General features: G+C 42.5%; 5 protein-coding genes across 10 annotated transcripts; 3 read left to right on the top strand and 2 right to left on the bottom strand.

Annotated features, from left to right (window-relative positions):
- Positions 1 to 6405: 6405 nt before the first annotated feature.
- Positions 6406 to 17163, top strand: TYMS (thymidylate synthetase). Its single transcript, XM_061131241.1, has 7 exons — positions 6406 to 6683; positions 9517 to 9590; positions 11658 to 11832; positions 13215 to 13316; positions 14037 to 14212; positions 14574 to 14645; positions 16589 to 17163. Exons 1-7 carry the CDS (start codon positions 6473 to 6475, stop codon positions 16724 to 16726), a joined length of 948 nt encoding a protein of 315 aa, XP_060987224.1. The 5' UTR covers positions 6406 to 6472; the 3' UTR covers positions 16727 to 17163.
- Positions 17164 to 17542: 379 nt separating this feature from the next.
- Positions 17543 to 39486, bottom strand: ENOSF1 (enolase superfamily member 1). Of its 5 annotated transcripts, XM_061131236.1 has the most exons (17): positions 38929 to 39082; positions 35901 to 36009; positions 31924 to 32039; positions 29390 to 29476; positions 29018 to 29044; positions 27602 to 27674; positions 27457 to 27495; positions 26966 to 27048; positions 26168 to 26202; positions 23554 to 23641; positions 21610 to 21744; positions 20851 to 20892; positions 19949 to 20078; positions 19614 to 19713; positions 19463 to 19491; positions 18662 to 18743; positions 17543 to 18010 (listed from the first exon to the last, which is right to left on the bottom strand). In XM_061131236.1, exons 1-16 carry the CDS (start codon positions 39010 to 39012, stop codon positions 18691 to 18693), a joined length of 1230 nt encoding a protein of 409 aa, XP_060987219.1. In that variant the 5' UTR covers positions 39013 to 39082; the 3' UTR covers positions 17543 to 18010; positions 18662 to 18690. The 5 variants fall into 5 exon arrangements, with proteins under 5 accessions (XP_060987219.1, XP_060987222.1, XP_060987218.1 ...); XM_061131239.1 differs by lacking the exons at positions 19463 to 19491; positions 38929 to 39082 and adding an exon at positions 39358 to 39486 and having other exon boundaries at positions 27602 to 27639; XM_061131235.1 differs by lacking the exon at positions 19463 to 19491.
- Positions 39487 to 45090: 5604 nt separating this feature from the next.
- YES1 (YES proto-oncogene 1, Src family tyrosine kinase) lies at positions 45091 to 105711 on the bottom strand. Of its 2 annotated transcripts, none has more exons than XM_061131128.1 (12): positions 105514 to 105711; positions 67807 to 68079; positions 64164 to 64263; positions 61079 to 61177; positions 57887 to 57990; positions 57651 to 57800; positions 56231 to 56386; positions 55888 to 56067; positions 51331 to 51407; positions 49689 to 49842; positions 48285 to 48416; positions 45091 to 47490 (listed from the first exon to the last, which is right to left on the bottom strand). In XM_061131128.1, exons 2-12 carry the CDS (start codon positions 68069 to 68071, stop codon positions 47282 to 47284), a joined length of 1626 nt encoding a protein of 541 aa, XP_060987111.1. In that variant the 5' UTR covers positions 68072 to 68079; positions 105514 to 105711; the 3' UTR covers positions 45091 to 47281. The 2 variants fall into 2 exon arrangements, with proteins under 2 accessions (XP_060987111.1, XP_060987112.1); XM_061131129.1 differs by lacking the exon at positions 105514 to 105711 and adding an exon at positions 105220 to 105315.
- Positions 105096 to 105968, top strand: LOC133047619 (sterile alpha motif domain-containing protein 1-like). Its single transcript, XM_061130914.1, has one exon. It carries the CDS (start codon positions 105096 to 105098, stop codon positions 105966 to 105968), a length of 873 nt encoding a protein of 290 aa, XP_060986897.1.
- Positions 105969 to 112111: 6143 nt separating this feature from the next.
- LOC133047790 (zinc finger CCHC-type and RNA-binding motif-containing protein 1-like) lies at positions 112112 to 113009 on the top strand. The gene has a single exon (XM_061131303.1). The coding sequence runs from the start codon at positions 112317 to 112319 to the stop codon at positions 112923 to 112925; it is 609 nt and encodes a 202-aa protein (XP_060987286.1). The 5' UTR covers positions 112112 to 112316; the 3' UTR covers positions 112926 to 113009.
- Positions 113010 to 144179: the final 31170 nt, after the last annotated feature.

A 144179-nucleotide genomic window follows, 5' to 3' on the forward strand; every position in this document is an offset into this window, starting at 1 on the left:
TTATTTTTTATTCACATTTCCTACTTACCTTCTTAGATAGATTCCAGGAAACAGAATTATTTGCTTAAAGGTTCACATTTGATTGAGACATATTGCCAAATTTGATAGCAGCAATGTCTAAAGTCCTATTAATACTTTCGCATATCCTAACTAGTGTTTTGATTTAAAAACTTCACTAATAAATGAAATTTTTTACTATTACAAATTTATGTGTTTGATTATTTGTGAGAACAGACATCTTTTAAAATTTGCTTACTAGTTGAATTTCTTTTGTGCATCCTAGTCAAGGCAGTGGGTAGGTTTCTGTCAATGTTCTGATTAGATCAACACACCAAGGTCTCAAATCTGCCATCAGTTGAAAGAGCAACATACTAAGGAAAGTAAGAGTAAAGAAGGAGGAAAAGAAATACCCTGTCATTTCCTTTCAAATCTATGAGTACTTGTGAGGTCCTTACTCCAGGGATGTAGCTCATTAAAACATGAATACCAATTTTATAGGTTAGAACATATATTAAGAAGCTTCTCCTGGAATTCTCATCTACTCATCTAGTATCCTAAGTGCCTAACTTTATTGATTGGTTTGTGATGTGTTTATCTCCCTATTCCAAACTTTCCCGTGGCCAGGATCCACAGTAACAGGCTGTAACAGAATGTCTTGCATGCCCCGAGTATCTAATAAGCGTTTGGGAATTGGTCCTTACCGTAATTATCAGGATGAAAGGCACTCATAGGAAATGCATTGAATAAAGTAGTGTGCCATAAACAATAGAAGTTTACTGAACAAATACTATGTGCATGCAGAATGCACTCCAGAAGGAGTGCTTTATCTTCACATCAGAGACAAAGGCCTTTGTAGAGTTTTCATGAGCCAGGGCAACTGAGAAGATCCCTTTGAGTAGTATTATTAAACACACCCATACAGATGAGTTTTCTGTTATTTTGCTATGTGTTAATTTTTTCAAAAGCCAGGAGTATGTATTCTGTTACTCATCCTAGACTTTATTTCAAAGGAAAAAATGCCCTCTGTCTCTACGTAATTTATTAATATTTTGATTATTGATGCTTTTTGTAAAGGTAAAAACTGATACATCCTATACACAGCAAACAGAATTACCTCTTCAGCTGAGACCTGAAAATCTCAAAATACATAAGATAATGAAGTAAATGTAGTTGCAGGAAAATGTGTCACTTATGCAGATTCTTTACCATCTGAGCCACCAGGGAAGCCCATACATATTGTACAGTACTGTTAATTTTCTTATGCTGAATGGCAGTTTAATAGCTATTCAAATTGAGTTAAAAGTGAACATTCCTTTTGTAGAAAATCAAATGTAAATATCACTGTATTTTATGATATATTGTTTGTATATTAAATATTAAATCACCAGGGCGTCTGTGTTCTATCACTTCTACTACAAATATGTCACTTTCTAATTAACAGAGAATTTTTCTTTCAATTTGCTTTTGAGTTTACAATATATAATATCTGATTTATTGAAAAAATCTGTAATTCATTCCTTTGTTTAGTAAAGATCTATAGCTTCTCTATAGTTTTTTATGGTAAAATATGCATAACAAAATTTACTATTTGAATCATTTTTAAGTGCACAGTTCAGTGGCATTAAGGAAATTCATATTGTTGTGCAGCCATCACCATCATCCATTTCCCGGACTTGTTTCATCTTCCCAAACTGAAACTCTGTCCCCATTAAACACTAACTGCCATTCCCCAGACCCTGACAACCACCATTCTGTCTCTATGAATCTGACTACTCTAGGTATGATTCCATGAAGTAGAATCATACAGTATTTGTCCTTTTGCAACTAGCCGATTTCACTTAGCGTTAATGTCTCCAAGGTTCAACCCATGTGGTAGCATGTGCTGGAATTTCTTTCCTCTTTAAGGCTGAATACCACTCTGTTATACACCGTGTATCACATTTTGTTTATCCATTCATCCGGAGATGGACTTTTGGGTGGCTTCCCTCTCTTGGCCAATGTGAAGAGTGCTGCCATGCATGTGGGTGTACTCTTTAGAGTCTTTTAAAAATTAACAGAACAGTGCTGTCTTTTAACAAGGCCATACATACTGTATGTAAAACACAGTTTTTGGCTGACACTTACTTAACCTCAGAATTTGGACCTTGGTGCAATATGAGAAGAGGTTCATTTGTCAGTATGTGTCACCAGGGATTACCCAGGGGATATATAAAGTCAGTCACTCTATACATAGACTATATATAGTCAGTCCTTCAAATTATAGAGAGCAATATATTTAAAGAGAGGACTCAAAACCTTTAGAACATTTTTTTTCTCACCCAGTCTTGAGGTATTTGGTAGGAAGTCTCATCAGGTACACTTAAAGTTCAAAGGCAGTCCATTGAACATAGTCAATTTCAAACGAAGGTAAAGCTCTTCTTATATCTGAAGGCTATAGAAAAAAGTATACTATTGATAGAATTCTGGATAGCTTAATGTACAGTAAATCTCAAGTAGAGTCTATTCAGTCATATATTTGATATATTTGTCAAAAAAGGTGCCCAAAAAACAAGTTACAAAGGGAATCTGATTATTTTATAGCCAATGTTTATCAAAAATTTGTAGAGTGAAGAAAGGAAAGGGGAATACTGGACTCACTGCAGCTGTCAGAGAAAGCCTTTGCGTGCAGGCTGACCTGGATTTTAATCCTGGCTGCCAGATTTTCTAGGTGTTTGACTAGGCAAGACCCTTAGTCTCTCTAAACCTCAGTGGTTTTATCTATAAAATGATAACCATAAAGTTTTTTCTTTATTGGGTAGTCCAGAGAACTACAGTGAGTCATAATAATAAGCATCAGTTGGTGGCGGTGGTGGTGACTAAGTCACTAAGTTTTATTCGACTCTTTGCAGCCCCACTGACTGTAGCCCGCTAGGCTCCTCTGTCCATGGAATTCTCCAGGCAAGAATACTGGAGTGAGTTGCCATGTCCTTCTCCAGGAAGTCTTCCCGACCTAGGGATCGAACCTGGGTCTTCCACATTGCAGGCAGATTCTTTACCATCTGAGCCACCAGTAATACTATTATTGCTTAATACCTGATTCATAGTTGGCTCTTAAAAATTTTAGTTTACTTTCCTTTGTCTAGTTGTCCCAACATTTTTGAGAGTTTACCCTACAAAGAAGAACCAGTATTCAGGTCAATAATATTCAAATGTTCTTGCTCTCATATACCCTAAAAGGAACCTGAAAAACATATATATGCTGTGTCACATAATTTTTCAGTAAAAGTTGAAAGAATAGGAAATTTTATTTTTCTCATGTATTAGCATCTTAAAAATAAAACTCATCCTTCTTTTAAATGTGCCCAATGGAATCTATGAATCATGGCAATTTAATACCCAGAATCATGCATTTAAACAAATATACAATTTTTTCTTTAACAGTAAGAAATGTTATCTCATTTCATTTTCTCCTTAAACTCTCATTTTCGCTCTATTTTATTCAGAGAATTTTATTCTAATGTAATATATGTTTATGCTTAAACAACTTTATTGATCAATACAAGGTAAATATTTTTAAAATTTGAAAATATTTAAAAATGTCCTGGGACACAAAAATCTAGGTATCAAATATTCACTCTGGATTGAGTTATATATACATATAATTTATAATGTACATAACTGATCAAAATAAACATTACACATTTCTATGACTATTAAACACAGTGAAATTTTTAAGAGAAATAGATCCCTTGATGAGAAGAGCTTTTTTTCTCCCAGTAAGTTAATGGATCTATTAATAATGATTATTTCTTCCAAGAATGAGATAGGATTCAGCATCCCTATCATCCTTGTTTTGTGTTTTTATAGATGCAAGCGCTGAGTAAAGCTGAGTGTATAATACATCTAAAGTTGAACTGTTCTCTCCCCAGATCTTCCCCTGCTGGTTTCGTTTCACTTTTCAGGTCTCAATTCAAATGTGACCCTCCTCAAGGAGACCTCTCCTGATGGTGGGATCAAAAGTAGTCCTTCTGAACCTAGTTATACAATTGCACCCGTCACTCTCTGCAGGCGTCTTGTTCAGGGACTTCCCATTGCTCCTCTGGGCTAGAGTGTCAGTTCTTGTGCCAGGAAAGTTGTCTGTCTTGGTGATGCCTGGGAGGCATTGTGCTATACATGCTGGTGGATGAAAGAATGATATGCTTGTATGAGAGGATCACTCATTTGTGGAGCAGCCACCAGTAAAGAAATCAGGCTGTCTCAGTTATCATCAAACGAAGATCCTCCAAGCAACACAATGGAAGAGGAACCTCCTTGCGGGCCAGGGAGGCGAAGCTCATATCCTGAGATTCACCCTGCGGTGTAAGTGACATTCCATTCTAGCAACTAAAGTTTAGTCCCTCAGTCGTGTTTAACTCTTTGCGACCCCATGGACTGTAGCCCACCAGGCTCGTCCGTCCATGGGATTCTCCAGGCAAGAATACTGGAGTGGGTTGCCATTCCCTTCTCCAGGGAGCAACTAAACAGCTCAAAATAACAGAAAGGAAGTAAACACAGGAGAGTAACTGCAACCAGACAATCTGGGAGATTTCCTGTCTGCACATGGTTGGAAGTGGATGGAGACATTTTGGGTCAGTGTGGGGTGGGGAGAATGCCTGCCTTTAGTTGGCCCCCCCGCCAGTATCAACAGTCCTGCAGTAATTGACAAGAAGGACCATCCCTTGCTGGAAGACTGCGCCTTTGCACCTCATGTTAGCTTCTAACACCAAGGGCGCTTTCAAGCTAAGGCAGACAACATGAGTCCCTGTCCCTGTCTGAAGCCTGTTTTCTGAGATCAAGTTTTCAACAGAGCCTTCTCTTCCCAAATGACCATCAGAAAGAAAGCCCACTGCATCTGGAGATAGCACAACCACATCCATCCCATCTGAACAGCACAACCCAGGATCATCAGCCCCAAAGCAGTTACAGGTGACTTTAATACTATGGTTACACTGGGTGGGCGTGGCAGGGTGGGATGGGGAAGGTGCTGGGGAGAGGGAGGAAGAATGAATTTAGTTGACAGAGGAAAAGCCAGCCTAGCAGGTGATGGATTAAATAGATTTAATAGATTAAATTATTTAAAACAGCTGCTCCCTGTACATTACAGTTTACCCTTTGTGAGCAATCATACAACCAAACAAGCAAGAATATTCCAAATCTGAGGCTCCCGAAATGTTCCCTGAAACTCCCTTAGTCTAGTCTTAGTGCTTGCTTTTCCCTCTGATTAACCCAAATGGCCAGCTATTTTGTAAACTGTCTCCAGGATTGTATTTATTTTATATAGGTTTTGTGCCCTGTAAAGACACAAATACTGGGAGTCCCCTAGAGGCTTAGTGGTTAGGATTCCAGGCTTTTATTGCTGTGGCAGCTTCCTACCCTGGTTGAGGAACTGAGATCTCAAGCCAGAGGCACAGGCCAAAGGGGGAAAAAAAAAAAAAAGTGCAACACTTTTTTGCTGAGCAGATTAGGCAGACCTGCAGGTGAAAAATACTAGTCTTCCCAGAATGTTTTCCTCTTACAAAAAATTTAATCTTGAGTTTGAGAAGTGCCCTATAGCAGAAAGTCTATCTCTACTGTCCATCAATAAAATTGAGATGGGAGGAGGAAGAAAAAAGAAAAACCACCGACTTTACTGAATGGAAAGAAATAGTGTTTAGCATGTTTCATACCGAGCCCACATCTCCTTCTTCCTAACCCCAGATACAGCAACAAGAAATTTATTGAGCATCTACCATACCCTCAAGACACTGACTTGAGGGTTGACTCAAGACTGCTGTTGCATGTACATGTATTAGTACCTTTTAAACGCACTATCAAATATTTTATACCCATCAGTGTTTATATTATAAACATTTCACTAATATTGAAAAATTTGGTATGCAAAACTGAAAAGGGCTGGCTGTTATTAAGTTAAAAAGCTGCCTTAATCCATTTGCTCCAGCTGCTGGCCTTGAGTGAGGATGCGAGAAAACAAATGCAAATCACTTGCAGGAGTCCCCCTCAGTTGTAGGAAACATCTCAAAGAAATAGAGTTTTGGGGGGAAAAAAAAAAATAGGGTTTTGTTTTTCGATTTCACGAACACGTGGAAATTGTTCCAGGCTTCCTTTGATCACGGAAAGGCGCGGTCGACCCCGACTCTTTCCAACGAGAGTGGCTTTTCTCAGGCATCACACCAAGATAACAGCTTTAGAATTTCGTTCTAGGCCAAACGGTTTCACTTTTAAGATGGAATACAAACCATTGAGGAAGGAGAGAGCGTTCTTATCCCGAGGCCCCGCGAGCTCTCGGGACACTACGGGTCGTTTCTCGCGGGATTGGGTGGGGCCTACGACACTAGTAAGCGTCACCGGAAGGGGCGGAGTCTCCCGCTGTGGCGGGAAAATACACTCCAGGACAGCGCCGGGAGGCCGTGCCTGCCGCCTTCCGGCCCTCGCCGCAGCGCCAGCGGCCAGAACTATGCCAGCGGCCGGCTCCGAGCCGCCATGCCCGCCGTCGCCGCCCGCCGCGCAGGAGCAGGGCGCCGAGCCGCGGCCGCCGCCGCCGCACGGGGAGCTGCAGTACCTGGGGCAGATCGAGCACATCCTCCGCTGCGGTTTCCGGAAGGATGACCGCACCGGCACCGGCACCCTGTCGGTGTTCGGGATGCAGGCGCGGTACAACCTGAGAGGTGAGGCGGCCGCGTCACGGGGGCGGGCGGGCAGGCCCGGTGCGTGCGGCGCCGCGGTGGGGAGAGCGCTGCGGACAAGGCCGGGCGCGGCGGCGGGCGTTTAGCCCTAACTTCTGCAGTGTGAGTAAGGGGAGTGGCGTTGGCCCCACTTTACAGACGCCGAAACTGGCTCGGACTCGAGACGTGAACTTGCATAAGGTCACACGGACTGGACGGCAGAGCTGGGAGGTAAAAGCAAGCCCTCTGGCTCTTAATCACCCCGTTATGCTGTCTCCCCTAAGCGGGCTTGGATCTGCAGCGCTAGCCCTAGACTAGAGGGTGAGAGAGGATCTGCCCGGGCTTGACCGAGGCATTGACTGCAGGGCTCCTTTCCCGCCACTTCTCTTCTCTCCGCGCTGACTGTTCCGCTTTGTTTTTAAAAATTGGAGCCCAGATGACGTGGGCGGGGCCTCGGCGGGAAGAGACCTCTGAGAAGCAGGGGCAGGAACTTGGGGTTCGTGACAGTTCTCCCATCTGGGCCAGCAAGCCAGTTTTCCTCCCTAATCTTGAAACAGAAACGCGAGAATCCAAGGAGTTCGTATTAATTTGGGGTGTGGGGGGGGGGGGTACCGTGCCACAAGGCTTGCGAGTTCTTAGAACCTGGGCCACAGCAGCGAGAGTCCTAACCACTGGACCTCCACGGAATTCCCTTATTTGCTTCGCTGGTGGCTCAGCTGGTGAAGAATTCGCCTGCAGTGCAGGAGCCCTGGGTTCGATCCCTGGGTTGGAAAGATCCCCTGGATAAAGGAACGGTTACCCAGTCCTGTATGCTGGCCTGGAAAATTCCATGGACCGTATTCCATGGGGTCTCAAAGAGTCGGACACGACTGAGCAACTTTCACTTTCCTGGGGAGAAATGTGTCTTGGAAGTTGTTAGTGCCAGGCTCTCGGGACAAAGAGGTGGGATCGGGGTCGGCCTCAGACAAAGAAGGTCCGTGAAACAGGTGTGGAGGGTGGTTGTGAGTGGGGAGACCAGCTGTTGAAGAGGTGCACCCAGGTCAGGGTAGATACCCTCTGCCTCACACCCATTGCAGAGACTGAAAAATCCAGAGCTGCAGTGACCAGATGGGCTTGGACAGCCTGGGGAGTTTTATCTTGAGTAGAGGGATCCTCCTTCCTGCAGCTCCTGCATGGTGGCCTCCCATGAGCCACAGACATCATTTTTACTCCAGCCCCTCTGCTTAGACTTGGGCACTGTTGGTTATCTTCACCCATCTTCAGCTTCCCCATGTGCTCCAAATGGAGGAAATGATCCCCCAGATGGAGGCAATGTAGGTGCTTGAAGACTCTGCCCTTCTTACATGACTGTCACCTGTACAGTTGGCTGAATAGGTACTGAATTTAGAGATAAGTTTTTACATTTTTCTCAGCTGTTTGATGCAGACTTAGCACCTCATGGTGCCTGTAAAATGGAGATCATAATAGAGCCTCAAGAAGGATTGTATTGAGGATCAGATAGGATTGTGCATATCAGGTGTTTAAGCAGTTAACTATTTTTAGTTCAGTTAAAAAATAACCCTGGGGTTCAGTGTTTAAGACACCATACACTGCAGGGGGCATGGGTTCAAGCTGTTATAGGGAGAACTGGGATGCCGCATGCCTCTCGGTGTGGTCAAAAATAAATCTATAAAATGGATAACCAACAAGGATCTGTTATATGTTATGGAGCAGCCTGGATGTGAGGGGAGCTTGGGGAGAATGGACATGTGTATGTCTGAATCCCTTTGCTGTTCATCTGAAACAACTATCACAACATTGTTCGTTGGCTATACCCCGATACAAAATAAAAAGTTCAAAAAGGAAACAGGCGTCTTGTTCAGGGACTTTCCATTGCTCCTCTGGGCTAGAGTGACAGTTCTTGTGCCAGGAAAGTTGTCTGTCTTGGTGATGCTTGGGAGGCACTGTGCTATAAATGCTGGTGGATGAAAGAATGATATGCTTGTATGAGAGGATCACTCATTTGTGGAGCAGCCACCAGTAAAGAAATCAGGCTGTCTCAGTTATCATCAAACGAAGATCCTCCAAGCAACACAATGGAAAAGGAACCTCCTTGCGGGCCAGGGAGTCTAAGCTTGGATCCTGAGATTCACCCTGCGGTGTAAGCGACATTCCATTCTAGCAACTAAAGTTTAGTCCCTCAGTCGTGTTTAACTCTTTGCGACCCCATGGACTGTAGCCCACCAGGCTCCTCTGTCCATGGGATTCTCCAGGCAAGAATACTGGAGTGGGTTGCCATTCCCTTCTCCAGGGAGCAGCTAAACAGCTCAAAATAACAGAAAGGAAGTAAACACATGAGAGTAACTGCAACCAGACAATTCACTTTTAGGCAGGGCAATATCTGCTGTTACCTGGTGGTGAGCCCGTTCTCCCTGGCAGGATAATCGCGGAATAGCAGCCTTCAGGCTGTGTCCTAGGGCACATTCTCTGTGTTGTCTTCACACCTCTGGGAAGGGTTCGCACTGACTGGGTAGTGGCTGCTGGCTCTTTCCCTGTCCATATGGGCCTCCCCGCCCGGCCCGCCCCACCCCATCTTTATGTGAAATTCCTGTGTCTGGTGGTTGAGGGGCGCAGGAGGGTGATCTCACCTGAAGTGTGTCACTGACTTGGGGCTGCAGCCTTGGGAACCCCACTCTGATCCAGAGGTGCCCACGTGGCAGAAGTCACAGGTTTCCAGCTCCTCTGCAGTCACTTCCCAGGCCTACTGTCCTGGGGCATGTCCTCTCTTTTTACAGAAAAAGTTGGATGGCATGTTCTGTCTTCTCATCTTGAAATTTCATGACAAACTGTTTTCCAGATGAATTTCCTCTGCTGACAACCAAACGTGTTTTCTGGAAAGGTGTTTTGGAGGAGTTGCTGTGGTTTATCAAGGTAAAGAAGTTGGTGCTATTAGAAGTGAATAATCTGTTGTCAATACAGCACCAGCAAAATCCTTTTAAAAGTGCGTCATGTCACGCCTTGGCCTAAAGTCCTTAGTGGCTCCTGTTTTATTCAAGGTCCTTACAGTTCTGTCTCAACTCTGGCCTCAGCCAGAGTCATGCTCGCTCTGCTCCTCTCACCCTGGCCTCCTTGCTGATTTTCAGGCACACCAGGACATCCCCATTTGGGGCTGGGTACTCACCACTCCTGCTCCCTGGAATCCCCACCCCCATGTAGCACCCTCACCTTCAACTCTCTACTCAGTGAGTCTTCCCTGCCTCTGATCTAAAACCGTGATTACCCCCACCCCTCCTTTGTTTTTTCTCTGGAGAAGCCTCATTTTATGTATAAGGTCTTCCCCCTTTACACCCTTCAAGGGAGAAGGCAGACAAATGAATAAAATACTATCATTTAGAAAATTTTTATTTAAAATAAAAATTTTTCAACATTTAGAAAAGTACTATAAGCTCCATGAGGGCAGAGAATTTCTCTTGTCTGCTGTTGCATCCCCTGGAACACAGCCTGCCGCACAGTAGGCACTCACCAAGATTGCTCACTGAATATAGATCCCAGCCATGCTCTCCTGGGGGGGAAGCCAGAAGAGGCTCTTTAGTAATAAGCTGAGCACAGTGATGGTGGGCAGCGGCCACACCTGGGTCTCCCCTTCATCTCATTTTCATCTGCCCTTCATCTCACTGGTCTGAGACTCTGGCCAACACTGCTCACAGGGTGCCTAAAGAGATGGGCTCTCTTCTGGGCTGGGCTCAAGGTTGGGCTTCCTTCTGTGGCTTATATCGTCTTGGGCCAAAGCAGGCCCAAGACCTCAATGCATTTTAGAAAAGGTTTAGGTTTGGATACAGATCTCAGAAGAGGATGTTTGCAGACAAGCTAGAGCCCAGGCTGAATGGATGGGGAGGGAGACTTTTGAAGCAACATGAGTGAGTCATGAAATGAGTCATTGGAAGTGAAAATAAAATTAGTATAAACTCAACAACAGAAAGGGAGGAACTGAGATGCTCAGAAATAGAGGTCATGTGCTTGTTTGATCATAAAGCTGGAGTTCAGGATTCCAGTGAGTCCTCACCAGGAAGACAACAGACCCGCCTCTGATAGTCACTCCACAGATGACTCAAGGGAGAGGAGTCGGTGTACCTACACTTCAGCTGGGGTCTTTGGGCAAAGTGGGGAGATGCAGTCTGTGCCTTGGTTCGTATCTGTTGAGTGCCAAGTGTTTGCTTGTATTATCTTCTCCTCCCAGTAATTTGGGTGGTGATTGCTACTACCGTGCTCTTTCTTGGGTGCAGATACTGAGGCTGGAGGGCTCCAGGAGCTGGTCAGAGGAGAAGCAAAGAGACAGCAGGCTTAGCGCCCAGGCGTGTGGCCTCACGGCCTGCTTGTAACTGTTACAGCACATCCTACCCAAAGGCCAAATGGGGTCCTGACCTGGATGCACCATCAGGATACATGGGCCAACTCTAACGAGATGAAATACATCAGGAACATAGAGCTTATACTTGGCACCAAGAAAAAAAACAAAAACCCGACAAGAACCCACACCTTAACTTTGCAAGTACAGGTTGTTGATAAACATAACTTGATAGTGGTACTTGTAAGGATATATGTCTGACATATTTGACAGGAAAGCTAATACTGATCAGGCCTGTCAGTGGAAACATCCTATATGACAGGTCTAAGATACACCAAACACATTGCAGTTGTGGAGTAGATTCATTCTGGGTGTCACACTTAGTCACAGGACACATTTAGTTAAGAAACAGAATGGTTAGATGGGAGCAATGAAAGGACTTGGAGATGTTTAGAAGTCTTGGTTGAGGAGAATAGGAAAAAAGATTTGAGGGAGTGATTGCAAAGAAGGATCAGACTCTCCGGGGGTCTTTGGAAAGTCTGGGCTGGGACCAGCCTGCCTGGTGATGGGGCCCGTCAGGTGCTGCCCCCGTCTGTCAGCACAGGCCCACTTGTGGTGGGCTTGGAATTCACCTGATGCCGCGTCTCTTACAGGGATCCACCAACGCTAAGGAACTGTCTTCCAAGGGAGTAAAAATTTGGGATGCCAACGGGTCTCGAGACTTCCTTGACAGCCTGGGCTTCTCCAACAGAGCTGAAGGGGATTTAGGCCCAGTTTATGGCTTCCAGTGGAGGCATTTTGGGGCTGAATACAAAGATATGGATTCAGGTGAGGAGCTGGGGGCGGGGGGGCGGGGCGGCACTTTGGTTTCCTGAGTGCCTCTCACAGCCTGGGTTTTTTCTGTGGCTGCAAGTGAAGCCCGGGGGATAGGAAGCTGATGATGGGGAAGTGGATATATAACTTGGACCTTGTGAGGGGCTGCTTCAGATCCAGGGGGAGGGTCGGGTCACACACCAGGTGGTCAGCACTTGTGGGTCTGGGCACCTTCCGTACCTTGTTCATCAGCAGACAGTGACCTGGTGGGTGCTTGGTCGCTGTGTTGGAGGCAGGTTGGAAGTTCATCTGGGATGAGTCCCAGGGACTGACTGCCCTGTGGTCACCTTGATCTCCCTTTTCAAGACCGAACCACCCAGCATGCTGCCGGTGGCGCTAATGTGACGGCACCCGTCTTGGTTGCCCTCTCCTCCCCACCCTGCTGGAGTGGAGACGAAACATCTCACTCCTGAATGCCCACCCTCCTCTGTCACTTGGTGGCACTGCCTCTCACATAAATTAATGTTGGCAAAACCCACAGCACTTAATAGATCTCTCCACCTTTGCAAATTTGTGTGCAGTTTTAGCCCATGGAGATTTATGTAGCTTTATCAGCACAATCAAGATACAGAACTGTTCCATTAGAGGTCATCTTTTTAAAAATCTTTTCTGGAACTATGATAGTGACAGGGCTTTCTTCCCCCAAATTCAAAACTCCTGGACTCAAACGGAGTCTGACTCCAGAAAGTAGATGTTTAATCATAGAGGTGGGAGGCTTTGCACATCTCAGCTTCCAGTTCACTCCAGAAGGAGGCAAGTTCAGAGACCAGACATGGGAGAAAAGTACAGGGTGTTATATAATAGGTTTCCTGATGTTTACAGGTCAGTGGCTGTTTAGCTGTTAAATTTTAATTTTCAGTGGGAGTGTTGGAAAGCTAGTATCTAGATGACAAAAAGGAATCCTGATCATCTGTTGTTGGACCATGTAGGGTAGGAAATATTCTACTGCAGATCCAGCCCTGCCTGGCAGTGAAGTGGGACAAGAATGGTTGATGGTACAGACCTGATACCCCGTGGGGACCGCTGGAAGAAACTGATTGTTGAGGATGAAGGAGGTTTAGCGATAGGAGAAGGGGGAGGAGGGACACCATGGCCAAGTATTTAAGTCTCTTAAGTAGTGGGAAAATAGACTTCTTACGGCTCCAGAGGACAGACCTAGGAGCCCAGGCTCAACATAGCCCAGCAAAGTATGAGACATCAGTCCTGTTCACTGGATATCGTGTGACTAGGCTGGTGGGGGCCTGGGGGGAGGACAGTGTGCTCGGTGACCTGGGGCCCTCTCCCAGGATGCCATGGTTCACATGTGTGGTGGTCTCTTGTTTTTGTCAATTCTGCAGATTATTCAGGTCAAGGAGTAGATCAACTGCAAAAAGTGATCGACACAATCAAAACCAACCCTAACGACAGAAGAATCATCCTGTGTGCTTGGAATCCAAAAGGTAGATGGCGCCCCAACCATCCTTCTGTGTCCTAACTGAACCTTGAGCAGAGGCACCAGGTTGGAGGTGGTCCTGGGAACTGTCCCTGGCTGCATAGCTGCTCGTGTGACCCTGGCCATGTCCCAAGTGGCCCCATTTTTACCTACCTCCAGAGAGCAAGCTTGGGCCCAGACGAAATTAATTTGTGTTTTCGGGCTTTAATTATAAAAATACACATGAAAATTTAACATATTAAATTGGGACAGTTGGAATTTTAGATCACCTCCACCTATTATGAACCTTTTAAACAATTGTAAAACTAAGCTCTCCCGAGGTGTAGTAAATAGCCTGAGTGGAATTTTTGCATTAATGATAGCAATTTGAGTACAGGAGGGTGTGCCTGAGTTGCCAGTCTCTCATGGTCCCTGCAAATGAATTCATTCCCCCTGTACTTCTGGCTTGGTGCCATGGAGGTGGCCCAAGTGATTCATTTCAGCTCGGATGAGAGCGGGTGGCCTCAACAGTCAGTGTGCACCCACAGAGGCCTCATGGTGATGGACAGGTCTCCGTCGGCCTTATGCCATCCCTGGGGTGGGAATGGTTCGTGGGGGTCGCTGGCCCAGTGGCTCTTCTCACCATCTCTGCTGTAACAGCTGGCTTCTGCTGCTTTTTGCTTTGCTTAGAGCTGTGTTCCTTAAAAACCACCTCCTCTCCTGACTTGCCCGTGTGTTGGCCCCTCAGATCTCCCTCTCATGGCCCTCCCCCCGTGCCACGCCCTCTGCCAGTTCTACGTGGTGAATGGGGAGCTGTCCTGCCAGTTGTACCAACGGTCGGGAGACATGGGCCTGGGTGTGCCCTTCAACATCGCCAGCTATGCCCTGCTCACCTACATGATTGCACACATCACCGACCTGAAGGTGGGCTGCTCTGGGTGGGGTGGAGGGGGGACCAGCCTAGAACGCTGGGCTGTGAGGTACTGTCATGTGGGAGAACTGATGGCTGAGAATTCTGGCTCTTTATAGTTTTTAAATGTGATCTGTGTAAATGAATGAACTGCTCACTCTGACTTCCTTGGAGCAATTCTGTCCTTGCTCTGTATAAACGTGTGGGATTGGATAGGTTGTTATGACTTTGGATCAACTTTCCTCAAAAGTGACACTGGTTAAATTTCCTTGTGAAGAGCTCTGGGATGTCTGCCTGCTCACATGTTTTTACATGTGTTGTAAAGGAACTCAAACTAAAAGTCTTAACAGTTTCACTTTTTTCTGTGGGGTTTAGCCAGGTGACTTTGTACACACTCTGGGAGATGCACACGTTTACCTGAATCACATCGAGCCGCTGAAAACTCAGGTAAGAGATGTACCTGTCGTACTTTGGGGTTTGATACCTTCTCTTGAGACCTTGTCCATGTGGGAGGCGTCCCTCCTGTAAAAAATGTTCTCCTCCAGGCTCTGATGGAGCTGAGAGGACAGGCTTCCAGGTTTGTGGATGGTGGTGGACAGGTAGGGACCAGGCAGATGGGCCTCAGTGGCCACAGACACTGAACGTGACAGGTGCTGCGAGGTACTGCACGTGTACGTATTCTTGCCCGTTACGGTGTGTGCTGGGATACTGAATCTAGTTCCTGTTGTGAATCAGTAGGTCCTTGTTTACCCATTTAATCTAAACCAGTTTGTACCTGCTAATCCCAGTCCTCCACTCCCCTCCCCCTGGCAACCACCATTCTGTCTCTGTCCATGATCCCGTTTCGGTTTCAGGGATAGGTTCATATGTATCATATGTTAGATCCCTCACCTAAGTGACATCATATGGTATTTGTCCTTCTGACTTTGCTTAGTGTGATCTCTGGGTCACTCCATGTAGCTGCTAATGGCATTTCATTCTTTTTTATGGCTGAGTAGTATTCAGTTCTGTATGTACGTGTGTGTGTATATATAAATCTGTATATATATGTGTGTGCAGATATGTACATATACACAAACCTGATCTTTATCCATTCGTCGGTGGATGTTCAGGTTGTTGCCTTGTCTTGGCTATTGTGAATAGTGCTGCTGTGAACACAGGGGTGCATGTATCCTTGAATTATAGTTTTGTCTAGATATATGCCCGGGAGTAGAATTGCTGGGTCTTATGGTAATTCTATTTTTGGTTTCCTGAGGAACTTTTCATACTGTTTTCATCAGTGGCTGCATCTGTTTACATTCCCACCAATAGTACAGAAAGATTCCCTTTTCTCCACACCCTCTCCAGCATTCGTTACACTTTTTAATGATGGCCATTTTGACAGGTGTGAGGTGGTACCTAATTGTGGCTTTTATTTGCATTTCTCTAATTATTGATGTTGAATATTGTTTCATGTGCCTGTGGGCCATCTCTGTATCTTCTTTGGAGAGCTCTCTCTTTAGGTCATCTGCCCATTTTGAAGTTGGGTTTTTCTTGTTGTTGAGTGTATTACAGAGCTGTTTGTATATTTTGGAAATTAAGCCGTTGTCAGTTGCATTGTTTACAAATATTTTCTGTAGATTGTCTTTTAGTTTTGTTTATGGTTTCCTTTTGCACATTTTACAATCTGTGCAAAAGCTTGTAAGTTAGAATAGGTCCCCTTTATTTATTTTTTTCTATTGCTTTGGGAGACTGACATAAGAAAACGTTGGTATGATTTATATCAGAATATTTCACCTGTGTTCTAGGAGTTTTATGGTGGTGTGTCTTATTAAGCTTTTAAGCCAGTTTATTTTCAGCAAAGGGTGATTTAAGTGGCAATTTAAAAAAAGGAGTGTCTGTGCTTAATGAACTCCAAAGGAAAAAAACTTGAACCGGAAACCTTTTAGCCCCTTCTGGTTAGATCTGGGAGAGCATGACCCCAGAGTTCATCCGGATACTGCGGTTGTGCTGACGGAGGAGGAGGGCATGCCCTGTGTCCACGTCCATTGCTGCTGTGTGTCCGGCCCAGGAGTCCTGGCTTCATCCCTGTTAGCTGTCAACATATGTCCTCTTTCCTTGTCCTTTCTGCCAGGGACAGTTGGGCTAGGCATCATGGGACTCAAGGAAACATCCTGTAACTACTTCTTAAAGTAAAAAACCCTGCCCTGTTTCTAACAAATTTAAGAACTTAAAGCCAGTGAACCACCAAGGCTCCTGACCCCATGTGATCCACTGATCACCCTTCACTCTCCACGGGGGTGAGAGAATGGGTCAGCAGCATTGAGTAACGAGGGACGAGGTATCTTCAGTATGTCACCCCTGCAAAATAATACTTTCCTGGTAAAATACTGGTCTTATGTTGTTTTTAGCTTCAGCGAGAACCAAGGCCTTTCCCCAAGCTCAAAATCCTTCGAAAAGTTGAGAAAATTGATGACTTCAAGGCTGAAGACTTTCAGATTGAAGGCTACAATCCTCACCCGACTATTAAAATGGAAATGGCTGTCTAGAGTGCTTTTAAAGGCGTTGTTTGAAGGATATTTACACCTAGGTAAAAGTTCACTTGGCTCCAAATGCGAAGGATCTAGGTCAAAGCCTCTTAGTGATCTGCTGGTTTTTATCCATTAACTTTTAAGAATGTTGCCACTGGCAACTGGCTGTGCTGTTCTCATAGTAATAAAAGGCCTTGGGTTTGGGTGACTCACTGAGGGTGTCTGTACATGTAGTGATTTTGAATAGACAGGAAAGATAATTTATATAAATTCAAATTTCATACTGTTTTAGGAAAATGGTCAGTGCATTTCAAGAATTATATAGAACTATTTCCCCAAATCTGAGCAAGCTGGGTAACACCCATCAGGCATGTTAATGCTTAGTGTGGTTATGAATGTTTAAAGTTTTATTTTGCTACAATAAATGTTCTGCATTCATGTTTTTTAAAACTCTATTATCATTTATCTGTGTAGTTCCTGCCTAAAGTAGATTAACTGAACCCTCCTATATAAACACACATGTGCTGTGTGTTCTGGTTTGGATGTGGCTTAGATAGGGTATATTTTAGAAATGCTGACTAAGCTCTAGTTCACCCTATTTTTTTGTTTTTCATCTAATTCTGGCTTTCTTTATCATTAAAAAACAATGATTATCTAGAATAAAGGCTTTAAGGGTTATAAAAACAGCCTGATACCATTTTACCCTCATTAGCTTCAGCACAGTGTGAATTCTCTACTAGGCTCTAATGAGCAAGAGACGTTAAACCCCCTCAGGGCTATCAGTGATTTTTTAAACTTGTTGCAGAGCAGATATTGCACAGTGCTGCAGCAGTGTTTGTGTTACACTAATTTATGACAAGTGTGTTTTTAAAAAGATTAAGGAAGTATTCCAGCATGCTGCTTGTTTTCAAAGTACAACTCAATGTCTAGGTAACACGTGTGATGGAAAATTTAAGAACATCTTCCTGTACTTTGAATTAACTGGAGCTATTTTTGTTTAAATACTACACAGGAGAATTTTTTCTGCTAAAAGAATCAAGTAATAATGATGACTAAGCTGATCCCTGAGGTTAGTATGACTTTTAGCTGAACTTGTCTTGATTGGTAGGATGATTTTTTTTTTTCTTCTATTTTTGTAAAACCAGACCCAAGAAATCGTAAGCCTTTTCACTTAAAGCAAAACGTGTCAGAGCTGAGCGCTTAATTCCCTTGAGCAGTTAGGAGCTTCTTCCAGACTTCACCATCTGGATAGCGGTGTCTCTTTACCGAGTCCTCCTTCATTTCTGTTGAATAACCAGCATCCTATCAAAGTCAAAAATGGAGTTGTTAATAACCTCCCAGAACAAAAGCCATTTATTTTACTTATTTCTGCTGCTCTAAGAAATGCTTTTAAGTCTCCGCTAGAGGCAGCTGGCTGAATTAACATTTTTAAAAGTAAGTTTGCTGGTTGTTTGAAATGGGGGGAGAGGTCCCCTGCTACTTCTCAGGGTTAGTTAACTAATCACACTTCCTTTGTTAGTTCCACCTCTGCTGGTGAAAATGAGCCCTGATCTCTTGAACAGGAGGGTCAATGGAGCAGATTTTAAAAAACAGGTGCAGTCAAAACCTTTTGCTAACTTGCTAGATGGTGCCTGGTTTTTAGTTTTGTTGCAGGGGGTGGGGAGCAAGGAGTGCTGTTTTCAGGTCCAGCTAGTGGGGAAAGGCTGCCGGGAGAGAAGCCTTGTCAGGGGCCATTTCACCCCAAACCCTGACCTTGGGCCTGGGGACTTAAGACTAATTAAAAAACCATATTTCTAGATAATGAAAACAGACTCAGAGAAGACCAAGCTTTGTGCCTGGGGTCTAGCTCTCAAGAACAGTAGGGCAGGGCTGGCAGACCTCCTGAGGAAGCTTGGCGGGGGGGGGGGGGGGGGGGGGGGGGGGGGCGCGGTGGTTGGAGCACCGCAGGCTCACCTTTGGAGGCATGTAGGAAGCCTTCCTAATCAACACAGGATACTTGAAATGCTCATGCAGGTGGTCGACGTATTCACACATCCTGGGAGGACGAAGTCAGGTTGGAGTAAAACAATGCCTTCAGTTAGATAGGGCATTGGGCAGAGGGCTGAGCTCCACTCAGAGAGAGGGACTCAGCTGAGGGGGGGGCTGATACCCTATGCTTCTAGGCAAACCCTTCAGCCTTTTTCTCATCCCTCAAAACCTGCAGGACCTTTTAAGGTTGGTCGAAACCCACCCCCCTCCTTGGTCCTGCTTTGCGGAACTGAAATGGGGGAGGCAGAAAACCCTAGGAGTGGTAGTTTTTAGAGTTTAAAATCTCTCAGGTATATTAAAACCCAGCTGAAGAACCAACCATTGCTTTATAGAAGTCCCCGTAGACCCTCCCAGGTCCCATTTCTCAGCCCTGAACTTGATGTTCACCTTTCCCAGGCATGTCTTCATGCTCTCACTACCTCCTAGTGATCTGTCTGAAGTACAATATTTAATTCTGGGAAGAAAGAAAAGCATAGTAAAACCGTATGTCTGCAGGTGACTGGAAGGAGACTGTCCTAATTTAAAGCTCATCTGGGGCATGTTGAGAAATGAGATGGAACTAAAAGATGCAGCCAGATGATGCAGACTTCAGAGTTGGGAAGAGACTGGACAGAGGCAGAGAATATGTGATAAAAGCGAGGCTTTAGAAAGTCAGAAACAAGAGCTGGGTTTCGGGTTTGCATTTGGTTGCAACTCCCCCCCCCCTTCTCCCCCCAACTTATGTACCTAGAAAACAGCCAGCAGGAAACCACCCTCTAAAAGAAAGAAGACCATATTTAGTGGTGGGTCTCTGAACTGCCTTTGAGTCCTAGGATGTGCCGGTGGCCAGGGTCCTGTCGGACCGAGGCAGTACTGACGGCAGCGCCGCATCACTGACCTGTCTTGGAGGCTTGCAGAGACAGAGATGAAGTCAAACATGATCAGATGCTGCACCAGTTCACAGAGGCCGACTCCCCCCGCGTGCGGGCACACAGGAACTAGAAGTGCAGACAGGCTGCTGCTGAGTGCCAAGGAGCGCAGAGGGGGAGGTGTGAAGGGGGAATCTGTGGCTTTTCTTAGCGTCTGCAGGTGATTATATCATTAATATTTAGGACTGAAAATCATCAAAGATTCCCTGGTGAAGCTTGAGTCAGCATGGCAACTCCAGAGGGAAGCAGGGTATGTGATGTGTGGGGAGATGGTGCCTGGTCCATGGCCCCATGGCACCCTTACTTTCAAACTTCTTGGCCATCAGCAACACCGAGAGGTTCTCGTTGACACTTCCCAGCCTGCAGCTGTCGATCTGCAGAAACTTCAGGGCTTTCGCCTGCAGGAGTTGCTTAAATATCACTCTGTTGTGGCACTGGAAAGAGAATTAAAACACCAACAGGAGGGTCGGCCCTCACCTTTAGTGTCTATGAACCTGGCACCGCGCCCACTCCAAGTCACTCAGCAGTGGCCTCCTGGGAGCCTGGACTGTTTGCATTCTTCGCCCTCACTGGGTGTGAGGCGAGCCCTGACAGGCAGGAGGGGACCTCCTGCTCACTTCATTACAAGTCTGCTGGCAGAAGTAAGTATGTGTGTGTGTCTCGCGTAAAAGACCGTGAGACTGTGTGTGTCTGCCTCCTGTGTGTCACATAAAAGACCATCGATCAGGGCGTGACCACCGCAGGCACTGGTAAGTGGGAGAAGCAGCATCGCGGCGAGCAGGTGACCCGGGCAACAGAACAGCCGGGGCAGAAGAGCGCTGCTCCTCTCCAGGAGAGCCAAGAGCCCGCCCCCGCACAGCGCTGCTCACGCGCAGTCTGCCGCGGCTCCGGCAGGAGCACAGAATGGGAACGCAGTGTGTTTAACGAGTTTCAAGGCGGACTTTCTTAAAATCAATCGGTGCCTGCTACACCCCTGCAGCTTTAAGTTGCTGCCTTGTAAATTCCAATGAGACGCTTTGAAAAAGATCAGTGACCAGAGTCACAGGAATTGTCGAAGAATCTACAAACTCTTGCCCATGTCTTGCTGTAAAGTAAGCCCATTTCTAAGATGAAGAAAACCTCCCACTGCAAAACAGGTGGTGTAGCCTCGTGTGCAGTGTCTACGGGCGGTGCCAGCGTGTGCCACCCCAAGGAGATATCTCCTACCTGTTCTCCTGTGGCCACGCCGATGCCCAAGGGGGCCAGCGCCTGTGAATGCAAGGCAACCCGTTGTCATTTTCCTGTTTTTGAACTGACACTCCTAATGTTTGAAAATATTTTTGGACTCTTCAGCTATTTAGAGCTGAAGAAGGAAAGAGCCTTGCTTCGGAGCCGTGTGAAGTTTTAGGTGCCGCAAAAGGGGGGCCCTGGACCACCTGGGTCTGATGGCATCACAGGTTCACAGCCCACAGCTGGTTCCTCTCCCCCAACTCCTTCCTTGTAAGTGACCCCCTGGCATTTGGCTTCATAGTCAGTACTGTGAACCGGCTAATGGGAGACTCCCCGAGACATAGGTTGTTTCTCACATATTCTCATGCACTGCGTTCTGACACCTGAAGGGGAGAGAAGCCAAGAGGGCCCCCAGTCCAGGTGGATCTGCCCTGGTTCAACCAGGAAGTGCCCTGGACCAAGGGCTCTAGCGGAAACGTCTATGTGTCCGCCTGGCCTTGGCCTTAGCAGACCTCCGCTTGTGAATCAGCCGGAGGAGCCTCTGCTTGTTTCAGTCTGCGTGAGTAAAAGATCTGAACTTCAGTCAGATTTCGGTGTTTACAAAGTACAGGAATCAGGCCTGGTGACCTCTGGGTTGCTGGTAGCCTTTCAACTTTTAGTGATTACTCTCTCTAGGATAAATAGCAGTGCGAGAGGAAACAAGCCCAGGAATCCTAGGGTCTGAGACCACCGCTCTGGCAGCAGCAGTTTCTCTACCTTGGAAATGGTGGCGTGTCCCAGAATGTCGTCAGGGGAGGTGGGCTCCTCAATCCACAGCGGCTTGAACTCAGCCAGCTTTGTCATCCACTCCACGGCCTCGGGCACGTCCCAGCGCTGGTTGGCGTCCATCATCTGAAAGGGGAAAGAGACCCTTCGAGGGGAGGCCTGCCCACTGCTGACCCAGCACTTCCAGGGAAGAAGTGCTGTCTGTTACTCGCGGTCACTCGGCATCACGACTATGGGGCCCAGCACGCAACCGAACAAAGGGGGCCGCTGAGATGAGTCTGACACGCTGTCTCGGAGATGGCATCACTCAGGCAGCTGCTGTGAGGTCCAGAAGTGCCCTGGGCTGGGCCCAGAGTGCTGGCTGGCTCTGAAGCTCCAGCCTGATCTGCATTTGTGCATGTATGCTCAGTCGTGTCTGACCCTGTGACCCCACGTAGCCCACCAGGCTCCTCTGTCCATGGGATTTCCCAGGCAAGAATACAGGAGTGGTTGCCATTTCCTCCAGGGGATCTTCCTGAGCCAAGGATTGAACCCATGTCTCCTGCATTGGCAGGCAGATTCTTTACCACTTTGCCACCTGGGAAGCCCAACCTGCATTTAGAAACCACCAAAATACATTTGTCTTGCAAGGTTCATAGTTTGTAGGAACTGTTTCATCACATTCTGAATCACTAACAATTAACGCTGAGTTTGTTTTCAATGGTCTCTTACTGGCTATTGTCTACTCTGGTTAGCATGATAATAAATAACCCAAACTGTATCATTAATTAAGCACCTACTGCACCAGGCATTTTACGGATCCTGTCCCATTTAATGTCATAATAACTCTTATGAGGCAGTTCATATTAACCCATCCTACAGACAGGAAAGCTGACATGCAAAGGAGTAACTTGCAATAAGTCAAGTAAATGATGATTTCAAGTCTGGGCCTCTGGAAGCCAGGTGCTGAGTGTGCAGAGGTAAGAAAGGGCCTCTCTGTCTCTGACATCCTCACGCTTGGCCAAGTCAGACCCAGAGACGGATTTATCTGGTAGAACGTGCTGAGCGGTACACCCAGAATCGATCTGTGTCATAAATTATTTAGATGAGGATGACCTCAGAAGACAAAAGTGGTGTTAATTCATATACAAATAATGGGGCTTTTGATCCTAGGTCAAGGACTCAAACTTCTATTTTAATATATGAAACATGCTTCCAAAACAATTTAAAACTATCTTATTGTGACTTTCTTTTGGGAAAATATTTTACATGTAATAAGAAACATAATAAAAATACACAGGAGTGGCCGGTCATTAACATTTATCTCAGCAAAAGTTCCAGATTCTTGAGCAGTGGCTCCCTGAAGCCCACCTACCCAAGGGCAGCCGGGCGGATCTGTTAAGAGGGATTATATGATTGACGCGCTGCGGCACCAATGGGAGGCCTGTTTGCTCAGGCACAGCCACACTAGCACAAAGCAATGATCTCTGAATTGATCTTACTGAACGGTTCTGCAGAATAAACCCATTAAAAACTACCCACCCCCCTCACTTGTGTTTGTTGGTGTTCAGCTTTTTTTAAGATTTGCCTACTCCAAGACCTCAAAGCTGTACCTCTGACCTACAGTGTTAAAATCCCCAATGTTCTTTAATCCTTGCCTGAAGCAGCTCATGTTTTGGCCCCAGCCAGAGGCTTCCCAGGTGGCACTAGTGGTAAAGAAGCCGCCTGCCAATGCAGGAGATATAAGAGATGTGGGTTCGATCCCTGGGTTGGCAAGATCCCCTGGAGAAGGAAATGGCAACCCACTCCAGTATTCTTGCCTAGAGAATCCCATAGACAGAGGAGCCTGGTGGGCTTCAGTCCACGGGGTTGCAAAGAGCTGGACATGACTGAAGTGACTTAGCAGAGGCCTCATAAGAGGCTGCTTGCTTCTCAGCGACCAGGGAGGGTACTTACCAGTGTCTTCTCAGGTCCAATCATGTTTCTGATGAGTCGGCATCTACGGATGTCATCCTGGAGATCGGCACCAACTTTTACCTTAAACCTGTAACATAAATTTCATTTCATAATTTAGAACTGTTCACTGACTCAGTGAAGATGCTTGGATTTTCTGCAGAAGTGACTGTTTCAGTAATTAACAGGTCCTGTCTTCCAGTAAACTCTTGCCCTTTCCCAATCAGTGTTGCGACAAGCCACTCAAAAATAACCCTGTAAAGCATCTCTCTTTACTCAGTATCAGGGCAATAACTCTAAATGACCTGCTGACCTCAAGTCCAGGAGTGGACAGAGCACTAGAACTTTAATAACATGATGGGTTTTTGCTGTGCCATGGAAGGGAATTAAGAACAAAAGAGGCATGGTCAGATGTGGCGGGTGAGCCGGCCTCCTCTCCCCTCGCTCACCGGGCTCTGTCCTGCCCACGGGCATCAGCCTGCTGGTCTGGAGCCTGGATGGCCCGAGGTTCCCTACATTCCACTATGCCCACCCTGTGTGCCAACAAAAAGCCCCTCTTACATCCTCTGCACTCAGCATCAAACACTGAAGACGACCTTTCCATCCTGGGCGGAAGCCCCAAGCAGACTTTCTGAGCCCAAGGGCCAAAGAGATCTCTCCTGGGCTTTCTCTGACCCCCAGCGGTCACTGAGTCAGCCTCTCCCAGCTACTCAGAGGGAGGAAAGGTGCTGGCACTTATGAGCGCCTGCTGCCAACCCCAGCTGTGCTGGTCCTTTTCAGAAACAGCAACTTTGAGGAGAACCATGAAATCTGTTATTCCCAGTTTAGAGAGAAAGGAAGGTTCAGAGAGGTTGAGCAATTTCCCCATGATCACACAGCAGGTACTCACAGGGAATGGGGAAAAGGCTCAATGTTGATTCCAAATCCACCGCATCCCAAGCATCTTTCAGTGCCCCATGCTGCCTCCATCAAGTTCTCACTTCCCCAGCCCTTTATTTAGCTGAGGAATCAACAGGAATTCAGTGCCTCTTAATGTTCTGTGGGCATGCAAATCACCCAGGCATCTTGTTAAGATGCAGATTTTTGGTACATGTATGCTGTGAAGTCGCTTAGTCGTGTTCGACTCTTTGCGACCCCATGGACTATAGCCCACCAGGCTCCTCCATCCATGGGATTTTTCCAGGCAAGAATAGTGGAGTGGGTTGCCATTTCCTTTTCCAGGAGATCTTCCCAACCCAGGGATTGAACCCGGGTCTCCCGCATTGTAGGCAGACGCTTTACCCTCTGAGCCACCAGGGAAGTCCTCATGTATACAATGTATACAGTACATGTATACAATGGCGTGTTACCCAGCCACTGAAAAGAATGAAAAATTACCATTTGAAGCCACATGGATGCACCTAGAGATTGTTATCTTGAGTGAAGTCAGATAAAAAAATATATCACTTATAAATTGAATCTAAAAGAAGTTACAAATGAACTTATTTATACAACAGAAGTAGAGTCATGGATGTAGAAAACATGGTTACCAGGGGATGGGGGAGGGATAAACTGGGAGATAGGGATTGACAGATACACAGTACTATTTATAAAACATAACTAATAAGGGCCTCCTGTATAGCACAGGGAACTCTACTCAATATTCTGTAATGGTCTACATAGGAAAAGAACCCCAAACAAAGTGGATATACGTGTATGTGTAACTGATTCACTTTGCTGTATGCCTGAAACTAACAACTCTGTAAACCAACTACACTCTGGTGAAATTTTTTTAGGTTAATTGGAGACTTTTTTTAGTCCTTATCATTCATCAAGCAACCTACACACATAATTTTCTTAATCTACCACAGCTGCAGTGGGGCTGGGGGGCGCTCCTGCTCCACAGACCACTCTCAGAGCCGCAGGAGGCAGGTGGCCAGACTCATGCAGAAATCCAAGTGACGAGTCACAGGCACACCGTCCACTGTGACTCGCAGTGGCCACGGACAACCACAGCTAACCCAGAGGAAACCCCAGGATGCCCAGGGGTCTGTAACCACAGAGCAGGACAGACGAGAAGTGCAGAGGGATAGCCTGGAGAGGTGGCGGCCTGGGGAAGAGGAGGAGCTTGGCTCTTGGGAGAATTCCGAGGAGAATCATTGGGACCAGTGGCTGGAAGGTATGAGGGAGTCCAGGGTTCATTACATCGAAGCTCTTCTAATACTCAGAGCCCTTCAACTACACACAAATGCCCTACCAAGCTCAGTGCGTCTGGAGGTTTTCACACAGAAGCTGAATCAATGCTTGGTACTGCAGTAAAGAGTGGCTTTCTATTCTGGATCAATGCTTGAAATCAATGATCTCATTTCACTCTGATGTGCCAGGATTCTAACTAGACTCGTTTTTGGATAAAGCTGGAAATCAGTGATCTCTTTTGACTCTGATGTTCCAGGATTTTAACTAGGCTCATATCTTATCTTTGGACAAAGGGCCTCAGATGAAACTTCTGAGTCCCAACATGCCAGGCTGCTCCTGGCGAATCCTGACCTCCTTGGTGCCCTTGGCTCCTGGCTCCTCTCCACAACCGGCCTCACTTGCCAACTGCAGAGTCAAGTTCACGATCACCCAAATGAGTTACCTGGTCCAGCCGTCCTTCAGTGCCTCACTGCAAAGCTGTGGGGAAAGGAGCAGAGCCATCAATATATACCCTCCCTGGTCCCAGCGGCATCTCAGTCATCTCTGACTCGGCTTCACAAATGCTACGGCCGCACCATGAACCATAAGAACAACCATGTGTTGTTGAAATTCAGAGCACAAACAGCTTAGCCAACAGAGCAAGGCTGTTTGGTGACTTTCCTTCCTCATCTCTATGGGAACCACTTCATTCATTGTCACAACATCCCTGGTGGGGGAATGGAGCGTCTCTGTCCCTCTTTTTAAAGCTGGGATAGTCTAGCGTCCACAGACCGAGCCGGTGAAAGAGTAACAGTCAGAAGCTAGTCCTCCTTCTCTGTCAGCTGCAGGTGAGTGCAGGGCGATGAGAAAGGGGGGCGATGAGAAAGGGGAGCGATGCAGCCATGGGCCACCTCTCGTCCTTGAGCATCACACAGGACAGCATACATCGGAATCGTCAAAACCACCCCTGAGATAGCTATTATTTCCCACCTTGCAGTGAGGAAACCAAGGCAGAGCACGCTCAGGGGTCATGTTATACAAGGTTACATTGCTGCCTCTGCCCGGGGCCAGCTTCCCCATCCAGAGTCGAGGTGGGCTCGCCAGGCTACAGAGTCCCACGTCCACAAGGGAAACGCCTCTCCTTTTACGTGGAATGTGTCCACGTATCCAGGATGAGGCCTGGAACCCACAACGATTCATGAAGGCCAAGAGGCAAATGTCACATCTCCTGCTGTCTACAGAAGCCGGTTCCGAGGCCCACCTGCTTCAGCGTGGCATCAGGGTAGCCCAGCCAGGCGCATGACGTGGTGTAGGCGGGGTAGCCATGTGCCAGCATTTGCTCCTCTGCGGAAACAAAACCACCTTCAACAGTTTGCACCCGTGGGACCTCCAGCTTTAGAATCATCTGGGGCTGAAGTGCTGCCTGCAGAGAATCCAGCTATTCTGCCTGCCCTGTTCATCCTCATCCCCCAGCCCCGAGGATGTTACACCAGGGCCTGGTTACCCTCCAGAAGGCCCTGCTGGCCAAGCCTTCCCCTGTCGTTCGGTGTGACCCTAAAGCCAGCCCTGCTCCTGGCAGTGGCCGAGGTGAACTCTGACCTAAGAGGTCACCCCTGGAGGCTGCTGCGTCCATACCCAAACATGTGTCTGCAGGGGATGGAGCGGGGCACGTGATGTGAGCCCCCAAGGGCAGGGACCTGCAGAGGTGCACAACGAGAGCAAAAATAATGAGGGAATTTCCTCACAACCCACCTCGCTCTTTTTTCCCGACTTGACTTTGCCACAGAATTTCTGGAAAAAATAAAAAGCATCATAGTCTTTTAGACAGTGAGGCTCTAGGCCTTGTGGCTGCCAGTCAGAATGGACCAGGAAGCTCCCGGCGAGGGGGATGACTCACCGCAGGCCTCCTCCTCCGTCAGGACGTCAGTGATGTACCTGAAATCAATGCAGGACACCAGTGTCCGGGGGTCCTGGTGGCGAGATGGCAGGATGCAAAGGCCCACGTCAGTCCACAAGTGGATCTCGGTTCTAAGAATCTGCTTACGCTCGGCCTGGGCTCATTCTGTCCAGGAAAGGACCTTTGGGCTCTCTCCTCCTCCCACCCTGCCCTCAGGGCTCTGGCCTCCCTGGAGAGGCCCACACTCTCAGCCAGGCCTCTGGCTGAGACCTCCCCCCACCAATCTAAGTCAGTCTGTTGGGAAGCAGGTTGTACCATGACCAACAGTACCTACGCCACTGTGACCCTTCACTGTCATCAAAGCCCTTTGAACATGGAGATTCTGTTTCATTTAAGACCACTGGCTTTGAAACAGGGAACAGGATCCATAAGAATGAAAACTCCACAGCAGGGCAATCTCAGTTACCTCCTAGTGGCCGTCAGATCATTTAATTCTGGGGGCCACCTCCGGCACCTCCCTGGAGAGGCCAGCCTAGAGCCTGCAGGTGGCCCAAGAGGTCCATGCCCTTTCCTTCAGATGATGCCCCCATGCCAGCTGCAACCATGTTAGAAATGATGCGACAGCCTTTCCACTTTCCTCCAACAATCTTGAAGGCCACGTTTCTTTGTTTCTCCTTAATTATGAGGCCTAATAATAAGGGCCCTTGTTAACCATCAGATTTTCAGTGACCATCCAAGACATTGCCCCGAGGTGGCTGAAGCTCAGAGAGGTTAAGCGGCATGCCGAAGGTCACAAAGCCAGCAAGTGGTGGAGCCCGGATTGAAAGTCAGGTCTGCCTGGGTCTGATGTTCACTCCCTTTAACCTGCCCAGTTTCTTCCTCCTCGGCAGTGAGATGCTCGTCCCTGGTATCGACATGTCAGGGAGAAAGGAAATGGCAGAGGCCTATCCTTAGAATTCACCCTGGGCTCCTTCCTCAAGGGTCTGATCTGCCATTTGCGTTTGATGTCAAAGTGACCAAATAATATCTTAATAATAACACCTTGGTCTTCAGAGTTTGAAGCACTTTTCTCAACTAGTCTTTGAACCAATTTTGTGGAGTTTCTAGAGAAGTTAGGATTATTCCCTTTTCACAGTCAGGAAAAGGAAGCTTGAGAATTTGTATCATATGTGGAATGAAGCACCAGAGTGGGGGAGGGGGGACCCATCAGACCCCCCTGCCTGTGTAGGCACAGCTCTCTGCCACCTCAAACACCAGAGGAGGAATACTGGACCTGACTGCGTGCTGCCTGATCAGCAGGACAGTGACTGATCCAGAGACGAGGCTGAATGGACCCACTGATAATCAAAAGGCATGGAATCCATGAAATCCATTTCATTTACGGAAAACAGATAGAGTATTAAAGAATTTACTTACCATGTCAACAAGTAACTTCCACAGAGGCTTGGAGAAAAGAAAAGATTTGTAAAACATGTGTGAGGCACCCATGTGTTTTCTGACAGTAAATGCACTAGTGGCAAATTCCTGCTATCAGACTAATGCCTGCCTGCGCCCCAGCCCACTGGCTCCAGCTGGCCCTCACCTCTGTTGCCCGCTTTTCTCAGCCCTTTCTAACTTACTCCGATGATGTCCCAGCTGCTGCCAATATCCCTCTGGGCAGACAAACAATCGAACAATTCTTACATCCCCTGGGAGCCTGCTGTATATGCCTTTGCCCGCAGAGGGAGCTGTGTTCCTCTGCCGTGTGCTGTCTGTTCCATGGGGTCAGAGATGCTGCTGGAGGATTACCTTCCCCTCCTGCTTGGCCCATAGGTCCCACACGGCGTTGAGCACGGCCGCCGTGGCCAGATGCACCACGCCCTTCTCAGGACCGATCTGGTGAGGAAGCAAAACACATCAGCACCTCTTAGAAAAGAAAAGGAAAGGATATTTAGGTCTCCTAGCCAGGGACACGCTTCAAGAATGAAAAGGCAGCAATGGAAGCTCTGCCCTGACGCTGGGAAAGATTGAAGGCAGGAGAAGGGGGTGACAGAGGATGAGATGGATGGCATCACCGACTCAATGGACCTGAGTTTGGGTAAACTCTGGTAGTTGGTGATGGACAGGGAGGCCTGGCGTGCTGCAGTCCATGGGGTTGCAAAGAGTCAGACACGACTGAGCAACTGAACTGAACTGAACTGAACGGAAACTCACTTGGAGGTTAAGCTCCTCTCCAGTAGTTTCTAACCTATAGAAGATCTGCAAGAATAGTACAGAGAACTCCTGTATATTTTCTCTCTCTTTGTATTTACATATATATACATACACAAACACACATATATATACAAAATAGATAAATATAATACATAAGGAAAATTTATTTTACTGAGTCACTTGAGAGTAAGTTGTAGATCCCATGTCCCCTTAATCCTAAATACTTCAGAGTATAGTTCCTAAAAACAAGGACATTCTCTCACACAGCCATAGTGCAATGATCAAATTCAGGAAATATAATATTGATAGAACACTATTATCTATGAAGACAGTTCATAATCAAATTGCACCAACTGTCTCAATAATGTACTTTCTGTTATTCACAAATGGCATTTAGCTGACATGCCACTTTAGTCTCTTTTTATCTGGAGCAGGTTTTCTTTTCTAAAAAAATAATTATCAGTATTTTCAAGGACAGTGTTCCTCCAGCTGGGTTGTCTGCAGCCCCATCGTGATTAGACTGCGATGCTGCCACTGCATTCTTGTTGCGGTTATCAGAGCTGTTATTGTTTAGGGCTTCTCTGATGATTCAGATGATAAAGAATCCGCCCATCAATGCAGGAGATGGGGGTTCCATCCCTGGGTCAGGAAGATCCCCTGGAGGAGGAAATGGCAACCCACTCCAGTAACCTTGACTGGAAGAATCCCATGGACAGGGGAGCCTGGCGGGCTACAGTCCACGGGGTTTCAAAGAGTCAGATAGGACTGAGCACGCACATACTATCTTTTAGTGCTAGGGTAAGTAAGTATCCTTTAGTCTTCTCCACTGTGTGGTTACCATTTCCTTTTCGAAGTAAGGAGATTAACATTGCCCCTAAGTTTTAGCATCCACTGATTGTTCCTGCCAATCAATTACAGCCATGATGCTTGCAATATGGTGGTTTTCTAATGTTACCATTCCTGTTATATTAGTTTGTACTCTGTGGTAATGACAAGCTTTCCTTTGTTGGTTGTTTGCTATCTGAATGGAATCAGAGACTCAGGTTATTCAATGATTTATCAGCCATGACTACCACATTGTTTTTTTCTTAAAACAAAGGATATAGTAAGAGTCTTTATTCCAAGTACCAAAATTCAGAAATAAGGAAAACAAGTAAAATGCCAACAGTTAAATATTTATGACATAGTTAAACACCACTTTTACTGAATCGCCCCAGATTCGACCAATGGGAACTCCTTCCAGGGGATGCTTTTAAAGGAAGTTTCACTCGGTTTGCAGAAGTTAAGAATGAAATCCGAGGCAATGTGGACAACGTGCCTTTCTCTGAGCTCAGGAGACTTAAGAGTTAGAAAAAGACAGACCTGATGTCAGGAGACACAGGCAAGGTGTCAGCTACTGGACTGACCTTGAAAAAGTGAAAGTGTTAGTCACTCAGTCATGTCTGATTCTTTGCGACCCCATGGACTGTAGCCTGCGAGGCTCCTCTGTTCATGGGATTCTCCAGGCAAGAATACAGGAGTGGGTTGTCATTCCTTTCTCCAAGGGATCTTCCTGACCTGGGATTGAACCCAGGTCTCTTGCATTGCAGGCAGATTCTTTACCACTGAGCCAGCAGGAAAGCCCTGATCTAACCATGATAAAATCCTATCTCTAGAATCTCACTTTTTTCATGCTTTGAACTTAAGGTTCAAATACAGTCCTACACACAAAGGTGCTCTAGTCTCTCTCTTCTTAACTTTTGCTCTTCTCTTAGATTTCTGTCCTTAATAACCTCCTCCCACAGCTTCAATTCTTCTCATATTATTTCTCCCTTTAAAAGGTTCTCATTTGGCACTTTATATTCTAGGGAGTCTAGACCAACTTCGTTCTACTCAGGGAGCAGAGATGAGGTCTGGAAGGGCAGCAGTAGCTTTTGGGATTCAAGTATGTCCAGAGTCAAGTCTCACAGAAAGCACTAGATTACCTTAAAATACTGACTGTCCACCTGGTTCAAGCCCTAATTCATCTGAATAAGATGTTTACCTTAATATCTTAAACCTGTCTCTATTTTCACAGTTGTTGCAATCAAAGGACATGAGACTTCAGGAATGTTATTTACAGAATAGTTTTACAAAACAAGACACCTTACCCATCTGAGCTGCCCATCACTCGTGAGCTGCCTGTAGAAGCCTCTGAAATCCCCAACAATGTCACCGAGGGCCTTGTTCAGCACGTGAGGTGCCAAGGCGTTCACAGCACAGACAACTGTGAAAGGGACACAGTTCTTGGTTAGTGCTGGTGTGAATAAACTAAGACACCCAAGTACCGCAGACTACAGTGGACATCTTATGAAGATAATTTTAAATATAAGAGGTACATGCCTTTAAAAATTGCCTCAAATATGTCATCTGTGGTTGTTATAACTAATAAACAGAATAGTTGCTCACCTATATTCAGAGCTTAATTTCTGAATAGAGCAAATCCATTTTGATTGGTTGCCACATGAAATGAACCATAAGCCTGAAAGTGTAAAGCATGTTCCCAAATCACTCTCCTATTCACTTTGTAAAGTGTCCATATGTCAGCTGCAAAACAAAATCTTGCTATTTCATTGTTCCCAAGGAATAAGAAGACTGACTTATAGAATTTTTAGAAATGTCTTTTCATCATTGTCAAGTATAGAAGATATCTTGAATTCACAATATAATTATATTAAAGATGAAATGAATTTGCAATTAGCTTAATATTTACATGTAAAATGTTAAAGTACATGAAAAAACTTCATAAACATTAAATTAATTTGAAGGTTAACCTTCATTTGGGTCAGTATTACCATCAATTACTTATTTTTGGTATTCTACTTAAATAAGAATTTGTAGTGTTATTTCAGATGAAGAATCAGTAAAAAAAAAAAAAATGTCTGCAAAGACCCTTTTACCGTTTGCTCAGTTTATAACACACTCTCAGTCTATGTTTAAATGGCCAGAATAATCAACTTAGCCTCAAAGCAATGAATTTATTATAAAAAAATGTTGATTGACTTGTTGGGCATAGCCGTTGCTTCAATATTAAAATTCTCACATCACTTCATAGGGTGGTCACAGAGACACAGTTTTACTTTAGACAAACCTTAGGAGAAAGACATTTGAAAGTATTTAACATGTTCACGGGGTACGCTTGGCTTCTGCGTGACACAGCCTCAGATGATGCTCATACGGAGTACTTAGGGCAGATCCCCACACGTTCGTGCTCTCTAGGGCTCTTGTTACTGGGATGCAGAATGATTCCACTTCAGACGTTTACCCCCTCGAGCTCTGAGAAGACAGAGCCCCCCCCCCTCACCCCTTGGTGGTTGCTGCTCTTGGATTAGAGACGTGAAGAGTAAGCCGGCAGCTCAGAGAGACCTGTATCAATACCTACATCAAACCTCCGTCTCACTAAGGAGAGGGTTACACAACAGACTGGTTTGTGTCACAGAGCAACCTTGAGGAAGAGCCCATCTTTTCTGGCTCCAACAGAAGCACAAACAACACATACATTCATCGAGAGGATGTGGGTTCTCCTCCCTCAGACTGAGTCCACTGAAAGAAGTTTACTAAAATTTGGTGACTTCCATAGAAATCTGGGTTGTGGTGATCGGACTCCAGGCTTCCCTGGTGGCTCAGATGGCAAAGAAACCACCTGCAATGCAGAAGACACAGGTTCAATCCCTGGGTCCAGAAGATCTCCTGGAGGAGGAAATGGCAACCCAATCCAGTATTCTTGCCTGGAAAACCCCACGGACAGAGGGGCTTGGTGAGCTACAGTCCATGGGGTCACAGTCAGTCTGATGCCAGTGTCTGAAAAGATGAGTGGGAAATCTGCCTGGAGAAACTTGGGCCTTGAAGGCAGCTTACTGTTGACTGAAGACAGGGCTCTCTCCTGTGACTACATCTGCCTAAAACTTCCTGGGATCCTCCTGCCCAGGAGGGACAAGTCAGAAAGGCTACAGAGAACACGGGTCTGAGCAGCCAGGAACCCTTATGGCTATTTAGTCTCTTTAAAAATTCTTCTTTTTCCATCTCTTTTTCTTTTCCTATACAAAAACTATATTGGTCTCACCTATACTTAAAAAAAAATCAAGCATAACCTCCCCATCTCTCACACATACAGGCCCTCTCTTCACTGGAATGAAATCACTTTTTTCTTAGATTATAAAAGAATGATTAATTAAGTAAGCTGATAAAGGCTGCAGAAGAACCATGATGAGCTAATGGAATTTTTTTCAACGTTAATTCGAACACCATGTAATGGTTCAGCAAGATGGCAGTGAGTCACCTGAAAAACACAGCAAGGTTACAGTTAAAGTGGTTCTGTCATGCTGTGGTCTGAAACAGGCGGAAGCCAACTCCATCACCACAAAAGAGCCATTTGTTCCAGGCACAGAGAGATGAGAATTGATTTCTCCTGCCCGAGGTGTCCATAGGGACAGTGGGGGTGGGGAGGAGGACGGGAGGCCCCCACCCCGTGAACTCAGCAGCACACCTGTACCAGGAAACACAGGCTCTTCACGGTGGGCCCGAGTGAGCACAGTTCCAAGTCGTGGCTGTTAAAGGTGGTTCTGAAGGCTTGTTCCCGAATGCATCTTGTAAGCTTGCTGAGTTTGGCACAAACCTTGGGGGCCGCCCTGTATGGTTAGAGCTTCATAAAGTGCTCAACCTACACCAGAGAATTAAAATCGCAGGAGAAGCTGAAACACAGCTCTCCAGCCTGTAGGGGTCAGTAGTCACTGCCTGGTGAAACAACAGTAAATGGTTGACTTAGGGGGTGGGAGTCTGGGAATCAGTGCCCAGGTGCTTCCATCTGCCTGGCCAATTGCTGGTTACCCTTCAAGGCTCATCACAAAGCTTCACCGTTGCTCTGAAGCTGTCTTGACCCTCCTGGACAGTTTCCGTGTAGCTCATACTCACTTTAAAACAAATGGTCCTTCTCATACTGCACTATTGTTTCTTGTACGCCTGTCTCCCTGAGAAGTTCATGCATTCATGTTCCTTGTACATGGGACTCTGTCCCCTTTCTCTCCTTGGAAAGTCATTTCTGCGATGCCTGGCAGAGCATGTAACACACAGGGGCACACAGGAGGCATCCACGGAAGGCCTGGTTGATGGATGACTGGACGGCAACCCTGGGAGGGGTGGGGACAGCCTAATGGCATCCACAGAATGTTCAAGAAATGTTCCCTTGTCCTACACACACACACACACACACACCTCTTTTATCTGCTTGATGATACTAAAATCATTCAATGGGTCAAGACTGTTCTACAACTAGGAGAGGGCTGACAGTGCAAATATCCATGAGAGGGGGGTCAAGTCACCACCAAAGTCAGAGAATCTATTTCCTTGTTTCAGCCCCTAATGACTCAGTGAAACTGATCTGGCAGAGAGGCTTTCTTTTGGTACGTATTGAATTTTGTTCTTTGTGCATGCATAAACCAAATTATGTGTGTGTTTGTTTTTTTTTTTTAAAGCAGATAATCTGTACTTAAATGTTCTGCAGGACTAGCTGAGCAGCTGTCTGGGCCTGTTTTCTTGTCTCCAAAAATACAGAGGCTCAAGACCTTGGCTGAGCCCTCTTCCAGCTCTGAGAAAAGAAAGACCAACGCGTGGCTCAACGAGCAGCCTTCACTGTCTGCTCTTCCCGAATAAGAGCTCTGAAACTGGGTGGGACCTACGGCCTTTGCTGCAAAGAAGGGCAGTGAACTTGAAACCGACTCCGCGTGGAGGATTCACAAAAGCAAGTAGACTGTCTCTGTGCACAACAATAAGCCTTGTTCCATGAACACGTCTCCCCTCCCAAGCCCCTTGGCTGCTCACCCAGTTCAGGTTCTCCTAGCTCGGCAGAGAGAGAAATGGGCTGAACTTCAAGGATGTGCCTGCAGTTCTATGGATAACCGCAAGGAAAGAAGCCAAATTCTGCTATTTAAAAAATTTATCCCAGTGAAATAAGCAAACCATCAGACATTGTTTTTATTCACGGCAAGCAAAACATGGAGGGAAATGAGAACTGGAATGTTCAGTTCCAGTTCAGAGCTGGAATGTTAGTGGAATGTAAGCACCCTAGGGCCTCAAGAGATGCCCAACTCACCAACTTCAGTGCCTCTTCCCAGAGTGAAGGTGATTCCATAGCCCTTGAGTCCATCTTCCGCATCCGTCTCCAAGACAACATAGGCTGCTGAGTAGTCAGGGTCTGTGTGCTGCAGGGGAAATGCCCCCCAAAACCCGCAAACATGAGAAATCCCCAAATAAACCCTGGAATGATGTCACATAAGAGCAGAAGATGCAGTAAGAGCTCCCATCGGAGGAAACTGTTCATGTTCCCCGAAGCAAATGCAGAAGCTCTGAATTGACAAAAGGAATGTCTTCCTGGAGGATGACAGAGGGACTTGGGGTAAGAGGGAAGACCCAGGAATGAAATCTCAGTATAGCAGAGGGAATTATATTTAGTATTGTGTAATAAACTACAATGGAAAAGAAAAAAAGGTATCACTGGGAGGTGGTAGGCTCGGCTGGAGCTGGGCTTTCTGAAACCTTGGTGAGCACCTGGAACATCGAAGGCCTGAGTGGTCCACCTTTCTTAAAAGACTGGTAAGAAACAATTCTAAGGACAGAGGAGCCTGGTGGGCTAAGTCCATGGGATCGCAAAGAGCTGGACACAAGTGAGTGACTAACATACACACACACACACACACAAAATCATTGGAACCCTTTGTTAGAGGAGTATGGGGAGCAGTTTCAGGGCTCCTTTGTGAAAATATCCTACTTGTGACCAGGAAGGCTTGCTGTGCTGGCAAGTGCTGAGGGAGCTGAACTGCTGAATCCAGCTTGTGGTGAGGGCTGGGTGGCAGCAATCCTGAAAGTCATGGCAGTACTGCTGAGAACGGCCACGCAGACTTTCTAGTAAGAAGGCTCTTGGAGGGGACTTCCCTGGTGGTCCAGTGGGTAGGACTCAGCGCTTCTGCTGCAGGGCACATGAGTTTGATCCATGGTCAGGGAACCAAGATCCCTATGCCATGGGGCAGCCCCAAAAATAAATAAAATAAAAATGGAGGCACTTGGGAATGAGCACACAACACACACCACATCTCTAGGAGCTAATATACATGCGTATTTATGAGTGTGCAATGCAGGTGTCAGATATAATCTCTCCTGACTCAGAAGTCCTAAACCACTCAGGCCAGAGACAAATTCCATTTCTTATTCTACAGTAAGCCAGCAACCTTAACACTTTACAAATTCAAAGAGGAAAGTCAAGGTTTCAGTTCATCGGCAAGCAGTAGTTACAGCCACACCTACTGACAGCCTTCTCTGTGTCAGACTGTCTACACACATCTCATTTACATGGGTAAAGCAGATCCTGCTATACTCATTTTACAGGTGAGAAAAACTAGGCCTGGAGAGATTGTGTGGTTTCCCCACAGCTGCTATCCCACAGAGGGGCAGAGGCGGTTGCCCTAAATCAGGTATTTTAATTTTACAAGTCAGCATAACTTCAAATGGATGTTTGGAAATTCACGAAGGACGGCCCAATGGGTGGTTTTTGTCATTTACCATAACATCATATGGGCTGCCCTGGTAGCTCAACTGGTAGAGAATCCGCCTGCAATGCAGGAGACCCTGGTTCAATTCCTGGGTTGGGAAGATCTGTTGGAGAAGGGATAGGCTACCCACTCCAGTATTCTTGGACTTCCCTGGTAGCTCGGCTGGTAAAGAATCTGCCTGCAATGCGGGAGACCTGGGTTCGATCCCTGGGTTGGGAAGATGCCCTGGAGGAGGGAAAGGGAAAGGCTACCCACTCCAGTATTCTGGCCTGGAGAACTCCATGGATAGCAGCATAGCCCATGGGGTCGCAGAATCAGACACGACTGAGCGACTTTCACTTCATAACATCATATGAGAAAGGACACAAGGGTTTTGAAAACAGGAATAACCTAATCTCAGAATAAAGGACATTCTTTTAAATCACTTGAGCACTTTTTAACAAGAGGCCGTTTCAGGTGAACACAGAGAACACGGAATGTAATGCACACACACAGTGTGCCCTCCACATTCAAGAGGCAAACATTACAGTGTGAATCGAAGTCCTCGGGTACCAATTCGCCTCAACTCCCCACCAGTAACAGGTAACCACTACCCTACCATGGATGCTTCCCATATTCATTACATACAGGGAAACTTTGTTTTTCCAGTGTGGCCAATGGTGCGTGGGCACGGGGTGGGGGACAGGACTGGAGGACTGGGCAGGACTCATATTTGGGAGCCACTGCAGGAGATGTGGGTGTGGAGCACCCCGCTAACACTCTCAGAGAACAAAAACACCTTTCAGGGCTGACTTGACTGCATCTCCAAAGGCTGACATCTACCTAACTCTTCATGGTGACATTCTCTATACTAATGTTTTCCGGGAACTTCATGGCATCACGGACTCAATGGACATGACTTTGAGCAAACTAGGAGACCTTGAAGGACAGGGAAGTCTGGTATGCTGCAGTCCGTAGGGTCACACAGGGAAGTCTGGTATGCTGCAGTCCATGGGGTCACAAAGAGTCGGACATGACTGAGCAACTGAACAACAAAGAACAACATGTGAGCCCGTTTCACATGACCCAACTGCTTAGAGTTTGTTCATCTGGTTTTCCAGCCAGACTGTGACTCCTTCCTTTCACAGATGGGCCCAAGAGGTCCAGAGAGTTAGGGCCTTCTCCTGGCCACAAAGCAAGTTGTGGGGGGAGGCAGGGATCACCACCTGAAACACCCTGCGTGGGGCTTCCTGGGTTCCATCACGGTGGAGGAGCTCGCGCTGTGTTTTAGGGCTTCACTGGGGATGCCCCAACATCGTTTTGCAAATACGATTCGCATTTCCAGCAGAATGTGAATCATAAATACAAAAACAGGAAATACTAAATGCCAGCAAAGAAAGGAACAATAAGAAAAAGAAAAAAACCTAGGAGGATGGGGAGTTCCTAGATACCTTCACTCCACTTTTTGGCCTCTCCACTTACAAAAGCAATGGTTCCAAAGGCAGGAACCTTCCAAGGGGCCCCCTCCGGGAGCCCCGTGCCTAAGGGGCCCTAGCGTCGGCGGGGCGGGAAGGCACCGGGACGGACAGCGCTTACCATGGCGTCCGAGCCGTGGCCCCCGAGTGACGTGGGGAAGCGCACATCGTGGACCGAGAGCCGGGAGACCCTGCCGTGCACCATGCCCACGCGCGCCGGGGCGCCACCACCTTTGCTGGACCGGACGAGGGCCGCGCGGAGAGGGAGGGGCGCGGAGCCGGCGCGGATTGGCCGCGCGGCCAGGGGTGTGGCCGCGCTCGAGAACTCGGGGAAATTGTCAAACTTCGTGAGACTGGAGGGGCCGGCCCGGCTAAGGGTCCCCTGACTCACAGGTTTTCCGCGCCAAGTTTCTGCCCCGCAGCGGGGGCGCTGTTCCCCAAGGCGGACTGGCTCGGGGTCTCCACCTACCCCGCGCCCCCTCCCCTCTCCTGTCCCTCCTCTCCCCAGGACCCTGCTCCGCCCAGACTAGAAATTGTCATGTGACCTTACCCGGAGCAGCGCCCAAAGAGGAAGAAACCCGGTCGGTTCAGAGTACGATCCGCTCGCAGCAGCAGATTCGAACCAGCTCTGAATCTGACGTACTGAAGTCCGTCAAGGTTGGGGCGGCCAGGATAGCCTTGGGCCAGAAAACCTTGAAATGACCTCAGCCTGTTTGCCATCTGATAAACTAAGAGGCGGGTCACCATTTATTACATCGTTGCTGATTCAGAAAGCTTTCAATACAGGACCGCTTATCTACCCAGCCCTGCAGATAGATAGGCAGGTATTGTCCATTTTACTGAAGAAATGGGATTCAGAGAGATTAAGTAATTTAAGAGACTTGCCCGAGGCCACACAGCTAGACTAGCTGCAAACCCAAGGCTCTGTCCTCTGGGTGGCAGGAATTGTGGAGTTCAGAGCTATAGGATCCCTCTGACAACATGGTGACGGCTACGGACGGCCCCCATCCCCCACCCAACACACACACCGCAGTGTGCACACAATTTAAGTTTCTATACCATTTTACGGATGGTCCACTTAACCCCTTGTCTTGCCTACTGCACGCCACCTTTCGGTTCCTACTTCTAGGGACTGTTTTGATGACTATTTGGGAAGCAGTGCTATACAGATATATTTTTCCATTAATAAATGTTCCTGTGGGTATGGCAGGGATGTTTTCAGGGATCTCCAGGTCCTGTCTGCTGCTCAAGGATGCAGACACATAGAACCCTGCCAGATGAACTCCTCAGGCTAAAGACTGAGATCGTTAACTCAAATGCTACAGAGGCTGGTGGGCACCAGGAGGCAAAGAGGGGTGAGGTAAGAAGCAGTGACTGCAGCTAAAGGGACAGCCAGGCAGCGCCAGTTGATTGTGGCCCTGTAGGAATTAAGAGCACAGATTGCCGCATCTTCCTAGTTCCCAAGAAAAGTCTGAAATTTGAATGTTAATGGGGAATAGCCCTTCTTTCCCCCTGGCCTGTCCTACCCACTCTGCAGTCTAGACAGTTAACTTTACATATGGATCAATGTTTATTAACATTTAATTGTACTACCTATTTGTTCATCCCTATTATTTGCTGTCTTGATTTTTAGGGTGCGGGTGTCTGGCTGGAATATATGCTCAGGTTTTTTTTTTTTCAGAATGGTTCTTTGGGCTGAGTGATATATTCTGAGTACTTTGTGTTCTGAACATGTCTTTTTCTTCCAAGATTTGAAGGATTTTACTGTATAGAATTATTAGTTCAAATTAATGCTTTTTAAAGTAATGTTAAGTTTCATTCTTTAAGAATTTTTTCTTCCCCATTCTCTGGAGAATGGATTTTCTCTTTATGGTTTTAAAATAATTACTAACATATATTTAAGACTCACTTAGCTACTAATCTTACTCCACAGCTGATGGATTCTTTCAAACCAGCAGCAGCATACTGCTCTGGAAATTTTCTCTACTTGGTTCTTCTTCTTCATTATTATTTTTTCATCTGGAACTTACATTGGTTTGATATTAAACTTACTCTGAATCTATCACCCATGCTTTAATGAAAAAAAAAAAAAATTCCTTTCTGATTCTTTGAGTTCTGGGCATATCCTTTGGTTAACTATTCTAGCTCACTGACTGGGCCAGTTTATTATACAGGTTCAGTTCTGCCTACACAGCTATTCCAAATGCTGACACCTCCTCCCCACACCCCTGTAATTAATAGTCCCATTACGTTTTAGGAAAAATAAAGTAAAACAGACAGGATTTATATTCTTATTGCAGCAATGAAGACCCAGCACAGCCATAAAGAAATAAAATTATATATAAAAATATACTGTGTGGGATGAAAAGCAGAAAACACTGCAAAATAAGAGATTAGTGAATATGAAGACAGAGCAAAAGTATCCAAAATGAAGCAAAAAGAAGGATTAAACAGAAAAAGAACAGAACATTACTGACCTGTAAGGCAATATTAAATGGCCCAATATACATACAATTAAGAGTCCCAGAGTGAACAGGGAAAAACAAACTGAAAAATAATCTCCCAGATTTTCCGACTTTGATGAGAACTATAATCCACTGAATCAAGCCTCTCAAACTCTAAATAGAATAACCCTTAAGAAAGTCATGTGAAGGCACATTGTAAATAAACAGCTGAAAACCAGGAATAAAAGACTTCTTTTCAGAGTGTTTTAACAATACTGTTATGGACTTCCCTGGTGGCCCAGTAGTTGAGAGTCCGCCTGTCAATGCAGGGGACACGGGCTCGATGCCAGGTGCAGGAAGACCCCGCAGACCGAGGAGGAACCAAGGCCAGCGCCACAGCTGCTGAGCCTGAGCTCTGGAGCCGGTGCTCTGCAACGAGAAGCCACCGCAATGGGAAGCCCGAGGCCCGCAACCAAGAGGAACCCCCTCACCTGTACTAGAGAAAGCCCTCGGGCAGCAGTGAAGACCTGGCACACCCATAAATAAATTCAAACATTTTTCTGTATTAATATCATTTTCTAACTTTCTAGCAGTGATATGGATTACAAAAACACAAGTTTAGAAACGCAGATTTCTGATCCTTTTGGAGGGTTTGGGATCAGGAGATGTAAACCAGGCACAGTTTGCAGATTCCATGGTGTATTCTCTCAATGTTTTAGGAGGCCAAAGCATTCCCAGAAAATAGCAATTATGTGGGTAAAAGGACTCTGATAGCCTTTAAGGAACACACCACTTTACAGAATTCAGTTTTTCTATTAGGATCACTGTCACTCCTTTCGGCCAATTGTTAAAGTTTTTATTTCTCTCATCTCTATTACCACTTAGACTGCAGGCAATTTTTCACTTCAGATTCTGTCTTCCAGTGTACTCATGCTAATTTGACCTTTAAGATGTGAGTGAAGCTGGCCTGAACTGCTTCCCTATATGTGGGAACCTAATGTCTGTGTCTCTGAAGCACTTAGAGGACTTTTTCCTCACTACATTTAAACTCCTTTGTGTGAAACCCACCCCTCCCCTTTGCTGTCAACCGTTTTGGACCTTCTCCTATTCCCCTTACTACCTTCAATGCCACCCACCCAGCTCATAAAGCAGAGCTGAAGGAAAGTTTGTGGGAACAGGAGAACTTATCAAGCATCTTAGACATCTCGTTTCTTAAAGGTTTGTGGGCCTTGCCTGGGGTTCTCACACTATTTAACTCGGCTTTCACTGTTTTACTGATTTTCTGGGTGCTTCCTCTCTCTTCCACTTCTTCTTTTTCTTAGCTCAGCCCTCCTACTCCCATTCCTATTCGTCATTCATTCTACTCATGAACGACTCATTCATTCCTGGAGTGTTATACCTAACTGGTTGGTTCAGTGGCGTTTTACCACATTTGGTTTGCCAGTTTTTTGAAAAATAGTTAATTGAAAAATCCTTAAGGTTCAGTTTAGAAATCAGAGTTCTGACTATGCTCAACATTTCATATGTTCTCTCCATTTGTGGTAACTAGGGCTTCCCCAGTGGTTCAGATGGTAAAGAATCTGCCTGCAATGCAGGAGACCCGGTTTGACCCCTGGGTCGGGAAGATCTCCTGGAGAAGGGAAAGGCAACCCACTCTTCTTGCCTGGAGAATTCCATGGACAGAGGAGCCTGGCGGGCTATAGTCCACATGGTCACAGTCAGACACAACTAAGCAACCAACACTTTCACTTATAGTTACATTTAACAGAATGACATATATTGCTACTGTATCAAAAATGTTACTTCTGAAAGGAACCTCCAAGTGGGGAGGACATAGCTAGCCCAACTCCCAAGGAAGGAAGCAGGGGAATAAATACCTTGACCTCTCAGGTTTCTTCCAGTCTTCTGCCTGAGCTCCTTGTGGCTTAGCTCAAGAGGAATCCAGAGCGAGGGAACCCACTTGTGAGGACAGGTGAGCCTTCCGGCAGTGTGGCTGTGAAAGGACAAATGGATGATACCGGGAACACATGGCTTGTTTTACTCAGAACTAGTCCTTTTCGTGTCTAAGCAGCTTGAATGTGAATTAATCAGGACTCTGATTGTTATGAAGGAAACTCAACTCGATGTCAAAAAAAGAAGAGGGAGGGAGGAAGGAAGGAAATGGAAGGCAGGGAAGGAGCTAATTTTATGGAAGTAAATGCTGCTGGGGCCCATGCTCTCTCCCTCCCCTCTGCATGCCAGTTTGTTTTGGATCTAAGTGGGGACCTGGACTCCAGCAGCATCCGGGAAACATCTTTAGAGCAGTATAATTAGATAAGAGATGAAACTCATCTTCCAGTTCCATGGCGAAAAGTCTTAGAGATTTTACTAAGAGATGTAAATCAAGATTTTGCATAAATGGGATCAGAAGACTGACTGGAAAAGATGGTAAGATATTATTTCTTACCAAACTTATATAAATATAATCCTCACCAAAATCTCCCCTGAATTTTTCTGGAGTATGAAAAATAAAGTCTAAAAAGTTCATTAATAATTTGCCAGAACATCAACATTGGGGGAAAAAAAAAAAAGGGGGCATCACAAAGGCTACTTAACTATTAAACTGCATTATCAAGTGATTAGTCATTGAAAGTATTATACTCATGTCAGAATGTCAAGTTAATTAGACAAAACCAATGGGGTGGGAGATGCATTAACCAGTAATTGCTGCTGGGAAAACTAATGGTATGGGGTGGGGGGGGGAAATCAAGCTAGACCCTTAAGTCACATTTTATGCTCTCAAAACTTCCATGTGAATTAAAGAGTGATGTAAAACACAAAAGCATCAAATAGAACAGATGAGATGAATATTTAATCTTGGGATGCAAAGGACGTTTTAGGAATAAAAAAGATTTGACAACATACAAATGTACAACTTAAATGTCAAAAAAATACATGCAAAATTAAAAGGCAAACAGCAAACTAGGAAAACATTCTTAAGCTGAGAACTTATTTCTCTACTGTATAAAAATATTTAATAAATGTTTATTAAATGATGTGTTTGTTCATTAAATGTTACTTTTCTGGAATCATTAGGGAAAAACAAAGCTAATAATTTTAGATAAAATAACAGTAAAAAGCAATTAATACCTTATTGGAAATAACAAATGCTTTTGACTGGCCATTCATAATTTAGCATAATCTTATTTTCATTATACCTATAATAGAAGTGTTAAACACACATAGAAATAAGGCTTGCATATTTTTCATTTTTAGAAAATTAAATCCCTTATGATCAAAAGTGGTTATTCTATTTTATATCCTTCACATAGAATCTTTTTTTTTTTTAGAATCTTCTTCTATGAATAACTTCACTTAAATCTCTTAGATCTGTCAGTACATTAAAACTGTACTTGCTGATATTAAAAAAAAAAAAAAAAAAACCCTGTAAAAACAATGTCACTCACCTGACTTGGAAAATTAATCACACAGAATAAGTTTAATAATGTTCTGAATTTAAAAAGAATTGATTTAAGTCTGCTCAGGAGTCATAACTCAATACTTTTTTTCCCCCCAATGGAAGAAGAAACTCAAAATATACTTTGCTTTAAATGCCATTTTAAAGAAACTGATAGAACATATGAATAGTGGCTAAAAAGATAAATGGGTACATTCAATGAGAATTTTTATTTCAATTATCCACAAAACAATATAATAATACTTTATAAAAATATTAAGTTTTAGGCTACCGTTATTTATTTAAAAAAGTGTTTGTGCTAGAAGGCTGTTTTTACCAACTCCCTTTTTTGGTAAGGAAAACACATTAAGAGGCTGAAGAAAAGCTGTTGGAAAAAAAAATCTTCAAATGTACAAACTTGTTTATTTTTCTCAGCAATTTAAAAATACATAAACCATTTAAACTGAATACACGTTAAGTTAGTGTTTTATTTCCTAACTATACAATTGATATATTATAAGGAACTGTTCCATTCAATTAAAACCTAATGAATGCCATCAATTTTTTCTGGCTTATTTTTTGGAAGGAAATTATTAGTACATAAACATAACTTTCTCCTTTTTAAAATGCTTAGAAAAATTGAAATATCATAGTTCACACAAAGCCCTTTAAAAATCTGAAGTCACAGGTTGAGGATGTAAAAGGTAAATGATGACAGCAGTCTTCTTGGGAAAATCCTCGTGGAAGGATTCAATACTATGCAAGTTACGGAAACATAAGAAACCACTGCAAGTTTTAGTACCACAACTACTGCCAACCTGCATGAAGTTCATCTGTCACATTTTAAAATGGTCTGAATCTCAACACAGATACCACAGCACAGAACTGTTTATTTAATGACCAAATCGGGTAAGCGATGATGGTTAGTAATGATATTCCTAAAATGCTGGGACTGGATGTGTTGTTTTATTTAAAATGTGACTACAAAATAGAGTGTTTTAAAACGTAAATACCAGACTTTTGTCAGACTCAGTTCCTTTGCTAGACACTTACACCGGTGACGCTGCCATTCAAATTCATATTTTGGGATTTTAATTTTCTTTCTGAGTTAGTCATAAGAGTCAGTATTATTCTGTATGTTTCACTGGTGTACTTTAAATATGCGACAACTGTCACCCTCTTTTCACCAATTATACTGAGTACGTTCTCCTCAAATCAACTAAATTCTAAAAGGGGAAAAATGATCATCATTAAGTATACTTAAAAACGGAATGCAGATTTCAACACGGACTTGAAAACTGGACTTCTAAAAACGTTCTGCATAGAAGCTGTATCACTGGAATTAGTGGGAAGCCTTAACTTAGCTATTTGAGGCTACAGCACTCATTTAGTGTTTGTGTTAAGAAAGATTAGTTTTATAGTCCTACCTGTAACTCTTAAAATCTCAGAAAATAGATTAAGTGAGGAGCTTTGAGTGCCAGCAAAGCCATTTTGTCACTCCTTAACATCAACGTTAAACACAACATCCCACATCTCTATCGGTAAAACTTTCACATTTTCTTTTCTCATATTTCTTTTAAATACATTTTCCTCTCTGTTAGTCTATATTCAGTATGAGCAAAAGTGCATTCAAGTCCCTGATCTAGTGATATTTTCCATTTGTGGCACCCACCGTTAAGTACATATTAGCAATCTCACAGTACCAGTCTACTTTTCAAAAATGACTGTTAAAAAACGCTGGGTTTATTTTTTTCATGCTATCTAAAGATTAAAAGATTTCCCCTTGGATTGTATGATTTCAATTATATATTGCCTTTAAAAAAAAAAATCAATGCAACCTTACAAAAGATTAGCTCACTTTCTAATTACCTTCATTATTTTAAACTGAGCTATTAAGTAATGATTAAAATGAAAAATGTCTTCTACTTTCCAGTTTTATGAGTATATTGAGTATTAACACAGTGCATTATACTTTCAAATTCCACTGTTGTCATCTAACATTTAATCAGTTTTAGATGCCGTTTCCTTTTTGCTTCTAAAAACCTGGCCCACTTCCATGCAAACAGAGGCATATATAAAGGTTGCATATTAACTGTTCAACTTAGAAAGAACTTCTAAGAAGAATAAATGCAAGATATTTTTAAAAACTGGAATGGAATTGTTTGGTCCCATGAAAATCCCATAATTCTAGATTTTATTATGGTATAACTGATTTTAATCTCCCAAGTTTTGCCTATACTGATTGATAAATTTCTCTTAATTATGAGTTTGGGGAATAAAAGAAAGGGAGTGATTCATAAGCAGTAGCCTTGCTGCTCTTCATTGTCATGCCATCATTCACATGGTCATCCAAATTTTAATTATACTTTCTTTGGACCCTGAAATCAGCTGGAAAAATTCATCATTGGTACTTTAAACACTTGGAAAAAAAAAAAAGTGGTTTTGTGCAACCATGTCTGGAATTCCAGTTTACCATCAAAAACATGCAGGGTGAAGAAGATTTTCTTCTTTTGATTCCTGTACGTCAGTGAGGAAGTCTACACAAGTTTTTTACAATTTTGGCAGATTGGTGCATATAAAATAGGCTTCTTGGATTATAAATTTTCTCCTGGCTGGTACTGTGGCTCTGTAGCAGTGAAATAGTCTTCCAGGAAGGACTGGATATACTCAAACGTTGGTCTTTCGTCAGGGTCCTTCTTCCAGCACAGATTCATCAATTCGTGGAGGGACTCCGGGCAGCCCTGGGGGCACGGCATTCTGTACCCTCGCTCCACCTGCTCCAGCACCTCGCGGTTCACCATACCTGACACACGGGGTTCACACGGCAGGAGACGGTGAGAAACAGTGACCCTCAACACCGCGGGCCAAACAACAAACCCCCAACCACTGATTCGAGATAGTCAAGTGAGCTTCTTTACTGAAACAATCCTTTCTGACAGGGAAATAAAGTTTAAATGTCAAAGGACATCAGCAAAAGCTTAGAAAAATGCTAATCTGTTTCAACATATCTAACTTTCTTCATTCCACCTGAAATCTGGTTTTTAGTACTCATGCCTTTCAAAGCCAACCGCGAACTTGGGCTAATGAACAGAGGCAAGACAGTATCTGAAAGCAATTCAGAAGAATGAGTTCTAGTTCTGGTTTTTGCCAAATATACTGATTATGCTACTTTATATCAAGTCACTTCCTTGAAACAGTCTCCTTATCTATGTCACCGTTTTGACTTTGCTCAAATTTATTACACAGGTCCTTTCTTGTATTCCTATGTAATCCCCAACTATTTCATCAGCAGCTCACCCTGTGTTATCACAGGCTAAGCATACCCTCAGTTACTTGTGGGAGGAAGGGAAGGAGATGACTGAGATATATTTTGCTCATCATCTGAGAAAACAGTAGAGCAAAAAGACCCTTTTTTTGGGAGAAAGCTATGCACACAGAGCCCCATCTCAGGGACTGTGGCTCTCACAGACTGCTCACCATCCAATGCCAAAAAGAGAGAGCGAGGGAGGGAGGGAGGGAAGAAAGAAGACAGACAGATAAAGAGAAAAATAAAGGCCTTTCCCTCATAAACTCCAGTTACATGAAATGCAAGCTCACCTGGATATGGCACTCTGCCCTTTGTTACCAGTTCTGTCTGTAGAATTCCAAATGACCATACATCAGACTTGATTGTAAATCGACCATACAATGCAGCCTCAGGAGCTGTCCACTTGATTGGAAATTTTGCACCTAAGACAGTATTGACAAGCTTGCTTCAGTAACTGGTTTCTTTCTGTGTACATATGGCAAAAGCAGGGCTCTTTTTTTGTCAGTATCCCTACTGTACCTGTCATCAGTGTCAAATTCTTCAAAAGTACAAGATCTTCTTTAATACTATTTAAAATTTCCATTAGTAGAAAACACATTTCTTCCCGATAAGATATTCAATCACATAAAAAAAAAAGCATGGCTGGTGGGGACAGAAAACCATTCAAAAAGGAACAGAGGTAAAAACGCTAATAAGAAGCAACCAAAAACATGGATTATAGGATCTATAACTTTTTAAGTCAGTCCAGCTGCCTGTGTGCTGCAGTCCATGGGGTCGCAAAGAGTTGGACACGACTGAGCGACTGAACTGAACTGAACTGAGCTCCTAGTAGTTACAACTGCTGGCTTCCAAGAGCATATTCTGTTGGTTCTAATGTCTACTGGTTTTCAACCATAATCTCCTTTCTATATTATGATATCTCTAGAAAATTTTACTGTACTATCATTTTGAAAAGCCTGTATTAATTTACTCAAATATTTAGTGTCTTAGCACTTTTTATGCACATTATGCTAATTGTTATCAGAGACACAAAAACACAGCCTTTGTGATACTTATATACTTATAGTGAAAATAAGATTATAGGTGTCTTAAATACTTAAAGTTACTTACTTATATACATATATAATGTTGTAAAATATAGTTCTTTAGATGTTCTGACAAACAGAAGATCAATTTTCATTAGCACAATCATAAAAGGTTTCATTTAAAAAGTGGTAGCGAAGTTTAGCCTTAAAGACTGGTTAGAATTTTCGTAGGTAAAGACTGAAGAACAGGAAGATATTCTAGCTGGAGGGGACAGCACACAGGTATGGAGATGGAAAAGAAAGCACTGAGCTTCTAGTGCTTAATGTAGTAAAACCTGGATGGTTCTGAGGTTACAAACGTTATATTAAAATGTTTCTTATTTGTTGGCATGCCAAGGGAAGTGTGAAGAGGAGAATACTGCTTGCTGTATTCATAATGCAAACACCACCCACAGTCAGGTTCTTCTCTGGGGGAAAGAGCTATCAGAAAGCCACAGTATTATGCGCTATATATAATTTTATAAACAAAAATCAATGCTTCTATGACTCTATTGAGCAGGTCTAGAGCTGTTTGTTTAATTCTGTACAACCCTGTATGTTCAAAAGAACAGTAAGAAAATCCATTCATTGAAAATGAGGTTACCAGCATTTATTAAACAATCATTTTACCTTGTCTTGCCGTATATTCATTGTCTTCAATTAACCTTGCTAAGCCAAAATCTGCTATTTTGCACACAAGGTTTTCTCCTACAAGAATATTAGCAGCCCGAAGATCTCGATGAATATAGTTCATTCTTTCAATATAGGCCATACCGTCAGCAATCTTGGGAAGAAAAACAAACATATATGGTATGAAGGGAATGATGGAGAGGGCAATTCTGGTTAATGTTAAACCGGATCACTGAAGAAACATCTCTCGAAAAGAGATGACGGTAATGGGGCATAGTCTAGTAGATGATAGGAAAAACAGAAAACCTTTTAATGGAGCAGGGAGAGAAGGATGAGGAGGAAGACAGGGGTCAGGAAAAGGAGAGGGGAGAAGGGGGGAAGGGGGAGAAAAGAGATGGCATGTGGCCCACAAAGCCTGAAGCATTCAGCTGGCCCTTCACAGATGAACAGTCTGCACGCCTCCACCATAAAGGGGCTCAGAGCCTGGAGCTCAGGTGTATGGACGAGGCTTGACATATGCTAAGGTCGCACAGGAGCGGTTTTCTTAGTATAAAGTTTCTCTGAATTGCCAGGTCCTGTGGACATCTGGACACCATTGTGAAGGAGTCTTAGATTCAATGTGTCAACCAAAGCCAATAAAAGACCCCTTGAATACCTACCATATATCTGAATAAAACTTTTAACAGTTCTCAATTATATTTAAAAACAAAAACTCAGAAGAGTAAAACTACCCCATCTTAAACTGTATACCCGCCATCTAAATTCTTGTTTGGGACTATATTAAAAAAGAAATTCAGCATATACTTTATTTTTCTTTATTTAAAGACCAATATGATTAATTACTTTAGGTATATTGGGCCTTCCCTGGTGGCTCAGAAGGTAATGAATCTGCCTGCAATGCAGAAGACCTGAGTTTGATCCTTGGGTTGGGAAGATCCCTTGGAGAAGGAAATGGCTACCCACTCCAGCATTCTTGCCTGCAAAACTCCATGGACAGAGGAGCCTGGAGGGCTACATTCCATGGGGTCCCAAAGAGTTGGACATGACTGAGCAACTAATACCTTCACTTAGGTATATTACCTTCCCACCTTCTATCCTAGCAGGATCAATGCGACTCTGGGTTGCTTAGTATCTGCTGCTCTCCCGCACCCCGCTCCGTGCTTTGTTCAGGTCTTCTGCAGCGTATACTTCAGATTTCTAATATTTTCTTTGGAATAGCAATCATTCATTGTCTTAACATGTATCTGCTTCAGTACACATACATACAGATTTTGTATTTGTGAATGCATATGTTCCTGAAAGGCCACAAGATACAGAGCAGCATGGTATTGGGATCACTGACTCTAATACTCGTAAGTCGTGTGAACCCTAGACGCCTGGGTCCTCAGATACCACAGTACCTGTAATATACAGAGATTAGCCTGGATTATCTGTAATGTTCCTCTGAGCTCTAAAACTCCATGATTTCACTATATAAACAACAGTATTCTGAGAAGCCTGGCAGGCTGCGGTCCATAGGGTCACAAAGAGTCTGATAAGACTGAAGAGACTTATCGCGCGCAAGCACAGACACACAAGATTAGTTTACATTTTTAATGTGGACTTGCAGTTCAAATGGACACACGGGTGAACACACAAGTACCTGAGCAGCCATGTCAACCAGCTGTGGGAGCTTCAGATACTTTCCATCTCCCTCCTTCAGGAAATCTAATAAGCTCCCTGTAACAGACAGCAAGACATTCATGAACAATAAGCAAATTTAACAAGAGTAAAATGGGCTAATTAGGATATAAAGATGTAATACTGTCTGTTCTTTAAAAAAAAAAAAATCTTGACTGTGAAGGGAAGCAAGAGCCAGAGAGAAGTTGGTGAAGAGCAGATGCTGGGACAACGGGAGGGTTTTCTGTTTAAATGAAAGGATGAAGAACATAGTGTAAGAACTGTCCTTAAATAGAGGAAGTGACACTACTTCTTTTGATAATTGCTAAAACAGGACAAAAGCTGCAGAGCCCAGAAACAGCAGCAATCGGGGATTGGAATGTGTTATTTAGACAACTGTTTTTCTTTGCTCTTTAACCAATTACAACAAATCCCCCCTCCCTTAAGTGTTCCTCTTATCCATTCATCAGAGCATTCTAAATGTACCAGTGGGCCTTTAACTTTGTTTTGGTCATGGGTTATTTTGAGAATCTGACAAAAACTACTGACTCTTTGTCTATAAAAATACACATAAGTATGAAAAAACTGATGGAGAACTTCAGAGGAAGTTTTCTGAACCCTCTGAAGCTCATTCAGAACACAGAGCAGGTACTTGATAAGTAATTGGAGACCAGTTCAGAGCACTCCTTCAGTTTGCCCCGTACACGTCTCTAGCCTTATTTCCAACCAGCCACCTTCTGCACTTTCCACTACCCACGGCTTCACTCCCCATTTCCTAACAGCTCTGCAGAAACACCAGCAGCCCTTCTGTTTACCCATCCACATCCCTCATCATCTTAAAGGACGATACAAGACTTGTCTTTTCTACTGATTTTTCTAATTTTTTTTCCAACCTAGATAATCTCTTCCTCAATTTCTATGTTACTCACTGAATGTGTCAAACACCTAGAAATTCATTATGCTTTGGCTTGAACTTCTTTGTTCAGAGCAAGCTGTTATTTAGCTTTATACTAAAACTTAACTCATTGGGTTAGGTCTTCTTTCCAAATTCAATGTAAGTTAGTTAGATGGCTTTATTTCTTTGATGCCTTATAATACTAGCAGACTGTTTATATATTAGAAGCATTTAATACATTCCAATTATTAATAATTTCTAGAGTATCCCACTTCCCTGGTGGCTCAGATGGTAAAGTGTCTGTCTGCAATGCAGGAGACCCGGGTTCAATCCCTGGATCTGGAAGATCCCTTGGAGAAGGAAATGGCAACCCACTCCAGTACTTCTGTCTGGGAAATCCCATGGAGAGAGGAGCCTGGTAGGCTACAGTCCATGGGGTCGCAAAGAGTCGGATACAACTGAGCGACTTGGGTTCCAGTTTCAGTGTATCCTGACAATCAAGGAAACACAAGAGGCCACGAGTCTGGTTGGGTTACAAGAGGGCCAAATTCTAAGTGCGTGAAGAGCAAAATGGGGAACTACCGAGTTTAAAAGCAGAAAGGGCGTTTGTGATCCTGCATTCTCAACATCCCATCTAGATATAATCCTAATCCGGCAATCTGACAACACAGACCTCTAACACATTCCCCAACTGAATACTTCTTGAAATCAATACACAAGCTAAATGGCCCGTTAGCTTTATCTCCACAACACTCTTATGCTCTTGATATCCTGATTTAAACTTCCTCATGGTCCCTTTCCTCCCTTCTCGTTCACCCTAATATACTCTGACATAGGACACCTGGTAGTTCTTTTATGCAGAGATTCCTTGTTAAAAATGCCATGTGCTCTGATTCATGTTGAAGTTTGACAAAAAACAAAATTCTGTAAAGCAATTATCCTTCAATTAAAAAATAAATATTTAAAAACACACACAAAAAAAATGCCATGTGCTTTGGGAGCTTCAGGTAATGTTTTAGCCATCAATTAGTTCAGTTCAGTCGCTCAGTCATGTCCAACTCTTTGCAACACCATGGACTGCAGCAGGCCAGGCCTCCCTGTCCATCACCAACTCCCAGAGCTTACTCAAACTTATGTTTATCAAGTTGGTGATGCCATCCAACCATCTCATCCTCTGTCGTCCCCTTCTCTTCTTCCCTTGAATCTTTCCCAGCATCAGGGTCTTTTCAAATGAGCCAGTTCTTCACATCAGGGGGCCAAAATATTGGAGTTTCAGCTTCAGCATCAGTCCTGCCAATGAACATTCAGGACTGATCTCCTTTAGGATGGACTGGTTGGATCTCCTTGCAGTCCAAGGGACTCTCAGGAGTCTTCTCCAACACCGCAGTTCAAAAACAGTTCTCGGGCGCTCAGCTTTCTTTATAGTCCAACTCTCACATCCATACATGATTACTGGAAAAACCAAAGCTTTGACTAGATGGACCTTTGTTGGTAAAGTAATGTCTCTGCTTTTTAATATACTATCTAGGTTGGTCATAGTTTTTCTTCCAAGGAGCAAGCATCTTTTAATTTCAAGGCTGCAGTCATCATCTGCAGTGATTTTGGAGCCCAAGAAAATAAAGTCTGCCAGTGTTCCCCCATCTATTTGCCATGAAATGATGGGACCAGATGCCATGATCTTAAGTTTTCTGAATGCTGAAAGCCAGTTTTTTCACTCTCCTCTTTCACTTTCAACAAGAGGCTCTTTAGTTCTTCTTCACTTTCTACCATAAGGGTGGTGTCATCTGCATATCTGAGGTTATTGATATTTCTCCCAGCAATCTTGATTCCAGCTTGTGCTTCATCCAGTCCAGCGTTTCTCATGATGTACTCTGCATATAAGTTAAATAAGCAGGGTGACAACATACAGCTTTGACGCACTCCTTTCCTGATTTGGAACCAGTCTGTTGTTCCATGTCCAGTTCTAACTGTTACTTCTTGACCTGCATACAGATTTCTCAGGAGGCAGGTCAGGTGGTCTGGTATTCCCATCTCTTGAAGAATTTTCCAGTTTGTTGTGATCCACACAGTCAAAGGCTTTGGGGTAGTCAATAAAGCAGATGTTTTTCTGGAACTCTCACTTTTTTCGATGATCCAACACATGTTGGCAATTTGATCTCTGGTTCCTGTGCCTGTTCTAAAGCCAGCTTGAACATCTGGAAGTTCACAGTTCACATACTGTTGAAAGCTCACTTGGAGAATTTTGAGCATTACTTTGCTAGCATGTGAGATGAGTGCAATTGTGAGGCAGTTTGAACATTCTTTGGCATTGCCTTTCTTTGGGACTGGAATGAAAACTGACCTTTTCTAGTCCTGAGTTCACTGCTGAGTTTTCCAAATTTGTTGACATACTGAGTGCAGCACTTTCACAGCGTCATCTTTTAGGATTTGAAATAGCTCAACTGGAATTCCATCACCTCCAATAGCTTTGTTCGTAGTGATGCTTCCTAAGGCCCACTTGACTTTGCATTCCAGGATGTCTGGCTCTATGTGAGTGATCACACCACTGTGATTATCTGGGTCATGAAGATCTTTTTTGTATAGTTCTTCTGTGTATTCTTGCCACCTCTTCTTAATATCTTCTGCTTCTGTTAGATTCATACCATTTCTGTCCTTTATTGTGCCCATCTTTGCATGAAATGTTCCCTTGGTATCTCTAATATTCTTGAAGAGATCTCTATAGTCTTCCCCATTCTATTATTTTCCTCCATTTCTTTGCACTGATCGCTGAGGAAGGCTTTCTTATCTCTCCGTGCTATTCTTTGGAACTCTCAAGAATGTCAGTTCTTAACTTCTGGTTTTTCTGTTTCTCTTGGGGGAAGTCTCTTTCCGTCAATGTGCAGCCTGTAGTTGGTGCTGTCACCACTAGGTGGCGGTACCTCACTGACCAAGATGGGCATCTGGATAGTGATGACGCCATCAGAGGCTTTCACTATGGATTAGTGACTCATTAATACTAAAGGGAGGAGATAAAAATTCAAGAGGGTAAAAAGCAGGCCTGTCAGCAAGCATACTTGGTGACTTACCAGTCCTTCTTCCTATGCATCATCAGCAAAGGGGAAAGAGGGAAGAGAGACAACCTTTCTTTCTCCTTTCCCTGCCCTAATCCACCCTGTTACTGAAGATCCCACACCTTGGGGTCTGGGGTTTGGAGAAAAAGACACCCTTCAGTTGACAGCAGTGGGAAAGAGAAGTTTCTAGGAGTCCTCAGAGTATCTTAAAACTAGATAAAATTAACTTCCTTAACCTTACCTGATTTCTTCATTTAGTGCTGAAGACACAAATATCGTTCTGATTGCATTGTTTTAAATCAACTAGAACAATTACTTTTTTTCCTATTCTACTGCCTCTGGTCAAATGGAAGGAAGGACTTTACTTTCAAAATAAATTCAGTGCCTTATTTTCCTTTTCAATTCTGTACTATCCTTCAGAATAACTGGGACTAATTACTAAATATTCTGTTAAACAACATGTCAGACTTTCTCTTTTCACATGTCTACATAAAAATCTCCAATTAGAAAACACAATAAAAATCTGTATGCATAAAGACAGAAATGACAAAATTTATTAACACGAATATCCCAGGAGATACTGACGTACACACACCTTTTGACATAAACTCAGTGACGATGTAAATTGGCTCTTCAGAAACAACAGCATATAGTGGGACAAGTTTATCATGTCTTAGTTTTTTCATTATCTGAGCCTCTTGAAGAAAAGCTTCTGGCATCATTGTACCTGGCTTCAGTGTTTTGATCGCTACTTTTGTGGTTCCATTCCAGGTTCCTAGAGAAACAACCCACATTTCACTATTTTAACCTATATTTTAAGAGATTTACAACAAACTTCAATGAGCAGCAGTAAGCTTACATATTTCAACATATCATAAATTATGGCCTTTTAATCTATGGCCAAACAATGAAAGAAAACAAAAGTTCAGGCTCCTTACCCATCCATACTTCACCAAAACATCCTTGTCCTAGTTTAACCTCTAGTCGCAAAGATTCTCGTGGGATTTCCCAAGCATCTTTTGCTAGACCTTGAGTCTGGGGTTTCACAGTTGGACACACAGTTGTTAACTTATGGCATAAACCATCAGCATGTTCTAGATAAATGAATAAACTACACTGTAAATGAATAATTTACAAAAACTGAGGTATATTTAGTTGTACCAGTGTTTCTAAAAGTTTAAATCATAGGATATAAAAACATGACATTTTATTAGAAAAGCACAAACAATGAAATTGCATAAAAGAAACAAAACATACAAGAAGTGCAATATTTCATTAAATACATCTTAAAGTTATTATTTATTGAATACTTATGTCCCAGCTATTGTCCCAATTCAGTACTTCGCAAATTCGTATACATAAAGGAACCTTAGAAAACTTAAGCAACTTTCTCAAGGCCACCCAGTAAATACGTGATGGAGATGGGTTTTAAACCCTAGATCTGACTGCCTCCAAAGTTCTGCTTTTGATCACTGTGTTTTATTTCTTCCCCAAAGAGAATGCTACCATTAACAGCTATTTCTAGAATCCACAAGCATAAGAAGCACAATAAAATCAAGGAAAAACTTCTTTAAAGGACTGATTTTCAAATAAAGGGTGACACAAAAACAGGAAACCCCAAATTTACAATGGTTTGACTTGTGAATCCTGTTTATACACATTCCGTTCCACTCTCAACAAGTAACCACACACATCCACATTCTAACAAGTGCAATTACAACTGATGCTACTGCTTGGTAATGTGCTGAGTCAATGTCAAGACTGATGACTGACTTGGTAAGACTCAATTTGCAGCTAGCTGTCACTGAAGAAATTGTCATGGAAACTTCCCCTCTCCTAGTATTAATCATTTAAAGACTTGTGGATGCATTTATATATCAAATTGCAGATTAAACATTTTGAGACAGAAGACTCTAATACTGACTACTATTCACAGATCAGTGAAGGACTGAGAAATGTCTACACTTGCTACAGGTTAAGTTTCCATGAAAATAAAATGCACCTTCAGATCACATTTCATTAGAATCACACTTCACCAAGTCTTATGCGGTCCAGCCTATGCTGAGGAAGGCAACCTAACAGGACACATGATAACAGCTTTTCACTAATGTGTTTAGTTTTACCTACTTAGGAAGTATCCCAAAATAAAATTTTGCTTTTTCGTTTATTGTCACATCTATTTGGCACATCATACAGGAGCCCAACTCAGGCAGTAAGTATTTCTGTTCTTCATTTTAAAACTAAAATACACTGGGCACATTCTGCAGCACGCTAAACCTTAAGAGGCATGAAGACACGGATCTGTCCTCATAAGATGAAACACAAGGAAGTAACGTTTACCGTGAAGCGCGCACGTACCTGTGTAGTGTTTTACCAGCTTCTGCAGAGTATCAAACTGTGCCCTGGTTGTGATGTAGTACCCACCATTGTCAAGTTTCCTAATTTTGTAGTGCTTCACATTGTCACCCCTCACCTCATCCCAGTCCCGAATAGAGAGGGAATAAGCACCTAGAGGGGAAATGGACACTCTTACTGTATCTTCCTTAAAATACTGCCCGAGGAAAATTTTACACTTGTATTAACAATATTCATACCTTTAGTAGTTTCACTCTCTCTTACTAAGAAAATACCTCGCTGATTCCCAGGATTCAGAAGTAATCTTTCAGCATCTTTTCTCCCCATTTTGCCAAAATACCATCTGGGGGAAAGAAACAGTAGTGTTCTGAGTTAGAAGAGTGTAGGCATCAGAAAAATTAAGCACAGATATTAGTAAGAATGGAGTGGGGTAGGGAGGATGACAAAGAATAAAACACAGCTTTAAAATAGAACAAAATGGAAGGTCTTTTTTTAGTAAGAATATTACAAGTATTACTGTCAGAATATATTCTGTCATAGTTTTTTCATGTACTAACTACTCAACGGGTCTTTTAAACTCCATGTGGCAGTCAGAGGAACAGTAAATACAGAAGGAAAGGCAAGAGTGACAGACTGCCTTTTAGACAGTGACAGATGGAAATAGTAACATTGCAGTAGGAAGAGTGAAAGGGCTTCCCTGGTGTCTCAGATGGTAGAGAATCTGACTGCCAATGCAGGAGACCCAGTTTGATCCCTGAAGATTTGATACGATCCCCTGGATTTGATCCCTGGGTTGGGAAAATCCCGTGGAGAAGGGACTGGCAACCCACTCCAGTATTCTTTCCTGGAGAAGCCCATGGACAGAGAAGACTGGTGGGCTAGGTACTGCAAAAAGTTGGACACGACTGAGCAACTAACACACATACAGAAAGAGTAAAAGTGGTTCTCTGGCAGCAGTGATCATTTGTATCCAATTTTGTTATTCAATCGCTCAGTCGAGTCCAGCCCTTTGCGACCCCATGGACTGCAGCATGCCTGGCTTCCCTGTCCTTCACTACCTCCCAGAGCTTGCTCAAATTCATGTCCATTGAGTCTGTGATGCCATCCAACCACCTCATCCTCTTTCGTCTCCTCCTCCTCCTGACTCCAACCTTTCCCAGTATCAGGGCCTTTTCTAATGAGTCGGCTCTTCACATCAGGTGGCCAAAGTATTGGAGCTTCAGCATCAGTCCTTCCAATGAATATTCAGGGTTGATATCCTCTAGGATTGACTGGTTTGATCTCCTTGCTGTCCAAGGGACTCTCAAGGGTCTTCTCCAACACCGCAGCTCAAAAGCATCAATCCTTCAGCACTCAGCCTTCTTTACGGTCCTACTCTCACATCCATACTTGACTACTAGAAAAACCATAGCTTTGACTAAATGAACCTTTGATGGCAAAGTAATGTCTCTGCTTTTTAATATGCTGTTTAGGTTGGTCATAGCTTTTCTTAAAAGGAGAAAGTGTCTTTTAATTTCATGGCTGCAATCACCATCTGCAGTGATTTTGCCGCCCAAGAAAATAGTCTGTCAAAGTTTCCATTGTTTCCCCATCTATTTGCCATGAAGTGATGGGACTGGATGCCATGATCTTAGTTTTTTGAATGTTGAGTTTTAAGCCAGCTTTTTCATTCTCCTCTTTCACTTTCATCAAGAGGCTCTTTAGTTCTTCACTTTCTGCCATAAGGGTAGTGTCATCTGCGTGTCTGAGGTTACTGATATTTCTCCTGGCAATCTTGATTCCAGCTTGTACTCAGTAAGATGCAAGTGAATCATACCCAAATTATTAGGGATCCTAGTGTGCGTTTGATTTTGTGAATAAAAATGCAATTTTTGCTGCGGAGGAGCCATAGAATAGTGGAGAAGACAAAAGGACAAAATCGAAAGTAACAAGTGTCAAAGTATAACAGGGAGTTATGGAGACACATTACACATCACAAATATAAGCAAACAAACATCCACAGAGCACCTACTATGTGCGGGGTGCTGTGTTAACTGCCGTGATATGAAGTATTATTTATGGATCCCCGGCAAACCTGCTTTGACATAAAGGTACAGGCATGTCTCATCTTACTGTGTCTTGCTCTACGGCACTTTGCAGATGCTGTCTTTGTAAAAGCTGAAAGCTTGTGGCAGCCCTGCTTTGAGCAACTCTGTCAAAGGCATTTCTCCACAAGCATCTGCTAACTTTGTGTCACTGTCACATTGTGCTGTCTTGCAATATTCCAAACATTTTTTTCCACATAAGACAGCGAATTTAATTGACAAATGTTGTGTGTGATCTGACTGCTCTATCAACTCTCCATCTCCTCTCTGCATGCCCCCAACTCTCTGAGACACTCAATCCTGAAATCAGGCTTACAATGGTCTCAAAGTGTTCCTTTCTCTGATTGAAAGAACAGTCAATCAATGCAGCAAATTTCACTGTTCTTTTAAGAAACTGCCACAGCCACCCCAACCTTCAGCAACTATCACCCAGACCCGTCAACAGCCATGAACACGGAGGCAGGACCCTCCACAAGCAAAGCGATTACAGTTGCTGAAAGCTTAGACGATGGTGAGCATATTTCAGCAATAAAGTATTTTTAAAGAAGGTATGTACTATTTTCTTTAGACAGAAGCTATTGCACACTTAACAGACTACAGTATAGTGTAACTATAACTTTTATATGCACTGGGAAACCAACTCACTTTACTGTAATATTTACTTTATTGTGGTTGTCTAGAACCAAATCCACAATATTTCCAAATATGCCTGTAATGTCACTGAAGGTGAACTTTAAAAGTAGCAAGTTTTAAAAAAAAGTTTTAAAAGTTGCAAGAATGGTATGGAGAACTCCCATTTACCCCCTGCCCAGGGTTCCTGTTAACGCTGCTTTGTCATATTCTCTTTCCCTGTGTACGTGTGTTTGTGTGGCTGTTTGTGTCTTCTGAACCGAACGATGGCTGTACACATGCTGAATCACCGCCCCAACACCCCCGTGTGCGTCTCCTGGGAGACGGAGACTGTCCCGCACCGCCGCGGAGGGGGCGCCGAAGTCCAGGAGTGAGCACCATGACACAGCGACACCAACTGCGGGTAACTTTCTGAAGTGAGAGTCTGCGGAACAGAAAAAGGGCTGATGCGATGCTTTTAAAGTGGGGGAAAAAAAAAAAGACTAGGGACTAGGCATAATGCAGTATTATAAATGCAGCTTCATTTATGATCCTACTGTAAGCAAAAACTATGGCATTAATTATTAATTCTCAAGTAACATCTCCTATTAATACGATACATTAGCTGTATTAAGACTGGCATGTAATTGTGTGTGTGTAAAGTTGTGGCTAAGCAGAATGTACATTAAGACATTTTAAAAATCAAAATAATTAATAAAATATGAAGTGGAGCCATACTCTTCAGCCTGAATGGAATCTGCCGGGGCTACGTAATTGCTTGGGATATAGCCGTTCTTTCCTGTAGCGATTGATCTCGCCTCCCACCAGTCTCCTTCCCTGCAACACACAGAACAACAGTCACCGCAAGGCAGACCGCAGGCCGGGACACAGTCTGCTGCAGTGCCATCCTGTATCTGAAATGGACAAGAGAGGTTACTTCCAGTTTTAATTTATGCATTTGTTTGATCAAGAATTAAACTCAAAGAATAGTATTAAAAAAATAGGTTACATGAATTAAGGAAATAAGGCTAAGCAAAATCACAAATGTGTATTTTTGCTCTGAATCAAAAAACAAAAACCCTGAAAAACAAACCCCTTTGCCCTAAAAAAACCAAAACCCACTTTAATTTTACTTGTGAGATCTCTTTTTTTTAACATAACTCTTTCAACCTAAGACAATAAACTATACTGAATAAAATAATTTGGGAAGTGAATCTTTCGGATTACTCAGTTACGAGTAAAGGTTTTCTCCTTTAAAAGCTTTACTGATATAATTTGTATACCATGAGATCCCCCCTTTTAAGATTTTTTGAGTTTTGCAACCATCACCACAGTCAGTTTCAGAACATTTTCATCACCCACCAAAAGAAACTGTGTACCCATTAAGAGTCACACCCCATCCCAATCCTTCCCCATCATTTCCAACCACTAATGTGCTTTCTGTTTCTATGGACATGCCCATTGTGGGGGCATTCCACGTAAATGGAACCATACAATATGTGCTCTTTTTGACTGGCTTCGTTTACGAAGCATAATTTTTTCAGCATTTATGAGTTTTTTTTTAATTGCTAAATGATCTTCTTTTTAACAGTGCAAAAAAGTAATGTTCCTTTTTAGTCATATTAATGGGGGAAAAAGTTCAGATGCCCTAGAACTCTTGTAGCCAAAATATTTAGCAATGAGCGATAATAAAAAAATTAATTCCTGGAACAGTACATATTTACAAGAATGTTATCCATGAATATCCAAATAAGACTAAAATTAATTCAGGACATGAGAAGTACATGTAATTTTTAACATGTAAGCCCTGAACTTTCCCCAAATTAATGGAAAGGAGTGTATATTATCAATCTACAATGAGGAAGACACATGGATTCTGCTGCTGCTGCTGCTAAGTCACTTCAGTCGTGTCTGACTCTGTGCGACCCCATAGACGGCAGCCCAGCAGGCTCCCCCTTCCCTGGGATTCTCCAGGCAAGAACACTGGAGTGGGTTGCCATTTCCTTCTCCAAAACATGAAAGTGAAAAGTGAAAGTGAAGTCGCTCAGTCGTGTCCGACTCTTATCGACCTCATGGACTGCAGCCTACCAGGCTCCTCCGTCCATGGGGTTTTCCAGGCAAGAGTACTGGAGGGGGGTGCCAATGCCTTCCCCAATGGATTCTGCTACTAAAGATTATATGCATGTTTGGCTTCACCAGAGGATAAGTACTGAAAACACAGTCTACACTGAAATTTTATAAATGCCTGAGGTGAATTTGCTCTCTAAAAAATGAAATGGAAAATCCTTTGGATTTTCAAATGTTTACAAACTCAAGCATTTGCCTTGTAGCTTCCTGCTATTTATTAAGTACATTCAGACACACAAACTGAAAACTCTGACCCTGATAACCGTTCAGTGATTCATTCAGACTTTCACTGACTATCTTTTTAAGTGACAGACCTTATAATAGGCTATGCCAGCAACAGGGGGAAAGTCCTTAACTTCAGGTAACTGTGGAGGGCAGGGCTTCTCAACCTCAGCATCACTGACGCTCTGGGCTGGCTAACTCTGTGTTGTGTGGGACTGTCCTGTGCACTGTCAGATGCTGAGTAACAGCCCTCGCCTCCATCTACCAGACGACACGGTCTGCCAGACGCCAGCTGCAGCACCCTGGCTGTAACAACCAAACACGCCTCCAGACACTACCGAACGGCCCCTGGGTGATGCGGCCTCTGGCTGAGAACCACGGGTCTAAAAGAATGATAGGCAAGTGACAAACTACAAATCAAAACTGTGGTGGCAGCTATAACTGAGGTCAGCACAGGCTACTACGTGAACACTGAAGAGAGACACCCAATCCAGCAGGAAGTGGGGACTGGGCCAGGCAGGGAAGGCAGAAAGAAAATCAAGGAAGGTTTCCTTGAGGAAGGACACAGGAAAAAATACACTCTGAATGATAGATAGGGTTGGCTAGACAAAGGAAGGAAAATGGAGAGACAAGAAGTCACATTTCAGAAAGAAGAAATCACATGTGTACAGGCACAGAGAAGCGGAGAGCCCAGGTGGATCCAGAGCCACAAGTAATGGAGTCTGGCAGGGCAGTGGAGAGGGGAAGGGGGAGAAGCTCGATGAACGATGCCTGCTCTTATTGCTGTTTCATCTTCACAGCAGTGAGCAGTTACTGAAGGGCTTTAAAGAAGAAAGACAGGATTGTATTTCATGTTCTCAAACAATAACTGGTAGCAAGTGGGAATAAGGTTGGAAGGAAACATGCCTGGATGCAAAGAGACCATAAATATCTATTTTGAGATGGTACAAAGTGGCCTGCTGTGCCTGCTAATGAAATTATGGGATCTGTTTTTCATAACAAGCACTGAATTTTCTAAGGTGGATCACTAAATGACAGAAAGTCTGAGAGTCACAAAAGGCAAGAGACAGTTTGGGAATGCAGGGGCTCCTCAGCCCTTTTCTTGTTTTTGAGAAAGAGATAAGATCTTTAAACCACCTGGTACTTAGATAAATGGGATCATAGAAATCTCTTTATAAAGGGTTTTTTTCTTTTTTTTAAGTAATGTACTCACTTTCATATATTCCCTCAATCCTCATCCTTAAAACTCTGTTTATGGCAGAACCACAGCAACACAATTTGTAGAAGTTGTAACCTTTGACTTGAGCAGTAGTCTTCTGCAATGTGTCTAAAAGAACCAATGTATCATCCAACCCAGTGGGCAGAGACCCACGCCCCACCACTCTTGTCTCTGAATCATCAACTAGCTCAGTGGTTTCAGCGTAAAGTAGGCTGGCACCGTATTTATCCCTTGTAAAAAACTCATAACACTTACGTATTGTTAATTATTTGAAATCGTTCACCCTTCTTAAATGAAAGGTCTTCTGTAGTTCTAGCTTCATAATCATATAAGGCCACAAATATAGTAACACCACCTATTGGGGAAAGAAGACCAAGGTAAATTATACAGAAAAATTAACAACAGAGAAATTCATTAGTAAAAACATTGCCAATGACAACAAAGAAAGCTTAAGCATAGTTCTCTGCCTAGTCTCCAGAATCAAATTTTAAAACTTGGAGATTTGGGCCACTGAAGTCTTCAAGTTAATAAGATGATGTCTTAAGGTCTTCCATTAAAAAAAAAAAAAAAAAAGGTCTTCCATTAGACTACTATACTGTACAAATTCTAAAGTTCTACAGAGCCAGAGAAACCTTTTTAATCTTGATTCATACTTGCAACATCTCTAGCTTGAGAAGTGATGTGATGATCGGTGATTTATAGTCACTAAGTTGACTCTTGCAACCCCATGAACTGTAGCCCGCCTGCCAGGCTCCTCTGTCCAGGGGTTTCCCAGGCAAGAACACTGGAATGGGTTGCCATTTCCTTCTCAAGGGGATCTTCCCTACCCAGGGACTGAACTCGAGGGTCCTGCATTGCAGGCAGATATTTACTGCTGAGCCACCAGGGAAGCCCAAGTTCAAATCAGGTTTTTTTTGGCAGAAAAAGTGTTAACAAGTATTATAAACTACTGGCATGGATCATCTCAATTTCTTAAAAACAACAGGTGAACATTCCCATCCTTAACACTAGGATGTATACTTACTGTGTAGCACATCATTTACTGTAGACCACAAGGAACTCAGTACACTGACTATATGGGAAGAGAATGTAAAGAGTATGTATAACTGATTCACTTTGCTACACAGCAGAGACTAACACAACCCTGTAAATCAACTATACGCCAATAAAAACTAATTTTAAAAGACTAATGATTAACAGTAATAATGAGGTTTTTAATTAAGATTATTTATTATATTTTACACAGAGATAAAAAACAGCATGTTTTTCTTAGAAAGTAAATGGTATGCCTGATAAGGATTATAAATTCCAAAAATAATCATGTCATATAAATCACTGTATGTCATGCTTGAGAGATTAGCAATTTAAATAATAAAATTATTATCTGCAAGGGGAAGAACAGAATCTCATTTATCTGGCTTTGTTCCTGAGGCCCAACCATGTATTAACTACCTATTTGACATCTCAATGTCTATCAAGCATTTACAACTCATTAGGTACAAAATAAAGGTGTTGATTTTTCTCCTCTAACCTGTATTGCTGAAGTCTTCACTATCTCAGCAAACAGTACCAGCCAATCAGGTACTCAAAGCCAAGTCCATTAACAGCACTGCCAGTTCTAGCCCTTAAGTACCTTATCCACGTCCTTGTCCATTTCAGCGCTTCCATCCTAATCCAAGGATGTTATTTATGTTATTTCTCACTGGGAGTGTAGTAGCCCAACTCACTCTCTATCTGCTTCCCTATATCCATTCTCCACACAGCTGGCCAGAGGGAGTGTGGGGAATTCAGAGTTAAGGGGAATTCAACAGTGCAAATCCTTTACTGAAATCTCTTCAATAGCTTCCTTCTATCTTTGAATAGAACCCAAACTCCACACTATGGTCTGTGTGTGTGTGAGTCTCTTAGTCGAGTCCAACTCCTTGGGATCCCATGGACTGTAGCCCATCCAGCTCCTCTGGCAAGAATCTCCAGGCAAGAATACTGGAGTGGGTAGCCATTCCCTTCTTCAGGGGATCTTCCTGACTCAGGGATCAAACCCGAGTCTCCTGCATTGCAGGCAGATCTATGAGGTCCTGAGAAATCCTGACTCTTCAAACCCTTATCATGTAATTCCACCCTCTGCCTGTACTAGTCCTCACGCCTGCCAAGGCCACCTGCATTTGTTGTTCTCTCTCCCCAGAAAGCTCTTTTCCTAGCTCTGCACACATTTAGGTAATTTTCATCAACCAGACCTCAGCTCAAATAACTTCATCTCAAGATGGTTTTTCCTTGATCATTTAAAAAGCCTTCACCAATCATTCTGGTTAGCTCCTTCATAGTATTTATGAACTGTTAATCATCCTGTTTAGTTGTTTTTATAATTATTACCCAACCCTCCTTATAATGTAAACTCCATTAGGGCAGAAACCTTGCTTCTCTTGCTTACAACTCTCTATACTATACTCAACACACAAATACTCATTAGTAAATGAATATCCATGAATGGACTATTTCACATAAACACACTGCTTTAGGTAACATTTAATCATTTTGGATTACTATCTTTCCAGAATGTATAATACTGAAAATAAACTTATTCTAGTGATGGAGAAATACCATCATGACCATCTATTACTATGTTATTTTACTGTTAAGTGTTTAGAGTTAAGGGGCTGAAGTTGGGACTCTAACTGGCTCTCTGATGTCCACAACTCCTCAACTGAACAGTCTATAGATGAGTGTCTGATATTCTCCAGTCACTACTTTTGTCCTGGAGGTGAGCAGAGGTGAGGGACACATTTATAGTCCAAGCTTGTAGAAGAGATCCTTCTTTTCTCCCCACAAGTTGCTCAGTTTGATGGTGGCAGCTGTTTCCCCAAGTCTAAGGATAAAGAGCATACTCAAGGGCTGCAAGAGGGAGAGACCAAAGAACTCTAGTCCTTGATGACATGAAAAAACTACTGGTTCAAAGAATCCTAGAACCTCCCCTACCTTCAAAACTCAGTTGCACTTTTGTTTGTTACTCAAGGGAAAAGCAACCTGGGAAGAGCTACTTCTCTTTTTAAAGTTTCTGACTACCTTTTTTTAGAGCATTTCTGGCTCCATGAAAGGCTGTCGGCCATCACTTCTGATTGTTCTCTGAAAAGACACTGTAGTGTAATAAACAAAATTTTAGAAGAGGGCATTAAATCTGTGCCCTCCTGCTTATCATCTATGACTGAAAAAAAAAATCACTTAACCTGTGAGCCTCAGGATTTTTCTTTTTTTCAATCAGCAGTACCTAACAGAACTGTACTATCATCATGAAATTGCCTTTACCTAACACATCAAATAACTACTATAATACTTTAATAATGGCCAGCACTTTATAATCCTCAGAAGTTGGTAGCATTCTAGAGGGAGGGGGATACATTTTTATTCTTTAAATTCCCAATGCCTGCCACACAGTCAGCACCCAGTAATTATCTGAAAAATCAATTAGTGAAGTAATTAATGGTAACTGTGTGTGCCACTCAGTCATGTTCGACTCTGAGATCTCATGGACTGTAGCCTGCCAGGCTCCTCTGTCCACAGAATTCTCCAGGCAAGAATGCTGGAGTGGGTTGCCATTCCCTTCTCCAAGGGATCTTCCTGGGTCTCCCGCATTGCAGGTAGATTCATTACCCGCTGAGCCACCAGGGAAGCCCAATAAATGGTATAAACCAGTACATAATCACCGTCAGATTGCTGCCAAATTTCTGAGAATAATATCCATGTAGAGTTTACTTTGTATGTTGAAGATTTTTAATTTTCACATAAACTTATTTTAAACACCCTACCCCTATCCCCTCGTAACTTATTTCTCTTACAGCAGACCAACTTGATATATGTATTGCCCAAGGTCACATTCTCAAACAGACTGTCCTCTAAAGCTCACCTGTTAAACCAGCAGGATATGAACTTGGCACCACTGAAAACGAGGAAGATGCTCCTCCAAAAGGTGTCACCGCCGAGGACCCTCCGAACGGTGTCATGGAGAGGCTGCCGAAATTGACAGACGTGCTCTTTGTGGAGGATGTTGGTGCCACCGCGGTGTGCTCTGCTCCATAATGGCTGACTCCTGTACTGACCGGCTCTGGCGGGTTTTCTGGTCTGTATTTAATGGATGGACTTTTGTTCTCTTTACTTTTAATGCAGCCCATTATCAAGCCTACAAAGGTGATAAGGCAAAGTGTGAGAAGCAGTTAATATAAAGGATACTTCAAAAGAGGCATACTTTTAACAGTTGCCTTTAAAACAGGCGTTTCTCTCCTGCAAAAAAGTAACAATAACAAATAAGCCAAAAAATCCTAGGCAGGTAAAAACAGTCTTTCCTCCTCATTTATTTTTATTATAGTTCTGTTAACGTATCATTCTAATTATGTCATTCTCCAGCTCAATCACCTTTAATGGCTCAACGACAACATGCCGCAGTGTACTGGGAAAACCGTGGGCTCTGAAGTCAGAAGCCAAAGTCTGAATCCTGGCTTCCTACTTTCTAGTGGAATGATTTCAGGTATGTTGCTTAACTTCGCTGCAACCTCAGTTCCTTGAAAAACATGAGAACAACTATACCACCTACTTCATAAGATTTTCCATGAGAAGTAAGTGTATTTATCACAACTTCTAGACTATCTCGGGTACACAGCAGGTACTAGCAAATTCTGGCAGTTTTCCTTCTACCTATACCAGCGCTATGTAACAGAAACAGAATCTGAGCCATATCTATAATTTTAGATTTCCAAGTAAACACATTTAAAAAATAAAACAGGTCAAATTAATTTTAGTAATATATATTTCAACATGCCATCAGTATGAAAAATGTTAATGAGATTTTTACACTCTTCTTTTGTACTAAATCGTAGAAATCTGGCCTGTATTTTAAACTCACAGTACACCTCAGTTTGGACCAAGCACATCTCAAGTGCTCAACAGCTCTATGCGGCTAGTGGCCACTCCACTGGACAATGCAGTGCTGTATCTTTTCCCTATTGGTGGACACACCCCTAATGCTTGCCAAATCTGACTCCAGTCTATCTTTCCCACTTTACCTCCTATCATTTCCTCACTTATCTTACGCATAAAAGAGAAACAGTCTCAGACCTCAGAGTGGGAATGTCTTTAGATCACTATCTTAAAACCGGTATGTTCGGAAGATGTGACAGTACAGCACAGTACAGGAGCATGACTGGGACTGGAAGCTTACGTATCTACTGAAAACACTATGAGAGAATGACAAGCTACATACATGAAAGGCAGCTGCTTCTCAAAGTGTTAGAAGGAATTTAAGGTAAGTTGGTTCACAATGCGGTAGTTGGAAAAGAAAAGCCTTTAAAGCATAATGTGAAAGTTTCTAGAAACCCTGAAGGAAAAGATGAAGAGATATATGATTAACTTGGGGATGGGGGTGGGGATGGGGGGCAGGTATGGGCACAGAAACTTTTAAGTGAAACTAAAGACATGAGAAGTAGGGAAAATGTCCCTGTACTTGCTCATGCTCTTACTTGCTCTCTCAACACAGGAATGTACCATATAAACATTAGCTGAGGTTCTTAATATAGACAAGGGCTTCCCTTGTGGCTCAGCTGGTAAAGAATCCGCCTGCAATGCGGGAGACCTGGGTTCGATCCCTGGGTTGGGAAAATCTCCTGCAGAAGGGAACGGCTACCCACTCCAGTATTCTGGCCTGGAGAATTCCACGGACTATATATACAGTCAGTCCAGGGGTTGCAAAGAATCGGACACGACTGAGCGACTTTCACACATTCACACAATACAGACAACTCTTACACATGAGAAAATATACATATCCCCTTAGAAAAATCTGAATGCCTATCAAGAGGCAATTCACAAATGAAACATGAAAGGCCAATTAGCATATGAAGACATGTCCAATCACCCCAGTCTTCAAATAAATGCAAATCTCTAAAGGTATCCTTTTTGCTTATCAGATTGGCAAATATTGACTCAATACTCAAGGCTAAGGCATGAATTTTAATCAACAATCAATATATACCCACAAAATACATTAAGCTGCAAAAAATATTTTAAAATCTGTATAGAGGATTTTCAATAGTACCAATATCTGAAGTCTAAATATTAAGAAAATATTTTAATAATGACATAGACTTTAAAAAAACAGCAGTTGTATGATGGAGAAAAAATTATGAAAGCCAGAATGGGTGCTTATTTATTTTTTTTCCCCCAACCTGAGTCATAGAATTTAATCACGTCATTGTTCACAGCATTCCCTCTCCTTTTCATGTCCGTGGGGGAAACGTGGTCGGGGAGTCTCAAGGGGACGGCTGAGAACTGCCCACGGACAGCACAGCCGAATGGCCCCCATGACCAGGCAGCCCGTGGGCCCACAGAACACTGACCCCACCCCACCCAGCTCCCAAAGCTGCACATGACAATGGGCCAAATCCGGGGTCTCCGAGTTCGAGGGAAAGCAGAGGCCATGAGGACAGACAGGGAGAGCAGTCACCAGGGGCGATCAGACCCTGGACCTGCAGCCTGAGGTCCCTGCTGCTGCTGCTGCTAAGTCGCTTCAGTCGTGTCCGACTCTGTGTGACCCCACAGACGGCAGCCCACCAGGCTTCCCCCGTCCCTGGGATTCTCCAGGCAAGAACACTGGACTGGGTTGCCATTTCCTTCTCCAAGGCATGCATGCTAAGTCGCTGTAGTCATGTCCGACTCTGTGCAACCCCATGGACAGCAGCCCACCAGGCTCCTCTGTCCACAGGATTCTCTAGGCAAGAATACTGGAGTGGGTTGCCATTGCCTTCTCCAGCTAACTTACTTTAAATTGGATAACAAACCAATTGAAATACATCATTTTATAACTGAAGTTACTGCACTCCTCACCCACCCTCATTACCATTTCCAGCTTTCTTAGTTCCTCATTTTCACATTTTTCTTCACTCAGGATTTCTGTTAAGGTCTTTCCTCCCCGTAAGACATCACTCCTAACTTAACTCTTCCTCCAAAACCCCATCACTCCTAACTTAACTCTTTCTCCGTAAGTTCTATCCTTTTCCCCCTCACCCTTCCAGTTTTCCATTACTTCTCTTAACCTGTCTTCCAGTTTCTTTTACTTAATTCAGAATCTTTGGTCCAACTAGTCACAAATATACAGGAGCCATCACTGCTGCCTACCTCTTTTAGAAACGTAATTAAAAATGTGGAATGTGACTTAAAAATGTAAGTAATCTTCAGGTGTAAAATGTATTTAAAAGATTTTAATGGATTCTCTTAGAAACATAGCATGATTTAAAATACTTATAAGAGAAAGCCTCTTTCAGGTTCCAAGCTACTAGCTTACAGATATATTATTTATTAACAACATATTTATTAGACACTATAAAGGGAGCCAAAGATGGCAAGAAATGGTTCTTTTTCTTTAAAAAGGTTGCAAGTAAGTGTAAGAAAAATCATAGTATTGTACAACGTGAAAACCCTGGAGGAGGGCATGGCAATCCACTCCAGTATTCTTGCCTGGAGAAGCCCATGGAAAGAGGAGCCCAGCAGGCTATAGTCCATAGGGGTGCAAAGAGTTGGACATGACTGAAGCTAATTAGCACGCATGTATGCATGCACAATGTGAAAACTGCCAGAGTGAAAACAAAAAATGCCAGAGCAGAGGTATATACGAACATGTCCGGAATACCATCAAAGTTATCAGCTCTGCTTTGAGAGCTTGGGAAAGATAATTCTGCAGATGGTGGCACTGAGCTAGGTTTTGAAGGGCTGGAGATTTAGGAAAGAATATTCTAGAAGGAATGAAGTGTGAATAATGGCTCCAACTTATGGAAAAGCAAGGTTTTATCGGGGAACAGAAAACTCTACAGCAGAAATATAAGGGGGTGTTTTTGAGAATGGTGGGACAGGCAGCAAGTTAGAGGAGGGTTATTTGCTAAGCAGTAACTTCTAGATTTATCCAAGAACACTGGAAAGTTGAGATCCTTAAAAAGGTGAAGAGCAGAAAATATGTGTTTGAAAATAACTATGGTTGAAGTGCGAGTTATAGACTAGGAAGAAATAATGATGGCAGTTAGTCAAGTCATAAAACTATTGCAATGATCCATGCGAGGAAGTACAAAAGCAGGAATACTGTGGGGCCAAAGGTGAGGAGGAGATGAGAGGTAAACACTAAATACAATAATCAAGTTTAGATGAGTGGCTGGTTATGGGTGGATGTGAAGAAAACGGAGTCATTTATGCACTCCCTACAATTTATCGGACACTTTAAAAGTAGTGACTTTTTGTGTGCTAGAGGGCTGGATGACTCCAAAGTTTCTAGTTTGAACTGAATGGAAAACAACACCATAACGGAGGTAGAGAAAAGAGAAACAGGTTTTTCTGGACCAACATGTTCAGTTTCAGAAGTTAGTTTTAGGGGCCTGCCAGGAATGATGTTGCAAAATCGAGTGGGGGATTGATAATAAAATCTAAAACTCACAATGAGGCAGAAACCAGAGAAAAAGTAAATGAAAATATTTTCACAGTGTTATCACACCTTTTGGAGATAATAAAACTCACCCAAGGTACAGATTTGGGGGGGTGTGAAAAATTAATACAGTGTTGCAGGACACCTACAGATAAGGGATAAGCAGTCAAGGAAATTAGGAAGCAGCAATTAAGAGTCAGGAGTGCTTTCATAAATATCAAAACAAAACCGGAAAGGATTATCAATGATTTCAAGATGGGGCAGAGTTTCAACTGTCTCTGTAACACTTTTCTTTTTTCCTTAAAAGAAATATGGTAATGAGCTAAGTGTGGGTAACATATAATTCTTTTTGTTAGTTTGAAGTATTTAACACATTTTTAACAAATAGAATAGTAAAGTGGGAACAGTGAGATAAGACTTTCAAGAAGAAAATGGCTAATAATGGTAAAGACCAACATGAAATCAAGTGGCATTTAAACTGATTTTAAAAGGCCAGCTGATTAATAATCAGGAGTTCACTGATGACTTTCACAAGAGCATTTCTTAGCATCATGAAAAGAATAGATTGCAGTAAAGTGAATAACAAATTTAATAACTAGCCCACGAAAATATGGTAAATTCTGGAATGCAACATCTTCGTAAGTTGGGAATGTACACTTTTAAAAAATTTTAATTGACTGATGATTGCTTTACAATATTGATTTCCGTCATACATTGACATAAATTAACTATAGGTTAATTATATGTATGTATGTTAATTATATGTATTATTTGTATATGTATGTATATTTAACTATAGGTTAAACATATGTATGTATGTCCCCTCCCTCTTGAACTTCCCTCCTCACGCCCACCCGGCTCTAGATTATTACAGAGCCCCAGTGTGAGATGCTTGAGTCATACGGCAAACTCCCACTGGCTGTCTATTCACATATGTTAGTGCATAGCTTCCCTGCTACTCTCTCCATCCATCTCACCCCCTCCCGCCTCTCCCCCACCCTCGTCCATAAGTCTGTTCTCTGTGTCTGCATCTCCACTGCTGCTCTGTGAAGAGGTTCATCAGTACCATCTTTCTAGATTCCACATTATATGCGTTACTATATGATATTTGTTTTTCTGACTTCACTCTGTGTTAGAGGCTCTAGGTTCATCCACTTCGTTAGAACTGACTCAGATGAGAGAACATACACTTTTTATCAAAATGTTTTCTATGCTTCCTTTGTCTAGTTCACAGATCCTGTCCTTCACAGTCTCAGTGTAACCTACTTCAACAGACACTCAGTTACTCAACAGCCATTCTCCTCCTGCTTTGATAAAAGAACTCTGATTTTGTTTACTTTCCTCCCACTTGACAAGTCCTTCATTTGTCCAGCCTCAGGTAGAAAATAATGACTGATTTAAGCCACTGATACAGTCTTATTCCTTTGCCAATTAACCATGTAAGCCACGAACATGGGGTTCCAGGAAGTTTTTCTCACTTGTAAAAAGGAATACAAGACAGAAATATTCCATTTCCATTCCCTAGGTGTTATTACTGTTCTTGCCTCAATCTGAGTCTACAACACACCCGTGGCAGAGGAGGACACAAACATACTGAGAAGGAGAGGGCAGGAGGAGAAAAGGAACTTGGGTCCTTGACGCTGCTGCTCAGGTACTGAACTGTGTAACCCTATAACTCAATGAAGTAACCCAAAGAAATACTCCAAAAATCTTATTATGTGAGATAAAGTATCTATTGTAAAAGTCAGTTTTCCTGTTTGGTTTTCAGCTGCAGCTGAAAGGATCTTAAATAATAAACTACTCAGATCACATGACAATGGTTAATACATTAAATCCCTTTTCAACCTATCCAGGTACAACAGCTTCGAAAAAACTGATCTTCTCTCAAAGTATTTACATAAAGTCTGAGCTATCCTCAAAGTATTTATATAAATCTGTAAAATTTATAGTCTATAAAGGTAAACTTATATTTTGGGGGGGATTTCTCTGGTGGCCCAGTGGCTAAGATCCCATGTTCCCAATGCAAGGGGCTTGGGTTCAATCCCTGGTCAGAGAACTGGATCCCACATATTGCAACTAGGAGTTTGAATGCCACAACTAAAGATCCAGCAAGCTGCAACTAAGACCTGGTATATCAGCCAAATAAATAAAATATAATTAAAAAAACTTTTCTAAGCAACAATTTCATACTGATATTTGCTTGAGCATAAGGTGCACAAATATTTGCTGAAAAAGAAGGCTTTACCTCAATTTGAATGTTGTTACTTTAAGATTTTTCTGATAAATATGAATTTAAAATTTAATTATGGAAATTTCTTCCCTTAGACCCTATCAGATAGTCTTTCTTACAAAAATTTTTTAAAATCAACTTTGAGGTATAATTTACATACAATAAAACACATCCATTGAAAGTGTATAGTTCATTTGAGTTTTGGCAAATGTCTATTATAACTGTGTGGTCCATACTATAATTACAATATAGAATATTCCAATCACCCCCAAAAGATTCTGTTGTACCCTATTAACCTAACCCCCCAACCCCAGGCAAGCACTGGTTTGTTTTCTCTAACTACAGATTATCTTTTCTAGAGTTCCATATAAATAGAATAATTTTATATATAGTCGTCTTTGTGTCTGGCATGTTAACTAGCCATTGTGGAGGCAGCTATGCCCAGCACTGTACCACCAACGCTTTACCAGGCACTGTGTAGGTGAGATACTTCCATATTGTTGCCTATATAGGTAGTTCATTAATTTTTACTGCTACGTAGAAGCCCACCACATACCATAACTGTTTATCCATTCACTTGCTGATGGCTATTTGGGTTGTTCCAGTTTGGGGCTGTTATAAATAAAGTGGCTGAAAACAGTCCCGCACGAGTCTTTGGCAGGGTAGATATGTGCCCTTCTCCCCCACCTCCCCCCTCCTCGTCTCCATCAACTCCTAGGAATGGAACTGCCTGATCATATAAAGTTAAGCATGATGATAAGAAGCTACTAAACCGGTTTCCATAGTGACTGTACCATTCTGCATCCCCACCAGCAATGAAGGTGAATTATCTACAACAACATGGAATTCCTGCAACTGCCGAGATGGTTGCCCTGTCCCTGCCGTTGCACCCGCTCACAGGCTTTTCTCAAAGTATCAGACCTAGCCTTTTCTTTCTTTCTTTTTTAAGTATTATACTAACTTATTTTCGGCTGCACCAGGTCTTTGCCGCCGCGCATGGGTTTTCTCGAGTTGCGACTAATGGGCTCGGTAGTTTGTGGTGCACGGGCTTAGCTGCCCTGAGGCATGTGGAATCTTCCTGGACCACGGTCAAACCTGAGTCCCCTGAATTGGCAGGCAGACTCTCACTCACTGGACTACCAAGGAAGCCCAAGCTAGCCTTTTCGATTACAAATCGTTTCATATCACTATGCCACAAGCCGTCCAAGACCTTGCGTCGCTCTCAGAATAACAGCCCAAGTTCTCACGATGGCTTTCAAGCTCCCACTGTGGAGCTCCCAACACTTCTCCTGCGCCATCTCCCACAGCTCTGCCCTTACTTGCCCCACGGCCTTGCTGTCCTTCTGATGGGCCAAGCAACCCCCAGCTTGAGCCACTGCACCTTCTTCTCTCTGCTGGAAAGCTCTTCAGCTGCATATCTGCCTGGCTCGCCCCTCAGCCTCCTCAGGTCTTTGCGCTGCGATCACCTTCTCAAGAAGGTCTCTGACCACCCTACATAAAGCAGCAATGCAGCACTCCCCAGAGCACTGCCTACTTCCCTTGTAACCTGCTTTATTTTTTGATAGCACTCACACTATACAAGACATGGGGCTGAGAGCAGACTCTTCTGCTGTTTGTCTACTGGGTGTACAGACAGCGCTCAGGAACAGACTTTACAAACAGGGTGTCTGAGTCCAAAGTCTGGGTTCACTGCTCAGCAGCCGTGGGAGTTTTGGCAAGATACTCAACATTTCTGTGCCTCAGTTTCCTCATCTGTAAAATGTGAATAATAAAAGCAAGACTCAAGGGTTACTGCGAGGATTAATGTGCCTACAACAATGCTGGCATATAACAACCACTAATGTTTGCTATGATGCTAATGACTCTAAGGATAATGCTGGCTTTCCCCTCCAGAATATAAGATTTTTTTAAAAATTTTACTGAGGTATAACATATGCAGAAAAGTAAATATAACAAACGTACAGCTCAATGAATGAGCACAAACCAAACACCAATGTACTTATCACCCAGAGCAAGAAATGTGACTTAACTACCAGCAACCATCCTACCGGAAATACACCTGACAGCAGACTGCTGGCTCAGTGTCTCCAGAGTGCTGCAGCAATTTATAATCCCATCAGCAGATGAGGAGAGGTGTCAGTGCTTCCCGTTTTCACCAATACTTGGCATTTTCAATCTTTCAAGATGTATCTGTTCTGATGAGTGTGTAGCGAGTGGTCTCTCACTGTGTTTTAAATTTCATGTTCATAATTATTAATGAAGTGAGCACCTTTTCGTATGTTTACTGGCCACTTCTCTTTCGTGAAATGTCTATTCAAAACACTTATTCACTTCTGTACAGGACTGTCTCTTTTTCTTATTGATCTATAAGGCATTCTCTGTTCTATTTCCAGAACCTAGAAAAGAGTGAAAGTGTTAGTCACTCAGTCCTGCCTGACTCTTTGTGGCCCCAGGGACTGTAGCCCACCAGGCTCCTCTGTCCATGGGATTTCTAAGGCAAGAATACTGAAATGCATTGCCATTCCCTTTTCCAGGGGATCTTCTTCACCCAGGGATTGAACCTGGGTCTCCTGCATTGCAGGCAGACTACCATCTGAGCCATCAAGGAAACCCATTAATGGCTGCAAAGAAGACGACTGGGGTTCAACCCCTGGGTTGGGAAGATCCCCTGGAGAAGGGAATGGCTACCTACTCCAGTATTCTTGCCTGGGAAACCCCATGGACAGAAGAGCCTGGTGGACTACAGTCCATGGGGCCACGAAGGGTCCCATATCCAACCCAAGGAGGTTCTAACGTGAATAACTTTTATAAAGGAAACCTCTGTCTAGAACCTTGTCCAGGACAAGTCTTTCAATGGCTTCCTACTACCTAGAGAATAAGAACCCAACTCCTTAATTTCCCCAATTTACTTTCCCAACCACCTACTAATCTTCCAAAATATAGATCTGGGGTTGGGGGATACAAAAAAGCCAATCAGATTTTACTATTCGAATCAGAGAGCAGAGACTGTCCTTTAGGCAGAGAATGTGCAACAGGATGTGCAAAAGCTCACAGATAGGGGAGAACAAAGTGGGCTTTTGAAATCCTAGTTTGGTGCTTAAGTACAACCTGGAAAAGTAAGAAGGGGAAAGATGAGGCCAGAAGAGACAGCAACAGGGAAGAGAGCCTATACTACAAGGATCTTCTACTTCCTTCTGCTTAACACAAACTGCTTTAGATGCATGAGTATTCATTTAACTTTTGCTGAAAGAATAAATCACTGAATCGTAACTTGATTCTGACATATTCTTTTCAACAACTTGCCTAACATTTGTTTCTCTCCAAAGGGCCAAGCATAGCAAGCATTCTAGAAATACTTGTAGGTTTTCCATTTCCTTATCAATTCCATAAGTCAGAAGTTTTTCAAATTTGTATCAGGCACTTATAAATCAGGGTTACCAAAAAAAAAAAAAATCAGGGTTACCTACAGCGTATCAGAACCTGCTTTGTAACAGCATGTTTCGTAGAGCTGGAGCAAATCTGAGATGGTCTGTAAAACACATCCAGCTCAGTCATTAGCAAGCAGCACTTCACATTGTTAGGGTATTTTGTTTTGATGATATTTTACACTTTGACAGTGTTTCATGTTTCAAGAGTATTTTTTTATTATTCAATTTGATCCCATAATAATCCTAATGTTACAGAGGGGGAAAAGTAGGTATAATCTCCACATCCTTTATTTGAAGAACCTGAAGTCTGGGTGGATGAAGTCACCTGCCCAAGGAGATGAAGCCAGAAGTGAGCACAGCTAGGGTACTGGGTCTAAATGTTAGGCTGCCCTCTTTCCCCCACCCATACAGCCTCTGGGGGTGCTTGAGCATAACATTTTCTCTTCTTTGACAAGCTATTAAATATCTGCCCGTCAGAAAATGCTACAAACATGATAACATTATTGGCAGTCAGCCTCACTGCTCCACCCACAACACAAATCTACTAACTCTGAAAAATGCAACCCACCCCTCTCCACCATAACAATGCTGTTTTATTACTGGTGATAGTGACTAAACATTCTCGATGACTTACATTTTTGAACTAAAAAAAAAAAAAAATTGTTAATGTATATTATTTCTATAAACTAACTCTTGCAAGTTAACCAACTGTGATATTACATGCTGTATCCAGCAAGGGGGTAAAAAGCTCTCATTTGTCCCCGTGCTCTACAGATTATAAACACATTCAGTGATCTTTTCTCTGAGTTTCATTTTTAAATCCCCTCCCTTTAGCATAAAGTACAGAAGATAAGCAGGACACAAAAGAATAGCAAACAGACGGAGAGGAGGAAACATCACGCTGCTGAAGGGCGTGCACTCTGTCTAGTAAAAGCAAACAAAGAACTTAATTTTCCAAGAGTCAAAGGAGAATAGAAAGTGTGAGCAATGGAAAACTGAGCTTGCAGTCTCACTGACAGCAATCTTCTACCATCTTTTTTCCCCCTTTTTTTGTACTTTAGATACACAAACAAGTGACCTTAAAGAAAAAGCCAAGTCATTCTAAATTCTCGGTTACTCCCAATGGTTTCTTTTAATGAAGTCTGGCATAGGATCAACCATAAGGACCTGATGTAAAGAACACTTAAAATGTATTGTGTTAGGAAATATAGTAACAAATTACAAATCAATGGGAAGCCCCAAGATATTTATTACTTGTATTTAGAAGCATCATTCTCTCCACAAATTCAGTCAACTCTTAAAAAAAATTTTTTTTTAATCTTCTCAGGTTTTCATGCCTTACCTACTGTTCTTTGTCAAGATTTTTGACCTAGGAACTACAGTAAACAATTAGATACTACTTTCAAGTTCTTATGGAATTTAAATGCTCCTCAGACATTGTATGGATTCTTTTTGCATTGTGGTTTTAAACCTTGAAAATATATCATACAACTATTTCTACAATAATGTATATACCCCTTCTGCTGATCTTTTTTAAGACTCAAGAAATTAGATACACACACATTCTTAGAAACATCAGTTTATAAAACTGACCTAGAACTCTCTTGCTTTCTCCAAATTCCTGTAATAATTTTTTTCCACTATGCTTCTGCTGTAACAATATTTTGAGTTTCAGTGCCTGTTTTAGTCAATAGATTTAAAACTGCAAAGTTTAACTGGTAAATAAAACACACAACTGTAAAGATGAAATGAACACAGACCTGAAGAGAGGGAGCTTTTGGCAACAGAAGTACAGGAATAGTCAGGTGTGTTTCAAACATTCAAATAAGTCACAGGAGGAGGAACGTGGGAAGAGTTCAGGGAAGCAAGGCAAGAAGTGAGTCAGTTTAACCTGTTTCCACCCTTAGAGACCTGGAACCTTTCTGATCTTTGACACCCTTTGGTGCATGTCTTGAACTCTGTGAAATCAGAGTCTTTTATCAGCAATAAGCAGAAGCTGTGTCCTTGCCTCTCAAACTCAGGCTAGCAGCATTTCTAGCAGTGAGAGAGAAGTTTTGAAAAATACATTCTATTGCTATCTAAGAATTTAACTGTAGCATGTACATATTACGCAGGTTTAAAACCACTTTTTATTTAAAACAACTGCTTATTCTGAAATAATATTAGATGTATGGAAGAATTATAACCTTCTTTTAAAACCCTGTCCTTTTTAGCTTATTTTGCTACCTAACATCCCTTCTCAAACAAGATGCTATATTACTCCATGAAGCAAACAGTTTACTTTGCTTTAAAATGCTTGTTTCAAAATGTGAATTGTCAAATATGTTAAAAAGATTTTAAATAAAATTTTAACTACCACGAAGAAAATTCTGCCCTGTCAGCAATAATTTTTTTAAACTATGGTTTTTGTCATATAATATGTACTTAACAAATGTTTATTTTTCTCTTTCTTGGCATTGATTTTGAAGCAAACAAAAGCTAATACAAATCTCTAGATATCTACTAGGTAAAAGGATATGTGAAGTACCAATTGTGCCTTTAAATAGGCCTGTTATTTCTTCTAAAAATAGAAGTCTACAGAATAGCGGTAATTACACAGTAGAATAGCAAAGACAAGCAATGACTTTCTAGTGATTTGCTGGAGGTGAACATGACATTATTTTTTTTTTTTTTTATATTAATGGAAAAGTCTCTTTCAGATTCTCTAAAGTATCAGAATTCACTAGATACCTACAGACATTCCCCTCCAGAAACATGAAGGGTGAAGATGAAAGACTAGTTCTATAGTCTTTATATCCACTAGTCAAAATATCCACTCTGCAGGAGGCTTTGTTAACTGGGACAGCTGTCTTCCAGGGATCTCAAATTCATCACGCTCAAAATGGAACCTGCCATCTTTCCCACCAAAGTCCACTCTTCCTTCTCTCTGTGAATGGTGAGTACACTGTTCTAGTCCACTCCACTGCCTCAGTCAGACATCCAAGAGTCATTCTTAACTCACACCCCTCCCAGGCCCCACATATCCAGTCAGTCACTACTAACTGACCATATACCCTGTAATCTCCAACATTCTTCCACCCTCCCCTCAACTAATTACTGCTTCCCTTGGCTATTAATCATTTACTGTCTGGATTATTGCAAAAGTTTTCTTCACTGCCTCCGGAGTTTCTCCGGTCTTTTCTGGGTGTAGTGTGAAGGATGTTTTGTGTTTTCTGAAGAGAAAACCTATCAGGAGCCCTCAAAGTCCCTGTCCAATACTCTTCCCAATATAAAGTCTAAATTCCTTAATGTGAAATAGAAGCCCTTGCAGGATTTGCTTTATTTACCTCTCCGGGCTCATCTCTTTCCAACCATGTCCTTGCTCTCCACATATGAATTTTTTTTTAAGATCCTCAAATGCACCATTTTCTTTTCATAAATGCTTGCTACAATCTACCTCTCTCCTCATGGTCGGCTCAATGACTACTCAGCCTTTGGCTCTTAAAGGTTTGAGGCATCTTCCCTGACCTCTCATATGCTCTTATATTTCTTTCCTTCCCCAAAGCATGTGCTAAATTGCCACTGCCTGCGGGTCTCTGCTGTAGTTTGGCCAAGTGTCTAGCCCACAAATGATGGCCAATAAATATCTTTAGTGAGTGAGTAAGAATTGACTTTGGGATTAGACATACATTTCAATTCTGGTTCTATTTCTTTGTAGCTTCTGGGATTCTTGATCAAATTATTTCATATCTCTTAAAGCCAGGTTCCCTCGGTTTTCTAGAGGAATGATACCTATCTCGCAAGGTTGTGAGAATTAGCTGATACTATGTAGAAGAGCTACCAGTACCCTAACAAAAGCAAATGTTCGCTTTAGTTAAGACTACTCTGGCTACAAGGACAGAACTAACTAGAGACAGATTAAGCAAAATGGGGGTTTTAAATAAACGTTACAGCAGTATCTCAGGAAATCCAACCCAAGGTCATAAGAAAAAAAGCTAGAATCAGGAGCCCAAGTCATAAACAGTTACTTTGTTCCTTTTCTCTCTTCCTCCTGGGTTCTCCTCTCTCTGCTCACTTTCTCCCAACACCCGTCTTCTTTCCTCACCTCCTCTTCTCCTCCCTGCTATTCATCCCCTCTCTGTTCCAGCCCCTTCCTGTATTTGTCCCAGTTTCTCTCTTTCACCTGATCTGTCTCATCCTTTCTCCTGTGGCACAATGGCTTTTGGGCTCTTCACATGCTAGAACATGGATGTCATCAGTTCCACTGTTACAATCTTCATTTTAGAGCCAGAGGGTTCTCAGTATCAATTCCGATTTCTTAAAGGACTCTGGCCCCTATTGGGTCATCTACCTGCCTCTGTGTTGGTCTCTACAGCCAAGAGGTGGGCTCACCACCAGGAACAGCAGTTCCCGCATTAACCAATGAAATGGTAGAGAAGGTCCTGGAAAATGAGAGTCTTAGCAATCAAAATGCTTGGGGCTTATTCCATCATGTGAAACTATTAACATTTAGAGAGCATTATTTTACTCAAATGAATTAGCTCCAATAACGGTATATTAGTAGTCAAATTTTAAGTTACACTTCTTTGATTTTAAATTTTATATGAATAAAAACTGTGATATCAGCATATATAAAAAGAATTACTCTATTTCTAACGTCCTGAACTTCTGATTTCAATAACTAATGATGCAAAACAGACTACAAAGGTTTATTTATTATTTCTTATTGCCACACTGGCAATAAAACATTTACTATAAAAATGTCATCATTAATAAATCCTCATTATCATGGATTCCACATTTGCAAAATAACCTGCTTGTTCAGATTTATTGCCAACTGCCAAACCAACGATAACTTTTGGTGCTTTGGTAGATTTTTGCAGATATGAGCAGAGCTGTGAAAAATGAGTTGCCAGAGCTATACCTCCCCAACTCAGGGCAAACAAAGCTCTCATACTGTAAACCGGTATCCTTTCCACAGCTTATCTAGTGCCACTTTTCTTTTTCGCTTTTTTGTGTTTTTTGCTGGTGATGTCACTTTCTATTTTTAACGCCATACTGTATAGCATGGGGTATCGTAGTTCCCTAGCCAGGGACTGAATCTGCCCCCCTGCACTGGGAGCCTGGAGTCTCAACCACTGGAACACCAGGGAAGTCCCATCACTGTTTAAAACAGGATCCCAGGCGCTACTGCTGAAGCGATTCTACTGTTTCTAAGCACAAGAAGGCTGTGGTGTGCCTTTCGGAGAAAATGTGCTGGATAAGCTTCATTTAGAATCAAGTTATAGAGCTATTTGTATGTTCAAGGTTACTGAATCAATAATATACATTAAATAAGGTGTGTCTTTAAACAGAAGCACACATGAAACAGATCATACATTGATCAGTGGATAAAATGTAACCAGGGGCTTACAGGAACCTAGCCTTGTATTTATTTCCTCTAGGAGCAATGGTTCAGTATTCACTAAATAAGTGTCCAAGGTGACTTTCTAGAATGTAACCACTGCAAATAATGAGAAATGACTGTACATAACTATTTTGATAGAAAAGGTTTTCATAAGTGAGTCAAAAGTTAAGCTTTTTAAAAACTGATTACATACTGCTAAATTTCCCTCTAAGAATATACTTTTAAACAGTATAATCTAAAACGCTTTAAATACTAAATACTTTAAAAAATGTATAGCTTCTTTTTGTTTTAAAATTGTATCTTTAAACGTATCAAAACCCTCCAACAATTTCTAAACCACTTTTGCATTTTTGAGTGAATTAAAACTCAAATGAGATGTTACATTGTATTGTTTTGCCCCAAATAGAAAAGTATTGAATTGCTATGTATTTAATTATCAATTACTAAAACAAAAATCAATAATGTAGCAAATCAAGAATAGGTAAAGACATTCAAATTTTTTGTATATCTAATACTATACACATTTACTACATTTTATATTTAATAACTGAGTAAAATATGTAATATACATAAGGTAACATACCGAAACAGCTGCCTGATTAAGCATATAGGCAAAATAATGAACGAATTTAATTATAAACAAGTAAAAATATGTTTCTGATTAGATGACAATGATAATTTCAAAGAGAGCTAACATTCACTGAACAGTATGTTATAGCTACGGTGCTTACACTTAAAATGGATTATCTCAACTAATTTTCAAAACACTTAAAAAAAAAAAAAAATTACTGTTACTTTCCTGTACAGATGCAAAACCTGATACACAGAGGGTTACGTGACTTGTCCAAGATCACACAGCAAGTCAGGCAGTAAGACTCCAGAGCTCCAGGCTTACCACTGTCAAACCGAACATCTTTAAAGTTTCAAGTTGTATAAGTGTGTCTCTATTTACTATTTTTCCATATTACCTGCAAGACAATGGTCTGAGGTATTTATTACAAATGAAATTCCTTGCTCTGAACCCAGGTTTACTGAATTGGAATTTCTAGAAGCAGAACTTAGGAGTCTACATTTTAACAGACAGCCCCAGGTGGTGAGCAGGCACTCATTTTTAAGCAACGATGAGAGCCACCATTGTTAAGTATATGACTAACCCCTTATTCCTATGCATGGGTATTTAACATTCCATGAAACAAGTTAACTACACATTGCATTAATGATTTCTGACTGGACACAATTTTCTCCTGTTGTCATTTTTTAAGTATTGACAACAGAATACTATATGCTATAAAACATAAAGAAATGGTACACAAAAAGCATTTTTTCAAGTTTTCCTATTTCAAGTTTTCCTAAATAAGATGAATACATAAAGCTTTTCATGATCCAATACTTGCTTTACGGAAGAAACAAAAACTGAAATTATAAAATAAAGGGAATAACAACTTCCTACCAAATCAGTAAGCTACAACCAAGGCTGTATTCACAGCAAAATTCATAGCCGTACACACCTACTACTAAAAAGGAATTACTACAAATAAACTACTTAAAACTTATGGAAAAACAAAACCAAGTGAAAGTGAAAGCCACTCAGTCATGTCCGATTCTTTGTGACCCCATGGACTCTAGCCTTCCAGGCTCCTCTGTCCATGGAATTCTCCAGGCAAGAATATTGGAGCGGGTTGTCATTCCCTTCTCCAGGGGAGCTTTCTGACCCAGGGATCAAAGCTAGGTCTCCCACATTGCAGGCAGATTCTTTACCATCTGAGCCACCAGGAAAGCCCAAGTAGCCACTAGAAACCCAAAAAGAGGATTTTTATTTGTAAATCATGCTGAGATTTCTTTTCCTGCTATTTCTAATTAATTTTTCTTTTAACTTTATTTATTATAATGGAAAAACTTAAAATGCGATTTACAAATAAAAATCAATGAAATCGATAAATCACTAGATTTCATCTTAATCCAAACATGAAAAGGGAGAGTACAGTTTTAGGTGTGAGAATACTAGAGCAACAGAGGATTTGAAAAAACTATAAACAGAAACTTTGTACAACTCTTTTCTAATAAAGTTTTATCAATTAGATGAAAGAGGTGATTATCTAGGCAAATGGAAATCAATAAAATTAATTCAACTAAAAAAACAAGAAAAAAAAAAAGAAGAAAAAGTTAGTAACTCAGTTAAAAGACAGGAGACCTAAATAAATCAATAAGCACGAAAACCTTGTCAAAAAGTCTATGAAAAAACTGTTAAATATGTTATGGGTAAATTACCTGACACTTGTCAAAAAGAAATTAGTTGTATGCTCTTCTGGGCTTCCCTGGTGGCTTAGATGGTAAAGAATCTGCCTGCAATGTGGAAGACCTGGGTTCAACCCCTGGGTTGGGAAGAACCCCTGAAGGAGGAAATGGCAACCCACTCCAGTATTCTTGCCTGGAGAATGCGGTGGACAGAGGAGCCTGGCAGGCTACACTCCATGGGGTCACAAAGAGTCAGGCACGACTGACTGACTATGCTCCTTAATCTCTGGATGCTTCGAGAAGTTTCCTTCTTACTTTTTATGGACATCCAGTACCTGATACTGGGGTGGAGTCGCTATGGAACAAGCTGGGGAAACAGGGAAAGATCTAGTGAAGCGTTTCTGAGTCAGGCCAATCTTCCCACTCTCAAGAATCTTCTCTTGGGAGGGCTGCTAACAAATATCAGTCCCCAGTAAATTAAGAGTTTTTCTGAGAAAGCACCTGCACTGAAAAGCCCTTAAAATACCAGCCATCAACAACCATAGCAGCACTCCATCCTTGCCCATCACCAGATGTGACCACTGACTGCAGTTCGTTTTTTTTCAGACTTAGAATTTTTACTGAGAGTCTAGACCAGCCCAGAAAATGCAGTGCAAATAATAAAATGTATACTTTCTACTTTTTAATCTCAAAATATATCTAATTTGTCTTTTGATTTTTCTAATATTTTTGGTATAGAGATTTTCTAAGAGAGTGAGGCCATTTGTCTTTTTAGGGATGCAATTTTCTTAGTTCTAAATGTCTTTTCAACAAACACTGGGTAATCAAGAATCCTCCTTCCAGATCATCACCTAGGTTACTCAAAAATTCTCCATATTCATTCATTAGTTCAAAAAACACTTACTGAGAGCCTTAAAAGTGGAGTTACAGCAGTGAACAAAACAAAGCCACAGTACTCAGGCAGCATGCACTCTTACTGGGAACAGTGACAGACAGCATGGGGCATTCAATACCTGTATGCCAGGTACTAAGTACTGGCACTTAGTACTAAGTACTTTGTCACCAAGTACTAAGTACTGAGTACTTAGGCACACGATAACCCACTTCACCCTTAAAACAACCCTGTGAGTTAAACGCTACTTTTTATTTTCCTTTAAGGATGAGAAAACTGAGGCATAGAGATTATGTAACTTGCCCAAAATCAAAGATAGCCCCAGGCAGCCTGGCTACAGAGCAATGATGTGAGTCACAAACGTAACTTTAAATCTTCTAGCAGCCACATTTAAAAAGGCGAAAAAATAGGGAAATTCCCTGGCAGTCTAGCGGTTGGGACTCTTAGCTTTCATGGCTGAAGGCCTGGGGTTCGATCCCTGATTAGGGAAAGGGCAGCGAAAAACAAGCAGGTGAGATTAATTGTAATAACATCTTACTTAACCTAACATACCCAAGATATTACCACTTCAACTTGTATCAACAAAAACAGCTGAATTATTTACATTCTTTCTATCATATCAAGTCTTCACAATCTGGGTGTATTTCACGTCTCAATGTGGACCAGCCACATTTCAGCCACTCAACTTCCTATGTGGCCAGGAGCTGCCTGACACATGGTGACTAACACTAGGAAACCTGTATTTTCTTCTTTATTCCTGGGGGCTTCCCCTGTAGCTCAGCTGGTAAAGAATCTGCCCACAATGCGGGAGACCTGGGTTTGATTCCTGGGTTGGGAAGATTCCTGGAGAAGGGAAAGGCTACCCACTCCAGTACTCTGGCCTGGAGAATTCCATGGATAGTAGCATAGCCCATGGGACACAACAGAGCGACTTTCACTTCACTTTCCTATTCCTAGCCCAGAGCTCCTAAAACCCTTGGAATTTCCTGATAAGAGCAATGAAATGTGAAGGAACACCTTCTGTGACTCCCAAGTCCCTGAGTTTCTCTCAGGTAACCCCTAAAAGGCCCCCAAGGGTGGGGGGAGGCTGGATGCCAGAGGAACCAACCAGGTGGATGAAGTGTTGGAACTCTCAGACCCACCTCGGGGGAGGGAACAGAAGCTGGAGGTTGAACTAGCCACCAAAGGCCAATGATTTCATCAGTTGAGTGAGTGACAGTCATTCAGTCGGGTCCGACTCTTTGCAACCCCATGGACTGTAGTCTGCCAGGCTCTTCTGTCCATGGGATTCTCCAGGCAAGAATACTGGAGTGGGTTGCCATTCCCTTCTCCAGGGGATCTTTCCAACCTGGGGATCAAACACGCGTCTCCTGCATTGCAAGAAGTGAGGCCTCTGTAAAGAAGCCTCCAGAAAAGTCCTAACTGAAGGGGTTCAGAGACCTTCCAGGCACTGAAGCGACCTGAGGGTTCTGGGAGGGTGGCTCACCTGGAAGCCCCAAGCCCCTTCCCACGCCTCTTGCCCCTCTTCCATCACCCGTTTCCAAGCTGTGTCCTTTTATAATAAACCAGGAGCCAAGTAAATGAACTTTTCCTGGGTGATTAGCCATCCCAGCAAATAATCAAACCCAGAGAGGTGGACTTGATAATATGAAGGGAAAGTAATGAGATGAGATGAATGAGGTGCGCATTTTCAGGTGAACTCTTCAGGTGTAATTATGCTTTGCTACCAGGCAGTTCCCAGGTAGACGGTAAAGAATCTGCCTGCAATGCAGGAGACCTCGGTTCAATCCCTGGGTCGGGAAGTTCCCCTGGAGAAGGGCTTGGCAACCAACTCCAGTGTTCTTGCCTGGAGAATCCCCATGAACAGAGGAGCCCGGTGGGCTACAGTCCATGGGGTCTCAGAGTTGGACACGACTGAGTGACTAAGCACAGTGAATGTCTATTTAAAAATAGTTTCTCCAGATTTTTGGTACTTCGAAGTTTATAGAGTTCTGCTAAATTAGGTTAGGGGCTTTCCAGGTGGCTCAGTGGTAAAGAACCCACCTGCCAATGCAGGAATGTGGGTTTGATCCCTCGGTCAGGAAGATCCACTGAAGAAGGAAATGGCAACCCACTCCAGTATTCTTACCTGGAGAAACCCATGGACAGAGGGACCTGGCAGGCTACAGTCCAAGGGGTCGCAAAGGGTTGGACACCACTGAGTGAGCGCGTGCATAACCGCACGCACGCGCACACACACACACACAAATTAGGTTAAATGATGGGAATTCACTGAATACCCAGATCATTTCAAGTAAGATAAAATATTGAAACATTAACTGCTAAACAAGTCTAAGTTTGCAAAAAACTAAAGATACTTGGGTTTATTAGAAACGTCCAACTAATATTGTAAATCAACACTTCAATTAAAAAAAAAAAAAGTACTTCCCTAAGGGTCCAGTAGTTAAGACTGTGCTCTCAATGTGTCAGGGCCAAGTTCAATCCCCGCCTGGGGAATTAAGATTCGGCATGCCAAGCATCATGTCACCAAAAAGAAAAACAAATTATGCTATAAGGAAATGAATGTTTCTGGCGGTTATAGAATACATTCATCAGTTTGCCAATGACAAAACGGTGGTATGATAAAGAGTTTACAATTGCTTACTTCTTAGTTTTCATCAGAAATTCAGGTTTTTAAGAGTTGAGAATTTTAATTAATATATGTAATTAAAACTAAAAATTAATAAGGAAGATATCTCTGTATGCAAGCAAAAAAAGTATAAGGGATGGAAATGCATTTTGTTAAGAGAAAGAAAGTAGGGGACAAAATAATACGGATACAGAAAGTTGTAGAAGATTTGCAGAAGAAAACTAAAGAATCTTTAGAAAGGAATTCTCTGTGTGGTCACGACTAAGATTAGAATGAAAAGAAAAAAAAAGATTAGAATGAATTTCACTCAATGAATTTTAATATTAAAGGCAATATGGTACAAAACTTGGAATGTTTTCTTTGTTAAGAGAACAATTTTTTGGAGGAAATACTGAGCTGCTAAGTTTCCTTACCTTTAAAGTAATTTGTTAGAACCTTCTGTATTTGCTGTTGAAATCTTTTATTGTTACTAAACGAAAAGTACAAGTATTATTTCTCAGCAACCTGTGGTCCTATTTGAAGCTTGGCATGCAACACTTCCATCCCCCAACTTGAGGCAGAACTACACCCTGTTTCAGCAAGCAGCAGCCAGAGCAGCTGTCACTCCAACCCCTCAAAGATTTGGGGAAAGTTAAAACAGTAGCAGGCATTGAAACTAAGTCCTCCCAAAACCAAGTTCCATTACCAAGTTTATGATTAATCTATCCAAAACATTACCCATTTTTTTGGTCCCCTCTGACCTCAATCCTGTGCTAACTGAACACTAATCAACCGGAATCAGATACCTACAATTGCTACTGTACATCATCAGTAACATACAAGATCGGGTCATTTCTTTAGGGCAAGACAGCTAACTGACCCCTGAGCCGTGGACCACCTGGGCAGAGAATCATAAACCAGAAACATCCTGACTCCCAAAACTATGATCCAGAAATGTCACAAGACTATGGTTAATCCCAGCCTCTTTGTTCTTCCCCTTTAAGAATATCCCCAACTCTGAGACCCACTCTGGTATTCTTGCCTGGGAATCCCATGGACAGAGACGCCTGACAGGCTACAGACCACTGGTGTCGCAAAGAGTGGGACACGACTCAGCAGCCGAACAACAAACTCAAGACCAAGCTGCAGTGGACCTGAGGCTTGTCTCCTGCTGCCTTGCTCAGTGCCCTTCATCAAATCCTATTTTTGCTAACAACTCCCGCTGTCAGAGTTTGGCTTTCTGCACTGCAGACACACCAGCCCTCTGCTTGGTTTCAGAGCCTGGGACATCTTACACCAAAAAATAAGTAAATAAGTAGTAATCAAAACAAGATGTGGATATATCGTAGTATAAAGGAAGCATCCTGAAGAGGCTCTTGCTCGCCAAATGTAGGATGAAATTGAGCAACAAAAGGAATAGTAACACTAATGGATTGTAACCTGTTGGCTAAAAAAAAAAATCCAAAAATCACTCTGATAACACAGGAGAGTGAAAGAAAGATTTTCTTAGAGAACCCCAACTAATAAATGTAGAAGGAATTACAGGGCTAAGAAAAGCATTATTCTGCAGTCGTCATTTCAATAACCAATTCAGGAAAGACTCACATTCATGAAACCTAAAACTATTTTTCCACATATCAACTATTAATGAAAAAGAAAATGCTAACTTTACAGTGGAGAAGCCCGACAGATATCACATTACCAAAGCAGAGTTAACACCGCTAATAACGGGACAGACTAACAAGGGGTGCCTTGTTCCTGACGGGCTCTACACGGCAGGGCGCAACTCCCCGACGCAGTATTCCTGCCCGTAATCTGCATCTATTCACGAGGAAGCACAGAGAAATCTCAGCGAGGTACACCGTGCAAAACAAGCATTCTGACTTTTCAAAAATATCAACATCACGAAACATAAAGACTGAAGAACTATCCAGACTGAAGGAGACTAAGAGACATAACTAAGTGCAGTGCGCTGGATTCTGGATTTTTGCTATAAAGGACATTATTGGGACAATCAGGAAAATGTGGATTATGGACTGCTGCATTAGTGTCTTAGGGCTGCTAGAAAGGAAGGAAGGAAGAAAAGAAAAGAAAAGAAAAAGGCTTAAAACAACAGAAAGTATTCTCTCACAGTAAGGGAAACTAGCAGTTCACAATCAAGGTGTTGGCAGGACCATGCTCCCTCCAAAACTCTGCACAGAACCTCTCCTGCCCCTCATAACTTCTGGTTGTGGGTGGCAGCCCGTGGGGCTTCTTGGCTTGCAGCTGCATCACTCCACCTCTGTCCCTCTGGTCACATGACACTTTCCTCTTAACAGGACACTGGGCATAAAGCACTGAGGCCACCCTAATTCAGTATGACTACATCTCAACTAGATCACATCTGCAGACACCCTGCTTCCAAATCAGGCTGCATTCCCAGGTGCTGGGGCCTAGAACTGCTGCTGCTGCTAAGTCGCTTCAGTCATGTCCGACTCTGTGCGACCCCTTAGACGGCAGCCCACCAGGCTCTGCCATCCCTGGGATTCTCCAAGCAAGAACACTGGAGTGGGCTGCCATTTCCTTCTCCAATGCATGAAAGTGAAAAGTGAAAGTGAAGTCACTCAGCCGTGTCCGACTCCTCCGGGCCCCATGGACTGCAGCCTACCAGGCTCCTCTGCCCATGGGATTTTCCAGGCAAGAGTACTGGAGTGGGGTGCCACTGCCTTCTCCGTTAGAACTTTTAGTGGAACACAATTCAACCTACGACAATGGTCTATTAGATGACTGCATTATGGGGATGTTAAAACCCCCGAATTCGATTTGACGGTACTGTGGGTGTATAAGAAAATGTCCTTGCTTTAAGGAATACACACTGTAGTACTTAAGGGTGATGAGAATGACGTTTGCAAGTAACTTTCAAGGTAGAGGTGGGTGTGGGGAGGATACCCACACACATATACAAGGAGGGAATGACAAAACCAAATGTGGCAAAAGTTGTGTGTTGTGCTTAGTCGCTCAGTTGTGTCCAACTCCCTGTGACCCTATGGACCATAGGCCGCCAGGCTCCTCTGTCCATGGGATTCTCCAGGCAAGAATACCGAAGTGGGTTGCCATGCCCTCCTCCAGAGGAATCTTCCTGACCCAGGGATTGAACCTGTCTCCTGCATTGCAGGCGGATTCTTTACTGACTGACGCAAAATGTTAGCAACTGGTCTATCTGGGTGAGGGAGCTCGAGGAATTCTTTGCACTATTTTTGCAACTCTTCTGTAACTTTGAAATTATTTCCAAATAACAAGTTTTTCTAAAACCACACATGAAATAATACCTATGAATAAGCTTAACAAAAAAATGTTCGGAGTCTATATTAAGAAAATAAAACTCTGTGGGATATAAAGAACCTTAATAAATGGAACCATGCCACTTATTTTTAGATAGTAAAATCCATTATTATGATGTCCATTCTTCCCTAAATAAATCTAAATAATTAACAGTATCTACATAAAAATCACCATGTTCATATGAAGAAGCAGATGCATAAGAACAGCTGAGAAATTTTTAAAAAGAGAAAAAATGAGGAAATGTGTCCCACTAGTAACCACAACCTCATGGTTCAGAGAATAGACTCTGGAGTTGGAAAGCTGGTGGCCGTCCTAGATTGTAACTTGAATAAACGTAACTTCTCAAAGCCTGTTTCTTCACCTGCAAAAATAAAGATACTGAGAATACGTAACTCAGTTGCTTGCTCTGGCAGCACATTTGCTAAGATGTGAACCAGACAGAGAAGACGGACATAGCCCCCATGCAAGGACAGGCACGTTTATGAGGGGCTTAGGGCTTCAGAGATTTAAAGGGAAGAAAAAAGAAAGAAAGAAAGAAAATCCTTTCATTAAACAAAACAGCTACACGTCAGAACATTTAAGGTAGATTTTCAAAAGAAAAAAAGAATACCTAATTCAGGGTTTTGTAAGAAACAATCAGGTAAAGTATGTTAAAGTATTTGCTGCTGTGACGGACACACGTGTAAATACTCAATAATTAGCTGCTGCTCCTGCTGCTGTTATCAAGGTCACAATCACCCTCATCATCCAGCTGTGTGTTACTGGTCAAGGACCAAACACGTAAATATCCAGAAAACAAACAGTGCCCTCAAACAAGCCTGAGAGTTAAGAACTTGTAAAAGCTAAAGGTGGCATCCTGAATCAGTGGGAAAAGGAAGAGTTAACAAACAGCTGGGGTGTTCCATCATCTGATGAAGAGAAGAACTGGAGTCTTATCTCACAACACAGACAAATTTCAAGTAAAAAGCTAGATTATTTTCGATATAAACCAAAACAAAAACCTATAAATAGAATTTTTAAAATGACTGTCAGTTGCGGAAAGTATTCTTAGAATACAAAATCCAGAAGTTACAAAAGGAAAATTATTTGTAATAACTTTTTAAGATTAAAGAGAAATATCAGACAAAATAAAGACAAGCAGAGATTTGAGAGAAATGTTTGCAACATGAAAAATTAATATCCATAGTATATGAACAGCCTGTAAAAATCTATCAGAAAAAGACATCCCAAGAGCAAAATTGGCAAAGGTTAGGAGTTTTACTACCTGGAAAAATGCACAGTAGCATTCGACTGAAAAAGCAAATAAAAATTGTTCACATACATAGCTAACAGCTCAAAGCCTGTTTCTTCACCTGCAAAAATAAAGATACTGAGAATACGTAACTTTTAAAGAAAAAATAAACTGGAGTATATAAGCATGGGTGTCTGTGAACATTATGGGACAAACACCCATGCTCATATACTCCAATTTATTTTTTCTTTAAAAAACAAAACCCAGAATACATAAAAAGAGCTTTAAGCGTGTTAATATCCCTGACTCTGAATATCATCAAAAAGATAAAGCAAAGTTTATAGCGACATTAGAAGATTTAATTGCAGAATGGGGAAAATAGACAGAAAAAAAAAAAAAAATGTGGAAAAGGAATCACTGGCCCTTGCCTTTAGAAGGAAACGAAGCTTTATCAGGTCAGACCACTCACCAACACAGGAAAAGTACTACTGACAGATGACCCCGAGTGAGTATTCCTGCAAACTCGAAAGAGGTGGGTAAAGGATTTCGTAAAGCGCTGCTGGACAACTGTTAAAGGTTACTTGTATTAATACTTTGTATTAATAACATTCCAGTTGTTTATAAATGGTAACTGTTTAATAAACTGACAGAATTCTGTCCAGATTCAAAGGCAACTTTCAGTGTCTGCATTTATTAAAATTCACCTTTTAAGACGCCATTTAATTACCTTTTTTTTTTTTTTTTTTGAGATGTCTGTCTTCATGATTTCTATTACTGGTGGGGTCCTGGGAGTATCAGAAATGTCTTTCAGAACCTTCCAATGGATTCTGAGACCTAAAAGCCTGACATCAGTTAAAGCTAGATGCCCTCTTACTATCTCCTAACTAGTTTTTTACACTTTTTTACTAGCTTTTCCACTAAATAATATCCTCTTGTTACAGAAGTTAGGAGATTAAAAAGAAGACATGTCAGCTCTTTTTTACTACCTATTATTTCAACTTTCTTAAACTGTAGATCTGTGGTTTCTTTCTTACTTCTGGCTGTGGATTTATCTCTGAGAGTTGTCTATGCTTTCAGATTTTCCATCTTGTAAGCATCAATCATCCTAAAAGTCCTACTCATCCTCTGATAATATCCTAAGAGGTTCTTGACCCTCTCTTCAACTTGACCTTTATTACAAGCTCCTCCTTCTGACTTAAGTTCTATTCACTTAAGGAAAATTCAAAATCAAAATTATTAAGCCCCAGGAGAAGTGGCTTAAGGCAGTGGGGGGGGGGGGGGGGGGGGCGGTGGTAGGGAAAGTGTGCCTTGAGATTGGGGGAAGGGGAGGTTTTAGCTCCATTGTAATTTCCACCTACCACTCCCCCCACCAAATTCTCTGATACAGCTAATTACTATCTTATCTCAATCACTAAAAGTGTTATATAAATGTAGATAAAAAGTCCCGTTCTGTTCTGATCCCCTCCCCTCCCAGAGTGTTTCCCAAACTTTTCACATAAAAAAGTCTAGGGCATTTTTAGAGTTTTTATTACTTTAGGTGGTAAACTGCCCATTAGAGACTTACACTATCATTATTAGTTCGCTTCTGTACTCAAATACTGTTGCCTGAATTAAGATACCATCTATGTCCACATCTTTCAAATAAATATTCTAACCATGTTTACACAACTAAATTGTACAGTTTCAGGCAACTGCTAGGTTACTTCCTGTCCCCTACCAAGGCAGGGTCTGCAACTTCTCCACTAAAAATCTCACCTCCCTTTCTGTGGTGCGACTTTGGCACTGGGAGGTTAAGTGCCCTGCCAAGGAGTATTTGTCTCAGCCCTACTTTCAACCAAACACACGCATAGGAGGCCATCAGTGCGAGGGGAACTGACAAGTGCCGGAGTCCTTAAGGGCATGACTGCCAGAGACACAGCTAGGGACTCCCCTGGGGGCTCAGACGGTACAGACTCTGCCTGCAGTGCAGGAGACCCAGGTTCCATCCCTGGGTCGGGAAGATCCCCTGGAGAAGTATTCTTGCCTGGAGAATTCCATGGACAGAGGAGCCTGGTGGGCTACAGACCATGGACTTTCAAAGAGTCAGACACAACTGAAAAAAAAAAAAAAAGCTAGGGACTATGATATAAAGAAAAACCCACTTACTAAAAGTACCTTTCTCACCTCTCCTTAACATTTACACGTCGCTGCTAAATCAAATCTCAGCTTCTCCGTCAGACTCAAGCAGAATGTTTATCTGAATTCATCCTTAGCATCAATGCCGTTGTTTAGTACTGGGCCTGCCACTGCAAGGAGTCCTGAGGTTACCACGTGAGTTTTCTGCAAGGAGCTGGCTGCTGACACTGCTTTCTCCCATGCCCATATACTAGACAAACACTGTCGGCAAACTGTTGCACTCTCCCCCATTAAAAATATATATATTTAACATGTGTCTACTGTGTGTTATTGTTCTAGATACATGGGATAACTTTAGTAAACAAAATCAAGATCCCTGCCCTCGTGGAGCTTACATTCTAGTGGCAGCCTTTCCAAGCATTTAGAGTTGGCACAGTTTTTTGCTGTTTGGCTGTGCTGCCTGGCATGCAGGGAGGCTAGTTCCCAACCAGGGACAGAACCTCTGCCCCTGCAGTGGGAGCACAGACGTCTAACCACAGCATCATCAGGGATGTCCCTGGCACAATATGGTAAAACCTACCTGCTAACCCTCATGGAGACTCGATATGCACAGGCAGTGATGGAAAACTGCTGGTGGTACTGTACTGCAGATACCCTATGTGGGATAATAATGCTACAACATCAAGCTGTATTCCCACAGAAAACAGTGCTCCAGCTTACTAGTGAAGATAAAGGGCACATTCTTAGATGAGATACTGAAAGAAAGAAAAGGAAGCCAAGGTGGTGAAGGAATCATTGCCAATGGGACTGGACACAGTGGCCAAAGAGTAGCAAACAAAATTTCCATTCAGAGCTTGAGATGAGACCCTTCATCCAGAGAGCGAGGAATTCATGGAACAATAAGATTGAAAGGAACAAGCCAGTATGGAAGAATCCTACTGGATTTCCTCCAGAAGGAAGTGCAGCTGTGAAGGCTAGTGAGTCTGCACCAAGGTTCAGGAAATCACCGTCCTCCCCACGGAGCAAACCAGAAACTTTATTCTCTTTCTGAATCATAGGCCTGAAACGTGATGAGGACCATGTAGATAAGACAGAGCTTTCAGTTATTTCCACCAACTTATCTAGGAATAAATCATGTACTCAGTAGAAAAGAAGGCAATACTGTACAGCTTGATCCAGCTTTGGAGTTGGAAAACTGATATGAGCATAAACTATAGACATATATATGGGGGAGGGGTGCTGACATACATACAGACTATATATACATTTTACAAACCCAAACTTACAAAAGAACAGCATTTACTACAGTTGAGTTAGAGTAGTAACCTATTTCTGCATGCTTCTTTGTTCTTTTGATTAATAAATTTGAAAAAAATTATTTAATTGAAAAAAATTTTAAATGTAATTCTTTTCTTTAGCCACACTATATGGCTTGTGAGAAGCTTATGAGATCTTAGTTCCCTAACCAGGGATTGATTCTGGGCCCTCGTTTCTAACCACTGGACAGCCAGGGAATTCCTTGATGAATTAAATTTAGATAGGAAAAAAAAAAAACTTGATTGGAAAAACATGTGAACACTGTCTCTCTGCTAATCTGGGCTGTACATCTTGTTTCATAAAAAAGATAAAGAATGCTTTGGAATTAGTATATTAATTTTCCATGACAAACCCAAACTTGTAAAAGGAAAGCATTTGCTACAGTCTAGTGTAATAAGCCATCTTTTTCAGCTAATATCTGACCTTGACATCTATTATGAAATATGCACCACAAAGCTACTTTCATTAAAAAGAAAAGTCTAGGTGTTGCAAATTCTCAGCCCCAATACAAATGCACAGTTTAAAGAAGAAGGAAGAAGATAAGAAATCCCCCCTTCCATCACTGCTCCTTAACCCTAAGGCAGAAACACTTGCTGTCAGTCATTCAGGCACATCAACTAGTCATGTGACCTCAACAAATTACATATCCTTGTTGATCCTCAGTTTTCCTTTGTGTGTAATGCAAGTCTATCCTACACATGATTCTTCTGTGTTTTTGGAAAGGCATTTCAAAGATTTAAGTTAAACATAATAATGTACAGCAAAGCATATGTCATAAAACAGGTTTTATTCCTTCCTTACCCAGTGCCTAAGAGGAGGAGTGAACGGGCGTGAGACAGATAAAAGGACGTGAAAAAGAAATCACAGACTCTGCATTATGTCCACTGCCCAATTTTCCCTTCTGCTTTCCTCAGTTTTGTTTCTCACTCTCAGTCTTTTGACCTGCTTCCATTTCTCACACTGTCCTACAGAGTTGGAGCAGGAGGCAAGCTTCAGTACAGGCGGGCGGGAGGAACTAGGGAAGCTCCTGTCCTTATATCAAGCTTAGAGTCCTTGCGTCCTAATATGGAGCTCACAGCAGTGATTTTTAAATAGTGAAAAGCAGGGAAGGTGGGGAGGGAGGGTGGCTGGCAGAAATACAGGTTCATCTACTGCATAATCAGAGCATTTGGTAGGCCAGGTATTTCCTGTGTTCATGGATCCTGGTGAATTAAAAAAACCAAACCAAACCTGAAATCAATCAGAACATATTTACCAATGAAACACTGTCACATCTAACGGGCTGCCCAGAATCTAAGCAAAAAGACAAACCCTGCAGAAAAGAACTTTTTCCGGGAAAAATATTTTTACTTTCAACCTTACAATTGTAGCTTCCTTTCTTTTCCTTCCTTCTCTTTCTTTCTATTCAATACTCTGCAATCCTTAAAAAGCTAAACATTTTCAAACGCCCACGGCTTGTTCTAAATATTAATTACACATATTAAAGAAAAATATCCAAAACAATTAGTCTGCCCTTTTATCAATTAAAAAAGTAAATTCGTTTTAACGCTTTTGGCTCTTTTCCTGACACAATGGGGCAAAGCTGTCATCCAGTCTTGACTGTTAACTGACATCACAACTATAAGCTTCAATGAATCAGTAAGTCCTCATTTTTCTATCTTTACTGCAAAATAAATCTGAAAAAAATTTTAAGAGCCTTGCTTTCAAATGTGTTTTTTTCCTAGTAAAACTTATACATAGGTGTTGGGGAGCCTGTGTTTGTGAGTCACTAATACCTGTAAAGAACTAACATCTAGAAAAACATCAACTCAAGCCTTCCTGCCTAAAGAATTCAATCAGTTTACTGGAATCTAAATCTATGCAAAGAAAAGTTTCAGATGTATTACACCCTAATACCATCAAAAATCAGAGAAGTATTCTAACGGATTATCACACTAAGACCAATCTAAAAAATTCATTAACAGCCTCCTAATTATAGCCAACTCCACCCAACTGTGAATTCCTAGAAGGCAGTAGTCATGCTGCCATCATTTTCATAACATCAAAACTGGCACTGTATTTGCGGCATCATAGGTTTAATAAATGCCCACTTATTGAATGGAATACACTGCATTTGCTTGAGGAAGTCCAGTGTTAAGTCCACGGGTCAATTTTTTACCCTAACTTTTATTTATCTGATATCTAATCGGATCTCAAATTTTAGACTCTAAAGCACTATCTTAACATTTTAATCAATATAAAAAACTTTAACTGTACTAGAGTCACGTAAGGCTGTTAGAAAACATGTGGGCGAACTATACCCCCATTTCAAATGATGAGACTGAGGCCTACAGAGTTCACTGAATTGACCAAGACCACATAACTTAGTGACTAAGAATCCACTTGCCAATGCAGAAGATGCGGGTTCGATCCCTAAGTTGGAAAGATCCCCTGAACAAGGAAACGACAACCCACTCCAGTGTTCTTGCCTGGAGAATCCCATGAACAGAGGAGCCTGGCAGGCTGCAGTCCATGGGGTTGCAAAAGAGTCAGACATGACTGAGTGACCAACAAACACAGCTCTTCCCTGTCAGAAGTGGAGGTAAAATCCAGGTGTCTTCCACCTTTTAGTCCTGTCCTTATTACACTATGTTACCTTCTCTGCTCTTTTTCAAATTCTTGACAGCTTTTATTTTAAAAGTATCCGTAAGGTGGACAATATCAATACTAATTGTATTGGAATAAACGTAAGAAATCCATTGGAGAAGGGAATGGCAACCCACTCCAGTATTCTTGCCTGGAGAATTCCATGGACAGAGAAGCCTGGCGGGCTACAGTCCGTGGGGTCGCAAAGAGAAGGACATGACTGAGCGACCAACACACACATGAAATCAATAAACTTGCCATGGAACAGTTTTAAGTATTAACTTATGCAGCAAGAGCCACTGATATTCAAATTTCTACTTAATACTAAGAAACTGAAAGTTGCATTAAAAAAATTCGAGAAGTAACGATCTCCTGTAATCAGTTTAGATCAACACATTGTTAGGAACAGAGGCTGAAACTGGACAATCTTTAAATTTCAGGGGTCAGTCTTCTCCTCCCAGTACTTCCTGTCTCCACCCCCACCAATAATTCAGCAGACATACCCTATGACCTATGCATTCTTTCACATGCTACATCAAGAAGATGAAGACTTCTTCATCGTTTTGTCCTTGGAATATATGAATATTCAGTCATAATTATAAAACTGACTGTCACTGAGAGTATACCAAATGTATTTTTTTACAATCTAAGATCTTGGTTTTCAACATTAAAATAGTAAATAAATAAATAAATAAAATAAACTAGAAATTAGTATAACTTCAAACAACAAAGTTTCCAGTTTATGTTAGAAATATCAAAATGAACTTTAAGTTCACATTTAAAGTTGAAACTTTTTAAACAGTTTTATAAAAATGATTTTCTAGGCCAAAACTTTGAGGGTTAAAAATCTAAAGAACTTGTTTTAACATTAGCTTCTAAAAAACCATTAAGCTACTTTTGCAAAATTTTAGTACAGGTATACCTTAAAAACATGTGTGGATAAAGCCTGTGCATATAAACTCATATAAATATACACTGAACCACATCCCTGTATACAATTAAAAATTTATTAAGGATTTATTCTTCTAGGGACTGATCTCAAAGATTCACGTCAAACAGTTGCTTGCCACAGGTCAAGTACATCACGGTCAATGAGAAGAAATAATTAGAAAGGAAGGAGAACTATGCTTTGATACCAGGGTTCTATGGGAGCACAGAGAGTGGGGGTCAACACACCAGTGTCTTGTAGAGTATGTGCCACAATAACAATGTCAAGCGTACAGTCTTCGGCATGTCTTCCCTCCTTTTGGCTACGTAAGTTTGAGAGCTACTTCTCCCAACACTTTTTATCCCCTACCCCAAATTGACCAAATCTTGAACCACTAAATTGGAAAACCTGAACTAGCAAGGGGAACTACCTAGATCTTCCAATGGTATGGTAAAGAGGGACTTCCTTGGTGGCCGGAGAGAAGGGTTCGATCCCTGGGTGGAGCAGACCCTCTGGAAAAGGAAATGGCAACCCACTCCAGTATTTCTGTGTGGGAAACCCCACGGACAGAGGGGCCTGGAGGGCTACAGAGGGGTCGCAAAGAGTCGGACACGACTGAACAACTGAACAACAACAGAGGACAAGATGTCGCTGCTCTCTGCTTGGCGTAATCATAAACTGAGAAACATTTCAGAACCTGCAACAATTTGCCTGCAGCATCTTCCAGGCTGGGGCTTGCCATATACAGCTGATGCTGCGTTTGCATTTGCTGATGTCCCATCTTCTCATACCCCAAGAACAAAGGACGAACAACAGGAAAAATAATCTGGGGTTCCTACTTGCCAAATTCAAGCAGTCACAGGGGAGATGCCCTGTGCAGCTAGCTCTAGAAATAATCCCTCTTGAAGGTCTTCCACTTCCTGGAAGAAAAGCTGAGAGTCCAAAGAACCTGTGTATTAGCTCTGCCACCCACCAGACCACAGTAACAGCAGCAGCACTTCCAAGAGACACAGCTAAAGCAGCAGAGCATGTGGTTCATATACGCTTCAGAGAATCTGAAATCACATCTATACTCAAATAAGGGGCACTGCAGGGCACTGCTATGGTGGGGGGCGGGGGTGGTGGGAAAGCACGGCTCAGTCCATCAGTAACCTCACTGTACGTTATCCTGTACTCTCAACTTACAGGATTCCCTCTCTGCCCTGGAGGGAAGTTCAAGATCTTAAAGAATTACACCAGGTAAACCGAAGCCAGAGCAGGAGGTGTTGCTATCAAGTCTGCTAGTTCCAAGACAACAGTGGTGCGGCTGCAGCCAAGGATTCCTTGGCACATAGACGTGTTAAAATGATACTGGCAGCGGCACTGGCTCTTCTCTTTCACCCTCTGCTGTTACTATAGCTTCTTTTGCTAAATCTGCCTCTGAGTTTAGACAGGAGCTGGATGGTTCATAATCACCCAGCAGCTGCAGCTGAGCAATAGGCAGCCTAATTGTGGCGCTGGAGCAGCTGAGAGGAAGAAAAGAGAGACATACCCCACCGCAGCCACACACAAGACGGCCGCACACACTACCAACCAGATACCAAGATACTTTAAGAGGAACAGATGACTTCCTTTAAAGAAAAGCAGTTGTACCTCGCTAGAGGAACTTGTATTTGTGTTATAGACCTATTTAAACGTGAACTGAAGGTGACCTAAGCCATGTAGCGTTCTGAACAATGGAAGATCTTAACTAAAACTTCCTGTAAATATTTCACACAACAAAGCCAGCGCCACAAACATCACCATTATAACATAAATGAAAGTTCCTGTGATGTAAGAATGTGGCACAGACATGATCTCTTCAACTCTGCTTTACAGCAAGGCCAAGAAACAACACGGCAACTACGGCAACCCATTCCATACAGCAAGTAAAGCACAAGGCAACGATTCACAGCATTTCAGAAACTCCAGTGTCATACTGTCACCTGAAACAAAACGCTATCTCTTCAGGTGCTGTTCTGCACATCTTCATGAAGTCTGAGTAAACGAAAACTTATTTTAAGCTGATAATTTTAAGATATCCTTAAGAATATCAGAATGCAGGCTGAAATGACTGATCTGAAGGATTACTGTTCCAGAAAACTGAAAATGGATGAAAAGACCTATTGCCTTGATGCCAAAGTTAAATTTTGAGTCTTAATTATGTTACCATAACTTGCTGAAAAATAGGGTATACTTTATATCTGATGACAGAACAGTGTCCACTAGTTTAAAAACATTACTCTGATTACCTACTATTTGTCATGTACAACATGCAAAACTGAAAAGGATTTAAAGTTAAATCTGGTGTCTTGTCTCAAAATATTAACGTAATTAACACGTTATTTACATGTGGAAGTAGTTACAACACCTGCTGGTTATCTGCCAGTTACCATTTAATAGGTCTAACCTGTTTGCAACTGTGCAACCCAAGCAGTGTTCTAAAGTCATCAAATATTGAGTTCTTCCATGAAGTCCTTTATAAAGCACATTACACATTGGCTTCTTTAAAAAAGGAAGAAAAAAAAGTTTCACAAAGACTAAGACACAGATTCAGAAAAGCGATCATGCCTTAATGAACTAAACGCTTGCGACACCCTTGCGACCACCAGGTGAAAGAACAACACTCCAGGAGCCAGGTACCAGTCAGTTTCCTCCCTCTTCGCCAATCTTGGTACTTCTCTAGAAATCACTTCCTTGCAGGTTTTTAAAAAAAATACATAGTTTTATCACCTAAGTTTGCATTCCAAGTCACCAGACCTTGTACTGCTCTTTAAACATTTTTGATATTAGGCTGCTTTTTTTTTTTTAAACTATAATGCTAATAGGAACTAACAATAAGCCCTGTCTATGTTAAAGAGATTCACTAGATTAAGAGCTAAATGCATACATAGAGAAAAATTACATTAATTATTTACTGCCTAGAGATGCAAAACTGAACTCTATTATATAAACAAGTCATGTGTCAGTAATGTTTCATTTACACCAGTTCACTGCTATTCTTTTAAAATATTTATTATTTTAACAGAACATATCATGAAGAAGATTTGCACATTGATTTTTCAGCTTGAGCATCTGATTTATAAAAAACAACTTGAGCCATGTATTAATATTACACTTCAGCCATAAGACAAATTCCACCTATCCCATAAGATAGGTCAAAGCTGTAATTTCACTTTCGATTAAACAGAAAGGAGTCAATTTTGTGGTTTATGAAGTCAGCAAAAACATACTGCAAAATTAAAGCTATTTTAACATTATGGTGGTTACAGCAGAGTATGTATTTTAAGAGCCCTTTTATATTTTATCCTGGAAACGTGGATATGAACTGTCCTGTATTTAGATTCAGGGCAGTCATTTTTTTTTTTTTTTTTTTTCAAATTTAGGACCCAATGAATTGTCATCTAACATTCAAAATCTCCACTGAAGTTTAGCTAATATCAAAAAATTAAAATACAATTAAATGTCCTTTTCTTAAAGGGTCAACTATGGCAGGGGTCTAATACATTAGTAAAACAGAAAAAAATATAAATATTGAAATACAACTTTCTCACAGAATAGATGAAAAACCATACTTAATGCATACAAGATCCTCGGCTTGTAATACATTACCTGTCCATTCAAAGTGTTTCCTGTCCACTGTGTGCTAACCATTGTACTAGTTAAGAATTAAATTTACCATTTTGCCTTAAATGCCTATAGTCACATGTATGTATTAGTAATATTTTCCTTAGCGTGTAGTTTTAGCTGCAGATAACATAACAGGATGGCTTAAACACACTTGGAACTGTCAAGATAACTTTGCCACTGCATTCCTGCAGCTGCAATGCACGAATATACCACAATCACATATATGTGTACGTGACATCACCTATGTGCACGCACGTACCAGTGGGAACACACACACATAATAAATGGCATGTACATAAAGTTTGATCCCAGTGGAGACTCAACTTTTCATTTCTCTAACAACTTACAAAGCGTTAGGCTGTGTGTCAGGCCGTGCCTGTTTTAATTAATTAAGCAGAAAGTAACTCTACCCAATCCGAACCGCCTAAGGTCCCACCCACTACAAAACAAAATCAGTCCCTAAGTCGGACTTGATTTTCGAAGAGCTTCTTAAAACAACGCTGCCCCATGCCCAATAGAGCGAAAGCTGGAAGCAATTACCAAAAAGAAAAACACACATTAAAACAAGATTTTCTATAACACATGCGGACAGAGAACCGAACCAAGGCGGGAGGCGGAGCGGCAGAACGGCTGTAAAAGTGCACGCTGAAAACGGCATATTTCCCAACCCCCAACCCAAAACAAAGGAAAACTTTAACATGTTGCGGTTTTCAATCAAACCAAGGGCAGCCGGAGGCTCCCCGCGCCCCACCCCCGCCCGCACTCCCGGCACAGATGCCGTGGGCGCAGCCGACCCGCGGACCCGCGACCCGGGGCCGGGAAGGGCCGCTGCCCCCGCCTCCCACTTCAGCCCGAAGGAGTCCCGCCGCCCCCTCGTCGGGCGGCCCGCCAACCTTACAGACGTGGGTGCGGGACTCCCGCCGCTCCGGGGACCTTAGGTCGGACCTGGGCGGGACCGGGAAGGACTGGACGGGGCGGAGACCGAGCAGGGGGCGAGCAGGTAGCGCCGGGAAGGAGACACGCCCGCCGGGCCGGCCGGGTCGGGGGAGGGGAGAAGTTTCCCCCGAACTTCCCGACTCGGAGCGGCGGGGGCGGGAGCGGCGGCGCCTCCGGGCGCGCGCGGCGCCGGGCCTAGCGCTGCGGGGCCGGGGGTCGGCCGCCTCCGCCCGCGGGGACCCCGCCGGCTCCTTACCTGCGCCCCGGCCGCGCTCGCATGAGTCGCCGCAGCAGCGGGGAAGGGTGGCGGGGAGGAGGCAGCGGGCGGAGATCAGGCCCGCGGCGCCCGCTCCCGTCCTCCACCTCCTCGTCCCGGGCGCCGGACGGCAGCGACGACGGCACAGCCGGCCTCTGGCTCTCCACTTGAGGAGGAGGGAATTCCCGGGCTCCGCACCCCGCGGCCTCACGCTCCACCTTCTCCCCGCGCGGGGCCCGCCCTCACTCCCGGCCCCGCCCCCCGTGCCGGCCCGGGGGGCGGGGGCTACCTGCGCGCGCGGTCACCGGCTCACCGGAACTCGCGCCGCGCCCGACCCGGCTCCGGCGAACCCGCCTTCCGGCGCCGCTGTCGCCGCCGCCGCCGCCGCGCGCGCCCCCTCGGGGGGCGGGCCGCCCCTCCCGCGGTCGCCGTCTGCGGGGAGACCGAGTCGCTAATCGCGACCCAACATGGCGGCGGGGCCCGGGGCGGCTTCCCAAGGCGGCGCAGGCTGAGGGGGCGTGAGGAGGCGGCTTTTCTCCACGCGGAGAGCAGGCCCACAGCGCCCCCTCCCAGCTCGCGGACCCCGCGAGATGGAGTGGGGTGCCCGCCCCCTCGCTTTCTCGCGTCCCTTCGCCCCGCTGTGTAGTGCCGAGGGCTTTGTTTTCGTGGGGGAGGACCGGGGAGTTTGGGGGGCTGGCTCTTGGCTCCTCAGGACTAGGTTTCCGCACCCTTTGTCGCGGGTAGTAAAATCTCAGTCGCGCCGCCTGAGCCAAGGGGGCGTTCCTAACACCCTCATCACCCGCCTGATCGCCGTCCAAAAACGCTCGCGTCTGGCCGCCTTCCGACCCGGGGATCCTGTCCCAGCCCCGGGAGCTTCCTGTTGACAGTAGGTCGAACCAGCCTTGCCGGGAGAGGGGACCGAAGCTGAGTTCTGTTGGCGACTCCCCCGGTAATGGTGGTTTGGGCTTATCTTGGGACCGCGTATTCTTAGGCGAGGCTGGCGATGTCCCAACGGAGGAACTGCGGGGCCGGGGGACGCTGGAGCCGGCGGCAGGTATTACTGCCCCATTTGACAGCTGTGGAAACTGAGGCTGCCACTCCAACGAAGGCAGAGCACCCACCAACTAGACTCCTATATTTTGCAGCCGGTTGCTAGACGGAAAGGGGAGAGTGTCCAGAAGGACCTGGCATTCTAAAACGTGGGCCAGTGTCAGAAGGGGCTGAATATTGAGTCTCTTCTGCTGAAATCACTGCCCTGTCAGACTCGTAGGTTAACTTCCTCTTCGTATTTCCTCTTTGGTGGGGTTATCAGAACTACTAATGTTGGGACTCTTGGTTTCCTTTGTGGTTTTTAGCGAAATTCAGAATCATCCTTGACAAACACAAAACGATACAATCATGTGTCAGTATTCTGGTATTCTAGGAATTTAGGAAATTCTATATAAGGGTATGAAAAAAATGTTTTTTCAGCTCACTAGATGAACCATAGATAGGCTTAAAAAAAAAAAAAAAAAAAAGAAAGATAGGCTTAGGCATTTACAGTAACTAAAAGGTATACATAATATGGTGCTTTAATAGATTTAGCTACCAAAACCTCATTTGCTCTTGAGTGTCATGGGCATTAAAAATTTCATGTTGGTTCACCAACCATGGTGGTCCACTGGTTAAGATTCTGCACTTCCACTGCAGAAGGCAGGAGGTTCCATCCCTAATCCAGGATCTAAGAGCCTCCCTGCCTCCCTGTCTCTTGGTTTGTCCAAAATAAATAAATGAATAAATAAACATGTCTTGAAACTTAACATTTAACTTTTTTTAACTAGAAAATAAATTCCTTGAACTGTTACTTTTCTAAACTTCTATACAAAATAGAAATTATATCTTTGTCCTAAACTCATCTTCAAAACAAAAACAAAAAAACCACCTCTCAGCTTCATAAAATCAACTCTAAAATACTAGTTAAAATACACTAAAATCAATTCTACAATACTAAAGTCAACTCTATAAGGGGTGAGGTGGCTTTGAAAATATTCTGTATGGAGTTTTAAAGGTTGGGCGAGGGTGTCAAAATCCTACATGTTTCGTTACATTCACTTATCCATGTTTTCTTCTCTTATCCATCATTTTTATTTTGTTTTTTGAAACCTCACTCCCTGTTTTTTCTTTTGGAATATTCATATTAACATCAAGCTTCAGTCTGTAAATATTCTTGCACTTTTCAACCTTAAACTCAGAGGCTCATTTATTTCTAGGCATATTTAAAACAAATGGGACAGGACTTTTTTGGTGGTCCAGGGGTTAAGAATCCAACTGCCAATGCAGGGGACCCGGGTTCAGTCCCTGCTCCAGGAAAACCCCCACATGCTGTGGAGCAGCTAAGCCTGAGCGCCACAACTACTGAGGCGTAGGGCCCTTGAGCTGCGCTAAGAGAAGCCACTGCAGAGGGAAGACTGCCTGTAAGGAAGAGAAGCTCCTGCTATCTGAAAGTGAAAGTTGCTCAGTCCTGTAGACTCTTTATGACCCCCATGGACTATACAGCCCATGGAATTCTCCAGGCCAGAATACTGGAGTGGGTAGCCTTTCCCTTCTCCAGGGGATCTTCCTGGTCAAGGAAGATTAGACCTAGGGATTGAACCTAGGTCTCCTGCATTGCAGGCAGATTCTTTAACAGCTGAGCCACAAGGAAAGCCCCTACAACTAGAGAAATCTAGTTTGTGCTCCCTACAACTAGAGGAATCCTGCACATAGCAACAAAGACCTAGTGCAGCTAAAAATAAATACACACACACACAAAAAAAACAAACAGGACAAAGAACCTCAAGTCTCACTGAGTTTGGTTTAATAGAAGTTGCTTTCAAGTGATTTCTGTTCATTTGTGAAAAGGACAAATGAAGAAGCACAGCCTCCCACAGGGCAGGGAGATCTGCCATGCATTAACCTTACGGGTTAAGGGTTCAGGAGTCATAAGGAGCCCAAATCATGGGGTCCTTGGGTGAGTCTGTCAGACAAAGGGGAAAGCTTGAAATAAAAGAGTGAAATATGTTAAGTCCTTGCAAAAGTGAAACACAAAATTTAAGTTTATTAATACTTACAATTACTTGACTGATGTACAGTTTATAGTACATTTGGAGTTTAGCTAGGGCCACACCCTCTCACCCTGGAACATCTGATTCTGCCCGGAAATGGTTGTGTTTGGAATAAACCTTTCCTGCCTGCCGTCAATCATCTGCTGCTGCTGCCTCCATCACTCAGGCTGTGATGATAATCTTTTCCTGGTAACTAGAGAGCTTTGTATTCCTACAGGGGGTGCATGCACTGGTCTCTGCTCTTTATCCTCACTACCACCCCTTCCCCAAAAATGCCTTCCACCAGACTTGAAGTACCTGCCCAAAGCTTGGCACTCCTTAGGTCCACTCAGTGCCTCGGGTTATCTTCACCACCTCAGCCTTGCCTCCTCCACCTGGCCAATTAGGGCAAACATGAGGAGCCCTCTAAGCAAAGATTTGGAAAATCAAGCAAAAGGAAATTATTCATCCTTGAATATTAGGCTCATTGTGCCAAGCTCCGTGGAGAGGTGCCAAAACCCATCCATTTCTGATAGCTTTGTTGTTTCACAGACTGGTGCTCACCTGGGCAATTCATTGGATATGTAAGGATATCTACATATGAATAGACGTAAGAAATGGCAGTCTTACATGAACTTCAGCAAATCCAACCCATCTTTTTGCCCTGTTTCATTGCTCTCTCCAGTGTCTAATTTCTTGACCACCTGGTCTGTGATCTTAGATTTCCATCCTGTGCCTGGTATGCCTCCCCAGCTCCAGGACTATTTTTTGGAAATCTAGTCTTTGCTGTTGGAATCTATTCTAGGGTCATCCTGGTTTATTTCTGTGACTTCAGTTCTCCTGCATTTTGGTCCCAGGCCTGTTTCATGTAGACAAGTCCCTACCAGCATCGGCAATCTTACCCCCACCCCCCTACCCTGCACCACGTTGCCTATTCCTATATGTTTTATTTGGCTGCACGAGATGGCATGTGGGATTTTACTTCCCCAACCAGGGATTGAACTAGTGCCCCCTGCAGGGGAAGTGCAGAGTCTTAATCAATGGATCACCAGGGAAGCCCCTGCCTGTTCCTAGATATTGTTGTTTTTCTGTCACTGAGTTGTGTCTGACTCTTTGCAACCCCATGAACTACAGATTGTTGGGCCCCTCTGTCCTCCACTATCTCCCAGAGTTTGTTCAAATTCATGTCCATTGAGTCAGTGATGCTATCTAACCATCTCATCCTCAGTCACCTCCTTTTTTTGCCTTCCATCCTTCCCAGCATCAGGATCTTTTCCAAGGAGCCGAAGAGTCGGCTCTTCGCATCAGGTGGCCAAAGTATTGGAGCTTCAGCTTCAGCATCAGTCCTTCCAATGAATATTATTTTCTTTAGTATTGCCTGTTCTGATCTCCTTGCAGTTCAAGAAACTCTCAAGAGTCTTCTCCATCACCACAATTCGAAAGCATCAGTTCTTCGGGGCTCAGTCTTTTTTATGGTTCAACTCTCACATCCATACATGACTACTGGAAAAAGCATAGCTTTGACTATACAGACCTTAGTTGGCAAAGTGATGTCTCTGCTTTTTAATATGATGTCTAGGATTGTCATAGCTTTTCTTCCAAGGAGCAAGCGTCTTTTGGTTTCATGGTTGCAGTCACTGTCTGCAGTGATTTTGGAGCCCAGGAAGATAAAATCTGCCACTGTTTGTACTTCTTCCCTTCTATTTCCCATGAAGTGATGGTATCAGATGCCATGATCTTACTTTTTTTAATGGTAAGTTTGAGTTTCAAGCCAACCAGCTTCAAAACGGCTATCATAGGACAGAGTGAGGAACCAGGTTGAGAGCTGGGAAGTCTGAGCTATGGCTAAGGTTCCTAGGTAATCTAGCCTTAGCCATACCTTCAGACTTTCCTGTCCTCAACTTGGCTCCTCACTCTGTCCTGTGACAGCAGTTTCGAAGCTGGATGACACTTGGCATCGTCTCACATGCCTTCCACCTCACAGAGTACAGCGGACACACAGATTGCAGTGGACACCTTTTGAAGGTGTCTGTGGAACCCAAGGTCCTCTCCTCTGAGAACCCTGCCTCTCCCAATAGCCGGTGTGTAGCCCTTTGGTCTGAGTACCCCAACTGTCAGGCTTTAGCTTGAAATTTGGAATTTGAAGGAAGTGACACAAAGGTGACTCAGATCATTCCTGGTGGGGTGGTGGGGTGGAGGGTCCAGTAGCAGTAGGTGAGTCTCCAGGGATGGGGGCTGGGGAGCCAGGAGCAGTAGACAATGGTTTTCAGAGAGAGAACAAAGCAGATGCACAGTGAGAGGCCTATATGCAGATAAGAGCTTGTAGGACCCCAATGGTAACTCTACTTGCCTTGAGCCACATGTAAGACCCCAAGAGGGGAACACAGCTGGCCGATCAGCCCCACCCCGGCTGCCCCGGGGAGTCACTGCTTTTAGATCACAGCACAGAAGCACATACATACCTTTTCTCCTAGAGCAGCGGTCCCCAGTCCTTTGGGCAGCAGACCAGTTTTGTGGAAGATAATTTTTCCATGGACCCGGGTGGACAGGGATAGTCTTGGGATGATTCAAGCACATTACATTTATTGTGCACTTTATTTCTATTATTATTACTCTAGCTTCATCTCAGATCATCAGGCATCAGATCCTGGGGGTTGGTGACCCCTATTCTAGAACACCACCTCCATCCTCAAAAGACTTCTCAACACAGCAATTCAGGTAGCAGACACCTGAAATTGACATTAGATGTTGAAGCCCATTTGCTAACTCTGCCCTATAGGCTTGTAATTTCCTCCCAGGATCTATATTTGCAATTCCTGTAGCCATTACCCAGTGGTTGGCCTGATACATTAAGCCTGATGTGTGGTCAGAATAAGTCAGTGTCTCTGACAGTGAGTTTAAACCCCCGACTAAAATTGCTACCAGATTGCTACTTCCTGGAAATCTTTTACAAATGGGTTATAGAAAGTAGAACATAACTTTGCTTGGAGGCAAGAAGTTAGAATGTTTACCTACATCAAAGATTTAGAAAAGAAACTGCAAATCAGTCAGGCTCTTATCTCTTGAATTAACTGACATCAGATCATAAAACATAAAGGATTGGAATCAGGGAACTTTTTATTTTTAAATATTTTGCAAGCTAACTTTGTGCTCCGGTTAAAAATACGTTTAGAATAAATCTGTGTTTTTGAAAACCTGTTTTAATATTTCTTTAAGCTAGGCCTTCTTTTCGTATTTTCAGTGGTATAGATCATTTTTTTTTTACATCTGTGAGCAATTAAAATCGGACAAGATCTTATTATGGGATGTAAACCATAATGCATTTTTAATCCTTTAGCAAAGTGTATTTATGCTTCTTTTACTTGTATACAAAAAGGGCTTTTCAGTACTTGAAATAGCTCTTCCTTCTAAGGGAATAAGTGTTAGTTGCTCAGTTGTGTCTGACACTTTGCGACCCCATGGACTGTAGCCCGCCAGGCTCCTCTGCCCATGAAATTCTCCAGGCAAGAATACTGGAGTGCGAAAAGCGCCCGCCCCTGAGCCCACCTCCAGGGTTTGGGTCAAAGGAAAGCCGGGAGGAGGCACGGTATCAACTTTCTCGTCTCCTGCGCCTGACCCTTCCCGGGACCCGTGATGCCGAGGCAGCTGCAAGGAACGACGAACGGTCGGGGTTGAGCCCCAAGTGAGCTGAGGGCTCGCGCTCTTCTGGCCCTATCCCCCGGGCCCGCCCCACTTGAAGAAATGAGTGGTGGATTGGCCCCAAGTAAAAGCACAGTGTATGTATCCAATCTGCCCTTTTCCCTGACCAACAATGACTTATATCGGATATTTTCCAAGTATGGCAAAGTTGTAAAGGTTACTATAATGAAAGATAAAGATACCAGGAGGAGTAAAGGGGTTGCATTTATTTTATTTTTGGATAAAGACTCTGCACAAAACTGTACCAGGGCAATAAACAACAAACAGTTATTTGGTAGAGTGATAAAAGCAAGCATTGCTATTGACAATGGAAGAGCAGCTGAGTTCATCCGAAGACGAAACTACTTTGATAAATCTAAGTGTTATGAATGTGGGGAAAGCGGACACTTAAGTTATGCCTGTCCTAAAGATATGCTTGGAGAACGTGAACCTCCAAAGAAGAAAGAGAAAAAGAAAAAAAAGAAAACTCCTGAACCAGAAGAAGAAATTGAAGAAGTAGAAGAAAGTGAAGATGAAGGGGAAGATCCTGCTCTTGACAGCCTCAGTCAGGCTATAGCTTTCCAGCAAGCCAAAACTGAAGAAGAACAAAAAAATGGAAACCCAGTTCAGGAGGTCCTTCAACATCAGATGATTCAAGACGCCCAAGGATAAAGAAAAGCACATACTTCAGTGATGAGGAGGAACTTAGTGATTAAAAATATATATATTATGTAAATATCATTAAAAACTTTTTTTAAGTCTTGGAGTACCAAGTTCCCTTGGGATTAAAAATTACTTTTAGAGTTTGAACATAAGAACACTTAGTACCAAATACTTTTTTACTTTAGATAGTTGATAGGAAATGGTAATTTTATAGTATCATGTTTATCTTGCATCAAGATTTGCTAATAATCATTAATCTTTAAAATAGTTCATTTGAATACAAAAGAAAATGTAATGCTATCATAACAATGCTATCCCAAGAAGAAAGTGAAAGTCGCTCAGTCGTGTCCGACTCTTTGTGAACCCGTGGACTATACAGCTCATGGAATTCTCCAGGCCAGAAATACTGGAGTGGGTAGCTTTTCCCTTCTCCAAGGGATCTTCCCAACCCAGGGATCGAACCCAGGTCTCCCGCATTGCACGCGTATTCTTTACCAGCTAAGCCAGAAAGGTAGATAGTAAAAAGATTTGAGAAGTTCATTATAAAAGTTTATTCATGATTGGTTTATATAAGAACTTTTGAAATAAATTTCGTCTTTAAAACAAAAACTTCATAAAGACTGTGGAAAGTTTGGAGTGATTTATTGTTATTCATGTTAATAAAGTTTTCTCAAGAGAAAAAAAAAAGAATACTGGAGTGCGTTTCCATTCCCTTCTCAAGGGGATCTTCCCCACCCAGGGATCGAACCAGGGTCTCCTGCGTTGCAGGCAGATTCTTTACCATCTGAGTCACCAGGGAAGCCCCTTAAAGGAATAAGACACACAACAAATACTTAATGTAACATCTATGGTTTGATGAACTGTCCTGCGAATGAGTTAATGTGACTGACAGTAAAGATACTAGGATTACCTGCATCTTTCACTGAATCTTCATAAACACCCTGGAGGCTGGCAGTATTATTCCCATTTGCAGATTGGATCCCCACAGCTTGGAGAGGTTAAACAACACACAGCTAATAACAGGAAATGCTCCAAAGCCTGTTCTACAGAAAGTCACTGTGATTGCAGAAAAGAATTTTTTTTTTAGTGTTATTTCAATGACTATGTAAAACTGCATTTATTTCTCCAAATTCTAAAATAATTAAAATTGGTAAACTGCCTTTATAATTAGGAAATGCAAATAAGAAATGTGGGATTCTGGGACTTCCCTGGCAGTGCAGTGCTTAGACCCAGCACTGACGTGGGCCTGGGTTCAATACCTGGTCGGGGAACTACGATCCCACAAGCTGCTCAGTGTGACCAAAAAAATTAAAAAAAAAATAAATAAATAAATAATTTTTTTTTTTTTAAATGTGGGATTCTGTGTTTCCCTGGTGACTCAGACAGTAAAGAATCTGCCTGCAATGCAGGAGACCCAGGTTCAATCCCTGGGTCGGGAAGATACCCTGGAGAAGGGAATGGCAACTCACTCCAGTATTCTTGCCTGGAGAATCCCATGGACAGAGGAGCCTGGTGGGCTACAGTTCATGGGATCTCAAAGAGTTGGACACTACTGAGCAGCTAACCCTTTTACTTCATTTTATATCTTCAGATTCTATTTCTAATCCTGCCTTTGCTTTCATACGAAAGCCACTTATTAAAAAAATGTGGGATTCTACAAATTCATAGGAAATTCTTTATTGGGTAATCTTACATCCCTAAGAAAGAGGGGGCAAGTTTGGGGGCAAACTTAAAAAGATGTATGAGATTAGCCTTAAAAGAATGAATTCAATTCAGAAAGAACATATGAATTAAGTATAACTTTCTGGAGATTAGTATTTGGCATCTATCAGGGCAGTCTTCCAATGACATCTCCCTCAAACCACGGTCTTCAACTGAAGAACCAAATATCTGAAAAATGACTGTATCTACAGCATATATAATTTACGTTGCCAAATACAAAGGATGTATGTTAAATCAACATTAAGGTTTACATTTTAATCTACTAAGGTTAAGTAACTGTAGTTAAACCTTCCAAGTCAACTTAATTCAGTGCTCACAGTCAGTAAATAGGTCATAACCCGCCCCTCCCACACAAAAAAGATGCAAGCAAAACAGAACAAAAACAAAAACAAAAAAACAGTTTCAAGAAAGAACGGACATATGTATACCAGTGGCTGATTCATGTTGATATATGGCAGAAACCAACACAACATTGTAAAGCAATTATCCTCCAATTAAAAAAAAAAAAAATCACCAAACCATTAAAAAAAAAAAAAAAATCATGGCTAAGAACCCAAATGAGGTAAGGTTGTTGAATCTGTTAAAAATCAGCTTATTCATTCATTCATAAAACATTTATAGAATACCTCCTGACAAATTCTGTATATTTCAGTTTATGCTGTATTAAAAGAGATCTTATGATTTTATTAACTTGAAGAACTGGAAAAATCAATGGCAGGATACTGTCTTTGTATTGGAATTCAACAAACATAAATATTAAGATTTTCAAAGATGTAGATTTTTTTTTCAGAGAAAGAGGAATTACTATACTACCAAATTTAATGTTAAAATACATAGTTTGGACATTTTCATTAGAGACTAATAAAATTAGTGTTTATAGCTAATTTAATTTTTTAAAGAGATTTTGTTTTGTTCAAAAGAGCTAGCCACTATTTTTAAAAATTTTCTTTTAGCTTCATTGTCATCATCATCATTTTTATTTCTTTATAGTGGACTAAGTCTTCTCAGGTGGCATGAGTGGTAAAGAATCTACCTGCCAACACAGGCGATGCAAGAGATGTGAGTTCGATCCCTGGATTAGGAAGATTCCCTGCTGTAGGAAATGTCACCCCACTCCAGTATTCTTGCCTGGAAAATTCCACGGACAGAGGAACCTGGCGGGCTATGGTCCATTGGGCCTCAGAGAGTCAGACACAACTGAACACACACACACATAGTGGACTGATCTACAACCATTTCAAATTTTTGAGCACTAAGTTCTGGTCATTGACTTCTGTGGGCCCCTGTGCTTCTGAACACTTGAAACCGTGTTTACCAAAGAATCAACAACCATGTACTGAAGAATCAGTGTATAATGATTCATACTTCAGAGGATGCTATTTAAAAATTCCAAATGTGACTAACTTCAAAGTAGAGATTTTTTTTTTTTTCTGACACCTGGTAATTTTGGCATAAAAGAGAAAATTGGCATCCATGTTCATTTTATGTAAAATGAATTCCAACAAGTTTAAGTAGAAGCAGAGTTGGAGACTAAGTAATGGATGTTTTGAAAACCAGACTGGAAATTTTGTTTATATTAGAGTGAAGCCCTTTTAAAATTTATTTGAATTTCTGTTCAGGAAAATATTTAGATTCTCCTTCGCCCTCTTAAGGACCTATTGTCTAGTTGTGGATTTTATTTGAAAACCTCGAAACAGAAAAAAAATCATTCCTCCTTTTGCAAAAGTCTCCAAGTCTCACATATTCTCTTTAAAAATCACCAGTCTCATTTCCTTTGAGATGATGAGCTATACATCCAAAGAACAAAGCATTTCCTGAGCCTGTTTAGTGTACATGTACGCAGGATTAGTTCCTGAGCGTTTGTTACGTACCCTCAAGAATCTGGTAGAAATTAAAAAACCAAACAAAAAAGTCAGAGAATACAGAAACTTATATAAAACCCCGAGATGATAAACAGCACAGAATAATGTAAAGTCCTAGCAAGGATTTGATAAATTTGGTCATTTAGAAGTTCATGTAAACACTTAATAAGCTTTACTTACCTTAAGGTAATCAGTTTGAAAATCCATAGGAAGCTATGACAGTGGAAAGATGTTTGGACTGGAAATAAATATCAATTCTTGTCCAATTACTAGTGGGTATGGAATTTCTTTAGGGGTGAAGAAAATATTCTGGAATGTGATAGTGGTAATGTTTGCGCAACCCTGTGAATATACTAAAAACCATTGCATTGTACACGTTAAAGGGTGAATTTTATGGTATGTAAATTATGTCTTGATTAAAAGAAAATCCTGGTTCCAGAATTTTATGCCCTTTTGGAACTCTAATCCTTTCCCCCGCAGCTTTACTGATGTATAACAGATAACATTGTGCAGTGGGGGAGACCTGTGTTCCATCCCTGGGTCAGAAAGATCCCCTAGAGAAGGGAATGGCTACCCACTCCAGTATTCTTGCCTGGAGAATCCTGTGGACAGAGGAACTTCGTGGGCTACAATCCATGGGGTGGCAAAGAATCAGACACAACTGAGCAGCTAATATCCAACAGTAAAAATTGTGTAAGTTCAAGATGTACAATGTGATGATTTTGATGCCTGTATACATTGTAAAATATTATCACAATAAAGTTAGTCAGCACATCCAGCACCATTTATGCTATGTAGACTAGGTCAAAGCAATAAGTATAAAATGCATACTAGGAAGGAAATAAAAGCAATTATGTAATCTCCAATGGAAAGAGTAGGATACTGGGACAGCTGACTATCCATTTAGAGAAAGAAAAATTTCTTCAAGATTTTCTGCAAATGTATTGGCCATTCATATTTCTAATTTTGTGATCCATCCTTTAGCAACTTCGCGTTTATGTGTGACTGTCTTTATGAATTTGTAAGTGCTCTATTTTGAGATTTTGAATTCTTTACTTTTCATAAATGATGGCAACATTTCCCCCCAAGTTTTCATGTGCCGCTTAACTTTGTAGGTTTTCTTTTCTTTTTTTTCTTTTTTTTTTTGGTTTTCTTTTACTACAGAGAAACTGAGAACTATTTTAGGCAATTTATCAATCTCTTCCTCCTTGGTTTCTTCATTTTTTTTTTTTAAATTAAAAAATTATGTATTTATTTGGCGGCACTGGGTCTTCGTTGCTGCATGGGTTTTCCTTTCCCTAGTTGCGGCGGGCGGGGGTTCCTTTTCCGGGTGGTGCTGCGGCTTCTCATTGCGCAGGCGTCAGTCGTTGCCGCACACGTGCTCAGCAGGTGCGGCGCACAGGCTTCAGCTGCTCCGAGGCACGTGCAGTCTTCCCGCACCTGGGGTCCAATCCATGTGCCCTGTATTGGCGGCAGGTTCCTATCCACTGGGCCACCAGGGTAGTCTCTTTTTGACTTCTTTTAAATCACCGGTCTTAAAAATCTTCTTTCCGATTCTAAAATTATTTATATACTTTTTTTCCTAGCATTTTTGTGATTTTCTTTTGCATTAAAAAAAGTTCGTCCATTTGCCCGCTGTTCAGCGCAGGGAACTCGCTCAGTGTTATGCGGCAGCCTGGATGGGAGGGGAGTTTGGGGGAGGATGGATACATGTGTATGTACGGCTGAGCCCCTTCCCTGTTCCCTTGAAACTATCAGAACATTGTTAACGGGATAACCGCAATACAAAATAAAACGTAAAAAAAATTTTTTTTTAGACCATTTGAATATGTTTGATGTTGTAGGACAGGAAGTAGCAATTTTCTTTTTCTCTTTTCCCCCCAGTGGATAGTGAGTTGTGCCCCTATTCTCTTTTTGCCACTGGGATTGCGTTTATCTCTTATTCTTGCCTGATCGTTCTGACTAGAACTTTCGTATTATGTGGGATAGGAGTTGTGAGAGTGGGCACTTTTGTCTCATTCCTGATTTTATAGGAAAAGCTTTCCGACTTTCACCAGTGAGTGTGATGTTAGCTATGAGTTTCTTAGATACAGTCTATATTATGTGAGCTATGTCTCTTCTACATTCAGTTTCTTAAGAGCTTTGATCATCAAAGGGTGTTGACTTTTGTCAGATGCTTTTTCTGCATCTATAGAGAGGATCATATAATTTTTACGCTTCATTCTATTAATGTGATGTATCACGTTTTGTAGCTACTTAAGTTTCTCAAGTTCTTAACACTTCAGATTTTCCATAGTAAATTGAAGGGAGTTTATTAGAGCAAAGCTTTTCATACTGTGGTTTGCAATTCCTTAGTGAGTGGGAAAATCAATTTAGTGGATGGCAACAAGCATCTTTTAAAAATGAAACTAATATATGAGCATATTTGTTGCTGTTGTTTAGTTACCAAGTTGTGTCCAACTCTGCAATCCCAAGGACTGTAGCCTGCCGGGCTCTTCTGTCCGCGGAATTTTCCATGCAAATGAAGACATAGCAAATAGATTTTTTTCTTTTAGGATTTTTAAAAAAAATGTGGATAATTTTTAAAGTCTTTATTGAATTTGTTACAATGTTCCTTCTGTTTTATGTTTGGGTTTTTTGGCCATGAGGCATGTGGGATCTTAGTTCTCTGATCAGAGTTCGAACCCATGCGCTCTGAATTGGAAGCAGGGAGTCTTAACCACAGGACAGGTGAGAAAATTTTTTTTAATTTTTAATTTTTTTTTTTTAGTAAGGAGCATGATATGCAATGGAGATCATAGTGTTTGTAATTTGGTATAAGGATCATATCCTTAACACCAACTTAAGACTCAAGTCACTTTTTGTTGAAATGATAATTTTGACAAGATGATAATTAGAATGATCCCACGTCTGCAACTCTGATGGTGCAGTTATTTAGTATCACTGCGTACTTTCCTCCTGCTATTTCATCCCTCATGTTGGTTTCCCAAAGCCTCAGCACAAATGACTACCTGGTCGTTTCCAGTTTGAGGACCGTGTCTTTCACTTTTGTATGTCCTCTTCCAGTATCCAGAGCCATGCCATGCATGCAGATGGTGCTAAATATGTGCTTGAGCAACGAATATATACATGAAGCTGGTTTGGAAGAGACCTAGGAATACTTTCTTTGTTAGAAGTGAAAAAGGATGCTTCAGCACTGGGACATCAAGAACAACAGTCCCACGTAGCAGTGCTGAGAAGCAGCAGACAGCAGGGCAAAAATGCAGTAAAGTCCCCTACGTACAGACCCGTTCTGTTCTGAGATCCTGTTCATTTAAGTCCAACAGAATGAGCCTAGGTACTCAGCCAACACGACCAACCATGTAGTACTACACTGTAATAGGCTTATAATACTTGTCACACATGTAATATTATAAAACAAACACAAAAAATAAAGAGAATACTTGAATTTTACAGTACATACAGAGGTTGACATGGAGCGAATAGGCAAGAAGGCACATTGACTGCAGGAGGTGGGAGATGGCAGAGCTGAAGGATCGTCAGCAACAGGAGACGGAGGGCGGGCTGCCATGTCACTCCTGCCTGGTGCTGATGGAACCCTCGCACACATCAACCCAAGTTCGAAACTTGAAGGTTTGTGTGTCGGGGACTTAACTGTATGTAGAGGCAGCCCAAGGGCCACCCAAGGAAATGAAGGCAAACTGGGACCCGGAGGCTAAGGGCAAGTTAGGGAAGGGGGTGATGTCATCAGAACAACAGTAGAGGAAGACAGTTTTGGCAGCAGACTTTGAAGAAAAAAAAAAAAAAAAAAAAAGGAGAGAGAGGGGAAAAAGGAAACGGGAAAAGGAAGTCTGCTCAGCACGCAGGATGACATTGGGGTGGGAGGGGAGCTTCCTGTCACAGCTTGATGTTTGCAGCATCTGGTCACCTCTCATAACAAGGAGACTTTAGAAACCTGAGCTCTCTCAAGCTGCTGGTTTACAATACGTCCGGATTCCATGGCCTAACAGTGCTGGCAGACGGGCACATCCGAAGGCAGAAACAAAACACAGATGGAAGACAAATGTGTCTCTTACACTGAGGCCATTCCCATTAGTTTTTCCTATTTGAAAAAGTATATAGGCTTCCCGTGTTCTTGGAATTTACTAGTTTTGTGTTGAAGTGTTGAAAGTTTTCTTTTAATAAAGTGATCTTCAGATTGTGACATGTGGCTAAGAGACTGGCAAAGAAAACAGTTGTTTTCAAAGCTAGTGATTTTTCCACGATCTATTTTTCTGTTGCATTAATTTTTGCCAGATCCCACACCTTACTTCATTTACAGTATGGGTCCAAGTTTTCCGCAACGCCATTGTGCCCTCTAGCGTTTCTTAGTATATCGTGACGGCTATGTTGGAGTTTTAAAAAGTGGTCAGAGGTGTATTGACTTGAAGAGTAGGAAAGATAATAAGGATTTCCACCTTATCATCTCTATCAGTCAGTAGAAGTGTGGCTATGTTATGGTAACAAATCTCAGTGGCTGAAAAAAACAAGTTTTTTCTTTTTCTTTTTTTCTAGCAGAAGGTACCATGCAGGTTGCTCACACCCATCTACATGCAGCATCTGGGGATCCACAAGCATCGGGTCTTGTGAACTCTGTCACCATGTCACGTGGGGACTCGGCAGGACAGGGAAACACACGGAGGAGGCCTGCTGGCTCTCACCTGCTCTATCCTGGAAAGAAAAACGTGTCACCCTGCTACTTTCCACTGGCAAGAAAGTGTCCTCAGCCCAATAACCAGGCAGCCTGGAGGGCGGGGAGAGACACGGGGGGAACCTGGGGGCACTAGTGGCCCCTACTAAATCTTCTATGGGAGCACCTGGGAACGAACGAATGAGAAATTCTAGCTGTATTATTTTGGGAAATATTTTTGAAGTTTTCCAGCAGGAATTCAATCAAAAAGAGAATAACAATAGCAGTTTTAATGTTCATAATTCTTAATCTTTCAACATGACACTCAAAATTAAATATCCCCTCTGTGCAAGAGCAGAAGTGTAGGGATAGACTTTTTTTTTTTTAAGATTTTTTTTTAATGTGGGCCATTTTTAAAGTTTTTATTGAATTTGTTACATTATTGCTTCTGTTTTTTGTTTATTTTTAATGTTTTGGTTTTTTGGCCAGGAGGCATGTGGGATCTTAGCTGCCTGATCAGGGATTGAACCCACATGCCCTGCATTGGAAGGTGATGTCTTAATCACTGGACTATCAGGGAAGTCCAAGGAACAGACTTTTAAGTTACAATTTCTGTTCTGGTTGACTTTGGTGTGAAAGAAAATGTCCCTTCCTTCCCTATTCTTTGTGAGAACTATGCTACTCCTCCTGCCTCTCTGCCTTAGATATTTAAGTTGTGATTTTATTTTTAATGGCTTCTTTCCAACTTTGATTTGGAAAGCTGTTACCCAAGCTGTTCTTTTTTACTGATATCCCATCTTGGAGACATATATTGCATTTATTTAGGAAAGTTTGCAAATTTTATCTATTATTAGGGAAATATATTTAAGGAAACTTTATAGTTATTTATTAAGTATTGAGCTTGATGGCTCTTTTTTTTTTTATTGTAAAATATATATAATGTTAAAATTTACCATTTTAACCTTTTTTGTCTTTTATTTATTTTTAAAAAGTTTTGGCCACACCCTGTGGCATGTGGGACTTTAGTTCACTGGAGCAGGGATCAAACAAACCCTTACCCCCTATACTGGAAAGCCATCTAAACCACTGGACCACGAGGGAAGCCCCTAAACATTCTTTTCTGCTCTGTGGGACTGGTGTGAAGGTTAGGATGAGTTAGTACATGCAATACTCTTAGGACAGCACCTGGAGGGCTCAGGTGTGCTCTGCGCTAGGTAGCCAAGGGTTGGTGGCTGGGTGGCCTCTGAGGGATTAGAAGAAACATCCAGAGATGAGAGGTTGTTTTGGTTTGAAAACTGCTGGGATGAATTTGGGATTGACAGCGTGGAAACATGGACTCCGGTCCTGCCTTCACCAGAGTAGCAGTGTGGTTGGCGTCAGGTCCCTTACCTTCTCTGGATAGCAGTTTTCTCCTCGCTGAAATGGGCGGGGCCACCCTGACACCCCCACGTTGGAGTTCGCGGAGGCTGGGATTCAGCAGGTCCCCTGCGCAGCGCCTTTCGAGGTCCGCGGGCGCCGCCCTGTGGTCGAAATGGATAATGCCATCAACAGGCTCGGCGAGACTGAACACGCAGGGACCCAGTTTTCTAGATGGATTTTTATCTACATACAGAAAAATCTCTCCAGAGACAGGGGGCCTTAGCCAGGGTGGGAGTGCTCTCTTATTAGAATAAGTGGAGCATGATCTGGACATGGCATGGCTGGCAGAATCTCATTATGGCAACGGGAATAACTCATCAAAGCACCTGAATAATTTACAGCACGCTCAGCCTATTCCAGAGAGTGGGAACCAATAACAGTAACTGAGACTTGGAATCTGTTTAATTCAATGCTTTTTTTCTGTGTTGAAACCGTGACCTTGAAAATGACTCTATCTTCTTAGTCAGGCCTAGCTCATGAGTTTCTGGGTATACTTGTTAAATCGGCTCTGTGTACTGTTTATGTCCTGGCATTTGTTGAACTGAAAGTCAAGGTCACTCTGTCATGAGACCCAACAGCCTCTTCTGTCTCTAAAGGATTTTTAAATGTCTGATTAGTAACATTGGAGAGCCGGGTGTATGATTCAGAAAGGTTATTGGGACAAACGCTTCAGGGAATGACCTTGGCTTCTGAATTTCCTTCCATGGGCAGAGAGGGTGTTTGCAACAGAGGCTGTCAGGAAACAAACATAATAAAAAGATAACAGACCAGAAGTCAGAGGGAGTTGGTCTGTCATTTCACCAATGTTTGAACCCTGGAGCAACAAGATCCATGCCTCTGGTTTGGGACTACATATACCCTCTCCCTAGGTTTAAGCCCACTTTTTTTTTTCCCCCTCCCAGCAAAACTTCAGACTGAAATTTTACCTTCTGAAGAGCTAGCTTCAAAAATTGCTCAGAAAGTCTCCTGTTCCTTTATATTTAAGGTCATTTCATTCCCTCTCTGAAGAAATCTGTGGATTACAAACTATATCATCCTGGGAATTCCCTGGTAGCTTAGTGGTTAGGATTTTGGGTTTTCACTGCAGTGGCCCAGGTACAATCCCTGGTCAGAGAACTGATATCCTGCAAGCAATACTGTGTGGCCAAAAACAAACAAACAAACAAACAAACCCAACCCCCAGAACTCCCAACTCCCTCAACATCCCCCCGAATAGTATCCAAAAATTGTTATAGGCTGATATTAAACCAATCAGCCACTTTTGTAATCCTATAGGTCAGTCCTCCCTGGAGAAGGAAATGGCAACCCACTCCAGTATTCTTGCCTTGGACATAGAGCCTGGTGGGCTACAGTCCATGGGGTTGCAAAGAGTTGGACACGACAGAACACACAAAAAAAGCAAAAAAAAAAAAAAAAAAAAAAAACCCCAGTCAATCCTGTCATCCTACGCTTCAGCTCCTTGCCCTGCAGTCTCAGATCTAACTTTCCAGCCAAGTGTAGACACCCAAAGAAATGTAAACACCCTACTCCTGTGTGTACAAGGTTAGGATATTTACACTCATTCGTATTTCCTTCTCGTTTCACAACAGAAGGTGTGCACCCTCCACTGATGCTCTGGGTCCTATGACCTCCTATCTCCTACCTTTCTTGCTTTGTGCTGTGTTCTCAGTTGTGTCTGACTCTTTGTGACTCCATGGACTGTAGCCCACCAGGCTCCTCTGTCCATGGAATTTTCCAGGCAAAAATACTGGAGTGGGTTGCCATTTCCTCCTCTAGGAGATCTTCTCCACCCAGGGATCGAACCCACGTCTCCTATGTCTCCTGCATTACAGGCAGCTTCTTAATCTGCTGAGCCACTGGGGAAACCCTACCTCCTGCCTATACATCAACTATCATCCTCTTGTGTATTCCAGCTTCTCCTCCTGAACAAATAGTCAGTCATGCGTAAGTGATTTGCATCTTCAAAGAAAGATGGAAACTCGATTCTGTTCTCCACTTCAGTTACTGTTGGCAAGGAATTCTCCACTCCTGGTCTGAGTCGACCCTCCTAACAGGGCAGGTGTGTTAATCTTTCTGCACCTCCACATAGGAGAATAATTCCCTATATGATAGTCATAAAACTTCCGACTCAGTCATGCTAGGGAAACTATTCTGCTAAAATGACCATGGCCCGATTCAGCAGTTGATTTTCTGACCCCTCTCACATACTCGTGTGTAATGATGCCAGAACAACCAGATCCTCCCCCATGATTTCCTTTCCTGAACATCCTGAGATCATTCACTCTACTAATTACATGTCTCAAAGGGGTGATCTATCTCTTGTCCTTGTGGAGTTGCTAAGTTGTGTCCAGCTCTTTTTCAACCCCATGAACTGTAGCCCACCAGGCTCCTTTGTCCATGGGATTTCCCAGGCAGGAATGCTGGAGTGGGTTGCTATTTCCTCCACCAGGAGATCCTCCTAACTGAGGGATTGAACCCACGTCTCCTGCTGGCAGGCGGATTTTTTTTTACCACTGAGCCACCTGGGAATTCATCGCCTGATGATTAACTTCCTCTTTTGTGACGGGATAGGAAGGGAAGCAAGGAAAAATCCCAACCTCTTGACTCCCTCAGAGGCTTTCATAAGATGTGTTTACAAAGGGACGATTTTAGAACACCAAACCAAGCCAAACAAAATCCTAGGGCCACAGTTTTCAATCCTTTTCTTGTTCACTCATCTGAAAAAGTAAGTGATGCTGGTTGGCGTGACCAGCATGGCCTTCGTTAACATCAAGAACATGTGAGTTCTCCTGATGTGTGTTTCTGGCTAGTCTTGCTTGAATATATATACCTCTTACTGCTGTGTGCTTAGAACTTCAGATCTGGAACAAATGTGATGACCAACTGAGCCCTCATTAGCTTGCTTAATAATGTTCGGAAATTCAGGCACTGGGACGCACACTGGCCCCTATAAGTCTCAGCCACAGGAAGCGTGGGGTGGAGATTGCTTTCCTGGGGCCCATTACTCAGAGAATGCTTGCCTGCACCAAATGGAAACCATCTGGCCAAGTGAATTTATTGTCACGAGCTAATCACACTGTATATTTTTATGTGGATTTAAAGGGCTAGGTTTCTCTGGGGAAAAAAATTGGCACTTTAATCCACTTAAGCCATTTTTTAAAAACTAATTTCAGTTTGAGACAGATATTTTGTTTTATATTTTTGGCTATGCCAACAGCCTGTGGGATCTTAGTTCCCCATCTAGGGATTGAACCCTCGCCCTTGGCAGTAAAAGCGCCAAGTCCCGACCACTGGACCGCCAGAGAATTTCTGAGGTAGATATTTTAGATCAAATTAAAAGTGATCATTTTCCTTTATAAGTATGTTTGGTTCCTCAGTACTGTTGCTTTTCAAAAGTGTGTCTGACTGTCCTTAACCTAAATAGTAAGATAATGATGATAAAAATGTGAAGGAGAAGTAGACATCTTTTCAATCCCATGAGTAAACTTTCCAGCCAAAGCGTTTCTGGCAGAGGATTCCATTTTGTATAGTAAAAAGATTTCAGACAATCTGGAAACAGCTTAGATTGCTTGATGTAGTAATAGCTATCAGTTATTAAGCATACAGAGGCTTCCCGGGTGGCGCGAGTGGTAAAGAATCTGTCTGCTAGTGCGGGAGATGCAAGAGTCGTGGATTTGATCCCTGGGTGGGGAGGATCCCCTGGAGAAGGGCATGGCAACCCACTCCAGTATTCTTACCTGGAGAATCTCATGGACAGAGGAGCCTGGTGGAATACAGTCATGGGGTCGCAAATAGTCAGACATGACAGAAGGAGCACACATACACATACACACACACCTTAAGCAGAGAACGCGGGCTCTGCTACATACATGTGCTGAGTATTTTACATGAGCTATAGCTCATTTAATCCGTACACAGTAACTACAGAGGAGTTAGCAGTTTTATTTTGCAGATAAAGACACTAAAGTTGGAAGGAGCAGAGTACCTTGCTTCCTGCATGACGGGTGAAACCCAGATCTGTCCAGATTCTAAAGTCTCTTCCCGGGAGCATCCTAGATGCAGGATCTCAGGCTCCCCCCCGCCCCCGACCTGTTGCATTTTAACAAGACTCCCAGGTGAATAGTATGTACGTTGTGTGTGTGTGTTACTTGCTACAGTCATGTCTGACTCTTCTCGACCCTATGGACTGTAGCCCGCCAGGCTTCTCTATCCAAAGGATTCTCCCGGCAAGAATACTGGCCTGGGTTGCCATTTCCTCCTCCAGGGGATCTTCCCCACTCAGGGATTGAACCCAGGTCTCCTGCATTGTAAGCAGATTCTTATACCCGCTGAGGCGTCAGAGAAGCCCAGTATGCCCGTTAATGTTTGGAATTAGATTACACAGCGATTTGAGAAGATATCTGAGATCTCCCTACTCTGTTCCCCACCCCCAATTTTCTTCATCAATCTGCTAAAAAAAATTTTTTTTTTTATTTAGTTGCTGCTGCTTCTATTTAGTTGCTAAGATGTGTTGGACTCTTTTTCGACACCCATGGACTGTAGCCTGCCAGGCTCCTCTGTCCATAGGATTTTCTAGGCAAGAATACTGGAGTGGGTTGCCATTTCCTTCTCCAGGGGATCCTCCTGACCCAGGGATGGAACCCACATCTCCTGCATTGGCAGGCAGGTTCTTTCCTGCTGAGCCAGCTGGGAAGTCCCCTGTTTAATTGCTGTCACTCACCAGTACTTCACAAACACTGTTGCATTTAAGCTCATACCAAGCTCATCATGTCAATACTATCATTCCTACTCACAGGTAATGAAATTGAGTCTTAAGGAGATCAGAGAGCTAATATAAGGATTGGAAAATGTACTATAAATATGCTCAGGTGAAATTAAAGTTCAAAATGGTACAAAATATTGCTTCTTTTGATTTTCCTTTTAACTAATATATCATAATAGAAAAGCTGAAAATTGTAGCTATTTGTTGCGTGCTCACAATTTGCTTAGCACTACAGTAAGTGCCTTATTTGACCTAAATATGTGAAACTGTTATGTAAATGAATTTATTCTCTCTGACACATGGACAAACACCATAAAACCATTTGACTTGTTTAATCGCAAATTTATGGGGTCTTCCCTGGTGGCTCAGTGGTAAAGAACCTGCCAATGCAGGAGACACTGGTTTGATCCCTAGGTTGGGAAGATCCCCTGGAGGAGGAAGTGGCAACCCATTCCAGAATTCTTGCCTTGGGAATCCCACGGACAGAGAAGCCTAGCGGGCTACAGTCCATGGGGTCCCAGAGTTGGACAGGACTTATGGACTAAACAACAGCAGCAAATCTCAAATTTATGGGTGGGAAGAAGGAACGACAACCACTGATTAACTGTTACCAGCAAGCCATCTGACCATCAGCCAGAGACTCTCAGTAAGGCATGGGGCTCCCTGCCAGGGACATTTGGAGCCGCATGGGGACCACTGATGGTGGTCATGGAGCATGGGAGGCACAATCGGCATTTAGTGTCCTAAGATGAGGGATGCCAAACGCTGCCAAGCATGGATCTCACACAACCGAGCCTCAGCTATCCCCAAATGCTCTTGGTACTCTCCTCTGCCACAGTTTCCGTGTTTATAAAATAAGACTCAACCTTGGAAACAAGTGTACTAATTATTTCCATTTGCACACATTTAACACATCCTGCTGCCAGATCATTCTGATAAACCCACTAGGACACAGATTATACTGAGAACCTGGGGGCTTTGAAGCCATCAGAAGTGCTAATGGTCAGAGGGACCACGAGGATAGAGCTCTTCTCCCCTCACCTAGACTCTTGCCCCCACCCTGGCTGGTGTTGGAGCATCAGACATCCCTGGGAAGAGGAGGACCAATCTGAGCATGAACCTCACATCCCACTGAGGCAGGTTTTCCTAGCAGGTGGGGTTCTGTGCTTGAGCTCGCCTTCCTCCATGACTTCCAGCTTTAGGAGTTCCTGCCCAAGCCCCAGACTAAAGGCCAAGGTCAGGAGCCGGGTGTTTACCCTTTGGGGAAAGCAGCAGGAAGTGCACTCTACCCTCAGGCCTAAGCCCTTCTCCAGGCCCGCTATTAACAGAATTTATGTTAGGGGCTTTGCTCAGCTATTAACAAAGAGCTTCTGTCTTTCCTTTGGTGTTCCTTCCCACTGCGCATGCTCTTCCGTCAGCCTGCGGAAAGGCGCTGGAGGAGGGGGCTGGGGGACACTGAACTTGGATACCGTTCTGTTGCAGGAGTAGCTGCCTTGTCTATGAAGCACCTACAGTGTGCCTCAGCGCTTTTATTTACATTATTTTCTTTTCTCAAAACAACTCTTGAGAGCTATTGTCCCTGATGTGAAAGGAGAAACTCTGATACATGGGTAACTTGCCCACGATTCCTTGATTGCTAGATACAAGAATTGAAACTAAGGGACTTTCCTGGTGGTCCAGTGGTTAAGACTTGGCAGCTTCCACTGCAGGGGGCACAGGTTCCATCCCTTGTCTGGGAACTAAGATCCTATATGCTGTGCAGGCCAGCCAAAAAGAAAAAAAACATAAAGCTTTGGGATTAAGGTAGTTTTCTAAGGTCCAAAGACACTAAATAGTTTAAAAGACAAAACAATTTCTTCTATGTTTTATGATACAGATTTATCAACAAAGTACTTAAAAAAAACGTTATGGGTAGATTCTGTTGGCTGAAATAAAAACACATGATGTAAAAGTTGTGAATTAAGTTTTATTCAGGAGTAGAAAACCTGCCTACCAATGCAAGAGACAGAAGAGACTCGGGTTCAGTTCCTGGGTTGGGAAGATCCCCTGGAGGAGGGCATGACAACCCACTCCAGTATTCTTGCCTGGAGAATCCCATGGACAGAGGAGCCTGGCAGGCTGTGGTCCACAGGGTTGCAAAGAGCCAGATGCAACTGAAGCAACTTATGCTCGCATGCAGGGACCTTATTGAGGACTATATCTCAGGACAGCTCTCAGACAGCTCTGAGAAATTTCTCTGAAGAGGTGAGAGAGGAGTCAGGATATAGATGATTTTTTTTTTTCCTGGGAAAAACATATAGTTACGCATAAAAAGATTATTGCTAATCCCAAAGAACAAACAACTCAAGTTAATGATTTTAGTGCTTTTCTATGTATGGGAAGATTCAGGAATCTGGGGTCACTGAAAATTTTCCTTGGATAAGAATTTTAACTATCTAGGGGTCAGTATATTCAAAGCACGGAATGCTTTCTGTTTTTCTCCGTACTAGTTCCCCTCAGGGTGCACTGTCAGTGGGCAAGGGCAGTGACTAATGGCGTCATCCTAGTGAAAGGTTGTCATTGAACACGCAAAGACGCCGGGATTCTTGGCCTCCAGAGGAGAAGAATTCAATCCGGGGCCAGAGACGAGGCTTGATCGCTCAGAGCATTTGTGTAATAAAGTTTTATTAAAGTATGAAGGAGATAGAGAAAGCTTCTGACATAGGCATCAGAAGGGGGCAGAAAGAGTACCCCCTTGCTAGTGTTAGCCATGGAGTTATATACTGATTAGTTATTACAGTGAATCAAAAGAATGTCTGGAGGTTGTAAAGACCTCACTAGACCTACTCCCATAATTTACACCTTAAGATAACAGGATTAGCCAGAAGGTTTTTTCCAGAGACTGTCCTCAAGCAGGATACATTATTGTTATACAATCCCAAAGAATGTAGAGGGAAAAAAGGTTGTCCTTTCTTCCTCCTTGAGAATTCCAGACCCCTCTCTCCTTGGGGACCCCTAGACTTCTTATCAAACTGCCTAGGAAATGACTCTCTCACTAGTAGAACTGGAATGGTAGGCAACATTTTTTTCTTTATGATCCGAAGTTATATTTTGAGAAAAAAAAAATACACAGTTTCTGGTAGCTTCCCTAGGAATATAGGCTGCTCTGATTCTCTGGCAAGGATATAAACCAGGTTCCTAAAATTTCCCAACACTTTCAAATGTGCCATCTGCATGTCTGGGATCTAAAGCATATGTATTTTCCTCCATTCAACAACACAGAAGACTGGCATTTTAGTCATTTGTCACTACGAATTGATGGCAATTCAGCCCTTGCCAGAAGTTTGCTCATGACATCTGATGAGAGAAAGAGAAAGGAAAAAAAGATTTGTGGATGTTATTATGTTTATCTCTTCTAGGGTCTCTACATTATTGGATTGTATTATGTTATGTGATTAGAGAATAATATTCTGACTCAGTGTGTGTGTTTGCATATGTGTGTGTGTGGATAATCATGGTGGTGTCACTAAGTCATGTCAGACTCTTGTGACCACAAGGATGTAGCCTGCCCGGCTGCTCTGTTCATGGCATTTCCCAGGCAAGAATACTGCAGTGGGCTGCCATTTCCTTCTCCAGGGGATCTTCTCAACCCAGGGATTGAACCCGAGTCTTCTGCGTTGCAGGCAGATTCTTTACTGACTGAGCCACCAGGGAAGCTGTGTATAATCATAGTTCCTTTAAAAATATCCTTATAGGAGGATGTTGTGCTCCAAACAACAATGCTTTTTGGCCAATCTGCCATTTGACTAATTTCTAGTGCTACTGTTTAGGGTCTGTTTCACAAAATTGGATGTCTGATGCGGGAAGACTTTCTTTTCAAATACAGAAGGCTGGTTCTTCAGTCAAGGTATACAAATGTCCAGATTTTCACACTATTTGAATAATTACCCACTACCTTATTGAATATTTATATAAGCATCTTTTGAGAAGTTCCTGCTGGAGTCTAGTTTGCCTTTATGGAGGAATATATGTGCCTTATTCTATTTGGAAGTGAGAGTTCTTACTTAATATCTTTGCTTTATTGTTTTGGTTCCCAGAAAACTCATGGCTAAATGAGTACTTGACTGTACTGCTTAATTAATTCCAGATGAGAAGTATACATATTGATCTTTAAAACATTATATTTAAAATTTTAATTGTCAGCTTGTGTCTTAATATTTTGTAAGTTATCTAAAATACCTTCTCCCTCTCAATTTTTGGATTATCCTAGAATTATCCTAGAATTATCTAGAATTATCATAGAATTATCCTACAGATTATTTGCTAATTGCCAAGGACAAAAATATGTAAAATGGAGAGATCTGGCTTTTACCATCCCAACCCAAAAAGATCAATTTCACAACCACTAAGAGTAGGACAATCAGACATTATGTGCCTCCTGATGAGATACAATATGATGTATATATTACCACTTGCCAAATAGTGTGAACTTGAATGTAATCAAGTCTTTGGGTCTTATTTCCAGTTCCTAGAAGTAGAAGGGATAAATTAAACAGCATCACAAACAGACAGATCTAGAATGAGGGAGATTATACAATACAACTGACTGTGTCTCTTAAAAAGCTAAATGTCATGAAAATAATTGGGAAGACAGAGTCAATTCTAGATTAAAAGAGATAGAAGAGGGAATTCCCTGGCAGTCCAGTGGTTAGGACTCCACACTTTCATTGCTGATCCCACAAGCTGTGCAACTAAGTCAAAATAATTAATTCATTCATAGAGAAGGGAGGAGGTGCAGAAGGCAGATTAATAGTCATTATTCTTAAGCATGTAAAATAGTGCAGCCACTTTAGGAAACAGTTAACCAGTTACAAGTAAATTGACTATGTGACCCAGTAATTTCTCTTCTCGGTATCTTCTACCCAGGAGAAAATATATATCCACAAAAGGATTTGTGTGTGACTATTCATAACAGTATTATTGATGAAAGACAAAGGCTGGAAGCAATTTACATGTCCATCAACTGATAAGTGGATGAACAAAACATGATCGATCCATACAATGGAATATTACTCAGCCATAAAAAGAAAAAACTACTGATACACATTATGGCATAGATGAACATCAAAGACATAATATCAAAAATGTTACACTAAGCAAAAGAAGCCAGATGCATAAGACCATGTATTGTGTGGTTCCATTGATATGAAATGTCCAGAAAAGGCAAATCTGGAAAGACAGTTGGTAGGTTAGTGGTTGTCGGGGGCTGAGGATAGAAATGATAGTTTAGTATACAAGGTCATAAGGGACACTTTTGGGGTGAAAAAATGTTTTAAAACTGGATTGTGGTGATGGCTGCACAACTCTGTGAGTTCACTGCATTGTCCACTTATAGTGAGTGGGTTTTATAGTACATATGGACCTGGTTGCTCTCCCAGCAGAGCCACAGCTTGTGGGAGCTTAGTGCCCTGTCCAGGGATTGAACCTGGATCACAGCAGTGAAGTGCTGAGTCCTAGCCACTGGACCACCAGGGAATTCCTTCTGTTCAATTTTCTATTGGGTTATTTCTCTCTCTCTCCCTTTTTTGCTTTTGATTTGTCAAATTTCTGAATATGTTCTTAATACTAATCATTGGTAAGATACATGAAATACAGACATCTCTTACCCCTCTATGGTGTGTCTTTTTATTTATAACCTTTAGGGAGTTTGTTTTGTCATATTTGAGCTCAGGACATCCACTGGAGGGGTCTGGGTAGATAAAGATCTGGGGGTCTTGACTGTTGAAATTTAAACCCCATTGCCACTTGTATAGGGGGCTTCCCAGGTGGCTCAGGGGTAAAGAATCCACCTGCCAATGCAAGAGACTTGATTTAGGATTCCTGGTTTGGGAAGATCCCCTGGAGAAGGAAATGACAACCCACTCCAGTACTCTTGCCTGGAGAATCCCATGGACAGAGGAGCCTGGAGGACTAGGGTCCATGGTGCTGCAAAGAGCTGGACTCAACTGAGCACACATATTAAAAAACAGAACGGAACACTTGGGCAAGTTATTAAAACCTTGAGCAAGTTATTCAATTTTCCTGTGCCTCATTTTTCTTATCTGTAAAATGGGAATATTAATAGTACATAGATTATTGTAAGGATTAGAGCGTAAGGATTAGTTTTCTATCAATGGCTAACAAATGATCACAAACTTAGCAGCTTAAACAGCACAGATTTATTATCTTACAGCTTCTGTTGGTCAGGAATTGGGTCAGGAAGCTCAGTTATTCTTCCTGTGTCTCTTTTACTCCCTCACTACTTCCAAACTCATGAGAGTCCCAACAACAGAGGTGTGGAGATTCCTCCCCATCAAGTGACTGTGGCACTGTGTCCGACAACTTGATCTTGATGCTATCTCCCTGAGGCAGACCTATCTAGGTAGGTAAACCCAGAGGTTAAGCTCTCAGTTCTATGAGACTTCTCCCCGACAACCCCTTTTCTTTGGCTGCACCAAGTGGCATGTAGGATGTAGTTCCCTGACCAGGGATTGAACCAGGGCCTGCCGCATTGGGAGTGTGGAGTCTTAGCCACTGGACCACCAGGGAAGTCCTTTCATCTTCTTCTCAGGGTGGGACCGACAGTTGAAGCCAACGACAGGTCTTGTGTCCGATAGTTGGTTGCCCAGATGAATAACTTTTCATTAGGTTTCCCCATTCACAATTGAATATGTCTTCATTCTCTTTAGAATCTTTGGCAAATTAGATTTTGGAGTCATTTTATAAAAATTTAAATTAGTTATTTTTAATAATGACAGGAGGAAGGAAATGAAATCATCCTTTACAGGACTTTTAATGGGAAAAGTAATTTCTGTATTCTTTTGGGTGAGTACTTTTGGGCAAAAGTTATTCATAGAATCCCCATGGTTATTACTTCAAATATGAACCTGAGTCAAAAGAAGAAAGATTTGCTGTTTTTTTGTGTTTGAGATTCATGTACCTGAGGCACAGAGAACATTCAATTTATTTGTAATACCATAAATTATGCAGTAGATGAAAATTTTTTGGTGATTCATTTTCTCACTTATTAGTTTAATGAAGACAGTTTCAAAGTGAGATTTAATATTGTGAGTAACACAGTGGTAGTAAGGGTGAGGCAGACATTTACTCTGGGTTAAGTGAGTACACCTTCATTTTCATAACTTAGAGCATTATCTGTCATATAGAGAGACTGAACTAAATGCCACACTTCCTGTATTTGTCCAGAGAGCTTATCAGGATGATTTGTTCATGAGGAAACATCTTGTGTTTGGCTGAAGGTAGCAACTTAGGAAAAAACTCAGGAAACTTTTAGGAACTGAACTGATTTCATGCTTCTAAGAATAAATGAACTAACTGTGCAAATGGGAAGAAAAAAAGATGATCAACAAGGACCTACTGTATTGCAGAGGGAACTCTGCTAAGTATTATGTGGCAACCTGGATGGGAGGGGAGCTTGGGAGACAATGGACACAGTATATGTATGGCTGAATCCTTTGCTGTCCACCCAAAACCTTCCCAACATTGTTAATGGGCTACACTCGAATAGAAAATAAACACACTTAATTGGCTATACAGCCAATAGCAAATAAAAAGTTTTAAAAATGGTTATAATAGATAGCCAGTGGGAATTTGCTATACCACACAAGGAGCTCAAACCCATTTCCCTGTGACAACCTAGAGGTGTGGGAAGGGGAGGGAGGGTGCTCAAGAGGGGGGAACATATGTATACCTATGGCTGATTCATGTTGATGTATGGCAAAAACTAATAGCATTGTAAAGCAATTATCCTCCAATTAAGAAAATTTTAAAAAAGTAGTTATAAAAATTATTTCTCAGTTTGAAAGAATATGAACTATGTGTCATCAAAAACTTAAAAACCAGTTTTGGTGATACATATGGAATATAAGGAACAATAAAATCATGTTCTATCTTTTAGTCTAAGTATCTGTAAGTGTAGAACCAACTAAACAACATGCCTAGCTTACAATAAAGCTGTGAGTCACTGGTCTTTATGAAAAATAAAAATTCATCAATAAGCTTTAGAAGAAAGAAAACATACTGAACCTTGGATCCTAAGATTCGATGATATTACCCAGTGTGCGTGTTGAAAATGCAACTTGCTAACACTCCATCTGAAAACAAATCATGGAGGATTCACCTCTGGGGAATTAAGTGAACTCTAAATAGATTTCACCTCAACACACTAATCAGGTGGGATAATTTCAGGTGGAAAGACTTTGCTGAAGAAATTTGAAGACCAGGTTAGTTTTAGTTTAGTTCTAGTTAGTTTAGTTTAGTTCTAGCTCTTGGTAGTCACTGTTCTGTCAGACTGCTGCTCACTGTTTTCCAGTCTTCTCATTTTAAAAAGGATTTGATATAGTGTGATCAAATCCTTGAGAAATGATTGCCACTATGATTTAGTTAACATAAATCACCTCACATAGTTACACATTTTTTTCTCATGATGAGAATTTGTAATTTTTATGCTCTGAGCAGCTTTCTCTTTTTAACTGAATATAGTAGACATGCATTATTAGTTTCAGCTGTATAACATCGTGTTTGTACATTTATGTGCATTATGGACTGATCACCATGAGAAGTCTAGTAACCATCTGTCACACATAAAGTTATCACAAGATTATTGAAACATTCCCTACTCTGTACATTACAGCCCTATGGTCATTTAATAACTGAAAGTTTGTACCTCTTGACCTTCTAATTTCATTCAACTTCCCATCTGTAACTTTCAAATACCCAATACAGTATTGTTAAGACTTTGGCCACCTGATGCAAAGGACCAACTCTTTGGAAAAGACCCTGATGCTGGGAAAGACTGAAGGCAAAAGGAGAAGAGGACAGCAGAGGATGAGATGGTTAGATAGCATCACCGACTCAATGGACATGAGCTTGAGCAAACTCCAGGAGATGGTGAAGGACATATACACCTGAGATCATTTAGTGTTTGTCTTTCTCTGTCTGAATTATTTCACTTAGCCTAATACCCTCAAGTTTCATCCATGTTGTCACAAATGCAGGATTTCCCTCTTTTTTATGACTGAATTATACATATGTATATAATATTGTGACCCCATGGACCATATCCCACCAGACTTCTCTGTCCATGGGATTCTCCAGGCAACAAGAATACTGGAGTGGGTAGCCATTCCCTTCTCCAGAGGTTCTTCCCAACCCAGGGATAGAACCTGGGTCTCCCATATTGCAGGCAGATTCTTTACCATCTGAGTCACCAGGGAAGCCGTATCTTTCATTTCTTGACTAATACAAATAATAGTGCAATGAACTTGAGGGTGCCAATTTTTTTTTTTTTTTTGAGGTAGTGATTTGTTTCCTTTGGATAAATACCCAGAAGTGTGTTTGCTGGATCATATGGTAGTTCTATTTTTAATTTGCTGAGGAATCTCCATACTGTTTTTTTTTTTTTAAGAGTGAGAGACTTTATTTTTTTGGGCTCCAAAATCACTGCAGATGGTGACTGCAGCCATGAAATTAAAAGATGCTTGCTCCTTGGAGGAAGAGCTATGACCAACCCAGACAGCATATTTAAAAAGCAAAGACATTACTTGGCCAATAAATGTCTGTCTAGTCAAAGCTATGGCTTTTCCAGTAGTCAGGTATGTATGTGAGAGCTGAACTATAAGGAAAGTTGAGCACTGAAGAACTGATGCTTTTGAACTGTGGTATTGGAGAAGACTCTTGAGAGTCCCTTGGACTGCAAGGAGATCCAATGAGTCCATCCTAAAGGAAATCAGTCCTGAGTATTCATTGGAAGTTTGAGGGGAGTGTGTAATTTCCTCGGTTCTGTCTTGCCACAGCAAAAATTTAAAGCAACAGACGGACCAGTGTTACAACTCAGTTTTATTTGGCAAGCAAAAGAAAATACATCCTCAAGGTGTGAGGGCGGGTGGACCCAAAAGACGTGAAGAGAAGAGAGGCCCACGGCTTAATTTTGGCTCCTGTTTTTGTATATTTTTTCTCCTCCCTCTGAGCCTGCCCTGTGTAAATTGAACTATCCAGGAGTGCTGTTTGTTTTACCTGAGTTTCTCAGTATGGTCCTTGGACCTTCCTTTGTTCTATTTTCGCGAGCTTTTCCCTTTTTGTCTTTTAGCCTCCGCTATTCTGGACTCCTTTTTCCTATTCCAACTACCTAACATTCTCCCCTCAAGAGATGGGAGGCCCGAATCTTTGGGAATAGGGGTGTTGAGGTCTCTCTGGCTATTTCCTGCTGGACTGGGATGGCGAGGTTTCTTTGGGCCTCTCCCTGTTGCTAGTCTCAAGCCTCAGAATCCTCATAGTGGTGTCTATCTAAGGGTGAGTGATATTTTCTGTGGTCAGCTGTGGTTCTATACATCCTTGTTGAACTGGCACTGCACGTTGTACCTTGTTGACCGGTGTAATGAGTGTCCTCTTCTGTTTTCTTCCATGGCTTGACTCGTGAGTAGTGAATCCAGGAGCCGTGTCCTGGTACCTTGACTGCTAGTGGCAAAGGTTTAGCCTCTATGGTTTCAAAATTGGAGACTACTGCAATCTGGCTCTTCTTTTTCCATCCAAGACAAAGTTGCTTCCATCAGTGTACCAGATTTCCTCAGGATTGGTCAGAGGATCTTCTGACAATCCCTCTTGGGGTTTTGTCCAGTGGTCCAAGGTTTCTTAACCGGAGGTCTTTTGGAATCTGAGACTGTGCCACATGAGCTTTCTGCTGAGTTTGGTTTTGCTGTCCTGGTTTCCAGCACGCTGGGCTTCTTGTCACTTCCCCTGCACTGGGTTTTCTTTGCGTTCAGCTTCCACTGTGGGAGCTTTTGCCGAGTTGGGTTTCTGCTGTGCTTGGCTTCCGCCTCATGGGGGCTGAGCTGAGGTTGTTTCAGCCAGGTTAAATCCGAAAAATGGCACGATAGATGTCAGGGGAGTGTGCAATTTCCTCGGTTCTGTCCTGTCACAGCAAAAATTTGAAGCGATGGACACGGACCAGTGTTACACCTCGGTGTTACAGCTCAGTTTTATTTGGCAAGCAGAGGAAAATACATCCTCTAGGTGTGAGGGCAGGCCAACCCAAAAGATGCCAAGAGAAGAGAGACCCCTCCATACTGTTTTTTAATTTACATTCCTACCAGCAGGGCACGAGGGTTTTCTTTTCCCCATATCCCCTCCAGCACTTGTCATCTCTTGTCATCTTGACGAAAGCCATTCTAACAGGTCTGAGATGTTATCTGTTTGTGGTTTGATTTGCATTTCTCTGATGATTAGTGATGTTGAGCATCTTTTCATGTGCCTGTTGGCCATCTGTATGTCTTCTTAAATCTTCTCATTTTTAATAAAGGCAGAAATCTGTGCTCTGTTTTGTATGAGATCTTTCAATTTTTTAAAAAACTAATTTTTATTGGAGTATGATTGCTTTCTAGGTGGCTCAGTGGTAAAGGATCTGACTGCAATCCCACTCCAGTATTCTTGCCTGGGAAATCCCATGGACAGAGGAGCCTGGTGGGCTACAGTCTGTGCGGTCATGAAGAGTCAGATAAGACTCGGCAGCTAAATACACACACAAACATAGTTGTGTTACAAAGCTGTGTTAGTTTCTACATGCGCAGCAAAAATGAATCAGCTACATACATACACATGTATTCCTCCACTTTTGAACTTCCTTCCCATTCACACCTCAGTGCGCTGAGTAGGGTTCCCCTGCGCTAAACAGTAGGTTCTCACTAGTTACCTATTTTACACATAGTGTCAGTAGTGTCTATATGTCAATCCCAATCTCCCAGTTCCTCCTACCACCCCCCTTGATGTCCATATATTTTTCTGTGTCTCTACCAATTTTTAAATGTTGGCTCAGTTCTCATGAAATGTACCTCTTGGCTCAAAAGAAACCTGTGTGTGGCTGACTGGAATGAGAGAGCTGTACGAGGCATTGATACTGATTAGAAAGAGAATGGATTCTGGGCTGCCATGCTTAACCACCCGGCCCCTTACAGAAGACTCTTCATCTTCTGAAGCCCAGCTTCCATTTATACAAGAGGGGATCAGCAGATGTGTGGTTCCCAGAGATGGGGGTGGGGGGTGGGCAGAGGGGGAATTGGATGAGAGTGATCAAAAAATACAAACTTCCAGCTATAAGATAAATAAGGACCAGGGCTGTAAAGTACAACATGATGACTGCAGTTATGGTATATTTGAAAGTTGTTAATAGATCCTAAGAGTTCTCATCACAAGGAAAAAAACAACAACAACAATTTGACCCTATGTGAAATGATGAATGTTAACTAAACTTATTGTAGTAATCATTTCATGATGTATGTAAGTCAGATCATTATGTTGTGTGCCTTAAAACAGTGAAGTGAAAGTGAAAGTGTTAGTCGCTCTGTTGTGTCCAACTCTTTGTGACCCCATGGAGCCTGCCAGGCTCCTCCATCCATGGGACACTCCAGGCAAGAATACTGTAGTCAGTTGCCATTCCCTTCTCCAGGGGATCTTCCCGAACTGGGGATCAAACCCAGGTTTCCCATATTGCAGGCAGATTCTTTACCATCTGAGCTACCAGGGAAGCCCTTGAGATAGTGCTCAATGCCAAATATATCTCAACACAACTGAAAAAAAAAGAGGTTCAAATGACAAGATCTCCAAAAATCCTCATCTGAAACTCCTGAAAAACCACTTTTTCTGTTTTGTACCAATGGCATGCTGTTTGTTGCAGGAAGGGGGACCCCTTCCAGGGCCCGAAACTGGGCTCTTGTCTAACACTCGGAAATGAATTGTCCGAGGAGACACATGCTGACAAAGCAAGAAATTTTATTGGGAAAGGGCACCCGGGTGGAGAGCAGGAGGGTGAGGGAACCCAGGAGATCTGCTCTGCCGCGTGGCTTGCAGTCTTGGGTTTAGAGTCTTTCCTGGTGGCGCACGCATCGCTCAGCCAAGATGGATGCTAGCAAGAGGGATTCTGGGAAGTGGACGGACAGGTAGTGTCTCCTCTTGATCTTTCCCGAACTCTTCCGGCTGGTGGTGGCCTATTAGTTCAGTATTCCTTATCAGGATCTCCTGTCATAAAACAACTCATGCAAATGGTTACTATGGTGCCTGGCCAGGGTGGGCGGTTTCAATCAGTGTGCTTCCCCTAACATGTTCAGTGTGTTTCCTGATAAATCTTTATTTAATACACAAAACTCAGGAGTTACTCATTTTTTCATTTATTTTTCTTATGCCCACTATTTTTCATGTAGGTGTTCTCAGAGCAGTAGAATCCTCTGAACCTGCTGTAGCTCATTACACTTTCGTTTTGACATTTTAGGCTTTTCAATGATTAATTTCTTTGTGCATAGTACAGGAAACAAAGTCCATCTAACATATTTATAAAGAGAATTCACCTCATGACTAATTTCTCTCTCTTCATTTTCTTTGCATTTTGTGTGGCGTTATTTCCTGGAACATAGTAGGTAGCAGAAAATGAAGCTAACATTAGCAGATATTTAGTGAGTTCTAGCTTTTCAGACAGTTACTCTGGTTGCTTCAGTTCTAGTTTCTACTTCACTTTTTTTTTTTTTTTAAGAAATAAAGTTATCATTCTTTTTTTTAAAGAAAATATTTATTTATTTGGCTGTGCCGGGTCTTAATTGTGGCATGTTAGATCTCTTAGTTGCAGCATGTGGGATCTAGTTCCCTGGCCAGGGATCAAGCCTGGGCTCCCCGCATTGGGAGTGTGGAGTCTTAGCCACTGGCTCACCAGGGAAGCCCCTCAACTTCACTTTTAACAGTGTACAAATTCAAAACATTCTAGCCCTAGCTGTAATAATTATAGTTTGGCAGGTTAGGCTGAAGAACCTGATTTTTATTAAGATTGATTTCTTAAGTTCCTAGACTTATTTTTGTACCATCGGGCTTGTCACACATTATGCCATTTAAAAAGAAGACACACTCAGGTGTAAGAAAACTATTAAGAAACAGACAGCCTGATGTAAAATCCTATTCAACTTCTCTAACCTTTTGTCAAGGTTTCTCTGCCTTACATATTTGTTGTGAAAAGGTATCCTTGGCAACCAGATCATTGTCTGGTTATATAAAACAGACCCCAGACCATCCTTCTATAGACTCAGCTGCTTGACCCTGGATTTGCTTTTCCTTCCCAACGGTAATAAGCACCCAGATGGCGAGTCCTGACAGCAAAAGCACCCGGGCCACAGCATTTGAATAAGGAGTGGGACATGCGTGAGGCCACGTGCCCATGTGCCTGGTGGCCTCCCCTTCTCAGCCCCCTCATCTTATCTTTCATCAGAGCCTCTTCTTGCAAAGCTGCCCAACAAAGGAAGCCTGGCATTTCATTTTAGCCCCAGGGAAAACAAAGGGAAAATTAAAAGGTTCATGGAGCATTTAAAAAAATTCAAAATGGGGCTTGACTGGTCCCCAAGTGCAAATCAGAATATTGGAAGGAATTAAAAAAAAAAAAAGGTTTTTTAATTAAAAAAATTCAAAATGAAAGTAGAGTTCCACCTGAAAGCAAAATGTGTATTCTTACAAATTGTCATCATCGGGGGAAAAAGAACAATAATGAGAAAAAGGAATGATGAGCCCCCAAGATGAGCATGTTCGGGTGCACTTGAGAAATAATAACAGGGAGACTCTTTTTAAATTTTATTCTGAAATTGGTGGTTTATCCAGAAATTGGTGGTTTATCCAATCAAAGGGATTTCCCCTGCTTCTATGGCAGTTCAAATTTGGTTGGGAAAAATGTTCAGAAAGTATATTGCCTTTAAAAGTCCTTGCTGTTTTTGTTTAGTTGCTAAGTCATGTCTGACTCTTCTCAACCCCATTGACTGTAGCATGCCAGGCCCCTCTGCCCTCCACTATCTCTTGGAGTTTGCTCAGACTCATGTCCATCAAGTCAGTGATGCCATCCAACCATCTCATCCTCTGTCACCCCATTCTCCTCCTGCCCTCAATCTCTCAGCTTCAGGGTCTTCTCCAGTGAGTCGGCTTTTTGCATCAGGTGGCCAAAGTATTCCTTGGAGACCCTAGAAGTCCCTCCCTTTTTCTCCTGAAGGGAATGTCCCAGTTTGAGGCCGTGAAAAAGCAGGGTCTTCCTGACTAGAGGCAGCTTTGACGCTACTTAATTTTCAATAGGTCAGAGCTACCTGCTAATTTTCGTGAATAAGAAAAGTGGGAGAGGGAGATTGTGAGAAAAACAAAACCTTTCTTTTCTTGGCTTGCCTCTTCTGGTAGACATTTTTGGTCTCTGTGCCTTTTTAGCACCTGCCTAACTGTGGAAAAATTTCCTAGAATTGGCTGTTCACACTTATAGGAGAAACCTCTGCACTGACACCCCCGAAACTGGAGATTTTTTTCACCTTTTCTTGGCTGTCTGACCATTAAGTGACATTTATAGTTCAGACAACATGTTGTGTTTCCAAGTGGAATAAGGGTGAGCAGCTTGGGAAATCTCACTCTGAACAAGGCTCCCCAGGCCCATGGGGGACACTGTTCCTTCATGAAATGCAGAATAAAGAATTAGCCCAGGCTATGCAAAGGAGTTTCTCAGACTGTATCCTCTGGTGGAATTCACATCTGGTTTCATAACTGTTCCGGTCTTTTTTACAGACCGGGACCTGGTTGATCAGAGTCGATGAAAAGAAAGCAAAAAAGAGAGAGACTAATATTCCCTGGGTTACGTGGAAAACCAATAAAGCCCTAGAGTAGGGCTTGTACCACTTGCGAAGGCACAGGGCGTCCTCTCGAGGAGTTCTTGAAAGCCTGGTCAGGAAAGTGAGCTCGGGGCCCTGACCATTTGAGTTTGTTTAGTCTTAACAATTTTTATAGAAAGGCAATAGTATACAACAAATATAATTATCAGGACAATTACCAAAGTTATAGTTCCAGACCTGATGCTATGAGTAATGTTTTGAAACCATCCTCGAGGGTCTAGCCCAGATAACTGATCAGCTAGTTGTTCAGCTAAAGTTTCCAAATTATTGGAAGAGGGCAGACTTTTAGAAAAGGTTTAAAAAAAATTTTTTTTGCAATAATTGTACATTCAGAGAGGCATTATCATGTATATTTTGTAAATGAAATTTGATTTGTTCCCAGTTGTAGGCGCTATGGTTGAATTGAACAGGTGCAACACAAAATTGAGTAGAATTCCCATCACATTTTAGTATCATTTGTTTTTGCAAGTCTATTAATTGATCTCTTACCCATTGGATGGCCGTTCTTAGTTCCTGTATTTCATCTTGAATTTTCTCATTTATCTGAGCCTGAGTGACCCACATAGTATGAGCATCTTTAGTCCAATTTTGAATAAAATTATGTGTTTGAATTGAGGTTTGTAAAGCAATGCTGGCAACGGCAGCAGTGTGTAAACAGCTATTAATCCCCAAATGTCAACAATTAGCCACCCAATGAATCGTTTAGATTGTCGGAGTAATTTAGTAAGTAACTGGGAAACAAGTACAGCCATGGGACCTTCCTCCCAGGGCTGTTGGAGATTTATTGGTAATTGTAGATTATGTTGAGATCGAAGAATCAAAGGGACTCATTTCTTATGGAAATGGAAGAGTTAAGACAAGTATATAATTTGCAATTTATACAAGTTACAGAACATCAAGTCTTATTAAATTGTAAGTTTTCTATAGCTATAACAAAAGGAAGGGGAACATGAGCTTGTATAAGATATGATTGATCATAATGAAAGGAATAGTTACTATGACCACGACAAGTTTCTGTGAAATATCCAGTCCAAATTCTAAGTTCTTCGGTGCTTGCAGCAAGTTTTCAGATATCCCATTGTTCAGGCCAAATCCGTTTATCAAGAATAATTTGAGGGCGAGGAGGTG

The sequence above is a fragment of the Dama dama genome, chromosome 27 (assembly GCF_033118175.1).
Source record: "Dama dama isolate Ldn47 chromosome 27, ASM3311817v1, whole genome shotgun sequence".
NCBI lineage: Eukaryota > Metazoa > Chordata > Mammalia > Artiodactyla > Cervidae > Dama > Dama dama.

Excerpts from the sequence above, each read along its gene's own strand:
- LOC133047790 (XM_061131303.1), top strand. The coding sequence starts at position 112,317 with ATGAGTGGTGGATTGGCCCCAAGTAAAAGCACAGTGTATGTATCCAAT.
- YES1 (XM_061131128.1), bottom strand. The coding sequence starts at position 68,071 with ATGGGCTGCATTAAAAGTAAAGAGAACAAAAGTCCATCCATTAAATAC. Across the intron at positions 56,387-57,650 it reads GCTGGTAAAACACTACACAG|AACATGCTGATGGTTTATGC; the intron begins GTACGTGCGCGC and ends TCATTTATCTAG. Across the intron at positions 51,408-55,887 it reads CACTGAGTTTATGTCAAAAG|GGAGCTTATTAGATTTCCTG; the intron begins GTGTGTGTACGT and ends TGTCTGTTACAG.
- TYMS (XM_061131241.1), top strand. The coding sequence starts at position 6,473 with ATGCCAGCGGCCGGCTCCGAGCCGCCATGCCCGCCGTCGCCGCCCGCC. Across the intron at positions 6,684-9,516 it reads GGCGCGGTACAACCTGAGAG|ATGAATTTCCTCTGCTGACA; the intron begins GTGAGGCGGCCG and ends ACTGTTTTCCAG. Across the intron at positions 14,213-14,573 it reads CACACATCACCGACCTGAAG|CCAGGTGACTTTGTACACAC; the intron begins GTGGGCTGCTCT and ends TGTGGGGTTTAG.
- ENOSF1 (XM_061131235.1), bottom strand. The coding sequence starts at position 39,012 with ATGGTGCACGGCAGGGTCTCCCGGCTCTCGGTCCACGATGTGCGCTTC. Across the intron at positions 23,642-26,167 it reads CTGAAGGACGGCTGGACCAG|GTTTAAGGTAAAAGTTGGTG; the intron begins GTAACTCATTTG and ends TTTATGTTACAG. Across the intron at positions 18,011-18,661 it reads CTTCCTACATGCCTCCAAAG|GATGCTGGTTATTCAACAGA; the intron begins GTGAGCCTGCGG and ends TGACTTTGATAG.
- LOC133047619 (XM_061130914.1), top strand. The coding sequence starts at position 105,096 with ATGCCGTGGGCGCAGCCGACCCGCGGACCCGCGACCCGGGGCCGGGAA.